The sequence below is a fragment of the Gracilinanus agilis genome, chromosome 2 (genome assembly GCF_016433145.1).
Source record: "Gracilinanus agilis isolate LMUSP501 chromosome 2, AgileGrace, whole genome shotgun sequence".
In the NCBI taxonomy this organism is placed as follows: Eukaryota; Metazoa; Chordata; class Mammalia; order Didelphimorphia; family Didelphidae; genus Gracilinanus; species Gracilinanus agilis.
The window spans coordinates 421,520,098-421,648,192 of NC_058131.1; the positions used below are offsets into that span (position 1 = coordinate 421,520,098).

Genomic DNA, 128,095 nt, shown 5'->3' on the forward strand with positions numbered 1-128,095 from the left:
AGACAGACATAGACTTTCACACACTCATCCACGCACACATTGCAAACATGCTCACCTTCATCCACATACGAACATGCACAGATTCACACCCACATATACAGTCACACTCAGAGACTTCAACAGAAACAGCATTTCAAGCAGATGTTGGAAGTCAAGTTCTCACCCATAAATACTCAGGGACATTCTGGACTCAGACAAACGAATTCACAGACGTGTGGATGTATGTATGTAATGCAAGGGTGCTACAGAAGCTTTTGCTTTTGCTAAGTTTAACTGTAAGCAGTCCTGGCAGTTAGGAGTTTAGAATTTTCAGAAAGTCAGTTGGAGCCTGAGGTTATAAATAGGGCTGAAGTTCCAACTGACGGGGCTTTTGCCTTCTGGCTTTGGCTTTGCCTGTTGGCTCTGCTTTTGGCTCTGTCTTGGCCTGTGTTTCTGTCTTTTGGACCTAACTGATTTCTCTGGACCTTTCCCTGACCTCTCCATATTACATCTCTGTTATTTTCCCCTGAATTTCCCTTTGGGCCCTGGGAGGAAGGGTGGGTTTTTGGTGATTAGATATCATGGGTTTAGTTTTCTGTAGGCAAGTAGGACATCCTTAAATCAAGCTATCCTTTATTTTATTGATTTAGTAAATACTTTACTTTAAGACAGTCAAATCTTCCTGACTGGGAGAGAGCAGGCTCTCTCAGTCTAACCCCTCCTGTGACCCTTCCCCCACCATCAGCTTTTTCCCTAGTGGCTATTACAAAACCCTAAACCCTTCTCTCCTTCTGATTATCCCTGACATTAATAAATCCCCATTGTTACCTACTCAAAGCCTCTGGTGAATCATTGTATGGAATATTAAGGCAAGGGCTGAAGAGGGAAGGAATTATTTTCTTTTATTTCTTGAGGGAACCTCAGGCATCCATCTTGGCAGGAAGTACCTATCCTAGACTTCCTGCAGCCATCAGTTTCTCTGGCAGGGAGGAGCCCTTTGGTCTCCTCCCTCAAGGGACTTAGAAATTAACAAGAGAAGTTCTCCTGCCAGATATAAAACATTTCTAACTGGCCCAATCCCCTGTACCTTAGAGATACTTTCCCTGCTTGAAGAACCTCAGCCTATTTTCCTCAGTATCCTCTGTCTCTAGCCTCGATGAAGAAGTCTGTTTGAGCTGTCCTCCTGTATGCTCTCTGTCATTCCCTTACCTTCCTATATACCACCTCATCCTTCTCTACACTCAGCTATCTCCTTCATTCCCCTTCCAATTCACCTTATCACCTTTTATCCCTCCTCACTACCCAAATTGCCTGAGACCTGCTAGATTACCTAACTTCTTTATAACATGTACTGGCAGAAAAATTCATACTTACATCCTTGGTCATTCTTTCAACAAACTATATAAAATTTAGGGGCAGCTGGGTGGCACAGTGGATAGAGTGCCAGACCTGGAGTCAGGAAGACTCATTTTCCTGAGTTCAAATATTAGCTGTGTGACCCTGGGCAAGTCAGTTGAGCCTGTTTGCCTCAGTTGCCTCATTTGTCAAATGGACTGGAGAAGGAAGACTCATTTTCCTGAGTTCAAATATTAGCTGTGCGACCCTGGGCAAGTCAGTTGAGCCTGTTTGCCTCAGTTGCCTCATTTGTCAAATGAACTGGAGAAGGAAATGGCAAACCACTCCAATATCCTTGCCAGGAAAACCCCAAATGGGGTCAAGAAGAAACGGACATGACTAATCTGCTAAGCAACAACAATAAATGGAAGAGAAGAGGGGAAAATAAGGCTAGTTTTGTTGAGGCAAATTGTAGAAGGCCAGATTAAGTTGTTTATATTTCAGTTAGTAATCAGCAGGGGGCTGCCGTATAAGGTTTTTCAGTTTGGTGTAAAGATTACTTCCTGGGACACATTCTTAGAAGAGGAGAAACAAGAATGAAACCTAAGTGGTCAGTTAATTTCTCCATCCCAAATAAGTCAGGGCTAAGTACATTTTAGAGGAGGTAGAAACGTGTGGGCAAGGGGATAACTGGACAGGGAATAAGAAAGGTCTGGGAGTCATGATCTTTACATGGCTAGAATGGTCAGGGAAAGAGGAGGCTGTTAGGTTCCCTCTAATTAATCCAGGAAAGCTGCTTTGGGAGGAAGCGGGCTTTCAGAAATTATCGAAGATGGGAGGAAAGTGCCACAAGGGGACAAAGGAAAAGAAGCTACCTGTCTCTCTCCTCACATCTCTTGTCCAATTTGAACCGGTTGGGGATAAATTGTTGTGGTTAAGTTGATTAGCTGTGTTCAACTCTTCTTTGACCCCATTTTGGGTTTTCTTAGCAAAGATACTGGAGCGGTTTGCCATTTTCTTTTCCAGTTCATTTGTCAGATGAGGCAACTAAAGCAGTTAAGTGACTTGCCTAGGATCACATAAGTTTCTGTGGCTGGATTTGAATTCAGATTCTCCTGATTCCAGGTTGGATGCTTTATCCACTGAGCCACCTAGCTACCTCTGGGGGTAAATAGAAATTGGCATTAAAGTCTTTCAACATCAGGCTACTTCAGTCTGTCTTCCAAGATACAGTTCAAACAAAAAAAGGGGCCTCTTCAGCAGAACTAGCAGTTGACTCATTGCTGTTCCAGTTTTTAACAAGTTAATCCATCAATCTATTCTCTAGCATTTTTTAAAAGTGGAGCTATACCAAGTGCTTCGGTTTCAAAGATAATCCCTGCCCTCACTACATTCTCCCAGGGCCATATTACATTTTCATAGATAAGTAAATAAAGGATGTATACAAAATAAAGACTTTGTGATTGGCAGGGTGGGGTATGAACTACAGAAGAAATCCTAGAAGGCTTCTTATAGCACTTCAGATGAACCTTAAAGGGAGCAAAGAGTTCCAAGAGGTGGCAGTAAGGAGGGAGATTATTTCAGTCATGAGCAACAGACTAGGTAAAGGCATGGAGGCAGGAAATGGCATGCTATATACAGAAAATAGCAAGTAAGCCAACTTGACTGCAATTTAAGTGTGTGAGGGGGAGTAACATAGAATCAACCTGGAAAGTCAGGCTAAAGTCTGATTGTGGAGACCTTTAAATGCCAAACAAAGGAGTTTGCATTATACATTTAATGTGTCCTAGAACATTAATTTGCCGCCTAGGTGGAAGATGAATTGGAGAGGGGAGAAAATAGATATTGAAGAAACCAATTAGGAGATAATTATAATACCCCAGGCAAAAAAAGTATTGAAGGCCTGGACTAGAGTAATTTTATAGCTTGCACAGTGATCTAAGGATTTGCTTTTAATTTTTTATGGAATCACAGAATGTTAAGGCTAGAGGAAATCTTAGAATATAAAACACAGAATGTCAGAACAAGAAGAAATCTCAATTTTATTCAGTTCAACAAATATGTAAATGTTTATTATGTGCAAGGGACTATGATAGGTGTGAGATGCAAGGAAAAAAGAAGGCTACATTCTTTTAAGGAGTCTACATTTCCCAGCTACCTTTGGTAATGTGAAAACATGCCTCTCTTCTCCTATATGGTTCTATTCAGCATCCCTGCGTTTTTGAACTATAGGCAGGGTAGGCTGAAGCTCCTTTCCCTGACCACCATTCTCTACTCCCTCATGTTCATCCACATCAGCTTGAACCTCCAGGGTCCTTCTCCCAAGCTTCCCTACCCATCATGGTACACCAGGAACACCTGCTCTATTATTAATAAGTTGTCATTCATATTAGAACTGCACCACACCCCTGGAAAGTACTTTGAATAGGTTTATATTTACTTAAGTAGACATGTTTCCCCTCTATAGAATATAAGCTCCCTAAAGACAATTTTGTTTTGCCTGGCACATAGTAGGCGTTTAATAAATGTTAATTTTTTTAACTGATTTGCTGAATGCAGGAAACAGAAGAAACACCAAAGTATAGGACAATAAAATGAAGACCCTTAAAATATAGAACCTGGAGTGCCACACCTGCTGTAGTTCCACCCCTTCATGTTGACAGAGGGGAAAGCTGAAGTCCAGAGAGAGGTTGGGACTTGCTCAGGTTCCCTTATCAAACAAGAGCCTGGCCTAGAACCTAGAGCTCATGATTCCCGACCTTGTTACCTGTCTCTTCCTCTCATCTTGCTGCCATCTGGAGAAATAGGGAACAGCTAAAGCTTATTTCAGATAGCTGGGGAAATCATGACTCAAAGAGATTACATAGCAAGACCACCGTAGAAACCCAAATCAAAATGAAACAATCCTGAACCAGGGTAGAGACTCTTTGTGTGTGTGAGAGTGTGTGTGAGTGTGAGTGTGTGTGTGTGTGTGTGTGTGTGTGTGGCCAGAGTTCAGGAAGGAGTCCCTGGTCCTGTTGTTGGTGAAATAAGAGGAAAGGACAAGAAAATATTTAGGTTTGAGGTACAGGGTATAGAATGACCCAGGGCCCCAGGGACAGCCAGTGAAAGGAGAGACTTCTTGTCCCCTGAGGGGCCATCTTGAAGGATGGTGTTGGCAGAGGGCATAGCCTGTAACAAAGCTCCCTCAGACGTTCTGGGGCTGAGGAGCTGGCTCCTGCTGGTGCCCTCCTCATTGTGAAGCCCTCTTCATTCCCAGCCTCTTGCAGTGGGGCATTCAAGGGCCCCAGGGTGTTGGCACAAGGATGGCATCCCTCCCTGGGTTTGTAAAACCATTTTCAAAGGGAAAAGAGACAGAGTGATCCAGAGAGGAGCCAGAGAGAGACTTTTACTACCCCCACTCCTTCCATTGCCTTTCAGCCATAATACTAGTGAGGACAGCCCAGGACCCTTGGTTAATTTCCTTTCTTTACCACCTGCATGACCTTGAGCAAATGGTTTCCCCATTTTGGACTAGAATTCAGCGGTTCTCAAAGAATGGTCTGGGGATCTGGAGAGTCCCTGAGACCTTTACATGCTTTCATTCAAAATCAAAACTATTTTCATAATAATAAGGCATTTTAATTTATGATACACTCAATATTGATATAACTCACATAAAGGAAAGCTCTTTAGGTTCCTCATTAATATTCACGAGAATGAAAGGGTCCTGAGAAAGAAAAGTCTTAGCACCATTGACCTAGACTATCTCTAAGGTTCCTTCCAGTTCTAATCCTATCTAAACCTACAAAGCCTGTTCTGAATAACAGATTAATGATAATGACAGGTTTGGAAGAAACCATCTCTGGATCATTAAAGCCTATAGCAGCAACAGAAATCTCCTTGCCCAACCCTCTGGGTATATAGATGGGAAAACTGAGGCCAACTGGAAGGAAGTGACTTGCCCAAGGTCACATAAGACCTAAGGCAGAGCTACAAATTTAGTTCTGACCTTGAGATCCCAGTCTAGGGAATCTACTTCTTCACACTGCCTCCAACATTTTAAAAGAATATATGTGTATATGTCTGGATGAATGTTTGTGTGCATGTTTGTACACACACACACACACACACACACTGTGTACACACACATGTACACAAACATTCCTTCAAAACAAACATATATACATATATGTATATAACACACAGGTGTCGACACACAGTATGCTTACATGCACACATGTATGCACATAAATATCTATTATACAACACATATGTATAATCCATATAAATATATATCTATGTAACAAGAAGACTGTCATGAAGGGACATATATCTTAAAATATATTTATGCTGTATTTTTAGATTTTTTTGATATTTGTCTTTATAGAATTTACATTTCTCAATGTATTCCTCCCCCTCTCCTTTGCAGTCATCCCTTATAGCATAAAAGAAAAAAAGAGAAGAAAAAAACAGTTCAGCAAAGCTAATCAACCACATCCACTATTCTATCTGGTCCCCTATATCCCTGGTCCCAGACTCCTGAACAGAGAGACACAGCCTCAACTCTCCTTTCTGGGGTCAAGGACAGTCATTTCAGGCTCACAGAATTCAGCTTGCTTTAATTCATTTCATCTTTCTTTTTATTACATTGTTGTGGTCATGATATTGCTTCTAGCATTTTGGAATGGCCAAGGGACGTTGGAGATCATTTCGTCTGAGTCGCTCATTTTCCCGAGACCCAGGGACTTGCCCCCAAATCACACCACAATGAGTCAGCAGCCGAGCTAGGATTTGAACCCATATCTGTGCTCTTTCTCTTACACCTGACTGCCTCTGATGCAAACCAGGAAACCTTCTCAAAGGCCCCCTTGATCTTTCTCTTTCTCTGCTGAAAAAGGTTTCCTAGGCAAGGATGTGGTCCAAAGAACATGGAAATCAGGGTTGCTGGTTTGGGCTGGGGGAGGGGGGAGAGAGTGAACGAGGACAGGGCATTGTGGCAGGGTTGCCATAGGGATGGGAACAGACAGACTCCTTTAATGGGCTTCTTTCCCAGGAAACCAAGAGTGTGGCTAAAGATTTCCCTGACTGGCAGCTTGGCTGATGGAAAAGGCTGTTGGCCGTTCTCTGGCTTCCCTCAGCTGGAAGGAAACAGTAAATACTCTGTTCTCAGAACTATTGAAAGCACTGAGCTGGAATGGAGAGAGTGGGGGCATACAACCGTCTCCAAACAAATGGCAACAGGAGCCGAGCTGGGGCAGAATGGGAGGCAAGGAGCCCCTTCCTCTTCTGCATTCCTCTATCTCCAAGCCTGGGCTTTTGTATACTGTAGAACTCTATCTTCTCCTGGGCCCGTGGGCTCAGAAACTGTCAGAAGCGGAAGGACCTTAAGAAACAGCTTACATCTAGATAGCACGTTCAGGTTTGCAAAGCGTAAAACAGTATTCATTTAAAAATCTTTGAATATGTTTTGCATGACTTCACATGGATAATGGCTATGCCTTCAATGGATGAGGGAGGGAGAAGATTTGGAGTGCAAATTTTTTTAAATGAATGCTGAAAATAAATAAATAAACATCTTTGGTAGTCTCTGATAAAGATCTCATTTCTAAGACACATAAGCACTTGATCCAAAATGATAAGTATAAGAACCATACCCAAATAATAAATGTTTATTTTATTTTTATTATTATTTTTAAATTTTTTATATTGAATATTTTCCCCTAGTTACATATTTCATGTTCTTTTCCTCTCCCCCAAACCAAATAATAAATGTTTAAAGGTTTATAAAAAGCCGGTTTTTATAGGAAGAAATCCAAGCCATCAAGTCATGTGAAAAAAAGCTCTAAATCACTAATAGAGAAATGTAGATTAAAACAACGCTGATAGTCCACCTCATACCCATTAGAGTGGTAAGGCTGACATTTGATTTGCTCTTGAATTGGATTTAAGTGAGGCAGAGTTGCACAGAGTCATCAGCCTCACTCTCTCTTCCAGAGTCATTCGAGTCCAATGGCGGACAAGAGTCAGAATGACTGGTGATGACCCAGGATGCAGTGGTTAGGGCCGTGGGGTCTTCTATGTCTCACCAAGCTCCAAGAGCTCCACCTTCATGGCTGTTGGAACAAATTGTTCTTATCTACTCATTTCTCTGGGGAAAATCTTGGGATCAACACCCCACTAACTCAGTTACACTCAATTTGATTTATCCCATCTGCCCAGAAGGTTTTACCAGGATGTGGCCATTGTGCATGCCACAGCTTCTTGGAGCCATGGATGAGTGCCGAGTGAAAGGTGGGCACCAGAGGTGGATGAGCAGTCCTGAAGGGGGCTCAGCAAACTCCTTCCTGGGCTGTCGGGTAGTGCCACAGCGCACAGAACCCTGGCCCTCACACCAGAGGTGCTGGTCCCCTCTGAACACCCCCGCCACCCCAATCTGTATGAGCGTAACAATATGTAAATAAAGTGATATGTGAGGTTTAAGCAGGAAAATCATTAATAAGAGGGGTTTGGGTCTGGACCTGTGATTTCACTGGCATAGGCTCGGTGAGGAAACTCCTTCTCCCCAGATTGCTGGCAATTATTCTACAACTTAAAGCATTCTAGAGAATTTCCCAGTGTGTTATGTTAAGTGACTTGCTCAGAGATAGACACACAGATTTATTGGGAATTTTTGCACATTAAACCAATCAGAGTCACTTGGCTTCTAGCACACATTTTTGTTCTCTAAAGTGTCAAAAAGAGGGGGAAAAAAATGGACACGGTCTGTCCATCTGTTCTCTGTAATTGGCTGTCTGTTTTCAAAGTACCTGAGCTGCCGGAGGCTACCGAAGTGTCCAGCATGGAGGAGGCCCCTGGACAGCAGGGGCTAACAGTGGAAGATTTTGCATCATGTGAGTGGGTGGGATGGGGGGGGGTCTCTTCTGTAGCTCCAGTGGCAGGAAGGAGGCTCTGAGGGGCCCTGAACCACGGCTTGTGTCCTGGGGATGCCCCAAGAAAGAGGAAGAGGAGACTGGCCAGCAAACAAGGAGAGTGGGGCTGAGGAGTTGAGTGTCTTCATCAAAGTAGCAGCAGCAGCTTCTTGAAGTGGGTTGAACTTGCCCAGAGAGCATGTGTCAAGGACAGGACTGGAACCCAGGTCCTTCTGCCTTTGAGCCCCATTTTCTATTTATAGCTATTGAAAAAAGTTGTTAGACTTTCTACTTTACTTTGGGGAGAGGGGAAAGCATGTCACGGTCTGGGCTGGTTAGCCCTCACTCACCAATCAAAACAGCTCAGCCCAGGGTGGGTGTTCCAAAGCTGATTGGCTGAACTCCTGGCTTCTGGAGGCCAATTGGACCAGAGCCTGCAGTTCCAGGTGGAGAGAAGAGAGGCAAACAGAAGCATCAGGGCAGGGGGCCAGACAGGTCAGGAGGTGGATGTCTTGATGGGGGGTAAAGCCAGGTTAGCTGTGTTTCCTTTTGTTTGTATGCAAACATTGGCCTGGACTGGTGGGCTTAGAAGGGGGGGACTCTGGGCACTGTCAGAGCAGTGACTTTGTTGGCTTTTCCCTCTCTCCAAAGTAGTTAAGAAGAAAGTCTAATGATTTTTTCAAAAGGCACAAGAAACCTGGAGAGAGACTTCAGAGCATGCCACAGGCCTCACTGCTTTTCAGCTCAGCCATCAAACGCCTCAGGCATTCTTCCCTGGACAGAGAGGGACAGCAGGTACCAGATAGCAGCCATAGTTGAAGTTCTTTTTTTTTTTTTTTTTTTTTAAACCCTTACCTTCTGTCTTAGAATCAATACTGTGTACTGATTCCAAGGCAGAAGAGCAGTCAGGGCTAGGCAATGGTGGTTAAGTGACTTGCCCAGGGTCACACAGCTAGGAAGTGTCTGAGGCCAGACTACTATTTAGAGTTCTTACCTGGTAAGAGGCAGGACAGGGAGAAGATCTAAATTTTCTGGTTCCTGGTCCAGTATTTGTCTCAGCTCCCTTCATGTCAAAAGCACAATGGGCATAATTTCATTTCTTTGACTATTCAGAAAGTACTTGAGGCTCTTTGAATTTAGTTCACTTAACCAATGTTTAACAAGGGTACTTCAAAAAGGAGCTTAGATTGGTTTATGTCAGAGAGAAATTCAAAATAGGACCTGGTGGTGTCTGAATAGAGAAGGCATCAGTTGAGAGAAAAGAGGAAGGATTATATATCTATATCTATAAATATAGATAAATATAGATATAGAAAGAGTTATTCAATAAAGCATCCCGGAATTCTCCAAATATTCTGCATAGTTGCCTATCAGAACATTTGGAAGCTTCTCTGAATAGAAATTGTTTAGACTGAGGAGTGAGATAATGGATGTGAAAACACTTTGTCAATTGTAAAACTCTATATAAATGTTCACCGTTATTCTTATGTGGCCTTTTAGAAAAACTGAATATCTGATGGTGAGGGGGTAATCTCCTCATCAGAGACCCTCACAGATGAAGGGCCTGGGTACATTTGCAGGTATCTTCTCATTCTTGTGGCTCACCATTCCCTCTCAAAAAACTTTGGATATCTCAATATCTTAAGATCAACTCCCTATTTGTATTCACTCCGTTCAAATATTGCAGAAGAAAGGATTATTAAAAGAATAAAATAACCATAATGATCAAGTTTGTCCCTGAAGAAGAGAGATATCTCTCTTCTTTCTTGGCAGAGGGAGGGACTATGAATATAAAATTTCCCCCTACTTTTCTTTCTTTCTTTTTTTTTAATAAACCCTTACCTTCCGTCTTGGAGTCAATACTGTGTATTGGCTCTAAGGCAGAAGAGTAGTAAGGGTAGTCAATGGGGGTCAAGTGACTTGCCCAGGGTCACACAGCTGGGAAGTGTCTGAGGCCAGATTTAAACCTAGGACCTCCCGTCTTTAGGCCTGGCTCTCAATCCACTGAGCTAACCAATTGCCCCCTTTTCTTTCTTTTTTTAAAAAAATTCTTTGTAATAAAGGATTGCTCTCTGGGATGGGGAGAGAAAAAGACTATATTTAGAAATTAAGGTGAGATAAGAACAAAAGATATCATGAAAACATTTTTTTAAAAACACAATACCCTGGAAGGAATACTTATTAATGAATGTGTCCTCCAAATGTATGTCCAGTCAAAGGCTGCTCTTGGGGAGGCTGCCCAGAGCTTCCAAATGCTTAAAGAACAGGAATTTCTCTCTCTATCTCTGTCTCTCCTTCTCTTCCTCCTTTCTTTCCTTTCTCCCTGTCTTTTTGTCTCTTCTCTCTTCCTCTCTCATTCATAACTTCTTTCTCTCTTCCTCTCTGTCTCTATTTTTCTGTGTGTGTCTCTCCCCCGCCCCATTCATAATTTCTACATCTCTCTCTCAGAGTCTCTTTCTCTGTCTCTTTCCTCATTTCCCCAACATTCTTCTCAGTTCCAAGGGATCGATAGGTAACCTGTTTATCAGGCTAAGGCTGAGTTCTCTCATCAGACATCTTACCAAAATATCTCCCTGATGTGTGATGTGGACAAAGCCTCCAACAATCCTCATCTTCTCCAGGATCAACACCACTTTCCTCTCTCCAGCTTTCCTTTTCTCCTCTAGTTTCTACCATTGAACACCAGAGCCTCGCTTAGCACTTAAACTTCCAGAAGACATCATTCATTTGAGGAGAGGTAGAAAGGGTTAAAGGCCCCAGTGCTGGGCTAATAATGAGAGCTCAGATGTATAGAATGTCAAGTGACCTATTATAGTTCTCCCATCACTTCAAGGCCTCTTCTAGGGAGTTAACATAACAATACTTGAGATTTGTGCCAAGCTTTATAACTTCTCAGAGTACATTTCAATCTATTCATTTTATCTTCATAGTCATCCCAGGAGGGAGGCAAGGCAGGGATCATTATCACAGGAGGAAACCAAGGTAGAGAGAAACGATCTTATTGGTTCATGGTTATCTCAGCTGGTAAGAGGCATGGGCAGGGACCAAATTTCCTGGCTTCCAGTTCAGTATTTGTTCCAGCTCATGTCAAAAGCACAATGGACATAATTTCATTTCTTGGATTATTCAGAAAGTACTTGAACCTCTTACTTTGAATTTATCCACTCAACCAATGTTTATTTTTAAATCTTATTTTACTGATGTCTTTTGTTTTTACATCCCTTTCATTTTAGACTATTTCATTTATGTCCCTTACTTAGAAAAGCTTCTCTTATAAAAAAGAAAGAGGTGGGGAAAAGCATTTAAACAAAAGCATCGAGCAAAATTAGTTAACAAATTGTTTTAAGGAGGGCACCAAAGTTACTTTCCTCTGAACTTTGCCATCATGCCCCTGAACTAAGTGCATTCCCTCCTTCCTTCCCCTCCTCTCTATCCCTACCTCCTTTTCAGTTTTCTCGTGTGTTCTCTGGATAGATGCTGAGCATTTTGAGGGCTTTCTTTTATGAATTTGTATCTCCATTGATGAGCACAGTCCCTAGCACATAGCCAGAACTTAATAAGTTTTAAGAGGTGGACATTAAAGCCAAGAGAGGGGAAATGACTTCTCCAAGGTTAAGTAAGTGGCAGAGGATGAACTAGATAGAATTTGTCATCTGAATGGCAGAGGTCCAAGACTCCACACCACATTGCAACAACCCTTGGTATATATGATGTGTGTACAAAAATATAAAGAAAAAAAATTTAAGTGAAAATATCTAGGGAAGGAAAGATCCCTCTGGCCTTGAAAGTCTTTGGGCTTGTTTTGATATTTCTTATTGGATTTTTGAGTACTCTTTGTTCCATTCTCTTTTTCAGATGTTTCCTGAAAGGAATCTTCGTGGCATCTTCCAGTTTTGGTTCTAAACTGTTAATTCTCCTTTCAGATGTTTCCTCAAGAGCTTTAACCTTTACCTCTACCTCTTGCTTCAATTCTTCTTTCATTTCTTCCATCCACTCTCTAGCCAAACAATCAATCAACAAACTTTTTATTAAGCAGCACCAGGCACAATGTGCTGAGGGCCCAAAGATCAAAGTGAAAAAATCTCTAATGGGGCAGCTGGGTGGCTCAGTGGATTGAGAGCCAGGACTAGAGGTGGGAGGTCCTGGGTTCAAGTTTGACTTCAGACACTTCCCAGCTGTGTGACCCTGGGCAAGTCACTTAACCCCCATTGCCTAGTCCTTACCACTCTTCCGTCTTAGAACCAATACATAGTATTGATTCTAAGGCAGAAGGTAAGGGTTTAAAAAAAAAAATCTCTATCCTTACTACTTGCTAGGTGTGACTCATAGCTAAGTAAATAGAGGATATATTTTTTAAAAATCCTTATTTTCAGCCTTAGAATCAGTACTATGTATTGGTTCCAAGGCAAAAGAGACATAAGGGTTAGGCAATGAGAGCTAGGCCTAGAGATGGGAGGTCCTGGGTTCAAATTTGACCTCAGACACGTCCTAGCTATGTGACCCTGGGCAAGTCACTTGATCTCTGATTGCCTAACAAAAGGATCCATTGGATTCACTGGAGAAGGAAATGGCAAACTACTCCAGTATCCTTGCTAAGAAACCTCATGGATAGCTATGGTTCACAGGGGCACAAAGAGTCGGAAATGACCGAATCACAGCAAGTGTGTATAGAACAGTAAGCAGGTAAATACAAATCTGGTTGAAATCTGGAGTATGTGGGGGAAGTATTGTGTAATAATCCAGGAAGGAAGGGAGGAAACAAATCTTTATTTATATTTAAAAAATATATATTTATTTTATTTTAAAATATTTTTCCATGTTTACATGATTCATTTAATTTTCCTCCCCCTTCCCAGAGCCAACAATCCTTTCCACTGAATTGTACAAATGTCACTTGATACCTATTTCCCATTTTCCATTTCATTTTTGCTATAGATCGATCTTTTAAAGCCTAAACCCCAAACCACATACCCATCTATACATGTGATAAGTGATGTCATTTGTTTTGCTTTTGCATTTCTCCTCCCAAAGTTCTTTTTCTTAATGCATTCTTTCCCATAAGTCCTTCAGGAGTGTCCTGGGTTGTTGCATTGCTACTAGTAGCAAAGTCCATTACGTGGGATTTTTCCACAATGTTTTACTTTCTGTGTACAATGTTCTTCTGGTTCTGCTCATTTCACTCTGCTTCAGTTCATTGAGGTTCTCCCAGTTAATATAGAAAGCTTCCCGATCATCATTGCTTATAGCACAATAGTATTCCATCACCATCATATATCACAATTCCTTCAGCCATTCCCCACTTGAGGGACATCCCCTCGTTTTCCAATTATTTCCCACCACAAAGAGAGCAGCTATAAATATTTTTGTACACATATTTGAGGAAACAGATATTTATTAAGTGCCTGCTTAGCACTTTACAAATATCTTGCCACAACCCTGTGGGGTAGATACTATTATGATCCCTATTTTACAGATGAGGAAAGAAACGGAGGCAAGCAGAGGTGAAATAACTTGCCCACGGTCACCTGTCGAATATCTGAGACCAAGAGAGGGGAAATTATTTCTCCGAAATTACAGTGCTACTAAGTGGCAGAGTATGGACTATATAGAATTTAAGTCTGGATTTGAACTCCAAGCCCAGCACTCTCTTCACTACTATGCCACCCAGCCGCCCCTAGGAGACCTGGAAAGAGTAGCATCTAGGCTTTAAATGCCTTTACGTTGTATGATATGGTGTGAGATGAAAAGAAGACTGACTCTGGAATCAGAGGATCTAGGTTCATATTGTGCCTTTAATACCAATTGCTTGTGTGAGCCTGAGTCTCCATACACTCACCTGTAAAAAGGAGGGAATTTGTACTAGGCGCCTTCTGAGGCCCCCTCCAGGAGCAGGAATCATTAATGAAAACTATGGGCTATTTATTTATAACCCTTACCTTCCGTCTTGGAGTCAATATTGTGTATTGGCTCCAAGGCAGAAGAGTGGTAAGGGAAGGCAATGGGGTTCAAGTGACTTGCCCAGGGTCACACAGCTAGGAAGTGTCTGAGGTCAGATTTGAACCTAGGACCTCCTGTCTCTAGGCCTGGCTCTCAATCCACTGATCCACCTACCTAACTGTGGGCTATTTAAAAATCCTCCTTAAGGAATAGAGAACAGTGCCATCACAAGCCACGGGCATGTTCTTATTTTCCCCTCAAGTCTTGGCTTCCGAAATGCACCTCCCACCCACCCTTCATCCTATCTTGAGAAGTCCAAACAGCTGTTCAGCCACCTTGGCTGTGAAAGTCCAGGGCAGGACAGAATTAATGAAGAGAAACATCTTTCTATGAGATCAGCATCGGGAGAAGGAGAAAGGCCTCTCTAAGGGCTTAGAAATAACCAGACCCACATCCAGAGCAGAAGCATGGAGGCAAGGGAGTAGGGTAGAAGATATTCTGACCAGGCCATTATCTTTGGGTCCTTGTGGACCTCTGTGGATCCACATACTCTAGAAGGATCTTCAGTGGCTCAACCACTAACCCTCTGTGTGACTTTGAATTAGTCACCTCCGGCAGCTGGGTAGGTCAGTGGATTGAGAGCCAGGCCCAGAGACAGAAGGTCCTACGTTCAAATCTGGCTTCAGACACTTCCCAGCTGTGTGACCTTGGGCAAGTCACTTGACCTCCATTGCCCACCCTTACCACGCTTCCACCAAGGAGCCAATACACAGAAGTTAAGGGTGTAAAAAAAAAAAAAAAAGTGAATTAGTCACCTCCTTTCTTTGGGTCTCAGCTAAAATGAGAGAATTGGATTAGATATTCCCCAAGGCTCTGGCTTTCTATGATCTAATAGGAAAAAAAAAAGGTATGGGAGTCGGAAGAACTGGGTTCCAGTCCTGACTCTGCCACTAATTTAATGTATGACTTGGAGCTTAATCTTCTTTCAGATTCACTTTCACTATTTGGAAACTGAAGGTGTTGGGCTGGGCAGCCTCTCCCTCCTCTGACATTTGAGAGTCATTGAAAAGAGATCTGGACATGAAATCAGAAGACCTAGGTTTGAGTCCTGGGCTCCCATCTGTGAAATGGGGATAATGGCTGCTTTCTTACTTCCATAGAAGAGCTATTAAATACCATGTATAACCCAATTGAATGGCTTGTCAATTCTGGGAGGGGGGAGAGAAGAGGGAAAGGAGACAATATGAATTATGTAACTTTGGAAATATAAATATGAATTATGTAACTTTGGAATAATATAAAGGCAAAATGTAATTAAAAACAGAATTTAGTAGCTTTTGGAAGCTATTTGGAACAATATAAAGATAAAATTTAATTAAAAAATAATTTAGTAGCTAAAGAAATTAGAATTAATAGCTTTAAAAGCTATTAAAAATGTGAGCTATGATAATGGTGGTTGGTGGTGTTGCTGGTGATCGTTCTAGTGATGATTTGGTAATGGGAGGGGGGGAGTCAAAATTACGAGTAAGGTGATATGGTTTTCAGTCCAGATCTGACTTATGCCAGCCTTGGGCAAGCCTGGGTATTAGTTTCCTGATATGTCAAATGAAGGGCTGACCCAGACCGTCTCTACAGTATCTTTTATTTCTGAGGAGCTGAGAGGAATAGTTCTGTCTGAAATCCTCTTCTTCCTCCTCCTCTTCTTTCTCTTCCTCCTATTTTTGCCCTAGCATCACTTCTCCTTTTAGACAAAGAAATTCAGAACCTCACTTCCTAAAAGCTCCCAGAATCCCCTCAAAGCCCATTTTGGATTCAAAATTGCCTTCCTCTTGAAAGGTCAGTATCCCTGGGTCCTTATGGACCTCTGCTGGCTACTATAGGAGGATGCCAATCCCCCACTTTGAGCCAGGGGACAAAATTCTGGTCTGAGGACGCCACCCTGAGGCTGGACTAGCAATGATTATATAGACGTGTAATAACAGAGCCAGGGACTGGACTTGAGATTTCGTGGAAGTGCTGACCTCCCAGATGAAGATATTCCTTCTACCAGTGCAGCCTGGCCCTTCCTCTCAAATGAGTTGTCAACTTGAAACACAGAACCACCAAAGCAGTTACCAAAGAACACATATTCAGTCAGGACAAGGGAGATGATGCTTTTATGGCCAGCCACCACATAGGGCCAACATACATAACACACAGAGCCATCCAGTTCTGAGACTCTGGGAATACCGTCTCCAGGAAAAATGCCCAAAAGAGGAATTTCCACTGAACTGAGGAACTCAGGGTCTTAATAGGGAGTATATGAAAGGAAGGGCAACTGATTGATTGGTTTACATGGAGGCTAGGGAAAGAGGGGAGAGGACTCGTTACAATAAGAGAAACCAAGAAGACAAAAAGAATATTTGAGATTTGATTATATCTGCTAATCCTGTATAGAGTGATCCAATGGGTAGTTGAAGGCTTAGTGTTCAGTCTAGGACAAACCTACTAATTCTATTTAGGATGATCCAGAGGCATTGTCAGAATCTTAGAGAGTAGTTCTATGTCACAGAATTATTTTTTTAAATTATTCTCCTAATATATTTAAAAATTGACAAATGTCTGTGTGCCAAAAAGATCTCCTCGTTACATTTAGCCAGATGGCATTTCTTTTAAGACACAGATCTCATATTGAGTAGAATTGAACATGCTTGAAGATTTGGCCCCACTAAACTGGAATTATGGGAAATTGGGAGAGAAAAGTAGACATTTAAAGGTTGGCTGCAGTTGTTAACAGTGTATGAATATCTGTTTCCATTATAAACATTAATTTCCTGGGATTTTATTGGATGAAGGACTAGAAATAAACTTGGGAACTCCAGTCACTTAAATGCAGATTTTTTTTTTCTAGGACAGAGTCTACCTGGGCATATCTTCTTACAAGCCATCCCTCATATCTCTTCTTTCTTGCTCTTTGTTACTACTAAAGGTGAACCTAATCTGAATAGGAGTCAAGCCTATTTCAGCAGACAAGACCTTGTCTTAGTGAATATACTGATTTCCATCAAAATGCTCTTGAAGGGTCTTCAATTAGTCTTCTGATAACTCATTATTTTTCTTCTTTTTTTCAGAGGTGGGACTTGAATTCATGTCTTCTTGGCTATAAGGGATGGCTTTGTCTCTTTTTATAATTGAGATAATTATTGTTGTTAATAATAAGAATCTACATTTATTTGTTGCTTCCTGTTTGCAAAGCTCTTTATCTGCCTTATCTCATTTAATGCTCAGAACAACATTATAAAGCAAATGCTATTTTTGTTTTACTGGACCAGCAATTTCTTTGGGATAGGGAACTCCCCAGTGAGGAAACTCCCTCTTCCCAAGACAGATCCAAATCTGTCCTGCAGTTTCTATAATCTTAGAGAGTAGCCCTGGGCACGAAGAGTTGTCTGCCTAAGGTCACATAGCTATTACCTGTCAAAGACTTGACTTGAATTGAATCCAAGTTTGTTTAATTTCAAGACAAGTTTTCTATCTTACGCCACAACTATTTCTCAGATGCTATTAATTTTTTTAAAAACTTGCTCTCCATCTTAGTAATGACTCGAAGACAGTGTCCCACCATAGCATTAAAAAAAAAATCTTTTCCTTTTGTCTTAGACTCAGTATTACGTATTGATTCCATGGCAGAAGAGTATTAAGAGTTAGGAAATAGAGAGTTAAGTGACTTGCTCAGGGTCACACAGTTAAGAAGCATCTATGGTCACATTTGAACCCAAGACCTGGCTCTCAATCCACTGAGCTACCTTGCTGCCCTCACCCTTCATAGCATTTTAAAATCTATTTCCTTACAACAACCTTTCAAAGAAGAGAATGCAAATATTATTATTTCCATTTTATAGAAGAGGAAAAGGCTCAGGGAGTTTATGTGATTTGCCTCAGGGTAACATTGCTAGAAAGGATCTGAGCTAGTATTCAAAATCAGCTTTCTAACTCCAAATCCCACATTACCCCTTTGATACTTGTAGTGTTGTTGTTTTTGTTTGTTTGGTTTTTTTATTTTTGTTTTGTTTTTGTTGTTGTTTTAAATGTGTTTTGTTATACATGTAAAAGACTAAGGGGAGTTAGGAGGGTTTGGGGGAGAGGGAAAGAACATGAAATAGTAACTAGGGGGAAATATTAAAAATAAAAATAAATGTGTTTTGTTTTGGTTCAGGGTCAGCAATCAATCAACAAGCAGTGTGTTAAGGGGTAGCCAGGTGGCTCATTGGATAGAGTCAGAACTGGAGACAGGAGATCCTGGCTTCGAATCTGACCTCAGACACTTCCTGGCTGTGTTACCTTGGGTAAAGCACTCAACCCTCATTGTCTAGCCTTTACCACTCTTCTTTCTGTCTTGGAATCAATATACAATATTGAATCTAAAATGAAAGGCAAGGGTTTAAAAAACCAATGGACAGTGTGTTCAAGACACAAAAATGAGACACCCTACCCTCAGGCAGTTTAGAATTATAGGTACAGAACTAGAAAACATCTAGTCTAACTCTGCCATTGGATAGATGAAGAAACTGAGGACCAGCAAAGGGGAGGTCACAAGACAGCAAGGTCCCACAAGTAGGACAGATTAGATTCTAAACAGGTTTTCCAACGGCAAGTCCAGTGCTCTTTCTGCTAATGAATAATGTCTAAAATGCTTTTAATCTTGTAACTAATGGCACAGTGCCTGACAGAAACTTACAGCCCTGAGGAAGAATGTAACCTCCCAAGAGCTGAGCCCACACATTTTTCTCAAATGCAGCAGTGACGTATGGAACCAGATATTTGCTATTATTTTGCCTGGGAGAAGGGAAAGCCTCTAAGAGCTAATGACATGAACTTCTGGGATCTGTAGTTCCAGTGTTGCTGCCTTGTTACAATCTTGTCCAACTCCTTGTTGACTTGGAAAAACAGAGAACCACAAAAGTAGTCACAAAACCAAATCTTTAACTAGGAAAGAGACAGCTCAAAAGTCAAGTGCTAAATACTTACACAGAGTCAAAACTCTGGGGCTCTGGGGACAGTGTCTCTGAGAGAATCACAGCCAAAGATGATTCTTCAAAGAACAATAGAACACAGCATTCTTATGTGCCTTTTGGGGAACTAAAGTCAGGGCAGTATGATTGATTGGCTTTACAATGGCTACAAGGATGTGAAAAGTCCAAGACAGGATTATGGGGGAGAGAGACTGATGCTTTACAATGGATACTAAAGAAAGAATCTAGCCAAGGTCTGGGCTTCCTGGGAGAAGACTTTGATACAATACCAGAAACTTCTAAGACAAAAAGGGTACTTAACATTTTATTATATCTATAACTAGTCCCACCTAAACTGGGATCATTAAGTATTTTAAAGTTCATTCATGGGGCAGCTGGGTAGCTCAGTGGATTGAGAGTCAGGCCTAGAGACGGGAGGTCCTGGGTTCAAATCTGAACCCAGACACTTCTATGCTGTGTGACCTTGGGCAAGTCACCCCCATTGCCCACCCTTACCACTCTTCCACCTAGGAGCCAATACACAAAAGTTAAGGGTTTAAAAAAATAAAAAGTTTAAAAATTAAGTTCGTTTATTCATTCATTCATTTATTTAAAGCCCTTACCTTCAGTCCTGGAGTCAATGCTGTGTATTGGCTCCAAGGCAGAAGAGTGGTAAGGGTAGGCAATGGGGGTCAAGTGACTTGCCCAGGGTCACACAGCTAGGAAGTGTCTGAGGTCAGATTTGAACCTAGGACCTCCTATCTCTAGGCCTGGCTCTCAATCCACTGAGCCTCCCCAGCTGCCCCCTAAAGTTTATTATTTAGCCAGAAGTGAGGTCAGTCTGGGACTTCCCTCATGACAAGTTCCCAAGGGATAGGGGTACACTTGGGGGTCCCGAAACCCAGTTGACATCTTCATAACCCCATTTAGGGTTTCTCAGCAAAGATACTGGAGTGGTTTGCCATTTTCTTCTCCAGCTCATGAAATGCCTTGTCCAAGGTCACACAAGCTAGTGTGTCTGAAGCCATATTTGAACTCCTGAAGATGAGTTTTCCTGACTGGAGGCCAGACACTCTTATCCACTGCCATATCTCGACTACCTCTCTGGACCATTTGAATTCCCCACCCAGTGTAGATGGGGCAGGATCATGGGATTGGGGAATAGTCGAATACTGAACCAAGGGACTAAACCTGATTACATTTTGTTTTGATAGAGGAGTAAGTCCACTGGAAGCAATGTTATGAAAGACTCCTGTGATAAAACCAGGAGACGGAGCTGGTCTCTCCTGTGCTTTGAATAGAGATTCAAACTGTGGGGGCTGGAAGAAAGTAGCTATAGATACATATTCCTCAGCTCAGCCTTCATCCTACTCAACTTCCTGAGAAACAGGGTCAGGCTGGAAGGGACTGAAGCTGCTAGCTTGTCTCAAAGTGAAAGGAGAGTTAAAGTTTAACTTCCTTCCTCTTTCCTAGCTGCCTATTGTCAGCAAACATTCCCCTTGTATTTCTCTGTTTCTAAAATGTTCATAATTCTTGATGTTTTCACTCTAATTGGTTATAAATGCTATGGATTCATGCCCGTTATTAATTGCACACCGAGAGAATTGCAGTGGAAGATCAGTTAGATTGGTGAAGAGCTTGTGCCCATGAATTGTTGTTCAGTGGTGGTGTCTGATCACCATTTTGAGGTTCCTTCTGCAGCTTTATTTGACAGATGAAGAACCCGAGGTAAACAAGGTTGTTAAGTGACTTGTCCAGGGTCATACAGCTAATAAGTGTCTGAAGCCAGATTTGAACTTGGGAAGATGAGCCTTTCCGACTCCAAGCCCAATGCCACACTGAGTCACCTAGCTCTCTGCCGAAGATGAGAGCTCCACTGGCTCCCAGAGGAACACCTACCTCCCCTGAGTGAAATTCATTGTATTTTAGACAATAAATGGGACCCAATAGAGGAATTTTCTCAGCCATCACCCTGGTCATCCTGAAGGAAGACTCTAGGGGTCTGGGCTGGGTGTGTAAGAGCTATTAAAGGGCTGGCAGGCGTCAGACAGGGATAAGATGAATTGTTTGATAGAAAGCACCAAAGGCTTTGCAATTAAATACCTGAGGGATTAGAAGTACAAAAACCCTGGATTGATACAACTAGAATGTCTGAAAGGTTTTGACTCTGAAGCATCTGAGGACATGGAGCCTTAAGAGTCTGGCAATGTCATCTAGCACAAAAAGGGAGCGGCAGTCCCAATTTGAGGCATCTATTGAGATGAATACAGAAAAAAGTGGTCGTGCTGGAAAAATAAGACATGAGTGGATTAAACCAAGTAGGCAAAGGACTAGCAGGATGGATAGACTTACTGTATAGTCATTCCAAACTCTTTGTGATTCCTTTTTGGTGTTTTCTTGATAAATTTATTGGAGTGGTTTACTTCTCCAGGTTGTTTTACAGATGAAGAAACAAAGAGGGTGAAGTAATTTGTCTGAGGCTAGGTTTGAACTCAGGTCTTCCTGATTCTAGACCTGACACTATCCACTGTGCCCCCCTAGCTACCATTAGGCTGATTTGAGGGTATCACTAAATAATGCTGTAGCAAAATGGTGACTGTGATAAAGGGATATATTTTTTTTAAGTGTGAAATGATAGAAATCAGACAAGAGGCCCACACTCAGAGACCTTACGAACCCAGCTATCTATTCAATAACATATTCTTGTGCACGGTGCAAAGAAATTAAGCCAGAGACCTTCCTAGGTCTTCCTCATAGAGCATTAACTGAAGAAATACTCTGGAAATCCGGTGAGAAGTGTCCTGAAATGGCCTGTGTCAGTGAAAGATTTTCAGAGCCATGCAATAACTCTGCTCATTTTACTTCCTCCCTGTTTCTCTTATCAGAAATGCTTAGATTGGAAGTGTCTAGAGTAGACAGAGCACCAGGCCTAGAGATGGGAGGTCCTGGGTTCAAATCTGGCCACAGACATGTCCTAGCAGTATGATTCTGGGCAAGTCACTTGATCTCAATTCCCTCACCATTGCAGGTCTTCTGTTGTAGAATCAAAACTAAGTCTGAAAGTAAGGGTTAAAAAAAAAGAAAAGAAAGAAGAAATGTAGATAAATTAGTAAAATATCAGAGTACAGCATTTTCTTCCATAGCTCTAAGGCCATGAAAGCTTTACATGATGACTTTGGACATCTGGATCAGAAAGGAATCTTAGCAGTGACCCCCCCCCCCCAAAAAAAAAAAAAGATTCTGTTGGTCCAGCAGGTGAGATTTGTGTTCTTTGTATGAAAAGAAAGGTGGCACCTATTCATGCCACATATTTGGAGAATTTGGAGACCTAGCAAGTCTTTGGAACTTCTCTGTAGAAGGGATAACAGGAATGGAAGTGAGGAATATATTAGTGTTGATTGACCATTTTACAAGGTACAAGAATCAGAAAGATCTCGCAGTTGCTAAAGTCTTGTGGTAGAAGTATTTCTTTGTATAAGGACTTCCTGCCAAGTTCCATTCAGACCAAGGCAGAGATTTTGAAAGTACACTATTTATATTGGTATTTGCTTGAAACAGCTCTGAGATAGCACCTCATACCTATCGAATTGGCTAAAATGATAAAAGAGCAAAATGACAAATGTTGGAGGGGATGTAGAAATACGGGGACACTAATACACTGTAGATATCTGGAAATTTTAATGTAACAAACAAAATTTTTTCCATTTTTATGTTAATAGAAAATTTCCATATAAGTTTCCCAAAGTTATATGATCCAAACAAATATTTTTAAGAAAAATTTTTTTTTATTGTTAAAAAGGAGATGTTGGCTTGGTTGGTGTACCAAGAAGTCTAGAACACTTTATTGCCCTTCAGGAGACTCACAACCTGAATGTTTCAACTTCTACTAATGTTTTAGAGGTAATAAAACCAGGATAAAAATCTTAGAAGAACCAATGTATGGTTTTCCTGGCATGTGCATACTAGCATTTCCATTAGTATGATGATACCAGCTTTGTGCCTTCCCTAATGGTATTTGGGCATGAGAATCTCTGAGTGTGGAGAGATTTCCAACTCTTATAAATACTACATATCTCAGTTGAGACACTAAAGGAAACATCATTTGGCTACAGCTGAATTCCAAAAGAAAGCTTAAAAAAATGATATGATGCCCATTTTCATTGCTAAAACCTTCAATAAGATGTGCTGAGAAATCTTAGTGTTCACAGGATTCATAAGTTACTATATGTGAATATAATAGGAAAATATTGTGCCATAAGATAAGATGAAATAGTTTCAGAAGAAACTAGAAAGACTTCTTTGAACTGATGCAAAGTGAAGTGAGCAAACTAGGAAAACAATTTACACAAGAGCAAAGTTATAACAACTGTAGAATTTTGATTAATACAATCACATACTTTGATTCCAGAGGACTAAAGATGAATTACACTTACTCATTTCTTGCCAAAGACATGATAGACTAGAAATCTTGAATGAAGCATGTATTTATGGTTATAGGAGAGGGAGAACAATTAAACAATGACCAAACTAACTCATAATATCCCAAGGGAAATTGAGGGATGCACAAAAAACCAGACTATCATGTTATTGTTCACTTATGAAATATGGGCATGTATATTGCATGTTGATAAATGTGCTAATTATTACATGTATGTTATACTCCTTTATTTTGCTATTTTATTGCTTATATCTATTTGCTAATAATGGAATCCAGCCTGGATTGTAGTTACATTAGTTTGTTAACTATGCATATTTTTGCTTAATTATTTATGTATGTATTTTGTTATTTTATAGGGCTATTGATGTGTTGCCTATTATAGTACGTATTTTTAAAACTCTTGTCTTCTATCTTAGAATTAATACTAAGAATTGCTTCCAAGGAAAAAGCTCAGTAAGGACTAGGCCAGTGAAGGCAAACCTATGACACGTGTGAAAGCACTGACACGTGTAGCCATTTTTGATGACACACATACAGAAAAGTACGGGGCCGCATATTGAGGATGAAACATTTGCTGTAGTGTAGTGTAGACACTCTGTGCACTATAGATGACAATTCTACCTAATTTAATTTACCCGTTTTGTTTTATTAAATACAGTTATATATTACAATTATACATTTTTGTTATTTAAACTATAAATATCATTAAATTATGGTGTTTTTTCTCAAAGTGACACACCACCTGAGTTATGCATGGTTTTTCGGTGAATTTTGATACACCACCCTCCAAAGGTTGCCCATCACTGGACTAGGCAATTGGAGTTAAGTGACTTCTCTAAAGTCACACAGCTAGAAAGTGTCTGAGGTAATATTTGAACCCAGGACCTCCTGTCTCCAGGCTTGGCTCTCTGCCCACTACCTAGCTGTCCCAATGGTACATATTCACTTTTGTACTATATATATATATATATATGCATGCATTGCTGTCACATGTCATGCGTTATATTTTGCACATAATTTAGGTCACAGAACTAAACTCTTAAGCATTGGCATAGCATCATGCTATGCCAATTACTGCATGTAATGATGTAATGCTGATGTCTATTTGCTTTGCTTTGAATGGCACCCTAAGGTGATTGCCTGGGTTGCGGGGATAATCATCCTTATGTGCTGATGTTAGTTAAATGCTGTGATGATATCAGTTATCAAATGACCCCAGGAGATTATACAAGGGAGTGCAAAATTCCAAATTCTGGGAGGGAATGTAATTAGATATTCAGATCAACTTTTCCTGTTGACAGGGAAAGCCTCTGAGACTTGGCAGCATGAACTTATAAGAATTGTTTCTGACAAGACTGTGAATTTCTCCCTACCTGAAAGGGGAAGGAACTGTAGGGAAGGAATTGTAAAATTCTAGAGGAAAGGATGGAGCATGAGATTTGGTCTTTTTTTCAGCAGAGAAACAAGCTCAGCAGCTTGTTGTGGCTGGTTGTGGTTTAATGGTTGGATGCAGAGTCCCCCACCCCCACCCCACCCCGTGGAGTACTCTGAATAAAATTGGATGTTCTGATGTACCTAGAGTTTTCTTCTGTTTAAACATTTTGCCTACTAAAACCTCTCAAAAGGGGAAAAAGCTAAGTGACTCTGTAGATAGAGAGCCAGGTCTAGAGATGGAGGTTTGAACAAATGTGGCCTCAGACACTTCCTAGTTGTGTGACCCTGGGCAAGTCACTTAATCCCAATTGCTTAACCATTACTGCTCTTCTGCCTGGAAATGAAATACTTGTTTAGAGCTTAAGACAGAAGATAAGGGTTTAAAAATAAAAAACTATTCACAGGAGAGGCCCAGTCTACAAAAGACTAAAAAATGCAAGCTACTGTCTGTCCTTGAGATCAACAAAAGGACAATGAAGGTTTAATTCCTCTTTCCATTCCCTTAAACCCACAGCCTGCAGATAGTTCCTGCCTCATTTCTCTATTTCTTAAGTTTTTCTTAATTCTTGAATTCTTGAAGTTTTCAAAACCATGACCAGTCATAACTGTTATGAGATTTGGGTTTGCTATTAATTGTGCATAAAGGGAAAATGCAGTGGAAGGAGACAATAGATATACATGCAAGACCCTGGGCAAGTCACTTAAACCCAATTGCCTAACCATACCCCTCTTCTACCTTAGAACCAATATTGGTTCTAAGACAGAAGATGAGTTAAAAAAACCAAAACAACTCCTCACAAGGGAAGCTGAGTCTAGAAACTAAAACTGCAAGCTATACTCTCTGTTCTCGTGATCAGCAAAAGAACACTGAGAGTTTAATTCCTCTTTCTATTTTCTGAACCTCTGACCAAAATGCTAGGGTTTTTTCTTCTCTAATTAGAAGCTGAGTCATATTTTATGGATTTAATTTGTGGATAATTTCCCCAAACTCCTAATAGTGGAGGAAGTAAACTATGTGATTTTGGGACCATTTATCATAAGCTGATCATTGAATATATTGACTTAAGTGGAGATACTGATAATCCTTTAAACATTTTAAGCAACCACTTCCTCAAGTGATTCATTTCCATTATCTACTCTTCCACCCCCTCAGCTACATACAGATATACTTAGAGTCTGATCTTGCCATCACCCACAAATGTTCTACTTCCATGTTCATGAACTCTGAAATTCTTTTTTTCTGATCACAATCTGTTGCTATTCTATCTCTCCCTCTGCATTGCAACCCCAAATCCTGTTTTGTTTTGTTTTGTTTCTTCACTCATGATCTCCAATCCCCAAATTCCTTAGTTCTTTCCCTCTACTATCACTCCTGCTTTGGCTACACTCTTTCCTTCCCCATCCTGAACCCTTAGTGAATCAATTCAATTCCATGCTATCCATTTCTCTATTGTCCCTTGAAGATCCTGGCTTGCCAAGCCTTAGCCTTGGATTACTACCACCACCTATTACCTTTGTTACTTATGTACCACTGAATGAAGCTAAAGAAACATCGTAAAACTGGGTTGTTTGGGTCCACTACAAATTTATGTTACACAATCTCAAGCAGGCCTTTATTCTGGCAGGGCAATACTTTTACTTCCTTCATTTACTAACTATCCCATTCACCACAGTGACCTTTCCAAACTTTTCATCCCTCCTCAAATTTCCCATCGTTTCCTTCTCACCTTATCCTTTGAGCTGAGGATCTTGCCTCATATTTCATTGAAAAATTTGAGGTTATTCAATGAGACTTCCCTTTTATTTCCTCCACATCTCAGTACTTCGATGTGTTCTCTCACTATCCCCTCTTGTTTCACACATTCCCTATCAAGGAAAATCCCTCTACCTGATTGCATTCCATTCCAACTTCTCCAGTGAATTACTCCTCTTCTGGGAGAAATATCTCTTGTTTGAGTTCATATGCTAGGTGCCTAAATAAATCTAACCCAATGCAAGAATTATAGATGCAGGGGGCAGCTGGGTAGCTCAGTAGATTGAGAGCCAGGCCTAGAGATGGGAGGTCCTAGGTTCAAATCTGGCCTCAGACACTTCCCAGCTGTGTGACCCTGGGAAAGTCATTTGACCCCCATTGCCTACCCTTACCACTCTTCTGCCTTGGAGCCAATACACAGTATTGACTCCAAGATGGAAGGTAAGGGTTTAAAAAAAAAAAAGAATTATAGATGCAGAAACTTAAGCACAGTTTCAAGTGGCAAAAAAAAAAAAAAAAAAAAAAAAAAAAACGCTGAACAAAGATTAGGATTCTGAAGTTGCCTTTGTAGGCAAAATTATGTCAGTGATAGAGAACTAAATTCTTTTACATATTGTAATTACATATATTTTTTTAGGTTATAAAAATTTTTTTAAAAAGAGACAGATTCATAATCCCATGCTTCCTTCAATGTCATAAAAATTGAACAAACTTTTTTTTTAATTCTTATCTTCAGTCTTAGAATCAGTACTCTGCATTTGTTCAAAGGCAGAAGAGTGGTAAGGGCTAGGCAATGAGGGTTAAGTGACTTGCCCAGGGTCACACAGCTAGGAAGTATCTGAGATCAAATTTGAACCCAGGACCTCCTGTCTCTAGACCTGGCTCCCAATCCACTGAGTTCCCCAACTGCCCCCTAAGCTACCCAGTTGCCCTCTCAAATTTTCTTAAGAAGAGCCATAATCTCATGCATCCATCCCTTATGGAAACAAACTTATTAAACAGATTCTGTAGGTAAACTAGGTGAGGTTATATTTCCCTTCTTTCTCTTCTTTGGTTTCTTGTCTCAGGAATGCTAAAAGTATTCCTTTGATACAATTATTCCATGAATCAGGTTTTAGTCAGATAATGTTAATATTAATAGAAGACAGGTTAGGGGGCAGCTGGGTAGCTCAGTGGATTGAGAGCCAGGCCTAGAGACAGGAGGTCCTAGGTTCAAATCTAGCCTCAGACACTTCCCAGCTGTGTGACCCTGGGCAAGTCACTTGACCCCCATTGCCTACCCTTGCCAATCTTCCACCTATAAGTCAATACACAGAAGTTAAGGGTTTAAAATTAAAAAAAAAAAAAAAGAAGAAGACAGGTTTTTAAGTCAACCAAAAGTAGCAGAAGGAATGGTGCTGGGCTTTAAATAATAAAAATTAACAAAAAGAAATAAAAAAATTCCCATCACAGTTTCTCCTCTTTTGATCAAAGTATGCAATGCTTCTCTTTGATCATAGTTATAGATTGGTGTGTCCACCTTAGAATTTGGGTATATACCTTTGTAAGCAAATATAAGCTCTAGGAAATATTAAAGCAAAAGTAATATAATAATGATCAAAATTAAATAACATGAGATCTCCTTGATCCAACTTGTCCTGGTAACCCACTCCAAATATCTTTATTTAGTTAGCTCATTTCATCTTGGGTCTTAGCTATCCCATGTAGCTGTATGATTCCGGGAAAACTTTTCCCTTGGAAATTCTGGAATAGGTCTCATTCCCAGCACATAGTTCTGGAGAGGTGGTCGTCCTAGTGGATCTGCGAATCCTTCCAAGTCACTTGCAGAATTTCCCTAGAAATTGCTGCTAGAAGCGATACTACAATTTGGTAAGGTTTAACTCTTAAATTTGATCTTCCAGTAACTAGCTCATGTGGCGAAAATAAGTCCAAACGTTATGGAGGTAATCTTATGAACAGCAGAGGTATAAGAAGAACATCAAGTTGAGAACCTTCTCTGTCATTCTCCCCCTTTCTTCAGTCTTTCCCTGTCTACTGACTGTTTCCTTATGGACTATAAACATATCCCCTCATTTTCAAAAAAGACCTCATTTGACCCATTTATCTCTGCTAGTCGTTTATCTTTCCTCTCTTTTGTGATTAGACTCCTAGAGAAGGCTATCTGCTCTTGAAGTCTCCACTGGCTTTCTTCTCACTTCCTTCTTAACTCTCTTTAGTCTGGCTTGTGATCTCACCATTCATCCTTTGATGCTATGAATCACTCACTTCCCCTCTGTACTCTCTTTTATCTAAGGTTTTTTTGTTTTTTGTTTTTTGTTTGTGATATCCCATGTTTCTGATTTTCCTCCTACTTGTCTGACCATTCCTTTTCTGTCTCCTTTATTAGATTTTTATCTAGGTCACACCTATTAATCCTGGTATCCCCCAGAGCTTTGAATCCTTTTCTCCTCTCCCTCTATGCTATATTGTTTAGAGGGCTCATAAGTTTCCATGAATTCAATTATCACCTCTGTGGATCACTATCTCCTTTATGAGATATAAACTCTCACACTTAGGGGTAACAAAAAAAAAACCCCACAAGACAAAAACAATCTGTAAGAGTACAGAATGGCTAGGCAGTCATTCATGTGATAAAATAACTGGGAGAATTTACGAATTGTAAACTCAATGTGAGTCAACAATGCACCAAGGCAACCAAAAATGTTAATTTGGTTTTAGGTTGCATTGAGAAACAGGACTTTGAAGGGGTTCCTAGTCGTCTGACATTGTCAGCCTATACCTGGAATCTTGTGTTATTATTTTTTTTAAATCCTTACCTTCCGTCTTGGAGTCAATGCTGTGTATTGGCTCCAAGGCAGAAGAGTGGGGGTCAAGTGACTTTCCCAGGGTCACACAGCTGGGAAGTGTATGAGGCCAGATTTTTTTTTAAACCCTTAACTTCTGTGTATTGGCTCCTTGGTAGAAGAGTGGTAAGGGTGGGCAATGGGGGTCAAGTGACTTTCCCAGGGTCACACAGCTGGGAAGTGTCTGAGGCCGGATTTGAACCCAGGACCTCCCTTCTCTAGACCTGTCTCTCAATCCACTGAGCTGCCCAGCTGCCCCCTGGAATCTTGTGTTATATTGAGAACTGAAATTGAATATCTTTTAAATCTAGCACTGTGATTTCACTGGTAAGAGAACTGCCAATGAGAAAAGTTCTGCCATTTGGAAGCAGCTGTTATGAAATTTATGATCTTAGGGAACTTGCTCAGGGCACTGAAATTTTAGATGGCTTACCCAGGATTACATAGTTGGTATGTGTCAGACATGGCCTTTGAACTCAGGTCCTTCTAACTTGGACACAAACTTTCTTCACCATATCATGCTGTCTTTGAAGAGTCACATTCTTTTTTTAAACTTTTCTTTTTTTTAATTCTTATCTTCTTTCTAAGGTAGGGCTAGGTAATTGAGGGTAAGTGACTTACCCAGGGTCATAGGGCTCGGAAGTATCTAAGTCCAAATTTGAACTCAGACCATTCTGACTTCAGGACTGGCACTCTATGAAAGTCACATTTTAGAAAGAAGTTTGGCAAACCAGAATATAGCCAAGGGAAGATGACCAAGGTGGGAAGGGACTTGAAGACCATGAAAATTGATTAAAGGAACTGGTGATGTTGACCCTGTTGAAGAGGAGGAAGCTGAGGAAATGAATGATTAAGTGAGGTTCTGTCCCTCTCCCCTCTCAGTAACAGGCAATTTGCTGAGAGTAGCTGCTGGCAGCCACAGACTCCCATTCCTATTTTCTATCTCCCCTCCATAATCCCTCTTCTTTTCAAAGAAATTCATAGAAGCAGCTCAAGGTAATTTATATAACCTTCAGCTTTTGAGGAGGAAGAGGAAAGATAGAAATATAAATGCAAAAAGAGACTGAAGCCACAGAATGAGCTGTAGGCTCACCTTCTGGTGATTGGGGGAGAAAGGAGATAAATAGCAATGCATTCATGTGAAGCCTTTTCAGAGTGGGAAGCTGAGAAACCTGCTGAGCCATCCAGGAGTGAAGAATTTTCATAACCAACTAGGGAGATCTTTTGTTTGGAGGATGGTAAATAGTAAAAGACTAGGGACCTTTCTTGTCCTGGAAGGATGAAGCCTTGTAATAACTGCTATGGTAATCATTCCACAGAACTGTTGTCACTGTTTGAGAGTCAGATGCAGCTTCTGGGCAATGGAGAGAAGAAGCACTCATCTGAGAATCAGAATAGAAGTGGATAAAAGAACAACTTTCAGGGCACAGGATTGGAGGAGAGGCCTGACAAAGAAGAATGTGAGAGAGGCTCAGAGTACCTGAAGGGAGGTTCCAGTGACGAAATAATATGGCAAAGAACTCTGCTCCATCAGTCATAAAATTTATTAAGCACATATTATATGCCAGGTACTATACTAAGGCTAGAGATACAAAAGAAAGGCTTAAAAACCATCTCTACAAAAATGTACCTACAAAATAGAGACAATATAAAATGGAAAGGGCAGCACTAAAAATTAAGGGAGATTAGGAAAGGCTTCTTATATAAGGTAGGACTTTTCCTTGGATTTGAAGAGGTCACCAGAGAGGGAGTTCCTGTTGTAGACCCTACAACCCCCTTGCTTGGTGCCCTACCTTGTGTTATATTGTGGATTACAGAGACTATATAGGTTTTAGCAGGGCAAATTTAATTCAATAGAATCCTGTAGGGTTTTTGATTCTATGGAGTCAAAGTTTTGCCCTTTGCTAGGGCCAACTTTGAGAAGGTATGGAAAGAAGCCACAAGGGGAGAACAGTAGTTCTCTGGGTAATTAGTTGCCCACTAAATAGGGAAGCTCCTATGTTTCTCTTAAGCCAGGATGAAGATCCTTTCAATGCCCTTTTGTTGGACAGATAAAGCTGTTCTATGTTTTGAAGTCTTATGAGAGGAGGTGATGGGAATTACTATAGTTCCCTGGTTGCCCCCAGATGGAAACAAAAAGTCAGAGTTGAGTTATTTCTCTGTACACTTGGAGTCTTTCTGTTAGGTAGGAGTCTTTGACTTTAGGATTATATGTGATATGCACATACTTTATCTCACTCAGTCAATCTGCTTGTGAGCCACATAGTACAGAAATTATGATATCCATTATAAGAATTTAAAATTTAAGTTTTTTGCTAATATGAAAGTACTAAAGTAATATTGTGGTCACTGATTTTAAAAAATTAGCTCTTAAGTCACAAGTATGTTAGCCACTCTTAAGAATTTAGTTTAATAAAGATATAATAAAAGAGAGAAATGTAGGAAGTAGAAAGTATTGATTAGCTAGATACCCTATAATTTCTTTCCGAAGAAGTATGGCTCACAACCCGGCAAGGGCTCTCAAGTCCCTGATCTCCACATGGAGTTGTGGTAGTCTCTTAAGCCAGGAGTTCTTGTGGTGTCTTCAGCAAGGGTTCCACCAACACAGCCTGCTCCAGGAAAGGAAGGCCTCTCCAGACCAATCTCTCCAGAAGCTGGGAAAGGAAGGCCAGCTACTCACCCAGCTCACTGGTGCAGGATCCAGGGAAAGCATCTCCTCCTTCAGGCCAGCTCACCAACAGAGAGTTTCCAAAGACAAACTCCAAAAGAGAAACCCCTTGGACAGGAAGTTCAGGACTTTTTAGAGTTCTTTTTCCATGTTACTTCCTGTCCTTTCCCCACTTTACGGGAACCAATCACAGTCTTTCAATTTGCCTAGCACTGCCCAAGGGGGCTGGCAGTAGCCTTAGAGGTGTGAGCTTACTCTAGCAAGTGACTCATGAATTCTCTTAGTGTTAATTAGGGGTGCTTTGAGTTCTTGATTTGTTTAGCTAAAAATAGACAAAGGGAAAGTTAATCCTATCTTCACACCATCTTACAGTTGGAGAAACTGTCATATCATGCCCAAGATCACATACCTACCACAGTCAAACTCAGGTCCTTTATACGCTATGCCAAATTTCCTTCTGGAATAATAGAAGGAATTCTTCTCTTGGGGTCTTGGAGCTTTTGTTGTTATTGTTGTTCTAAGGGGAGGTGATAGAAACTGCCAGTTACTGTAATTCCAAGGTTGCCCCAGGGAGGAAGCAATAAGTCAGTTTTAAGTGGTCTCTAGATACATTTGGGGTCTTTATGTTAGGTAGGACACATTAACTTTAGGGTTACTTCAGTATTTGTGTATCTAGCATATGAAAGAGGCATTAGTTTTTTATTTGATTCTTAGTTTTGCTTGTCTCCAGAGGGCACAACAAGAGCAAAGAAGTTTCAGAAAAGCAAGATTCCCCCATTCTCACAGTCATCTGGGATAAAGAACCTTTCTTTCATCACTCTAATCTCCTCCAGGAAGCCTTTTTTGACTTTTGTTATCTTTCCCTTCTTCAAAGCATCTGGGAAACCCACAAATATTGTATTGTATTGGCCAAGACTCAGGAACAAAGGAGAATTGACACAGATGGCTGCAGGTTTTTTTTTTTTCTTCCCCAAACTCCCTTTGACAATGCTTTCTCATTTCTTCTGATTATATCAAGACAAAAGGTAGTAATAGCATATCATCTTTTTCAAAAACTTGTACCTTTTGCCAATGTCTAGCCAAGAAGATGACTCCTAAACAGTACACCTGCCCCAGCTCCTCCTTAGATACTTCACCTATAAAATTAGGAGGTTAGATTAGATCAGGGATTCTAATTTTTTTGGTGGTGGTGAATCATGGACTACTTTGGTAGTTTGATAATATCCATGGACCCCCCCCTTCGAAGTAAGTTTTTTTTATGCATAAAATGAAATGCCCAGGAATCAAAAGGGTAAACAGATACCAAAATACAGGCCTAAAAGTATGGTTTTAAGTCTAATTAGTTTAGAATTGATCTGATTTTTGGAATACCAAAGCTTATGGGTGCACTAAGACTTTTGGGACATCCTATTTTTTTCGGGGGGGGGGCGACAACAACAGTTAATAGGCCCCAGGTTAAGAACCCCTAGTAAATACTTTTATGGTCCCAGAAGACAGTTTGGTACAGTGGATAAAGAATCATACTAAGTGTCAAAGGAACTGAGTTTGATTCCTGCTAGCTCTGTGATTTTGGGCATGTGATGACAAATGGAATTTTTCTAGCTGTAAGATGGGCATCATAATTTCTGCCCTGCCTCACTCACAAGCAGAAGATTAACTGAGATAAAAAAAATCTATATATATGTGCGAGATAAGAAAAGGCAAGGTAAATACTCTCTAGAAATGTGAGAGCTTACTCACATTATTCAGAGCAGATTGACCCACATTGAAACTAAGGGATTGGTGTATTATGGTATATTATGAATATCTGAGATCTCACAGTGTCATGAATCTCTGGACATTTTTTTCCCCCAAAAAAAGTTTCTTTGATTCTTTGATTCAAAAACAGATATAGGCTTATGGAGAGCAGAGACTTTATCTTTACTTGTCTCCCTTACAGCATCTAAAACCAAAAAAAAAAAAAAAGTCTTTATTCAACAAATAGGAATTCAACTGATGGAACTTGCAGTGTGGTGACAAGAGCAGAGGATTTGGATTCAGAAAGTCTGTGTTCAGATTCCATGTCTTCTGCTTACTATCCTTTCTGGGTCTCAGTTTCTTCATCTATAAAGTGAGGGAGTTAGTCCCTTACAAATCCTGCAGCCCAAGTTTTGAATGGATGATCTCAAAGGTTCCTTTGTAGCTCTGACTCCAATAATCCCGTAACTGGTTAACTGATTTTTCCAGTATCCTGCTTAATTCTCACAAACACCTCATCTCTCCCTTCAGAAAAGCTTCCTCAACAAGAGATTGGCTCTGCATACACCCAGTGGGCGTCCCACAATGTCTGTTTTGAGTGTCAGCCACCTGCAGCCTCTCCCTGTAGGGTAGCAGCGGAGGAGAGATGAGTGGGTAACTCATCACAGATAATTGCTTCTCAGATTCACAAACCTAGTTGTTTGCAGTTTATTACTGAGAGCCAAGCTATATTTTGTTCATCATCCTTGGTGATGTGTCAAACAATCTGAGCCCCCAAGGGTGTGGAGGCATTTGCCAAGCACCCTCAGAATCTTAGGATCTCAGAGATTGGGGATGGAAGGGACCTCAGAGATCATCTAACCCAAACTGAATCTGAGCAGGAATTGCCTTCCCAAAATCAATTATCTCATCCATCAGAAGAGGGCATTGGACTAGATTGGCCTCTAAAGTCCCTTCCAAATCTATATCTATTAATCTGTAAAAATCCCTGTCTAGTGGCCATCCAGCCTCCATTGGAACCTCTAGGGATGGAGAACCTACTCCCTTCCAGGTAACCCATTTCACTTTGGGCCTCTTTAATCATTAGGAAGTTCCCTTACAACTTAAACCCAAATCTGCCTCTATCACTTCCACCTACCACTCCTTGCATAACAAGTCCAATTCCTATTTCACATGACAATCCTTCAAATACTTGAAGACAGCTGTCATGTTTCATGGAAGTCTTATCTCCTCCAGGCTAAACACCTCCAGTTCCTTCAATCACTCCTTCTATGGAATGTTTCTCCAGTTTCTGGTCATCATCCTCTGGATGAACTTTTTGCCTATATCTTTCCTAAAACATGGTTCCTGGAACTGAACAGAAGGCTCTAGATGTGACCCGAGCTCAGCTCTGTTGGGAATACGCCTTCAACATAACCAAGTCAATTCAATTTTGCTCAATGCAATTTTGTGGGCTAGTTGTTTTTCAGTTATGTCTGACTCTTTGTGACCCCATTTGAAGTTTTCTTGGCAAAGATACTAGAGTAGTTTGCCATCTCTTTCTCTAATTTTATAGATGAGGAAGTTGAGACAAACAGGGTCAAGTGACTTGACCAGGGTCACATAGCTAGGAAGTATCTGAGGCTGGTTTTGAAGTCAGGCATTCTATCCATTTCACCACATAGCTGCCAATTAATTGCTAGCTAATAATTAATGCATATTTAAAAACACTGTATCTACTATGTACCAGGTACTTTACTAGACAATCAGGATAAAAAAAACCCACCTAGATATAACATAGACCCCTTAGGACTCAAGGAAGGCCCAATAGATAAATAATTATCTTACAAGGAAGAATGAAATAAATTAAAGCAGAGCTCAGGTAAAGAGATAACTCTAAGAAATTTTATCCAGCCCTAAGACTCAATGTCCTATCCTGAGAAACAATTTGGCAGAGTGGAATGGGGGTGTCAACTGGGTTTTTGGGAACCCCAAATTTGCCCCTATCCCTTGGGAACTTGCCTTAGGGTGAAGTCCAAGATTGAATTTGTTTCAGGCTAAACAATAGACTTTAGAGTACTCAATGATCCCAGTTTAGCTGATATAGTCAGATATAATGATATAGTAGATATATTCAAATGTTAAGTACCCTTTTTTGTCTTAGAAGCTTCTCCCATTGTATCAAAGTCCTCTTATAAAAACCCTTGTAAAGCATCAGCCTCCCACTGATAATCCTGTCTTGGACTTCTCATTTCTTTGTAGCCATTGTAAAGCCCATCAATCACACTTCCCTGTCCTTAGTTCCCCAAAAGGTATATAAGTCCCCAAATTCTATTGTTCTTTGAAGAATCATCTAACACTGATCCTCTCAGAGACACTGTCCCCAGAACTGTGTGGTATTTAGTGCTGGGCTCTGTGTGGCAGCTGATATTTAAGGACTGTCTCTTTCCTGACTCAAGATTTGGTTTTGCTGACTCCTACTAGTTAACTCATAAGTAATTGTGAGTAAAGTGCTTCATAAACCTTAACCTTGAATTGTTTCTCTTCCTGCAGTAATAAAGTGAAGGTGAGCTACTTGTCTCAGAAACCGTTTAGCAGCTGGACAATGCCACAAAAGCATCTGCTACACAGTATGGATCCTGCCTAACAGATGCGAATGCTGTCAACTTGAGTGGGCTAAAATCTACCTCTGCATGTACTCTGCACAATGAAATCAGAAGCTTGTTGAAATTCTCTTTTCTTTCCAGGAAGGCCTAATTCCTGATCTATCTCTCAAGAGGCTTCTCCCTCTGGGAGTAAGGCGTGCATAATTATATTATTATAAATTAGTTATAAATTAAAAATTAATGCCCGATAATACTATGATAAATGATTGCTGGCATGATTGTTATGGCAAACAGTGCTGTTATTAAATGAAATGAAGAGCTTTGGGGTAGGGTGAGGGGAGGTGGCTCAGTGAGGGAATGGCCAGGGGAAGGAGGACATTAAACTCACCCATTCTGCCACGTAGGGCTCTAGTCAGGCAGAATAATGGTTTCTTTGGTGGCTCTTAATCTTCATTCTTTCTCTGGAGCCCAGGCTCATCCTTGGTGTTCTCTGGATTCCTCCTAGTCCTAACTATCTGTGGGGAAGCAAGTTGATTTTCAGAGAGAATTAGAAGGTTCTGTATTGGTCATCTGGCTCACATCACGGTCATCATACAAGAGTCTCCCTGCCAGATGGAAGGAGCCCTCTGTTTTCACAGCACCGGAATCATATGGCCCACTAGAGTCCTTCACATCTGCACCAGATAAACAGGATGTATCCTGTAGTAGCTGTTCTGTGGCTGCTTCCAGCTAAGGAAATACTGATTCATACTTTGTCACAGGAGAACAAATAATAACTCACACTTAAGGTTTATGAAGCATTTTACTCACAACCACCCAATGAGCTAAGTAGGACAGAGATTAGAAAAGACATTATTAGAGGTGGCAAAGTAGATAAAAAACTGGGCCCAGAGTTGGGAATACCAGAGTTCAAATTATGCCTTATAATTTTATATATTTATGTGCCTTAGCTCTGAAACCCTGGGCAAGTCACTAAACCTAAGTTTCCTCAACTGAAAATGGGAATAATAATAATACCTTCCTCCCAGGTTTGTTGTCAGGATCAAATAAGATGATAGTTATAAAAAGTGTCTAGCACACGGTAGGTTCTATATAAATGCTTATTCCTTTACCATCCTTATTTTACAGGGCCAGGAAGGGGTTAATTTTCTAAGTCTAATATTCCTTCCCATCCTCTTCCCTTGGAAACCAAAAGCAAAAGGTCACTAATTATGAGTATTCAGAGCAATCAGCATTTTATTCAGGCACAGAGAAGGCACCCAATAAAAATGCTTAATTCAGTTATAAGCATTTGAAAATAATAACAGCTCATAATTCTATAGTGATTTAAATTTTCAAAGCTACTTTCTTTGCAACTGGCCTTTGAAGTAGGCAGGGCATCCTTATTTTTTAGATGATGAAAGTGAAAAAGCTCATTAAGGTTAAGTGACTTGCCCCTGGTCCCATGGCTAATAAATCTTGGAGGTGGGACTGGAAATCACATTATCAGACCACAAATTGGTGCTTTTCCCATTGCATCCTGTTGCTTCTCACACTCCCTTGCTCCAGGCTCACCTCTTATTCTAAAGGAGTTCACCTACACCCCTAGGCTCTGCTTTGCCATCCAGCATTAGGCTCTCTAGAGGAAAGATTTCAAGTTTTGCTGGTTGCTCAGTCGTGTTTGACTTTTTGTGACCCTATTTGGAGGGTTTTCTTGGCAAAGATACTAGAGTGGTTTACCATTTCCTTCTCCAGCTCATTTTACAGATGAAGAAAGTGAGGCCGACAGGGTGAAGTGACTTGTCCAAGATCACACAGCTACTAAGCGTCTGAGGGCAGATTTCAACTCAGGGAGATGAGTCTTCCTGACTTCAGGCCCAGCACTCTATCCACTGGGCCACCTAACTGCCTAAAATTATACTAGGGAATGATAAAAACAGAAGGAATCTCACCCAGCATGCACAGCTGCATTTGTCTCCGGCTCCTTAACAAAGGAAGGAGGGGAGGATGCAGAAGATACAAAATGTACTAATTTCTCCATAAATTTCAGGTCAAGGTTTCTGAAAACACAGCATGTCAAAAATGTACTGCAAAGACAGGCAATAACCTATTATTATCAGGAACTAGAATAATCCCCACCCATTACATTTGCTTCAGGGTAGGAGGCTTGGGCTGAGGTCCCTCTGATGCTATCTGTACCACCTTGGAGTTTCCCAGTATCCTGGGAGAGAGGAAATGGGTTTCTCATAGGCTTTGGAACTAGAAGAAACTCAGAGATATCAAGCCCACTCCTCTCATTTTCCAGAAGAAGGAGATACTCAAACAAAATGACAATTTGAACCTCCTGAATCCAAATCTAATGATCTTTAAAAGACATTTTTTTTCAAAAAATGAAAATTTAGCTTCTCTACCTCCCCACCTCCCCCACTCTTTCCTTTGAAATAAAAACAAAACCCTTGTACAAATAAATATTGCAGTTGATTTCTTGACTAGGGACATTTTCTCTGGCTGTTCCCTATGTCTGGAAGATTGTGCCTATTGACTTGTGTGGCTTTCTTTAAATCCCATTGAACCTCCCTTCTGCTTCCTCAACTCCTCTCAATTCTAGACCCTTCCCTTTGTTAATGATTTCCTCTTTATCCACTGTGCTAACTGTCTGCCCCTAATCAAAGTCTTTATTAAGAAGAGAATAGTGAGAGGAGTGTGCTTAGCACAATCTGGCTCTACTTTACTATTCTCTTCACTTTTCTTCAGCCAAAGCCAAATCACATTTTCTTATTCATCTTTCTTTTCTCTTACAGTCCTGGCCAGATCTATTCTCCATGGTGAGTTTGTTTTACTCAGGACTAATGCCCCCACTAATTTACCATTAATTTTCCTTTTCTCTTTACCCGTTTTCCGGTTGAGTGAAATATATTTCTGTACTCAGCTGTGTCTGTATTCCTTTCTTTGGCCAGTTCAGATGAAAGTAGGTAACTGTGTCATTCTCTCCCTCCCAACTGCTTCCTCATTATGTGCAATAATTTCTCCTAATCTTCTTCTCCCTTCCCCCAGTCCATTTTTCTTCCCCTCTTTTTCCTTTCAAGAACATAAGAAAACCACTCCCTGGTCTCTGTCTTGTTAGGTATCTCTCTTTATTTATTTGTTTGTTTGCTTGTTTGCTTGTTCATTTATTTATTTATTTGTTTGTTTGGCCAGCTATCTATTTATTTATTTAACCCTTACCTTCCATCTTGGAGTCAATACTGTGTATTGGCTCCAAGGCAGAAGAGTGGTAAGGGTAGGCAATGGGGGTCAAGTGACTTGCCCAGGGTCACACAGCTGGGAAGTGCCTGAGACCAAATTTGAATCCAGGACCTCCTGTCTCTGGGCCTTGCTCTCAATCCACTGAGCCACCCAGCTGCTCCCTCAATGTAAGTTTGACATCATTGCTTTAGTACTTTCATTTCATTGATAAAATCATTTTAAACTTTTTAAATGAAAAATTCCTGTTTCAGTTCTGCCAGGAATTCTAGTTGAATTTGTGCCCATATTGTATTTTTTTCTTTGAAGCTTTTGTTTTAAATGTTTGGGAGTAACTTTCTTCTGGATTTGTCTTGAGTTTCATCATCACCATAATTGTTCTTTATGGTGGTATTTTTAAAATATGTATATTATTTATTTATTTATTTTTTTTTTTTGAGGGAGGACTGAGACAAATTTATTTTTGTCATTAAAAACCTTATTAAGGCAAAAGTTTTCTCAGCCCCCACTTAGCCTTTATTCCTAATATAAATCCACCAAAGTTCTATAATCCCCTTTCTTGATCACTTGCTGGAGTCTTTTTGCTAGTGTTCTATTGAAGATTTTGGCATCTGTGTTCATTAAGGAGGTTGGTCAGTAGTTTTCTTTCTCTGTTTTTGATCTGCCTGGCTTTGGGATCAGTACCATATTTGTGTCATGAAAGGAATTTGGTTGGACTCCTTCTTTGCTTATTATATCAAATAATTTGTATAGTATTGGGATTAGTTGTTCTTTGAAGGTTTGTTAGAATTCACTTGTGCATCCATCAGGCCCTGGTGATTTTTTCTTAGGGAGTTCTTTAATGGCTTCTTCAATTTCTTTTTCTGAGATGGGATTGTTTAGGTCTTCTATTTCTTCTTCTTTTAATTTGGGCAATTTGTATTTTTGTGAATATTCATCCACATCACCCAGATTCCTAAATTTGTTGCCATATAATTGGGCAAAATAGTTTTTAATGATTGCCTTGATTTCCCCTTCATTGGAGGTGAGGTCTCCCTTTTCATCTTTAATGCTGTCAATCTGGTTTTCTGCTTTCCTTTTTGGTATCACATTGACCAGTACTTTGTAGCTTTAACAGACTTCAGATATGAAACAATAAGTCAGAGGAAACATTTGGGGGGACTCCTGAGTGGCCATTTTGCCTTTCCCTTGGCTCGGCCCCGTCTCAGGTCTCTCGAGGTCCACATCCTCGGAGAAGCCACAGTATGACTCAGTCTCTTCCTCCGGATGGGGCTAATCTTCTCCTTCAAGAACCACTGTAGTAGCTGGGGATCAACTCCAGGCTAAAGGGACCAGGACCGCCAAGTGACGCCAGACTTCTCACGTCCACAAGGCGGCTGCTGGGGCTGGAAAGGCCCATCTCGAGATCACTGTGCAGTCACCTCATGTGGAAGAGAGGCTCCGCCCACCTGGACAGGTCTGCACTCCATTCACGTGCAAGAGAGCTATATTATTTATTTTTAACATTCTTTTCTTTTTAAATTTTGAGTTCCGAATTTTCTCCCTCCTTCCTACACCCACTGAGAAGGCAAGCAAGATATTATGCATGTGAAATAATGCAAACATATTTCCACATCTTTCATGAAAAATAAAGTGAGAAAATTAAACTTCAATTTGTTCTCAAAGTTCATCAGTTCTTTTTCTGGAGATAGTATTTTTTCATCATGAATCCTTTGGAATTATCTTGGATCAGTGTTTTGATTAAGGTACTCAAGTCTCTTATCATTGATCATTATAACATTGCTGTTATTATAATCTGATGGTTCTTCTCATTTCATTTAACATCAGTTCATACAGGTCTTGCCATGTTTTTCTGAAACCACCCCACTCATCATTTCTTATAGCATAATAGTACCCCATCACAATCATACACCCCAATTTATTCAATCATCACCAATTGATGAATACCCTCTTGATTTCCAATTCTTTGCCACCACAAAAAGAGATGTTGTAAAGATTTTTGTACAAGTAGATCTTTTTCCTTTTTCTTTGATCTCTTTGGGATATAGACCTAGTAGTGGTATTGTTGACTCAAAGGCAAAGTTTTATAAGCCTGGTCATAGTCCCAAATTATTCTTCAGAAGAGTTGGACCTGCTCACAATTCCACCAATAGTTCACTAAATGTTCCTATTTATGTGTAAAATGGTACCTCAGAATTGTTTTAATTTGGATTTCTCTAATCAGTAATGACAGAACATTTTTTAAAATATGATTACAGATAGCTTTGATTTCTTCTTCTGAAAACTACCTTGTTTGTATTCATTGATCATTTATAATTGATGACTCTTATTTTTATAAATTTGACTCAGTACTATATACTCAGAGAAACTTGCTGTAAAATTTTTTAAAAATATTTTATTTTCTATGGTACCTTTTAGCAAAATGTAGTCTCCTTGATTATCTCTTTTAATTAGGTCTATTTTTACTTTTGCTTTTTCTGAGATCATGATTGCTTCCTTTGCTTTTTTTTTTACTTCAGTCAAAGCATATTGGATTTTTTGCTAGCCCTCTTATGCTCAGTGCAGAACTGCAGATGAGCAATAGAGTTGCCAATAAATGCTGCTGTACTCAGTACCAGCAAAGATCTCCTATAATGTCTTTCTGAGTTGTCCAACCTCCTCACTGGCTCTGGGTTAAGAGTTCCTAAAGTAATTGCTGCTGTTGCTTGCTGCCATGTGTGTGGGCTTTGGACAGATCTCTATCTTAGTGTCAAAGATTTCTGCTGACCTCTTAAATTTCCTTAGGTTGGAAAAATGTCTCACTCCAACTTCCAAATTTTGCCTGAAGGTGTAATTTGAAAGTTGTTTGGAGAGTATTGTTGGAAGAGTTCAGCTGCATGAACTGCCCCTAATCCATCACCTTGGTTCCACCCAGATTTTTTTTTTGTTTGCTTGTTTTCCCAGCCATCCTTCTTGACTTTGTACTTTGTGTTAGGTCCAGGCTCTCTGTGCTTCTGGAGAGAATGAATGAGCTGTGCTAGTTCCTGTTTATTCACTTGGGTCCTGTTGCTCCTTTCTCAAGGTACTGACTGAGTATTGTCTTATTCCAGGATCTCAACATTTCCAACTGGAACCTTCTAGCTTTCAGTGATCTCCCAATCAAAGTTCTGCCACTTCTTAATTGAGTTTCATCTGAGCAACACAAACTGTGGGCTTACCTCTAGTTGAAGTCTCAGTACACTGCTGCAGGACTCATTCATTATTACTAGCTTGAAAATTCTGCACATTTAAAATGATAGAACTATGGGCTTCCTTTTGGTCTAGGCCTCTTGCCCTAGTTATTCTGCTATAGGCTTCAAACTGGACTAGAAGCTGGATATGAGATTCTATTACCATTTTGGGGTCAGGGTAACACACAGCTGCTGCTTGTTTCTGTACTTTTTGATCAGTATAGTCAGTTAATATATACTGTACTTATTAATTACCGACTGTGTGCCAGGTACATAGCATTGAGAATACAAAAAAAAGTTAAAAGACAATCCATGCTCCCAAGGAACTCACAATCTAATGAAGGAAGACTATGCAAATAACTATGTACAAATAAGTTATATACAGGATAAATTATAGCCAATTGAGTAAATAATCAACAAAGAGAAGGCACTAGAATGAAAAGGAATCAGGAAAAGTTTCATGTAGAAAGTAGAATTTTATCTGGGATTTGAAGCCAGGGTAATTAAGAGGTAGGGGAAAGGATTCCATGCATGGGGGACAAAATGCCTGGTGTGAGGAGATGGTTTTGTGTGAGAACTAGCAAGGAGCAGGACTAGGTGGCTTAGTGAATAAAGAGACAGGCCTGGAGATGGGAGGTCCTGGGTTCAAATGTGGCCTCAGAAACTTTCTCACTTTGTGACTCTGGACAAGTAAGTCACTTAACCCCAATTGTTGAGTGCTTACTGCTCTTCTGTCTTGGAATCAATATTTAGTATCAGTTCTAAGACAGAATGTAAAGGTTAAAAAAAGTAATAGCAATGAGACCAATGTCACTATAATGAAAAGACTGTGGTGCTGTATAAGATGTAAGAAAACTGGAAAGGAAGAGATAATGACAGATTATGAAGGGCTTTGAACACAAATGAAATAGTCTCAGGGAGGTCAAATAATTTGCCCTATGACATACAGAAAATAAGTGGGAGAGGCAGGATTCAAAGCCAGGTCTTGGGACTCTAGTGAGGAAGGAAAGGGAAAGGGGACAAATATTTATTAACTGCCTCCTATTTGCCAGACACTGTGCTTTACAAATATTATTTCAATTGAGATATAATACATAACCTAGGCTCTGGAATACTATTAAGATGATGAATTCATTGCAGACAAGGACTATCTTTTTATTTCTTTATCCCCAGTACTTAGTACAGTGCCTAGAACATAGTAGGTGTTTAATAAATGCATAACAACTGATCAAATACTACTCCTAAGTTCAGGTTCTTTCTTTAGTCTACATTGTACCTATGCCCCAACATTGGGTAATGAGAGATGGAGTGTCCAATTAGTTGGCAAGCACAGTTAGTAAAAACCTGCAAATTTTCTGAAATACCCAAGATGAATCTGGCAAGGATTACATTCATTCTATGCAGTGTCTCTGTAATGGCTTGGTCTTTCATGCAAGGTCTTAGCAACTTCTGGTTCATAAAAGTCCCTAGTTTAGTGCAACAAATACTTGACATATACTATTATTATAAATGGTGTGCCCTTACCCTTGTTGAATGCATCTGTTTCATCCCTACTGCTATTGCCATAATCCTATCTCAAATTTGAAAGAGCAACCCACTGAGTGGCAGGGTGATAGCAGCTGTTTAGGAAAACCCAAGTCTTCAAAGTTTGAATGCTACCACCCATATCCACCCTTTTCCCAGAACCCACAGGAAATTAGGAAGGGAAATGGTGATTGGAATAGGGAAGGTCAGGGAGATCCAGAGGAATTAGCTAAGCTACAAAATCTCAAGAGAAAAGGCACAGAATCAAGGAATCAAGGCCAGGTTTCAGCCCCAAGACGGAGCTCAGTTGACCCTCCTACTCTGACCAAGCCTCCAGGACCAACTGCCTCTAGTCAGGGTTCTAAACCCTTTCAACTGCCAGAAATTCTGCAGTTAATCTTTTGCAGGGTTAATTGCACCTCTGCACTACACTCAACATTGGGTAATGAGAGATGGAGTGTCCAATTAGAAACTATTACTGCTCTTCACAGAGTTTAGTCACCTCTGTGCCAAATCTGAGATTTTGTTTGCCCTGGTACAAATCTGTGGGCAGGACCTTTTCAGTTCTTTCTATTTGAATGCTCCACCCAGTGTCTTCACTAGGCTCTGTCCCTAAAATCCATAGACCTCTCTGTCTATCTCCCTATGCTGACCTGATCTGGAAAAGTAACAGTGTGGCTTTTTTTCTTAGATATGCTAATCCAAATTTGGTCTGGTACAATTTAAAAAAATTTTGTGCCATGATTGTGGGAGAAAACTCAGCTTTATTTTATTTTTATTTTTTATTTTTAAAAACTCTAACCTTCCATCTTAGAATACTGTGTATTGGTTCCACAGTAGAAGAGTGGTAAGGGCTAGGCAATGGGGGTTAAGTGACTTGCCCAGGGTCACACAGCTAGGAAGTGTCTGAGGCCAGATTAGAACCCAGGCCTGGCTCTCAATCCACTGAGCCACCTAGCTACCCTTATTACCTTTATTACTATTCCATTGTCTTGGCTGGTCCTTCCAATGCTTTTTCTTTCTTTCTTTTTTAAGAGAGTGTCTATATGTTGTTTTAGAGTAGAATGTTCAATGTACATCCTGTCAAATATTCAGCCATGCAAAAAAGTAGTGCCTAAGTACAAATGGGAAAGAGATTTTTTTTTAAAAATGAATACTTAAGAGGAGCAGCTTGGTGACTGTGGATTGAGAGCCAGGCCTAGAGATGGGAGGTATTGGGTTCAAATGTGGCCTCAGATACTGTGGCCTCAGATACAAAGCAGATAGCTATGTGACCCTGGGCAAGTCATTTAACTCCCATGCCTAGCCCTTACTGATCTTGGAATTAATACATAATATTGATTCTACAGCAGAAGGTTAAGGGTTTTTTTAAACATTTTTAAAAATTAATACTTAGGGTGGAGCCAAGATGGCAGAGAAGAGACAGAGACCCACCTGATCTCTACCAAATTACCCTCTCAAAACCAATAACACCTCAAAACAAATTATGGAGTAGCATAACCCACACCAAAATGAAGTAAAAGAATTTTTCAGCTTGAAATAATTTAGAAGGCTAACATGAAAGATCTACTATACAGGGGTAGAAGTGGAGCACAAAGCAGTATGTCAAGGCAGGTCCTACCACAGTAACAGGCCTTGCAGGTGACTGAATCAGCAACAAAAACTTCTGAAGGTTCTGAAGGCAGCTGCACAAAAAACCTGAAACTTGGAACAGTGCTCCCCTTCAACACAGAAACAACTTTAACAGTCTTTTAAGTTCAAAGAAAAAGGCTGGAAAATGAGCAAACAACAAAAGAAAAGAACTCAACATAGAATGTTATTTTGGTGATAGGGAAGACCCCAAACACAAACTCAGAAGAAGACAACAAAGTCAATATTGCTGCATCCAAACCCTGTAAGAAAAATATGATTTGGTCTCAAGTTCAAAAAGAATTAATAGAGGAGCTCAAAAGAGATGTTCAAAATCAAATAAGAGAAGTAGAATAAAAATAGGGAAAACAAATGTTAGTGCTATAGGAAAATCATGAAAAAAGAGTCAAGAGCTTGGTAAAAGAGGTACAAAAATATTGAAGAAATAATACCTTAAAAACCGGAATAGGCCAATTGGTTAAAAAAAAAAAAGGCAAAAAGTCCACTGAAGAGAACTCCTTAAAAAGCAGAATTGGCTAAGTGAAAAGAACAGAAAAAATCACTGAAGAGAACTTAAAAGACTGGCAATATGGAAAAAGCAGTATAAAAATTCACTGAGGAAAGGAATTTTTAAAAAAAGTAGATGGAAAAGGAATTATACAAAAGCTCAATGAAGAAAATATGTCTTAAAATTTAGAATAGGACAAGTGGAAGCCAATGACTCCATGAGACATCAAGAAACAAAATCAAAAGAATGAAAAAATAGAAGAAAATGTAAAATGTCTAATTGGAAAAGCAACTGACTTGAAAAGTAAATCCAGAAGAGATAATCTAAGAATTATTGAACTATCTGAAAGTCATGATTTAAAAAATAGCTTACATATCATCTTTCAAGAAATTATTAAGGAAAACTGCCCTGATATTCTAGAGGGGAAAATAAAAATTGAAATCCACCAATCACCTCCTGATACCAAAGAGATACCAAAAGGATAATTCCCAGGAATAGCCAAATTCCAGAACTCCAAGATCAAGTAGAAAATACTGCAAGTAGCCAAAAAGAATCAATTCAAATATTGTGGAGCCACAGTCAGAAGTAGCCAAGATTTAGCAACTTTTACATTAAAGGACTGAAGGGCCTGTAATATGATATTCCAGAGGGCAAAAGAGCTAGGACTTTAACCAAGAATTGCCTAGCCAGCAAAACTGAGCATAATCTATCAGGGAGGAAATGGGTATTCAAGGAAATAGGGAACTTTCAAATATTCCTGATGAAAAGACAAGAGCTGAATGGAAATTTTGACTATCAAATACAAGACTCAAGTGAATCATAAAGAGGTTAACAGGAAAGAGAAATCCAAAAACATTCAATAAGCTTAAAATATTTATAACCTTATATGGGAAGATGATTTTTGTAATGTCTAAGAATTTTATCATTATTATGGCACTTAGAAGTAGCATACATAGATAGAGGCTAAGGGTCTGAGTTGGATAAAATAGGATATCTAAAAAATAAATAAAATTAAGGGGTAAGAAAGAATTCAATGGGAGAAGGGACAAGGGTGAAATAGCATAGGGTAAATTATCTCACATAAAAGATGTATGAAAGAGCTTTTATAGTGGAGGGAAAGTGAGATGAGGAACATAAGAGCCTTATTCTCATCAGAATTGGCTCAAAGAGGGAAGAACATACATAATCAATTGGATATAGAAATCTATCTTACCATATAAGAAAGTAGGAGAGGAAGGGGATTAAGGTAGGGGAGGTTGATGGAAAAGAGGGCAAATTGGGGAAGATGATGATCAGAAGCTAAATACTTTTGAGGATGACCAGAATGAAAGGAGAGAGGAAAGGATAAATGAGGGGATAAATGAGGGGAGGGCAGGAATAGGATGGAGAGTAATACATAGTAATCATAATGGTGAAAATGTTTTTTACAAGTCTTTCTAATAAAGATCTCATTTTTCAAATACAGAGTCAAATGTATAAGAATGTAAGGCATTCACCAATTGAGGGTCAAAGGATATGAACAGGTAGCTCTCAGTCATGTGAAAAAATACTCTAAATCACTTTTGATTAGAGAAACAAACAATTCTGAAGTATTACCTAACACCTACAGATCAGTTATTGTGACAAAACAAGAAAATAACAAAACCTAGAGGAGATGTGAGAAAATTGAGACACTAATGCATTGTTGGGGGAGTTGTGAATTGATTCAGTCACTCTGGAGAGCAATTTTGACCTCTGGTCAAAGAGCTTTAAAACAGTACATAGCCTTTGACTATGAAAGAGAATTCTTTACTGTCTATCCTGAGTTAATACTAACTTAAGTACCTCACTAGATTGTGAAGACTGGATTAACTCTCCTTTGTCTACCTTTTGATTGAATCAATACAAGCTTGAACTAGGTGGCAGAACTCTTGAAAACCACTTTGTGAATTCACACCCTTAGGAACTCAATCAGCTAGGATGAGTATTCACTTCTCCAGAAGATGAATTTTAGAAGATTCACACCCTTAGACGAACTTAAGCTTCAGAAGGTCAGAAGTAGATACCACAGACACTGCCTCCCTGGGCAGTGCTAGACAACTTGGAAACTGTGATTGGCCCCTGAGAAGAGGGGAAGGGACCATAAAAGCCATGAAATTCTTCAGTTTGAGGCAGATTGTCTTTGAGAAGATAGTCTGAAGAGAGTGTCTTCTGGAGATAGTCTTTGAAGGAGTTTCACTGGAGACTGTGGCTTGGATCATGGGCTTGGAGCTTGGCTTCAACTTAGACTCTGACTCCTGGACTATTTTGTTGGGTGAGTGAAAAAGTCCTAGTTTTTGGAGAGACTAGCTTCCATTTTGGAGGAGGCCGAGGTGGTTACTCACCACTGGCCCTCCTGGCTGAGGACTAGTATATAGGTATTTTCTCTAAACTCTTTCACATTTCTCTACTTTATTGTTTCCCCTCTATTTTGCAAATAAACTTCTGACTAGAGATTTAATAAATATTGGTGACCTCATAATTTCATAAAATTATTGTCCAACCATTAATTTTCACCTTTACATTACCAAACAATACCATTACTAAGTTTGTATCCCAAAGAGACAAAAAACAAAAAGGGGAAGGGTCTATATTTATTTATAAATATTTAAAATGGCTCTTTTTGCAAGGGCAAAACAGAAAGATTGAAGGGCTACCCATCAATTGGGGAATGGTTGAATGAGTTATATGATTGTAACAGAATACTATTGTGCTGTAAGAAAATATCAACAGGAGGAATCAGAAAAACCTGGAAAGACTTACACAAACTGAGGCAGAATGAAGTAAGCAGAACCAGGAGAACAATCTACTTAATGACAGCAATACTATACAATGAATAACTGTGAAAAACCTAGCTATTCTCAGCAATACAATTATCCAAAACAATTCCAAAGAACTCATGATAAAAAAAAATGCCAATAGCTTCCAAAGAAAGAATTAATAGAGTCAGAATGCAGACCAAAACAAACTTTTCTCTTTCTTCATTTTTTAAATTCAAGTTTTCTCCACAAAAGGATTAATATGGAAAAATGTTTTTTGCACATATAAAATCCATATCAGACTGTTTATTATCTCAGCAGGGGAAGATGGGTGAAGAGCAAGAAGGGAGAGAGAGAGGATTTGGAATGTTGGTAACTGTTTTTACATATAATTGGGAAAAATAAAATAAAAAAAAGAATACTTAAACAAATTTTTGATCCTGCAAAATGTACTTGAGCTAGATTGTTTAAGTTAATTGGCCTTCTTAAACCTATACATAGTAAATGTTATTTTCCCCAAGTCAAGGGAATGGATATACTGAATTATTTCTGTTATGTGAATAATGGATCACATAGCAAATGAATCTTTTTCTAAGACCTTGTCCTGGCTCCTCTATAAACATGATCTGATCTGGATAAAAAAGATAATAAGAATTTTTTGAAAGTCAATGGTCAAAAATGCCAAATATGGTCAAGTATTTTACATAATCTACATGATTTATTTTCAGTTTCTATTTTTAGTTATGCTGTACCTCGATTATATTCTTTAGTTCAATTCAGTGTATAGAACAAGTATGAAAATTCTGCCTGTGCTTTCAAGAACACTGAGCCTTCAAGAAAGTTTTACCACCTTCATTTTTAGCCATCTTAATCCAGAAATCAATTGCCCCCAGTGTACATGATATCAGTTCCTTTGCACTTGAACTATTTTATCATTTATCATGCAATAGAGTAGGAACCCAGGTTCCTACTGATGTGGGCTAAAAGTGGGTAGTGAGGGGTAATAATAGGAATGGGACTCTGAAATCTTGCATTTCTCACCAGTTAGCACAAATTAAACATCAACTGCAAAACTTGTAGTTTCAGCATTAGTCAAACATGAATTGCAGATTGATCTTACCCATTCTGTGTACTGTATACAGTATTCTATACTGGACATCAGTTTTATGCCTAATCTGCTTTATTAATTACTTATATTGTTTCATATTTACTTTAGATTAGAACAGTCCAGAACTGTAAGATATAACTAATTACCTGTAGTGGCCCTCCAATGTACTACATCTCCCTCTCAGCCCATTATTCTCATTACAGAAGGGTAGCAAGACCTTTCCCATAAGGACAGATGATGACAAGGTGAACAATGGAGGAACATGGAAGCTGTGCACCAAGGACTCTGGCATTCTAGAAGTCCCCAAATTCATGAATGCTCCTTATTCCCTATGACAACAAACCCCAAAACACATCTGCACTTGAATTTGGCCATGCCTACTTTTCAGGGTTTTCAGAAAAGGTGAAGATTTCCCTGGAATGGGAGATGACTAGTCCCCAGACCCTAATAAATAAGCCAACCCTGATCCACAGAGGGGAGAGCTGCTACTCTATAGTGGAAGCTGCCATTCTACAGCAGAGCTGCCACTTCATATTCAGGACTTGCTACTCCACACTTGGAGAGCTGCAATTCCATCAGCTCTAGAGAGGCTACTCTACTATCCCCCGGGGCTTTTCCATCAGCCTTAAGGCTACCTGATTAGCATCCAGGCTATTCCACCAACTATTATGCTATAATGCCACCATAAATAACATCTTCAAATAAAATTCTTTTATTTCTGAACTGAATGGAGTCTCCCATTCTTGTGGCAAGACCCTGCTACAAACTTGAGTGTGTTTCTCCCATAATATTACCCCACCTCTGCTACTTCTTATGTGATACTAGGCAAGTCTGAGCAACTTCTCTGGGCCTCAGGTTCCTCATCTATAAAATAAGTATTGAAACACTCCCACAAAAGGGATAGGAGACCACACCTACAGTGGTTATTTAATTGCACAATCATTTTCTTAAGATCTGGAGCATGCTTTTTGCTGTCATAGATTCCAAAGTAGGTTGCTTTATATGCAATAGGCACTGAAACGTTGAAACCTTGTTATAAGTCCCAAATTCCAAGACTTGGTGATTTTTCACAAGATGGCCTTCTAGGCTTTGAACTCTCTTCCAGTGCCAGCCAATGTTAGCTGCCAAGAAGGTTCTGGCAAAATCCAAGGGATAGGTAAAGCAGAGACAAGTGACTCCAGCTACATGAGCAGAATCAAGATTACCAGGCAAAATACTTCCCAAAGTATGCATACTTGTTTTCTCCTCCCACATGTCTGCTTCAAGGCAAAGTTAAAGGCTTGGGTAGGGAAATATTTGATGGTCAGTTGAAAAGTTTACACTACCAGACAGAAAGCGCCCCTTGTCCCTTTGGAATTCTGACTATACAATCCACACTGCCTTTGTCTTGCTTGCTAGCAGCAATGTTTCTTTGAAGGCTGAATCTGCAGTAATAGCTTAACACTTTTGGTGGAGGCCAGCACAGTTTTGGAGACATCAGTGGCAATGCCAGGTTAGGGAGCACTTGGCAAAGGAGATGACCTGTTCTGTTATGGTTCTAGAGGGGCCAGGTGGTGGAGTGGGGAGCAGAGAGCTGGTGTAAGGAGCACAAAATCTATGGATTCGGTTGCTACCTGTATAGCTCCTTGCCAAAGGCTACAATTTTGAACCAAAAAGCTCCTTAGTGTTCTTTCCACCAAATTACTTATATGGTCTACCTTGTTGGGTTTCTGAAAGTGTTTTATACCCTAAGGCAGGGGTCGGCAACATATGGCTCTCGAGCCATATCTGGCTCTTTTGAGGGCCAGATATGGTTCTTTCTGCAGGAGCTATAAAGACAATTTTTTTTCAGGCGCTGTTACAGGAGGGCGCACTGTGAGCACTGTACGGCTCTCACGAAATTACATTTTAAAAAATGTGGCATTTATGGCTCTCACGGCCAAAAAGGTTGCCAACCCCTGCCCTAAGGTGACATAGAAAAGTGAGTCATAAGTTGATATGTTGGTCAGTTATGATGAATTGCTTTGTCCCTTTCTCTTGTTACCAGAGATGCTTCATAGTATAGGGAAGAGAGAAGGGAATATCTGGAAATGAAAGTGATATTAAAACAAAAGGTAAAGGAAATTTGGTGACTCAGAGTGCTGAGCCCAGTGTTAAGAAGATCTGAGTTCAAACCTAGTAGACTGCCTCAAAGGTTTCCTATGTGACCCTGGGCAAGAACCTTTAACCGGTTGCTCTCAGTTTCTTCAACCTTAAAATGGAGGTTGTTATAGCACCTACCTCATGGGGTTGTTTTTTTAAGTGTTTGGTACATAGTAAGCACTTAATACTTGTTCCCTTTCTCTCTCCAGTACAAATTTAAATTTTAGAGGGAAAAGGTTGAGTTACTTTGAAATAAGCAGAACACTATACAAAAGTGTTGCCAGTTATATCAGCTTTCTAAAATGCTTATCCTCTTTGTGGCTCATGGGACTGTTAGTATAATAAAAAACCACATTGGCAGATGTGTTGAACCAGATCAAAGGTGACTAATAGGTCTCAAATCTGTTAAGTTGGATGGGGTGGGAATCTATCCCAAGCTTGTGAAGTCTTCCTTGGCAGAATGGGTAGATGATAACCATCTGTTCCAATGGGCACAAAGGTAGCTGAAGCAGGTGTTGTGCACTGCTTAGAGCTTGGACAGAAATGGAAGATGCCAAGGTCATCCACTGCATCCTGGGCCATTGCCAGTTCTAGCTTTTGTCTTGCCACTAAAATTCAGTGACTTTTGGAGAGAACTTGAGGCTGATGACTGTGTAACACCCCCGGTGATATCATTGATCTTCCACAACAATGAAGGATGAATACAATATTCCTCTTCCTACAGATAGCTAAACCACTGTTTGAGAGAATGTAGCCCATTTTTGAGGACTTGAGACATAACCCTGTAGAGTATCTTAACTTGAAAGATCAGATTAATTTCCAATTAATTTTTGATTTGCCTCTCCATGTACCTTTACTAATTATAATTTTTATTGCATCATGATCTGAAAAAGTTGCATTTATTTGCAATGTTTTTATGTCCAAGTACATAGTCAATCTTTGTGAATGTACCATGTGCTGCTGAAAAGGCGTATTCCTCTTTGTCTATTTTCTCCATATATCTATTAACTAATTTTTCTAAGATTTCATTCATATCTTACTTATTTTTTGTTTGAGTTATCTAGATCTGATAGAGGAAGGTTAAGGTCTCCCATTAGTATAGTTTTACTATTTCCTCCTTAAACTCCAATAGTTTCTCCTTTTAAAATTCTGTATGCTATACCATTTGGTGTATACATGTTGAGTACTGATATTTCTTCATTATCTTTTATCAGGATGTTAATTACCTACCTTATCTCTTTTAATCAGATCTATTTTTACTTTGGCTTTGTCAGATATCATGATTGCAACACCTGCCTTCTTTTTCTCATTTGATGCCCAATAAATTTCGCTCCAGCCTTTTACCTTTAGCCTGTGTGTGTGTGTCTGCCTTTGGTTTTTAATACTCTGCTTTCTGCTTCCATTTTATGGGTGAGTTCATCCCATTCACATTCAGAGTTATGATTACCACCTGTGTATTCCCAATCATTTTGATTTCCATTTTATGTCCTGTCCTTTCTTCTTTTACTATTTCCTTCTATACCAGTGTTTTGCTTTTAATCAGTCTCCCTTTCCCCCACACCTATTTTACTTTCTTCCCACCTCTCCCTTCTTATTCCCCTCTTATTTCTCTTTAAGGTCTATTAATCACTTAACCCCAACCTTTCCCTCCCTTTTAATACTCCCCACTGCATCCCCCACCCCCACCCCGCTTTATTATTCCCTCTCAACGTCCCTGTAGGGTAAGATAGAATTCTGGCTGTTCTTGCCTCTCAGAACTAATTCCACTGAGAATAAGGTTAAAGTATTACCTACTACCACTCTCTTCCTCCTCTTCTTATAATAGTATTCTCCAGTCCCAGTCCCACCCCAACCATGCACCTCTTTATGTGGTATAATTTATCTCATTTTTTCTTCCTTCAAGTTGCTCTTAGTGTCATCCTCTTTTTTTGTTCTCATTTTTTTTTACATATCTTGATCAACTTAATACCACAACCTCTGCCTATGAATAATTCTATCTACTATGATAAACAACTTTATAAGAGTTACAAATACCATTTTTCCATATAGGAGTATAAACGGTTTTACCTTACTGAAGCCCTTAACATTTACCCCCTCTTTCTTGTTTACCTTTTCATGTTTCTCTTGAATTTTGTATTTGGACATCAAATTTTCCATTTAGTTAAATGCCCATACTTTCCTGTGAAAGTATATAGTCAGTTTTGATAGGTAAGTGACCCTTGTAGTCTGTTAGCGTGGAGGCTGCCAGATTCCATGTAATCCTGACTGGGGCTCCTTGCTATCTGAATCATCTCTTTCTGGTTACTTGCAGAATTTTCTTCTTAGCCTGGAAGTTCTTGAATTTGGCTATAACATTCCTGGGGGTTGCCTTTTGGGGATTTAATGTAGGGGGTGATCTATGGATTCTTTCAATATCTATTTTGCCCTCTTGTTCAAGAATATCAGGGCAGTTTTCTTGGATAATTTCTTATATGTCAAAGCTTTTTTTTCCCCCCAGGCTTTCTGATAGATCATAATTCTCAAATTGTCTCTCCAAGGTCTTTTCAATGATATGTTTCATGTTTCCTTCTATTTTTTCCTTCTTTTGATTTTGCTTTATTAATTCTTGCTCTCTCATGAGATTAGCTTCTACTTTCCCAATTCTAGTCTTTAAAGACTGATTTTCAGCTATGATATTTCGATTTTCCTTTTTGGTTTGGTCTATCCTGCTTTTCATGGCTCCCAGCAGGTCAATTCTGATCTCCAATTTGCCTATTCATCTGACTTCTTTTTCTAAGTGGGAAATTTCGTCAAGCTATTATTTTCTTTTTGTATTACTTTCATTTCTTTTTCCCACTTTTCTTCCCATTTTTCTTCTTTCTTACTTGGGTTTTGAACTCCTTTTTGAGTTCCTCAAGAGCTTGTGACCAATTTCGATTTTGGGGTAAAGTTTGGATGTTTGCTTGTTTCTCTCTCCTGTTGCTTCTGTTTTTGCTTTCTCTCCAAAGAAACTATCCAGGATCAAGAGCTTTTTTTGCTGCTGCTTATTCCTTTTGCCATTAGTGGATTGGGGTTTCTGCATGTTGATTGCTTTCTTTGCTTCTGTCTTACAGGGCTTTGCCTTGATAGTATCTTCCCTTCCCAGTCAGAAGCCCAAGGGATCTCGGTCAGATGTGATGCTCTCTGTGTAGTGCACTTTAAAGCATTTTGCCCTGAGACTAATTTTCCAGCTCCTGCTGCCTCGGTTGTGGCCAGCCTTGTTTCTGCCCAAGTTCTGTGCTCTGCTGCACAGGCTCCATGCGCTTTAGCCTCAGGTCTCAAGTCTGGCTGCCAAGGCCTTGCACTGCTTTCAGGGGCAAGCCTGTGGTACTTTCAGCCAGCCCTGCGAGAATCTGAGAGATTGCCCTGGCCCTCACTGATTCTGGCATGGTAGGTGGTATGGGGGAGGGGTGATCAGCCTGCCCTTTGAAAAGTACAGCTTTGCCCCCTTACAGTGTGGGAATCCCAAACACTGCCTACCTTGAAGGCTGCATCCCATGGGAGGGCCCCTTTGTCTGATTTTGATTTCTGTCCTTTTGAGATGCTTTGTAATGATCGTTTGGAAAGAGATTCTTGCTACTATGCTGCCATCTTAACTCTGCCTCCTATCTTAGACTTGAGTTAGAGGGGAACCTGGGTCTAAATTTGAGTGTATCCTATACTCCATTGCAAGATAGCTCTTACTCTAGATAAAGATTTATAAACCTCAGTGAAGAAAAGGAATCATAGACTTAGAGCCTGAAAGGTCTTTAGGGATCATCTGTTCAATATTCATTTTATGGCAAAGAAATTGAGGCCCAGAGGGTTTAAATGACTTGTCTGATGTTACACAGAAAGTAGCAGAGCTGGGATAGAAACCCAAGCCTTCTTACTACAAATACAGTGTTCAGTATTGCTCTTAGAGGTAATTACAAGGTTTCATAACTACGGAACACATATTTGCATTTTTTTAAAAAATCAAACTAGTAACAGTCCAGGGGTATAAACAAAGTATCTCATTTTCAATTATCCTAGCATACTCTTCCAAAGGGGCAAATCTACACTAGAAGGGATTATAGTGGTCTTTTAAGCTCAATGCCTCTAACCTCTCCTCCCCATGGCTTGTTTATGCTGATGGCAACCATCCTCCCTGATGTCAAGGCTAGAAACTTTAGTCATCTTTGATTCTGGCCTGCCCCTAATTGATAGCTGAATTCTGTTCGCTCTCTCTTGGAAATAAATACCTTTCTTCCTTTGGCTCTCTTCATTCACTACAACCACTCTAATTCAGAGTCCTATCCCTTCTCTCCTAGACTATGGTAATAGTCAAAGTGGGTTTTTTGCTCTCCCATTCTACAAATTCCTGAAATAGGCTTCCTAATAACACAGTTCTGATTTTGCTATCATCTCCTCAAAAACCTTTAAATAGTTCCCCATTGTAAACTGTAGAAACTCCCAACTAGTATTCAAGATTGTCCACAACCTGGCTCTACTCACCTCTCCACTTTTACACTACCCTCCATCCCCACCCCAATTCAAAACCCTGAATTCCAGCCAATTGGACTACTCCTTGGAGCTCTTATTTGGCCCCTGCTCTTTTCCATGTCTTTACTGACTACGGTGCATGCCCAGATAGATCTCTTTCCCTACTTTCTTTTCCTTCTATTGGAAGTTCCTTTCTTCAAAGTATTTCCCTCCTATCCTTCTAGGGGAGGGCAATTTCTCATCTGAAATTTCTTGTTGCATCTTGCCTAGACATTTCTGTACTTCTCCCTTCTATTAGTTTATGTAGGCTAACCTTTAAAGCCAGGCTTGTAGAATGTATCATTAATGCTTAGTCTAGTACTTGGCACAAAGTTTGCATTTAGTCAATGGTTATTGAATTGGATGGAAGAAAGTGAGGCACAATAGTTGCTTGGCTCACAGGAAAACAGCTCTCAAGGCTTTTCCTAAAGTATTACCTGAATTCTTCTGATGTACAATGACCTTTTCCCCAGATGAGCTATGTAGCACTTAAATCAGGTAGTTATGTATACCTATGCCTCATCTTCCTACAATATAGTGTAAGCTCCAGATTAGGGGCAGTATTTTGCCTGATGTTATAATTTTTTTTGATCTCTTAAAAGATTTCGACTGAGAAACAAAATGCCTATAATACAGCTCAGGGTTAGGATAAATGTTTCCCTGTGGGGTACTAAGTTTTTCTTAGGTGTAAAGCTGTGGGGTAGATTTAATGATCACTAAAGTCTCTTTCTAGTTCTGTCATTCTGCAATTGTCTCTTTTTATAGGTTAGGATACAGATCAAGTTTGGCACTTCCTCCTCTATTTTACTGATGCAGAATAGTTCTAGGGAGGCAGATTTAGGCTCAATATTAATAAAACATGTGACTACTTTGACACGCTTACTACTTCTGAACAGCTTTTGTCAGACAGTGGGTTCCCAAGAGTCAGAGGTCTCCAAACCAAAGCTAGATGATTGGGTATTTCAAGTATAGGTTGTACTAAATGGCCTCTGATTGAGATTATGTCCTGCATCACATGAGAGATGCAATGTGGTACAGCAGAAAGAATGCTAAACTTGCAGTGAAGAGTCATAGGTTTGCATCACAACTCTTACTAGCTTTGTGGAAAAACTGAGTCACAGCTTCAGGGCTTCTGTTTCATCATCTGTAAAATGGAAATAACCTTTATACCAGTTATGTTGAGTTAAAAAAAGTGCTTCATTTAAAGTGCTATATAAACCCTAGGGAACCATCATCCCATTAAGTTTTCAAGGTATAGCCTACCACCTTGATACAATATAATCCAGATACACGTAAATTCATGTGTTTCAAAATCATAAAGTAGATATTCTCAAGCTTATAGACCAAAACTAACCTGTTCACAAAGTTGTGGGAAATGTATCACGCCACAGTCATTAAGTGTTGTGTTGAGCCATACTTGTCCATTTCATAATCAAAGACAAATACAAACTAGTAGCAAGAGCTAAGGCCAATCACGCTAGGTGGCTGACACTGGTGTCTTTGATACATTAACATCATTAGAGCAACTTGGCCAGCTGCTAGAAACCATGTAGGACCTGAAGAGAGAAAGTAAAGGCTTTTAGAGGTTCCTAAAATGATGCAAGGAAAACTACAAGCGGAAAAAGGATTACAGGTAGCTCGTTAGGGTTCAAATTTAGTGTTCTGGATGTAATTACAATGTAATTTAAGTTTAATAAAACAATATTTTTCCAGGATGCTTCAAATATCTATAATTTCACGTCTGATTACTTTCAATCCCTTTTATGCTTAAGTCTAATGATTCATAGCCAAAAAAGATCCATCTTCTGCTGTTGAGCCCCTTTGGATATAAGCTGGTTGTTCCTTAGAGGCCAGATTTTCTGTCACTGGACTACTTTACGCCTCTTCAGTTTAGCAGGAGCCGATGGGAGCTTGTAGGTTGCAGGTATTGCCTGTAAAATTTAAGGTCACTTCTATAACCATGATAAAGCACTGAAAGATTTTTAGTAGACTTTTATTCCAAGATATTTTAAAATATAGTGTAATGAAAAGTTTTTCATACTACTGCTTTTGTTCTCCTATACCTGTGCCAGTGATGACACAACATATGAGTATTTTGAGAGACCCTCATTAATATTGTAATCTTAACTGGCTCTCCAATTTAAAAAAGACAGAGTATTTTAAATGAAGGCATAAAGACAAAGGGCTAGAATAGTGGTTCTTAAACAAGGATCTGCCAACTAAAAAAAGTTCTTTTGATAACTTAGTAGAATTAGTTTTGTTGGTAATCCTAGGTATTTCTTGCATTTAAAAGTATTACTCTGAGAAAGGGTCCCAACAATCTTTGCCAGACTGAAAAGAGTTCATACCACAAAACAGGCTAAAAAGGGGCAGCTAGGGGGTTCTCATAGTCAGGTCTGGAAATAGGAGGTCATGAGTTCGCATCCGGCCTCAGACACTTCCTACCTGTGTGACTTGGACAAGTCATTGCCTAGCCCACACCACTCTTATTGCCTTAGAACCAACCCATAATAGATTCCAAAATGGAAATTAAGGGTTAAAAAAAAATAGGCCAGAAAACCCTGGGCTAAAGAATAACACCCAAAATAAAGATTTATGTGTAAAGCTTTCCTATTTAGGTGTCATTCGTTGGACTCCCAAACCATGTATAAATTAAGCACTCAAATTTTTAATGAACTGCCCAGCATATCCCAACGAAGGTTAGGAGAAAAGATCTCTAGGGTTCCTTCCAGTTCTACATGCTATGATCTAAATTAGGTCAAAAGTCTCAATAGCTTCAAGCACCATAAAGGGGGTGGGGGTGGGAGAAGAGTAAAAGTTTCCATTTTTATTAAAATTCTTAACTTTTCACAAAGTATGATTTCTTTTCCACCTGTACTAATTTCTTTTGGTTCCTGGGCCCATTCTAAATTGCATGGCTGAACAAGTTGCCCTTGTTTTTCTGGTCTGAGTCACCTGGAAAACAGAGAAGAGGGAAAAAAAAAACCACCAGGAAATCACTTAAAGATAGCAATAAAAATGCTGTATAATAGATGAAGATATCTGCAAATATTATAGTTACTGAAAATATGCATCCAGCCCTCCAATTTTATACCTTAATATGGTAAATACCACACTTGGATAGTTCAAGAACTATCAAATACAAAGAATTTCAAATATACCCACGAGAACTCATATGGACAAATCAGTCATATTTCAATGGTACTTGAATGTCAGAAACTTGACTAACAGTAAAATCTAGGAGTCATAAGAACATATAAAGCTTCCCTCAGTTGCAGTTCCCCTTCTTCACAAGGTATATGCCTACTTTTAGAATGCCATTTCCAATCCCAGATAATAAAAACCAGTTACAAAAGGCTTGTGTCTGAGATACAGCACCATTGTATCTTTTGTGGTCACTTATGCCACTGGGAACAGATAATTTTCCCAAATCCATCCCCACTTGAATCAACTTTCCTAAAAAGGATCTTTGTTTCTAAAGCATTTGATAACGGAGGAGTTACTACTGTTAATGAGGGTAAGTAATGTTTAACAAAAATTTTTCAAGTCATTAAAACAAAAAACACACACCTTAGATTAGCTTATTCCCTTTCTCCAATCCAAAGATAACCTAAGAGATTTTATTTCATTAGTAATTAAGTACATAAGAATATGTATAATTCAAAACAATATTAAACTATCTAGACACACTACTACATTTTTATTACAGTCAATAAGGGGATAGGAAACAAACACTGCACAAATACTCATGTGTAGCTATACATGTTAACAATCAATGGCAAGTATTTCCTAATGGATTTTTTTTTTTTTAAAGAAAAAAAAAAAAAAAAGACCTGGTCATTTGAATGCTTAAATGACTCCTAAGAAAATCCTGAACTTGCAGAATAAACTTAAGAAAATCACAAACCAGATAAAATGCAGAAAAGCAATATTACAAATAAAAAAACAGTATTTTACATTTTTTCAAAACATACAAAATGTATGTTGTATTGCCACTACTTCAAATATATTGTACCACATCACTTTAACAAAATTAAAGCATTTCATTTAAATTCTATATGGTAGGTATATTTATTTCTAATAACTACTTCATTATGGTCTGGTCCATTTAGACTTTGTTGGATAAAAGATCTAAAAATGCTAAAGAAAACAAACACCCTCTGGCCATTCTGGTTATGAATATAGATTATATACTACATACAAATGTTTTATGACTATTCAGTAACACAAGTACAGGCCATACTTTTTTTGTATATTGTCATTAGTTTACAATATTCCTTCATGCAAAAAATTATAAAAATATAGTATGATGAGCCAACTTGTAATTCCATGTCAACTCAAACCAGTTCCCAATAAGTAAAATAGAAAAACTAACCTTTGTGTTACTGGAGTTCATTATACCAGTAAGAACAATAGGAATGGGTCCTTGGCAATAAGGAATAGGTTAAAATAAAGAAACAAAAGGCATATTTGAACATTTTGACCAAACAGATACTTTTCCATTTTCCCCCAACCACCAAAATAGTCAATCTATTACATCACTTAAGGTTGATCTAACAGTTTTGATCAAAAATATAACCCTGTCATCAATTCAAACAACTGGCAAATTTAGCACCACATACAGGCAGTGCCTAATACTAAACAGTTTCAAATGAGATGTTTCTTTAATAAGTAATAAGGAAGAGTTTTGGGGAAAAAAATTGCATAAAAAAAGTCATACTCTACATGTCAGTGGCCACAGCAAAATAAAAAAAACTGAGGTGAAGTTAAAATGCATTGTCATGTCTTATTACTCAAAGGCTGAAAATGTCACATTCAATTATAGGCAGTATTATGGTTAAAGGACTATATTCCCTTTAAAATTTAAAGTAGCCATGAAAAAAGTCAGTGATGCAACAATATTCAAGCTTTTAGGTAAAAAATGAAAATATAAACAAAATGCAATACTATGATGAATTAGGGAAAGTTGAGGAAAGAAACTATTGCATATAGATGGTTCTGCTGCTGGCCTTTATTTTCTATCGAGAAAATAGAAAAAATAAATAAATGAAGCATGAAAGTAGACAGGTATATTATCAACAACCTTTTTGTAATCATCTTAAACAAAAGCCAAAAAAGCTTACCACTTGGATAGTGGTACTTTCAAACAAAAGCATCTGAAAGTAAATATTAACATATGGTCCAACCTATAAAGACTAATAGGCTTTGATATTTTCACAGGGATGTTATAGAAATGTCTGGCTGCTGCCAACCATATAGAATATAGGACCCTATAAAGGTGGTACTATTTTTAAGATGCTAAAAAGGCACTTAAGAGCTGTTCAGAAATTCTTTTGTTTGGCTAGCAGACAACAAAATCAAATTTAGAAAAATACTTATGGAATTTTACGAAAACTTTCATGTATTAGGATTGTTTGAATGTCTATTTCAAAGTAAAAATAGCTTCTACAGACGAATAAAATGACCCCTAGCAATCTAATGATTACCTAGCATCACTATTTCAATGCATTTTTTCCAGTTAGTTTGGTGCTTAAAATGCTGGCATTATTTTCCAATTGGCAATTAATTTCTTATAATGACAAACCAAGGGAAATTTACTTCAGTGGTTCTATTTTGCAATTATCTGTTACAAAATTAATATTGGGTTTATTTAACAAGTTTGTCTATTACATAGCCTTGACTGTCAGATAGAAGAAAACCATTACCTATTATATTTTTCTGCCTCTCAGCATAACTTGCCATTGATAACAAGTTACTCATTTCTAGTCTCCATAAGTTTTCCATCCCTCCCCAAGATCAAAAACTTAACCAAAAAAGTCTAATCCAAATCCACACAAATTACTACAGTTCAATTCAGATTTAACGTACAAACTTAAAAAAGTCAAAAATTTTAAAGTATGGAGTACTTTATCTCCTCTTCAATACAATCTAAAATTTCCCCTTTTATTTGCTATTAGTTTTCATAATTTCATAACAAAAAAGGGAAAAAATTTGTTGGCTACCTTGTCGTCCCCTATGCATAGCACAGGGGAAAAGATACTTTTCTAAAATTCTTACCAAAAAAAAAAGTTGCTTAAACAAAAAATAGTGAGATGGAAAAACAAATCAACATTTCTAAATTTAAAAAGTTGGTTTTCCTTTTTGCTTTTATTTAGCATATTAAAATTTATACTTGTGCCACTCTAGTGTTTGGATCTTAATCTTAACAGGCCAATAATTTATTTCTCATAATTTTTTCCAGTACTGTGTAAGAAGGCTATCTAGAATTCAGAATATCTGCATTTTTTTTTACTTTTGCACTATCCATTTAAAAAATAGATCAATTACTATAAACTCTACTTCTAACAGAACTCATTTTTTAAGAATAAAAATACACATCATACAGATAATACAACCCAAATGGAAATGCTAGTGGATTGCAAATATATTTGTTTTTGCACCATGAAAAATGGTAGAGATATAATTTGTTCAAGTCAGGGGTCATAAACAAATACTGGTATTGAAATATACATGTTTAAATCATATATGTCTTAGTAGACTGAAAGAGCTCTATATAAATATATAGGATTCTACATAAAGTGCAAAACAAGCAATATCAAATGTGTGACCTCTGGTATCTTAGTATTCCCATTCATCTGATTTCAAGTCGAGATAGCTGAGAATATTTTGTGCAAGTTTCACAGCTTGTTTTCTGGCAGCTTTGGACTTCTCTTCTCCTTGAGGATCCACAGCATCTAGGGCTAGCAGCTGCTTGGTGAGAAGTTCCTCCAGCCTTATATAGTTCTTATCAGTTCTATTTCCGTCAAATGAAAGAACTTCTCGTTGGATCTCGGACAGGCTTCCGAGAACATTCCAGACGGCTTTGTGGGATGGGTGTTCTTCAGCAACTCCTTGTTTTCTTTTCTCAAGAGCTTCCTTCAAGTCAATATAAGTGATAAGTGTTTGTACTTCTATTACAGCTCTTCTTCTTGCTTCTCGGATACATGGGTTCTTCCCAAGGTCCACTTCATCCAACTGTCCAATTAAACCTTGCAATTCTGTCTTTGATCCCAGGTATAAATCAGAAGGATTTTGAGCTTGAAGAAGTTCCTTCTTCACATCTCTCATTTTCTTGAGGATCTCTTCTATTTTTAAAATGGATTGATTCTGTCCCAGGTCAAATGCATAAGTAGAATCTGCTTCTTCTTCTAAATCCAAATATTTCAATAATTTGTTGATATCTTCCACTACTTCCTTCCTATAATTTCTTATTTCTGTACGTCCACAGACATCTAAAGCATCCAGATCAGCAATCAACCCTGAGAGCACACAGGACAAGTGCTTGCAAGTCTCACTGTTGTTTACTCCCATTAAAAGAGCAATAAGAGTCCCTCGGGCTTTGTTCACTTCACACATAACAGAGTTTATTTTGGAGACAGAAGGATGTACATCTTCAGAAAGTGGCAAGGAAGGTTGTTTCTTCATGAAATCTTCAATTATCTCTTGAACTGCACATATTTTGGTCAATGTGTGATACCTTGCTTTCCGCAATGAGATTTTTCCTCCTGTTTTTACATGTGTCAGTCTCAGTATGACATCCTGGATGGCTTCTTCAAATTCATCAGTTAACCTGTTATCTCCACTACAGAGTGGAGCAATTTCTTCCTTGACAAGTGCTTGAGCTTCCTTAAAAATATTATCTATCTCTATCCGGTGTGGGTGGTTTGCATTCTGCTCCAGTTCTTTGAGAAGGCGCTCTGTTTCTTGAGCAGCTCTTTTCCTGGCTTGTTGAATATCCCCCTTTCCTTCAGTATCTACAGAGTCGATTTCAAAAAGTTGTTTAGTCAGAATTCTTTCCAGCTTCTTATAGTTCTTGTCATCTGAGAGACCACTGAAGCCAACCACTTGCTGTTCAATACTTTTGACTTCTTTTTGTATTTCCTGAAGTCTACTGATAGAAGGATGTTGATTTCCCATATCCATACTCTTATTTGGTTCAGTTCTACAAGAGCTAAAAAAAAAATGAGAAGAGTAATTAGTTATTATGGAGTAATAGTTATTACATATTAATTCATTAATTTAGTTATCACATATTAATTCACTTTAAAATAATTTTATTTCTTCCACATTATTCTTTACCTGATAGCATGATTAGCCTTTTATCTCAAACATGTCCTAAGTTTTTGGCTACATTTCACAACAATGCATTTCATGACTTTGATGTGGATACTCCTTCACCAACATACAGCAATCCCTTAGTGACTAAAATATAGACGGTCTTCAAGGATAGCTGACCTTGGAATCAAACTGAATTAGCAAGGATATTCCTCATTTGACAGGTATAGCGTCTGTCTCCAGGCATATATTTGAAGCCATTCCTCGCTTTACAGATCCTGCCAGTTGCCTCTGAAAATTTTCATGCCATGACGTAGACCTATCAAACTACCCAAATAATTAAAATTAGATGAATAGACTACACTATATACAATGAGCCTAAGACTAGAAACCAAGAAGACTTGGGATTGTGTCACTTGTTTTATCTGTGGCCCTGGGCCTATGTATCTCAAATATCCTCAACTGTAATAAAGAACCAAGACAACTATTCAAAAAGTAGGCCATAAATAGCTTGCAAGTAACATGATTTTTCTTTTAATTTCTATTCTTTTAAAGTTTTTAAGTCATTGATTTGGTCTTTTGTTTTATATAATGTTAAAAAGTATAATGGTTGAAAATAGAGAATAAAAAGTCTTCTCTCTTCCTCTGACCCGTATCCTAATTTTTACTAAAAAAATAAATTTAACAATAAGAATTAGGCTATTGATGCAAGGATACTGTCTCATCCTTTCTTTCCCACAAACAAAAACCAATAACAGATTTCTGTTAAGTGCTAGTTCCCCTAGGATCACTGCCTGATCTAGGGATTTTCTAATTTCTTCCTGCCTTCACTTCAAAAATCTCTACAACCACCTCTTGAGAGATCTAGCAAGTATTTTACAAGTAGTATGGGGGCCACTAGTGAAACGTGAGGACATATCTTAAGTCAGAAGAAGTGAACGGGATGCTAGGTTCTGCTACTTATTACCTACTTCTGATCTGAGTTTGAGTAAATTAATTCACTTCCTTCTCTGAGTTTCATTCAATTTCCTCATCTAGAAAATGCAAGGAATTAGAAGGTAGATTAGGTGATCTGTCTCTAAGGTCCTTTTTAGCTCTAAATCCTGTAACACTTGGCTGTTTCACTCCTCCCTCCAAATCAGGTCCAATAGAATGCTGCAACTCAATTTAACAGAACTAATTTATCATCCCTCCATTACAAGAGTCTGGAATGGTTTAAAAACAGATTGTTGGTGGCACACCTCTTTTGCCAAATGATAAAAGACATGAATGCTAGTCTCAAAGACTTTCTTTTGGTTTTACAGATAGCAAGGGCCACAAAACTAAAAACTTTAGGAACACAGGAGCGAGGACTTGGACCAAGTGCCACCTCCCACATTAAGTTCCAGTAGTATCACCAAGTCCATGGTCTCTTCAACTTACTCGGAAGGGAAGAAATGATGTAAAGTTGCTGAGCAGCGTTGGAACTGGCCAGGTCCCTGTGTTTGCTTTCTGAAGTTGGTATAAGATGGATGAACCCGTTTATGGGTTAGGTGGCAAAGCCCAAAGGTACATCCTGTGTCACCCTGCCCCACATAGTTCTGAAAGGAGCACAGGGCTCAGGGGACTGGCCATAGTGGTCATCTTCTATGGCCTGGCTTCTATACCCCTGGGCAGGGAGGCCTGAGTTCCTAGGGAGGGTGGGAATCTCAGGCCTTGACTTGGCCCTGACCTCACAATAGAGTCAACCATGGGGGAGGGGAGACCACAGGTTCTCCTGAGTATCTAAAATGGGCTCCTAAAGGGTGAGGGGAAAAAAAAAAATCAATGTCTCCTTCTGTCCTACAACCCAGAGGCCCAGACGTGGTGGTGGTGGTTTGGGTCAGAGGGAGGGACAACTTGGGGAAGAAATGGCTTGGTGGGGAGTGAAGGGGTTAGTTAAGAGTAGCAGCCTCGATTGTGAGAAGGCACCTTGCAAAAGCTAAGAGGCCCAGGGAACTGAAAGTGGGAGGAGAGGAAGGAACTCCTGGGAGAAAGTCTGGCCCGTGTGCATGGAGGAGTGAAAGGTCAGGGTCCAGCTTCTGAGTTCATAGGAAGGAAGGGGGATCCCGGTCTCGGAGGGGTGTGAAGGAACGCGAGCATCCTGGAAAAAGAATAGGGGGGAGTGAATGAAAAAGTGAGGACTTGGCTTTAAGAGAATGAAGTAAAAAGGAGGGGACTGGCCTTTGGGAGTTTGGGGGGGGGCGTGAAAAGAGACAATGACCTATGAGTGAAAAAGGGGTTGGAAAAAAGGTGACCAGAACTCTGAGAGGATGGGGCAGAGTAGGAAAAGGGGGGCCCAGCCTTGGAGGAGATGTGGTGGAGGAAGCCAAGGTCGGGGGTTGGGGGGAGGGTCAGGTGAGACGAACACACATCCCGCCCCGGGGGGGCAGCAAGGAGCTGGGGGAGAGAGCGGGAGGGGGGCGCAGGGGCGGCCCCTGGGAAGAGGGGCGCCAAGGGCCAACCCAATTCTCATCAGTCGCCACACGGAAGTCCCTCCCTCTCTCCCCAGCCCTTGTCACCCCAAGTCGGACACTAGTAAGAAGTGCTCCGTCTCGCTCGCTTGCTCGCCTGCCGGCAGTCCCTCACCTGTCCGACGGTCGCCATTTCTCGCGGCCCCGACTACCTCCTCAGACAGCCTCAAACTCAGCCTCAGCCCCGCCTAGCTTTCTTCCTCCACTTCCTTCTCCTCCAGCTCCTCCTCCTGCTCCTCCTCCTCCCGCCCCGACACGGGCCGAGCGCCTCCCTGCCCCGGACAAGCCCCCACGCACCTCTGGCCCGGAGAGAAGTCGCTCCATCCTGCGTCCTCGTGAAGCCGGGTATTAGTGCGTTTCGATGGTACCAACGCCCCCGGCGAGGGCGACTCGGACGTCCAGATGGGGCAATGCCTCGCCGCTTCTATCGCTCGCTGGTTACCGCGGGGCGCGGACATGGTCGGCCCCCGGCTGCCTTGTTCCTGCTCTTTCTCCGACTCCTCCTCCGCCGCCGCCATTTTACGAGGCTGCCGTAAAGCGGCACTGTGGAGGCGGGACCGAGGGGGACTCGAATGGCGGCTGTCGTGGCGGCCGCGGCGGCTTCTCGGGGGGGCGGGAGACTGGGGCTCCTCTGCCCGCCCCGACGCGACTTTGTTCTCCACTGCCGCCGGCCTGGTCTGAAGAGAGGAGCGGAGCCCGGGGACTCGACACAGTGCCGGGTAACCAGGGCGTCAGCGGGGCGGGCCCAGGAGACCCCGAGGTGGGAAGGAGGCCGGGAAGTGGCTTAGCCCGTGACCCACTGAGGCGACGCCGGTGTCACTGAGCCCGTCCTGCGGGAGCCCGTCAACGAACCTCAACGTGTGTGCGTGTCACTGAACCCCGACGTGTGTCACTGCGCCTCGGCCCGGGGGGGAGGGGAGGGGCAGCGAGAGTGTCACTGAACCCCGACGTGTGTCTCTGGCAGAGGCAGAGTGTCACTGAACCTCAATGTATGTCTATTACTATGTATTGGCTGGCAAGTGGTGATCCTGACACATCACGGAGCCCCAGCCGTGTGCCCATTATTGTGCTCTGCTGGGCGAGTGGTGAGTGTCACCAAATCTCAAGTGTCTGTTGCTCTGTCCCAGCTGGGCAGGGAGAGAGGCAGAGAGAGAGTCACTGAGCCCCGATGTATGTCAGTGCTACTGAACCTCCGCGGGTGTTTTACATAATCAAGGTGGGTGTGTCTCTAAGCCACTTCCTATTACTCTGAATCAGTGCACCTAAATCACTGCTTGTGTCTTGAATCCTGACCAAGTTGGTGAAGCACAGCTGTTTGTCACTTATGCTTCAAGACCCGAAGGGCTGAATCCTCTTTGCAGTCAACTGGAATTTTTGCAGAGCCTCTCCAGAACAGTGAATAAACTATCATATGTGACTGTATTTGCACTGTCTCTGCGGGATGGTTTGTTTGATTGAGACACCAGGTGTGTACTTATGTGTAGTTACTGTTAATTGGTAGAGTGGTCCTTTGCTAGAACTCTATCCTTTATGTTCCGACCTTCTCTGGAGCATTGGGGTAGAGCTAAATCTTTCTTGAGAAGTTTGTGGGGAGAAAGAGGCTTGGATGTGATCTTTTATCACATCTCCCCTTCCTCTGGAAATATGCAGCCATGTTCTATTACAATTAGTTATTTTTAGTCTAGGGACTATATAATGGTCCTTAGGGCTGAGTGGTCCCTTCCTCTTCTCTGCTGTTTTATGGAATTTATATCAGATGAAAAGTTAACAGTAAATAAGACTCCCTAGTTAGGAAAATTTTTAACATTTAGGAAGAAGTTTGAATTTCTGTACCAATTTATTGTTATCTAACCCAAGCAAACAATTTCTATGTTTGGGGGAAAATTAGTTTACGTGAAATGTTTCTGTAAAAGAATTGATCAGAATGTATTACCGTATCTTTCTTGGTGTTTGGAAACCTCCTTCAGTCCTTGAAGGAGATATAACTGGTAGCTTCAACCATAGTCTTCTCTGAGATGCTTTTAGGGACTCAGTGGCCTCCCTTTAATTTTTTCATTTCTTTGCCACAGCACGGTAATAGCTTGATTTTTTTTTTTTTTTTGCTGCCATGTGAAAATATAAGCTCGCTAATTCTCTGCTGAAGATATGTTAAAGTATAGAAATGCAATATAATAAGGCCATGTGAAAACATAAGCTTGCTAATTCTCTGCTGAAGATATGTTAAAGTATAGAAATGCAATATAGAAAGGCAGTGTGGCTTAGTGAACAGAGTATTGGCCTTAAGGCTAGGAAGATTTTGTCAGGAAGATTGGCTATGACCACTGTTCAAGTCACTTAATGTGACTTTGGCCATAAACTGAACAATAAGTCGCAGCATTGATAGAGGAAGAATATTCTATTCATATACCACAGTTCATTCAGTCATTTCTTCGGTGAATTAATACCTACTTTGTTTCCATTTTTTTTTACTCCCATAAAAAGTGCTGCTATAAATATTTTGCTATATATGGGAACTTTGTCATTTGTAGTGAGATATTTGAATTGAAGAGTATGAATAATTTAGTAACTTCTCAAATAATTTTAAATTGATTTCCAAAACAGTTCGACCAGTTCTACATTTGGTTAGCTTCTCATAGCCCCTCCAACATGGGCTATATCTTGAAGAGAGAGACTTTTTTTTGTTCTTGAATCTGCAGTGTTTAGCACAAATCCTGGCACATAATGGATATATAATAAATACTTGTTGATTTTATCATTTCTACAAATTTTATGGTTGTGAGGTGAAACCACAAAGTTGGTTTAATGTGTATTTCTCTTATTAGTGATTTGGAACTTTTTTCTTATAGTTATTAGTAGTTGACATTTCTTTAAAATTTTGTTCTTATCTTTTGCCCAGTGATCATTTTTCCATTGCATAATATGCTGCCTGAAAACCTGAGAATCAAAATAGTTTATGGAGCAGAGGTGTAGGGGAATAATAGCAGCTTTAGCAGCCATCTCGCTTATTACATCCAGATGTTACAGCTGATTGACCTTTGAAAAGCTGTTCATTTTGCCTTATTAGTTATGGTGCTAGATCTCTGTTGATTTCACTAGTCTTCATTCTGTGTGAAGTGGAAATTTAAAGGGACCTTGAAATATCCAGGCTCATCCTCTTTAGCCAATGTTCAAAAAGATCAGGGAAAACCATCTTTACAACAGAATATATTCATTGAGAGAGAAATGTGGAGCAATGTCAGAAAGAGAGATGTGTGGTCATGGATCAGAGACAGACTAACCCCTAACTTACAGAAAAGCTCCTGACTTATAGGAAAATATAATAGACTTTTACACATTTAAGCCTTCCTTCAAATTAACATTTTAAAGAAATGATTAAGGGTTGGAAGGCTTTTAATCCCGAAATAAAGGACGGGAATATTAAGTTGAATAGCTTTTACTGTGGATACAAAATGAGGAGTTCAGGGTCGGATTACCTGGGAGAGGCTGACAAGAGGATCATTCCAGCCTTTGGGCTTGACCTTCTGGGAGAAGCTTTTGATTCAGTGAGATAAGAAACTAAGATAATACTTAAGATTTGATCATTGAGTACTTCAGCGTCTAAGATGATCAGTCTGGGACACCTTAAGACAAGTTTCCAAACAAACTCCAAAAGATCCAAAACACTTAAAGCTATAAGGCTTTTGTCTTACAGTAGTGATGGGCAACCTTTTGAGCTTGGTATGCCAAAATTCGCCAAAAAACTGAACATAACTCAGGTGGTATGTCACTTTGAGGAAAAAAAACCATAATTTTGTGATATTTATAGTTTAAATAACAAAAATGTATAATTGCAATATATAACTATTTAATAAACCAAAATAGGTAATTTAATATAGGTAGAATTGTCATCTATAGTGCACAGAGTGTCTACATTACACTGTAGCAAATGTTTCATTCTTGGCATTCGGCCCCATGTCATCAAAAATGGCCATGCGTGCTGACACACATGTCATAGGATTGCCATCACCATCCTACAGGGAGAAGAATGGAGTGGGGTAATTTTGCCTTGAAGGGAGGTGGGGGGAATCTTGTATTGAAGAGAGATGGATAGGGTGGAATCAGCTTTTACTAACTTCTTGTAGATATTAACTTGAGAATAACACTAATTTCTCCACACAATTCCAACATGGGCCCTCTTCTGAGAAAGAACTCATATCCTTAGGGAGTGTCAACCTGAAAAAACATAAAACCACTAAAGTAGCCAACAAAACCAAATCTTTAATCAGAAAGGAGACAGGTCCTTAATAATCGGTGGCCATACAGAGTTGAATCCTGGGGGCTCTAGGGACAGTGTCTCTGAGAGAATCACTGAGCTAGATGATTCTTCAAAGAACAATATAACATCCAGGGATCTTATATACCTTTTGGGGAACTAAAGACAGAACAGTATAATTGATTATCTTTACACTGACTATCAGAAAATGAGAAGTCCAAGACAGGATTATCTATGAGAGGCTGATGACAAGGGCTGGGCTTCTGGTGAGAGGTCTTTGATTCAGTGGGAGAAACTTCTAAGACAAAAAGGGTGCTTAATATTTGATTATATCTACTAGTCCCACCTAAACTTGGATCATTAAGTACTTTAAGGTCTATTTTTCAGTCTAAAACAAAGTCAGTCTGGGACTCCCCTTAAGGTAAGTTCCTAAGGGATGGGGGCAAATTTGGGGTTTCCAGATTTCAAATTGACTGGAGCATCAGTCTGGAAAGAGTGAAACTCACCTGTTTCTTGAAGAAGCTATGCTTGTTAGATAGAGGGGGAAAGTTTCACTATTGGAAATAGGTTTATAAATTTCCTGCTACCCCTCCTGCTCCCACAACTCCCATTTTATTATCTTGATACAGTTAGATAGGACCTTCTATAACAATACCAGTCAAATCTTTAGCATTGTAATGCTAACTAAAGGATTCTATTTATATTTCCTCCCAGCTGTGCAACCACAAGTTAAAGTATATTATAGCTAACTTCAATTAACATGAACGGAATTTCTGTGTCTTAAGAATAATACGGGCCATGATGTATTCTTTTTATTTGTAAAAGTTTCAAGAATGTTATATTGCAGACATTTGCAGTTTTGTAGTGGAGATAGACTGATAACAGTGACATTTTTTTGTACCACAGATCTGAAGATCCAGTTTTTTCTAGTTTACTTTTATGCTATGGCAGAAAAGCAAAAAGAAATCTATCCTTAATGACTTTACTGTCTCACCACCCACTCTAACACTTTTCAGTCTGGCTTCTAACTTCATCCTTCTACTGAAACTGTTCTTCTAGGAGTAGCTAGGTGGCAGAGTGGATAGAACCCCAGAGGTCCTGGATTCAAATATGACTTCAGACACTTAGCTGTGTGACTGTGGGCAAGTCACTAAACCCTGATTGGCCTAGCTCTTGCCATTCTTCTGTCATAGAATTGATACTAAGACAGAAGATAAAAGTTTTAAAATAGGGAGGAAAAAAGAAACTTCTTTTAAAGGTTATCAGTGATTTCTGAATTGCTAAGTCTAATGGGCATTTCAAAGTCCTCATCCTTCTTTCTTTGACATTCTCTTTTCTGTTTGTTACCATTACTATCCTTTCCTAGTCTTCTACCTACCTATTTGCTTCTCTTCCGGTCTGTCTTGTGGCCTTATCATCTATTTCCTTTCTGTCTGCAACCTTCTGCCCTCTGGGGCCAAGTAGAACAAGTCTAATCCTTCTTTCACTAGAAAACTAGCCCTTCAGATAGTTTCTCACTTATGTTTCATCCCCACCCCCGGTTCCTTTAACTTTTTATTTCCTACTTTTAATTGCTTCCTCTTTTAGAACACTATGACACCAGCTTTTCTCTTCTTCCTATCATACATTTTCTTGACAATATCTTTTACAACTGCCTTTCTCTGTGTTCCTATTCCTTCTTACCTTGTACCATGATACATCAGTGTGTGAAACTAATTTTTAATTCTTTGGAGACTGGTAGAGTGAAAGGATCATCAATATTGAAATACTCAGGTATGGTTGAAGTGAAGAAGAAACCAATGCAAAGCTTAACTCCATGAGAAAGCAAGGAAAATAACCTGGAAACTGGCAGGATTGTTTTTTGTTTTCAAACCTGTCTTAGAATCAGTATCATTGTTGGTTCCACAGCAGAAGAGCTGTAAGTGGTAGGCCAGTGATGGCAAATCTATGGCATAGGTGCCAAAGATGGCATGCAGAGCCATCTCTGTGCACGTGGTCACTCTCCCCACCCAGAGTTCATTACTGGAAAGACAGAGAAACTTGGGCAGAGCTGCTTCTTTCCCCCTCTCCACCTTGCCTGCTGACATTTTTTCACATTACCCACTCCTCTGCCCAGCAGCCCCATGATAGCACTTGCTTCCTCCCTCCCCTGTGTGGGGCTAGGGGAAAGGCACTCAGTCTCTAGGAGGGTGGGCACAGCCTTCAGTCTTGGGGGTTGGGCCCAGCACTCTGTCTCTAAAAGGTTCACTATCAACTGTGCTAGGCTACTGGGATTGCCCCACCAATTTGCCTAGGGTTACAAAGCTTGGAAGTGTCTGAGGCCAGATTAGAACATAGGACCTCCTTGTCCTACACCTGGCTTTTTATACACTGAACCCCCTAACCATAGGATTGTTTTGATGAGGAATTGCCCTGAGTAATAAAGGTAAATAGAGAAGAGTGGTTCCTAAACAAAAGTGGAAAAAAAGGTATTTTTTAAAATATTTTATTTTTTCCCCAATTATATATAAAAACATCTTGGAACATTCATTTTTTTTAAAGTTTTGATTTCCAAATATGCCCTTCTCTCTCTTCCCTCCCTGAGATAGTAAACAATCTGATAAAGATTTTACATGTGCAGTCATGTCAAGCTTTTTTTTTCATATTAATCATTTTGCAGAAGAAATCTCAAAATAAAAGGAAGTAGGAAAAAATGAAATATGTGTTTTAGGCTACATTCAGATTATCAGTTCTTTCTTGGAGGACAGATGGCATTTTTCATTATGAGTCTCTAGGATTGTCATGGATGACTGCATTGCTGAAAATAACTAGGTCATTCACAGTTGCTCTTCAAAAAACATTACTGTTATTTTGTACAATATACTTCTGGTTCTGCTCACTTCACTTTGTAACACTTCATGTATGTCTCTCCAAATTTTCCCAAAAATCTGCTTGTCATTTCTTTTAATACAATAGATAGATTCAGAATTTGTTAAATATCTAGAGTTATTGAATAGTTCTGGAGACTCCCCCCTCCCCCCCCCCCCCCCAGTGATTTGAATCATGGCATAAAAAGCATGCTTATCAGATTTGTACCTAGCACAAATCTGGGAAGGTGGATAACATGCTAGATGGTAGAGTCTACATCAAAAAAGATCATAAGGAACATTGAGAAAAATCAAGAAAGATGAAACAGGGGTAGCTAGGTGGCTCAGTAGATAGCCAGGTCTGAAGACGGGACCTTTGGCTAGTCAGTTGACCCAATTAACCCTCATTGCCTAGCCCAGTGATGATGAACCTATGGTATGTGTCCCAAAGATGATACTCAGAGCACCCTCTGTAGGCATGCAGCCACCCTTCCCCATCCCCCTCCAACCTCAAGATTTCATTACTAGAAGGGTAGAGGGATTCAGACAGAACTGCTCCCCATCCCCACTCCACTGTACCTGATGGCATTTTTTCACATCCCCACTCCTCTGCCCATCTGCCCAATGGAAGTATACGGAGTAAGGTAGGGCAGCTCACAGGTGGTAGAGCTGGAGGAGAGCAAAGTGCTCAGATCACTCCCCCACCCCTCCACCCCCAACTCTCTGAGGACATTCCTCACTTCACCCACCCCTCCACCCAGCTTCCTCCCTTCCCTGTGTGGGATAAGAGGGGTGGGGTGCACCTGACATTCAATGAGGGAAGGAGCAAGGGGCATGCCACACAGTCTTGGGGGGGCGGAGGTGGACACAGTACTCTAAAAGGTTCACCATCACTGGCCTAGCCCTTACTGCCCTCCTGTCTTAGAACTAATAAGACAAAAGGTAAGAGTTTTAGAAAGGATAGATGAAGTATAAAGAGGCTCAAAAATCAACTGTCTATCTGGAAAGGCCAGAAGGAGGAGGGGTCAATGTAAAAATGCTGTTCACCTTGAAAAAAATCTTGGTCTTTTCATAAATTGCAAGTTTAATATTTTAGTTGGCATTGAAATATGATAGCCAAAAAAACTAATGCTATCTAAGGGTATATTAAGAAATGAATTGTGTCCAGAGTGGCAGGAAGTAGTCTCTATTCTGATTAGAACATATCTATAGTTTTGTGTTTAGATCTAGGTGCCATCTTTTAGCAAAGACTTTGACTAGTTGGAGTGCATCTTGAAAAGTTGAACAGGGGGGCAGCTGAGTGACTCAGTGGATTAGAATCAGGCCCAGAGACAGGAGGTCTTGGGTTCAAATCTAGCCTCAAACACTTCCTAGCTGTGTGACCTCAGACAAGTCACTTAATCTTTGTCTCACTTTCCTTAACCCTAAAATGGGCATAATAAATCTACCTTCCAGAGCTAATCCCTATTATCCCTATTATCAACTGAGATAATAATTGAAAGTGCTTAGCATAGTTCCTAGCACATAGCAGGCAAAATATATATACATATATATACACATATATATATACTATGATGATAACAACAATAATTGATTATTCATCCCAATGAGTTCTTCTGTCATGTTATTATATTCTCTGTAATTCTTGTCTGTGCTTTCAGATAAAGTTTAGTTTCATAATTTTATTTATGTAAGTGGTCCCTCCCTACACTACTTCCTCTCTTTCTGTTCCATTCTTATCAATGCTTTTACATAAATATGCATGGAGGATTTACTAAGAATTCTGATGACTTTCCTTTTGTTCTTTTACTATTTGGTTAAGTAGCTGTGTAACATACTGGCTCTTTATCTTATTATGAGATGCCTTTTATTCTTGATTGGTTTGTTTCTTTTATAATTTTATTATATTCTCAGTAATTTCTTTTATGCCACTTTTTGCATACAGGTAATCATTGGTAATATGCTGCATCCTGCTTATGCCCATTAAAGCAAACTAATAAAGGAATTTGTTAAATCCAATTTGTTTATTGAACTTAAATCATTGTTGATATACTGCAGCTATCTATTAATATTCTTTTTTACTTCTTAAAGGAATCAAGATTCAGCCCACCAAATAAATCTTGCAATGATTGGATTGGACCCCCAGATAGATATTCAAACCTTCGGCCAATCAAATTTTACATCCCTGAAAATGAATCTCCATTGGAACAGCAACTTAGGAAATTAAGACAAGAAACACAAGAATGGAATCAACAATACTGGGCAAACCAGAATCAGACATTTAGTAAGGTAAGCCTAGGCGTTAACAAAATACAAGTTAGATTGTTGGCCACTTGGTGGTGCTAAATGTATCTTTGTTTCTCTGGTTACATAGTAGATTACATTTTTGAAAATCTTTTTTCATTATAGTTTGAAAAATGGCATTATTACTGTATTGTGGTTTTGAAATTATATGCATACATTATATATAAGGGATATGAGTATGTGTGTGTCTTTATGTAATTTGGCCCCATTCTTCTAAGATTTCAGATTTCTTACCATCTTAATATTTTGTACTCAATTGAAAAGAAATGTAAATTTTCAGAAATCAGTATAAATATTTAAGTTCATATACATATATATGTGCATCCATCTGAGTAAGCTGTCAAAAAGTATATATATGTATACACACACACACACACATACACACACACACACATATATGTTATCCTGTTCTAGTGAGTTTATCAGCCAGCTCTGTATAGCCAGAAGTTCATTTTAGAGCGTCCTCTGCTCTCTATCCATATTTCATGCATATGAAACTGAACAGAATTTTGGTAGTGTAAAAATATGCAAAGGGATAGGCAAGAAATCCATGTCTCAAAATTCTAAAATTTGTGCATGTTTTATTCTCTTTGGGGATGTGGAGAATGAAAAAAAGAAGGAAGCTATGATGAATTAGGGTAGAAGAATCAAGATAAGATAGTATCAATGATAACCAGTAATTAGAAAGCCAAATGGGTAATTATTAGTATTTATAATTATCTTCATTATATTTCCAGAATAATAATTTAATTATATGTGAAATACAATATGATAATAATAAATTAATATTTATGCAAGGAAAAGTTATGAAAAGTGTTTAAATAAATGGAAGGCAATGAAAGACACTGCCAAATATAGACATATTCTGCACAAGTCCTTAAGTGTAGTAAAAGAGCAAGATTTCAATCAGAGGGAAATGAGGAGGAAGGGCTCTCCAGGCATAAAGGATGGTGAGGTAGGAAGGTAGGAAAGTGATAGGTAGGAGAAAGTAGGAAAATATTGGGGAATTACTAGTTGTCTATTCTGGGTATAACTTTAGGCCCACTTAGAGTATGGCATAGTGGCATAGGCACACCTGGCCCAGGCTCAGGGCACATCTTTAAATATAACAGTAGGAAGAAAAATTGGAGCCAGTGATAAAATTACTGTCTTTGAGCCAGTGATTATCTTTGAGTACCCAAAAAATCATACAATTTCAAAAAATAATAATCATTATCTTTTAGGAAAAAGAAGAATTTATTCACTCAAGATTGAAAGCTAGAGGTCTGGGATTGAGAGATGAAACAGGTTAGTTCAACTCTCTTTTTTTTCCTGTTATATTGAGATCATTTTAATAATGCTGGCATACAGTGTTTAAAAATTTGAAAAACCCTTGTCAGCACATATCCTTACAACAATTCTTTAAAGCAAGTATTATAGTTATTATTCTAATTTTATTTAAGGCCACAAGAAGTCAAGTTCCTCTGCTAGTAAATATTTGAGGCAGTATTTCATCCCAGGTCTTCCTGACTCTAAGTTCAGTGATCTGTCCATTAGACCATCTTTTAGATAAATAGTACTGTCAGTCGACTATTTGTGACTTCCAGTTTTAGGATGGTATGTTTAGGATTATGCTCAGGGAAACTTAAAATTTCCATGGTTTAAGGGCAGCTGAGTGGCTCAGTGGATAGAGCACCAGGCCTGAATTCAGGAAGAATCATTTACCTGAATTCATATCTGGCCTCAGAAAGGGCAGCTGAATGGCTCAATGGATAGAGCACCAGGCCTGGAGAATGGGAGGTCCTCGGTTCAAATGTGACCTCAGCTACTTCTTAGCCAAGTGACCCTGGACAACTCACTTAACCCTAACTTGCCTAGCCCTTTCTGCTCTTCTGCCTTAGAACCAATACTTAGTAAGATAGATAGGAAAGAGTTTAAACTTTTTTTTTTCTGATGACTTTCCCTTAAATAATTCAGAATGTAATCCATCCAAACTCTCAGGATTCAACTTTTGTCCATATCTTCCTACAAATCAAATGTTTTGGAATATCAGAGCAACATTCAGGCTATCCATCTGTTATTATTCCTTTTTCTCAATCTTACTCATATACTGCTAAATAAAATAAGAGGAAAATCACCAAATTGTGCTAATTAGGTCTACCACAAATTTATATTCTGGCATAATCTCAACTAGGCTGACACTGTAGTCAACAGTCCTTTTGTACCTCCCTCATCAGTTTACTATCCCACTCATGGCAATAGCTTTTCTAAAAATTTTTATCTTTCTTTAAGCTTCCCATGGCTTTTCTTCCCCCACTCTCTCACCTAAAAATCTTGCATCACATTTTGCTGAAAAAATTGAGGCCATTCACTATGAGCTGCTGCATCTCCTCTTCTCATATCACTCAGATGTCTTTTGTCACCATCTCCTCCTTTACCCCTATCCCCAAGGAAGCAGTAGTCTATCTCATTGCCATGGCTAGCAGACCCTGTATCTGAGTGGTTATTGTTTTATTCTTCATCTTCTCTAGCAGACTGCCTCCCTTTATTATCTCCAGTTTCTCACTTTGCCTCATCTATCATTCCCACTTTCTCACTCATTGTCTTGTCTACTGACTGTTTCCCTCACTACTTCTTATAAATGTGAACCTCTCTTCTCCATTTTCAAAAAAACAATCTGTCCAGACCTGCTAGTTATTGTCCTAGATTTCACCTCACATTTATGGCTAAGTTCTTTGGAAAGATTATCTGTAATTGATGTCTCTACTTCCTTCTTTACTGTCTCCAGTCTGAGCTTCTGAACTCATCCTTCAACTGAAATTTTTGTCTCCAAAGTTACCAATAATCTCTTAATTGCCATCTCAAGTCTTCTTTCTTGACCTGTTTACAGCCTTTGACATTGTCAGTCATCCTTTTGCCCTTGATATCCTCTTCTTTTTGGTTTTTTGTGACACTACTTTTTCCTGGTTCTCCTCCTGCCTAGCTGACCACTTTTCAGTTTGCTGGATTTCCTACAGGTCCCACCCGTTAACCTTAGGTGTCCTTCTAGAGTCTATTCTTGTCCCTCTTCTCTTCTCCTTTGATATTGGTAATCTCTTCCCATAGATTCAATTATCACACTATGTAAATGATTTTTAGATATATTTACTTAGCCCTGACTTCTCAACTGACCTTCAGTTTAGCATCTCCTACTGCCTTCCTATTGGATATCTCAGACTGGAAGTCTTATAAACATCTCATCATCTCCAAAACTGAAATAGTTATCTTTCCCTGCCAAATGCTTCCCTCTTCCTAAAGTCTTCATTCTTATTGAGAGCATTCACCTAGGCTAGTCACCTTGGCTTCTCACTTTCAGCCACCTCACTCCATTTCCAGACTTTGGCTAAATCCTTTCAACTCTGCCTTAATATTTCTCATAAATGCTACCTTCTTCCTTTGATATTGTCACCACTCTGGAACAGATCTTCATCACTTCCCTCCTGATCTATTGGATTGTCCTACTGATTACTCTCCCTGCCATAAGTCTCTCTCTACTTCTGTCTGTTGTAAAAACTAAATTAAATTAACACTCTGGTCATTAATTTCCATAGAGCTTCTTAATATTTATTTGAAATAGAGAGCATAGAGATAGAGGGAAATTTAAGCCTTTTCTAATCTTGCCACATGGCACTCTTCACATGGCTATCTCTCTCAGCCATGGTCCTGCACTGCTGTGTCCAAGGGAATACAGAGACCCCACTTCCTGGAACCCCCTCTTTTATTTCTTCTCCTTTACCCTCCAGTCATGTGATATAAAGCTACCAGTCTGGGGACATAGGCAGGACAACTGCAGTACGTGATTTCTTTGGGGGGGAAATCCCTTTATACAATTTCCCCTTTGATTCTTTGGAAGACCAGCATGTTAAAACTTCCTTATTCGGGTTTTTTGGAAGATGTTAGAACATGTCAGGTCTTCCCAATGAATCATTATACATATGTAGTTTATACCTCTAAAGCTTAGAGGTATATGAAATATGGTACTTTATTTACAAAGAGGAAATTGCAATAATTTGGGGATAAAAGGGAAAGAAAAAAAGGAGAAAGAAAACAAAAATGGTAGATGCATTGACAAAAAGCCAATTGGGGGCACTCCCCTTTGGCATAAGAGTTTACATTCAGTTTGCTCTGGATCTCTTGATATAGTTTGAGGTTTCTGTAGGCATCTCTAGAAGATCTCCAAAAGATCCACTTTCCTGATTTGGGTGTTGGTGATTTTTTTTTCCTAAAATTTTAAATCTTGGATTTTAGGATAATTATACAATTAGAAGGGTTATGACCAACACCAAAATCATTGTGGGATACATGGCTGAATTATGGGATATATGAATCAGTTCTCAAAAGAAAACCAAAAAATCCAATGGAAGAGAAAAAATTAAATCCTGAATAATAATATATGTATCAAAATCTTATGTGTATAAAATATGAGGAAAGGAAGAAAACCGTAACAGGTTCTTGAATCACCAGCAAAGCCCAATTAAAGTGACTTATGCCCTACAAGCTTGCAGGACAATTGCAGCAATATTGCACTCTCCCATCGGCAGCTAGAACTATAGAAAATTGCCATACTATAAAAGAGAAGGGGACTAGAGTCTGAGTTAAAAGGGAAATATGATTCCCTGATCTAATTTTATTTTCAGTCTCAAGAAATGGGGAGCCAAAATGAAAGACAAATGGAGGTACTTGTAAGAACCTGGCATAGGGAAGTCCAACATCTGAATTTGTCAAACAGCCGCTTCCTCAAACCTCAAAACTCTGTCTTGGCGCAGATCCTCATCAATCCCACAGGAATTGTCTTTCTACTTGACCTTGTGCTTCTTTGCACTGTGCAGTGGTTCTTTTGTGATCCCTTCTTCTGAAATCAGACACAATTATTAGTAAAAGTCCCATAATATTAATCAGTGGCAGGTTTCCATGGTCTAAAGCTTTTGATATGCATTGGTATTAGGGCTAATAGATACTGTAAACTTATCCTTCAAATCAAAAACATTAATACTGATTCCATGTACTCAAGTACAAAAAAATAAGAGGAAAGAAAAAAATGAAATATTCTATTGCAAATATAAAGACAATAATAAAATTAAAAAAAAATCAGGAATTCATAGTTCACATCCCATGTGACAATGTGTCAGCCAAACAGAGGCACAACACAAAGGTTTCTCACACTCAAAAGCGAGCTCTATTTCTTTTCTAACTTGGTAATGATCCATAGTGTGAGTGTACATAATTTTTTCACCAGGTAAAAGCTTGTTATAACTTAAGGATTAAAATTGGGGGTTTTGGGGCAGCTGGATAGCTCAGTGGAGTGAGAGTCAGGCCTAGAGACCTTACCAATCTTCCACCTATGAGACAATACACTGAAGTACAAGGGTTTAAAAAAAAAATTGGGGGTTTTGGCTCAATAAGAGAGTTATAAACTAATTTTGTGGTCACCAATTTTAAAATATAGCTTAAGTCAAAATGACTTTTAGCAGCTTTTATTTACAAAGTGGTGGAAGGAGTGAAAGGAGGAAATGTAGATAAAGAGACAGATTCTTTATTTTTTTTTAAACCCTTACCTTCCATCTTGGAGTCAGTACAAAGGGCTAGACAATGGGGGTTAAGTGACTTGCCCAGGGTCACACAGCCAGGAAGTGTCTGAGGCCAGATTTTAACCTAGGACCTCCCGTCTCTAAGCCTGGATTTCAATCTACTGAACTACGCAGCTGCCCCCTAAAGAGACAGATTCTTAATAAGCCTACCAGCCCTAAAAGCTTCTCCAGGTAAGTGAAGTCTAGTTTAGCACCCCAGCAGGAGGCTTCTTCAGGTCTTGATCGCCACGTGGAGCCTTCAGTCAGAAGTCCACCAGTGCAGCCTCCTGTACAACCCGAGCCACTCACCCAGCAAGCTGACACAGGATCCAGGGAAAGATTCTCCTCTAAAGCCAAGGCAGGAATCTCACCCACTCACTCCAAACACCAGGAAAGGAGTGGTATCCTAGACCATGTTGGTCTCTTTTTATACCCCCTTTTCAATGTCATTTCCTGTCTCTTCCCTTCTTCACAATTTGCAGTTTTTCAATTTGCCTAGTACTGCCTTGATTTGATTAGCTAAAAGTTCTTGATTTGATTAGCTAAAAATAGACAAGGGGAGAGTTAATCCTATCTTCACAATAAACAGTACAATAACTAATGCAGATTCTAGAAGTACTACAATCCCCAAAATTATAAGATCCCATGATGAAAACTGCAAGTAAACCACTTCCCTGCAGCCATGAGAGGTTCCACCAGTTATCATTAGGAGTCACATGACTGTCTATACCCACATATTGTGTGTCATTTACAATCCTTTGAAGCTCATGGATTATTTGTTACAATTTCTCTGGATCTATTTACATAAGAACAACAGGATTGATTAATAAAGGCACATGCACCTCCCGATGTGACTGTGAGCCATCTGATTTTGTAGAACTGTTTTTGCTAAGGAGTCAATCTCTTCCTGTAGGTAAGAGATGGCCTTAGTAGTTTTGGAGATGGCTTGAGCTGTGTTTTGAGCCAATTTTTCAACCTTAGCTGAGATATTTCTAATATAGTCTATCACTGCCATCTTTCCAAAATTTGGCAGAGTGCCCAGAAAAACCTCTGTACTCCTGATTGTAAAAGTGAAATTTGGGAAATGTCATCTAAAAGTATATATATTTTTTCTATGGACACGTGGGGACCTTAAAACTACATTTCCCGTGGTCCAACGGGTTTCCGGTTTGGTTCTTTGGGCGTGGGGATGCCTGCGTCACCACGCAGAGGACTGTTTAAATGGGAGGAGTATCCAAAAGGAAGCCCTCTTGGCTAGCAGACTCAGGAAGAGACAGGAGGTAACAATAATGGCTTGGCGGCAGTTTTGAATTCTTACAACCTCGTGGTCTAATGACTTTATCTATCAGCATGGCTTTAATTAAAATACTAATTTATATATTTATATCAGCCTTTATTATTTTTAAAATTAATATGATGAAGATGCTACTGAATTTGACCTTGACCTATTGGGTCTAGAATGCCACCAAGGGCCTACATTTCTGGCTATGGACTTGTCTACCTGGTCAATATAGTGATCATGCACTGATACAGGTGGAATAACATAGGCTAAACCACAAATACCATTCCATCTTGATGGAAGGGTAGAGTAAGCTGAAGAGTTACAAACATAGAACTACCCAGGGGTCACTAAGCCCCTTGAGAAATCCCCTCTCCTCTGGGATGAGATTGTAATAGCCATAAAAAGCATGTATTTATATGTTCCATCCATTGCATTTCTAAGCTGTACTCTTAGTACTAAGCTGGACAGATAAATGTAGAGGTGGGGAATGGAATGGTGCAGTTGCACTTCACTTTGTTACCCATGTAATTACTACTACTCATTGGACCCTTACCTCTTGTCACACGAGTCAAAGGTAGGCGAATGATCAGTCAGAGGGAGTGGTGCTCCTGGATATCTAAAAAAATCACTTCTGAAGCACCTTTAAAATCAATTGGGGGGGCAGGTGGGTGGTTCAGTGGATTGAGAGCCAGGCCTAGAGACCAGGGAGGTCCTAGCTTCAAATCTGGCCTCAGACACTTCCTAGTTGTGTGACCCTAGACAAGTCACTTAACCCTCATTGTCTAGCCCTTACCACTCTTTTGTCTTGGAGCCAATACTCAAGACAGAAGGTAAGGGTTTAAAAAAAAATAAAATCAATTGCGATGTTCAGCTCATTAAATTCTTCGAAGGTTATTGATATAGGTTATAATTATTTTGATGGAAGTCCATCTGTTGTCATCTATGTTCAGTTAAAGGTAAAAGGAGCAAAAGGCCGTTTAGGCAATAAGTGACCTCCTTATGTTGTAAGCCATGGTATCATCTCATTACTGTGAACTGGAATTGTTGGCCATGACAAAACAGAGCTCCGATGGATCTGGTGACAAACTCAACATCCATTAGGACCTATGGCTTTGCCACAGAAGAAAGTTTGTCCAACTTGTCTATGGACTTTTATAATGGTATTATCTTTCCAGTTCAGTCATAGGGAAAGAGTACAAAGAAAGACAAGTATCCGAACATATAGCTAATAGCCAAAACTGAAAGTGACATTGTATAACAGAATACTTTAGTATTATTTAGTATTATTTTATTATTATTTAGATTAATATGTAAGCTTAAAAACAAAATCAAATCTTAAAACAAACAAGCAGCAAATACAGTATATGTGACAGGATACAATCAATTAGTGTTAGTAGAAAGTGCCTGTTTTACATGTGAGCAGTTAATCCAAGAGTCCTCTTCTCCGATTTTGATAGCTGTTGGAGTGATTAACTGTAAATTATATACACCTCATCTCCTGGGTGTAGATCTATATTCAAGATTGCTTTACAGAGATTTCTTCACTATGGGGAGGGGAACAAACTGTAACAGTTAATATCAGTAAGGCAGTGGGGTCTGAAAGGGCTTAAAATTCACTTCCAGACTCTTTGAGGTTCCTTCTCTAGATTCCTTTGGCCACACCTCTGGCCATACTTCTGGCCATCCCTCTGGTCATTCTGACCATTTCTCTGTGGTACCTCACAGTGATAATATTCCTTGGCATGGTGCATTATGGTCTGAGTTATAATTTATTCTATTACAATTCCATTTTTCCTGTGAGAGGATCTATTATTGTTGTTATTATTTCTAAAGCTTCTTCTGTTTCTATTTTCTTGGTTTCTGTTTCTACAATCTATAGCTACATGGCCTTCTTTCCCACAGGAAAAAAAAGTCATTGGTCACTTCTTGTGTTTCTTTAAAAGAGCTATGACCTCTGTCTGTCTTACAGTTTCTTCTTTTTCTTGTTTCTTTAATTTGGCTATTTCTTTCCTCAATTTCTTCTCTAATTCATTTTTATCCTTCTTTAATCTCTCTACTAATTCAGCTTCCTCTCTCTTCCTTTTCATGGCTGTCAAAGACATAAACTGCTACCCTCTTTAATTTATTGAGGTCCATAGTGGACCTCAATAGAGGGCATTTGGTCATAAAATATTTCCTAAGAACCCTTCAGCAGTTTTTACAAAATGCTTTCTTATGTGGCTAACATCTTTTTCCCTAGAAAGATCTAGGTCAAGATATCTGCATCCCAGTTTGATAAGTCTGTCCATGTACTGAGATGGTTTCTCATTTTCTCCTTGTTTTAAGTCTTCAAATTTAGTCCAGGTACCTGGCCTGTCAGAACAAGCTCTCATTGCTTTTGGTAATGCATTTCTAGCCTGACATAGATGTATGTAATCTTCCTCTGAATTTAGATCCTGTTTAGGGTCTTCAGTTGGCCAGTCTATTGCACCCTCTCCCTGGGCCTGATTGACAAGAGAAAGGACCTTTCTTCTTTTTCTTTCTGTAAGCAGAGTGTGCATTAAGTCCTGCACATCTATCCAGTTTGGATTGTAACTTCTGTAAATGTTTCAAACTTATTTATATGACTGCAATGGGTTCATCTTCAAAGGAAGGTTGTTGTTTTTTTTCCCTTTGAATCTCTCAATGTCTTGTGGAGAGAAAGGTGTATGATATCTAATATTTACTAAATTCCCTCATTTATTATAAGTGGGAACATTCTTTAGAGGGAACAGGCCTGTATTTGAATTGTCTTTGGTTACTGGAGTCTGATTTGATGTTTGGGTTGGAGTTGAGTGGGTGGGAGAAGGGGGAAGAGACATTGGGTGGGGAGGGAGGGGCTGATCAGAAGTGGGGAGGCAGGGAGAAGGGAGTGAAGAGGGGTTGGGGCCAGGAGGAGAGGAGGATACTAGGTTGGTTGGTCATGGCCAGAGTGAAGGAAGACTGAGCAGAGGAATGAACAGGGAGGAGAAGAGGAGACCAGGTAGGATGGGTGGGGTTGGTCAAGGAAAGGAGTACAAGAAGAAGAAGAGTGGGGAGAGTAACATCGGGGAGAAGGGAGAAGGGCTAGGCCAGTAGCAGAAGAAGAGGGGGTGGGGGGTTGGGGGAGAAGTTGAGCAAGGGGGAGGAAAGGGTGGGTTTGGGTAGTGGGCAGTGAAAAGCTATGTAAGATAAGAAAGGAGATGGGCAGGGCAAGAGCAAGGGTAGGCAGGGTAAGGCAGAGACTGACTGGGTAAGCTTAGATGGTAAGGGGGGGCAGAGAGATGGTACCAAAGGTGGTCTGGGAGGTGAGAGGGGCATGGAAGGAGGAGGGGTGGAAGGAGTCAGGTCCTAGCCTGGATCAAGAGGAGGAGCCTTCTAGCAGGCAGGCTGGGAAGAAGGCAGGGTGTCTTATTAGCTTTAACTAAGGGTTTGTAACGATTAAAAATGATAAAGGCTGATATTATGAGGAAAACTAATATTTTATTTAGGCCCATGTTGGTAGAATAAAATCGGCCATGCACCTGTAAAAATTTCAAATTGCCACCTCAACCATTACGTTCCCTACCTTCCCTCATCTTGTCTGTGTAGCACAAGAGAGGAAGTCAAGCCCGACTTCCCAATAGACTTCCCAATATTTAAAGCCGGGCTTTACCTTGAAGACATCATCCAAAACAGGAAACCCGTTGGACCATGGGAAATATAGTTTCAAAGTCCCCAAACAGTCCACAGGAAGTTGTCATATATCTACATATCTTGAGGTTTAATACCTCTAAAATGGAATCCTAGAAATTCTAAATAACACAGGTTTAGGAGGAGAAGTTGAAGGAATCAAGCCAGGATCACCAGGATCTAGAGAATGAAAAGCCTCATGTCTGGGGGATAATGAAGGCAGTGTGTCAGGGTTTTCAGAGTCAACCAGGCTATTTTTGGGGTTAGTGGGATTGGTTGACTTGTTAAGGTGGTATGCCCATAGCCTCTAATAAGCTCCTTTTTGTTGATGGCCAGTTTTAATTCTTTTATAATTATAAAATCAAAAGAACCATACCTTGGCCAGTTAAAGGATTTTAGTGCCCAGGCTTTGCAAAGTTTTTTCATCTCCTTTTTTGACCCAACCCTCCTTAGGGAACCCTTGTTCATCCCATCTACATAGTATCTTATGCAGTGGAGAACCTTTGGGCACTTTACTGGTTTTATTCTGCTTATTTCCCATAGTGTCTGGTCTTTTGACCCTAAATTTAGAAGGAAAAAAAAATTCTAGCCTTTCTGTCTTAGTCTGTTTAGGAAAATTCCTGGGCCTCTTTTAATCTGAGTGAGGCTTCTACTCTAGTTGCTACTAGTTCAGTAGCTGTGGTACAAGCCTATTACTGTTAGGACTCAGTAAGGAGCTGTTCTAACTATTGGTGAATGGCAATTCAAACAATGAAAGGATCCCAAAACATTATAAAAAATTTGAGACACAACTTCCTTTAATTTTATTGTAGAAATCTACTAAATTAGAGTAGGGGTAAATAAGAAATCAATGTAAGGCAATAGTAATTAATGCAAGGTAATAGTACAAATATTAAATATAATAAGAATTTTAAGTAGTATTTTTAAAAATTATTATGATGTTTGAAATAATGAATCATTGAATTAGTATATTTAATTAATATTGCATTGAATTAGTTTGGCTTAATTTGGTTTTGTTTAATTTTATTAATTTGAATCTAATTCAATTTTATTTTTAAATTATTAATAATTCTTTTATTTAAATTTCATTCAGTGTGACTCAATTTGGCTTAATGTACTCAATCATATTTAATTTTATTATTAAAATTAAAAAAAATTAAATTACCTGCAGTTTTACTTCTTGCCTGCAGGTGGTAAGACACCTGCATGTACTGGCCCCTTTGTGCCTTTAGCCACAGCTGGGAGCATGGAGCTTCAACCCCCTGCTGGGATGTCAGGGTCCAGCAGGTGGCATGGGAGATTCCCTGTGTGAACTGGCACTTCAGTCCCCACCCTCACAGCCAGGAGCGTGGAAGTCCCCCCTGGGATAGGGTCATTGCAGGCCTTGGAAACCAGATGGGGATGGATGGCATGGGTATATTTGCCACAGAGGCCAGGCCTGGGGTCAGGGCCACAGTGCAGACTGTGCAGTGAACCTGCCACCACCATGGGCCCAGGAACGGTGAAGTGGAATAGATGTGACCTGGCTGCACTCAGCGTGGAGCCAGGGTTTGGGAAAAAGGCTTGGGTGCTAGTGGAGGCTGACTAGGGGAAGGGAAAGCCTGCAGCTCGTCCAGTCACGTGATATAAAGCTAGCAGTCTGGGGACACAGGTAGGATAACCCCAGTATGTGATTTCTGGGGGAGGGGGTTTCCTCCTTTATACATTATCCTCCATTCAGCTGTCAAACTGAGTTTCCTAAAGCTCAGACTTGACTATATCCCCTCCCCCCCCATTTAGTAAATTCTATAGCTCTTTGTTGTCTCTAGGATCAAATATAAAATCCTATTTGGTGTGGGACAGCTAGGTGGCTCAGTGGATACAGAAGCAGGCCTGGAGATGAGAGGTCCTGGGTTCAAATATGACTTCAGACACTTTCTAGCTGTGCAACCCTGGGCAAGTCACCAGGGGCCTCTTTGCCTAGCCCTTGCCCTTCTGTCTTATTAGAGTTGTTGCTAGGACAGAAAGTAAGGGTTAAAAAAAAATCCAAATAATTTTTTTATATTCAAAGCCTTTTATAACCTTTCCCTCTCCTGCTTTTCCAGTCTTTCTATACCTTATATCTTCTTCTGCACCCCCAATGTGTTCTGTTATACAGTGACATTGGCTTGATCTTCTTGTAATCTCTGCCATATACTAAACCTTTTCTCTGTCTGTCCCCTATGCCCCGATTCCTCTTCCCCCTCATCCCTGCCTTTTAGCTTCCCTGGCTTCCTTGAGGTCCCAGCTAAAATTCCACTTCCTGCAAGAAGTGTTTACTGATTCCTCTTAATGCTATTGCCTTTCTACCTATCTCCAATTTATCATATGTATAGCTTATACAAGTAGTTGTTGTCTCCCTTCTTAAACTATGAATTTGTTGATAATAGTAATTGTTTTTGCCTTCTTCGTATTCACAGGGCTTTAGCATAGTGACTGGCATATGGTATGTGCTTATTGACTTGACTTTTTGACTTCACCTCATGCTTTCTATCCCTTGGAACTGATGGAGACGCAGTTCCATTTCTGGTCATCCTCTCCAGTACTAGATGTTCCCTAGACTACAGGTCCAGGAAGAAACTTGCTCCTCATGGCTACCTCTGGTCTGTCTTTTTGTTACCATCACTCAACAATTTTTTCTTTATATTCGCTTTTAGCCATCTATATCATTTGATCCAGATCATTTGAGTCTCTGAAGTTGTTATAGAGTTACTCTCTTCTCCTAGATTGGATTTGCATCTCTTAATATCTTTAAAGCGATCTGTATCTATTTGAGGACATCTCTTCAACCTTAGTTCCTGAATTTAGAGTTGGTGTAGGGGTTTCTACTTCAGTTTAGAATATTGCTTTGTGTCACCCTAGGATTCCTGGATTCCTATTCTGACCTCCACCTCTAATAGCCAGGCTCCCTTGGATCTTTGTTTTTCAGAGTTCTGGGTCTTCGGTACCCTCTGATAGGACAAAGTGCTAGGGACTTCTTATCTCCCACACCTGGGATGACCCAGTCTTGAGTGCTGCATGATTGCTCTGGTCACTGATAATATCTGGTTTCTGAGTCTACAATGTAGGCTTCCAACCTCCATGGGACTTTCTCTGGAGAAACCTCTACCTTTGCTGTCTCAGGAGCCTTGCATACTATAGGTACTTCTGGGCAGTCTCTTATCTGGTTGGAAAATTTCTGACTTGTTTACTTTCTTATTTTGGAACTGGTGCCAGCTTTGCCAGTGACCCCCTTTTGCCCATTACTGGTTGATTTTTTTTTGTGACCATCTAGAGTAGAAGGTGTTGTAATTTCTCATTAGATTTCTTGATCATCATTTTATCTGGTGCTATTTTTAGGTTTTTTTCCGGAGTAGATAGATCCCTTCTTGGCTGGAAATCCTACCAAATTAAGTGTTCTGACTTTACAGTATCTCTCTTTTTTCTCTATGATAAAAATTCAAATTATCTGTCATATAGGATCTTCTAGAATGTGATTCCAACCTGCCTTTCCCATCTTTTTATTTGTTTTATTATGTTTATTGTTCCCACAGCACTCTCATTTCCCCATATATTCCCTTCCCATGAATCCTCTCTTTTATCAAGGAGAAATAAGTACAATCAGACCTTGTCCAACAATACCACCAATACTAGATGTGAATAGAGAGATACCAAAAAAAGAAAAGTATATAGTCACTTTAATTATTATCTTTAGAATACTTATGTGTAGCTATAGGCAAGGGACAGGAAATTTCAATCCAGGCCTGCGTCTTTTCACTAAGAAAAGTTTTTACATTTTAAAATACAATTTATTTTAAAATGTAAAAACCATTCTTAGTTCACCTGTTTTTGCAGGCTGCAGAATTTGGCTTAAGGATCATACTCTACCAACTCTGACTCTAGAGTTATAATGTAAGTATCCTTTAATGTGGGGTTAAAAAACTCCCACAGGTCTAGGAAATCTCGGCAGTGGGACAGTGTTAGCGACATGACTGAGACGAATGAGAGTAATTGGGTTTTTAGCCAGAGCCAGACATCATAAAGATTGTTCTGGTCAGCTTTTGGGCTTTGAGATCACATATAAAGTTGGCATGGAAATCCATTCTCACCATCCATCTTTTTCTTAGAGACAATGTATTTGATGTATAGTGATGGGAAAGTACAGGCATGGGAGACAATTTCTCCATATTTCATTCATTGTTCTTTTATGTTAGCTTACTGTACCAAATCAGGGAGGGGTAGGGAGAAACTTAAAGACTATTCTGGCCTGTTTTTTGTAGGCACCTGTGTATGGGAATCTGAGTTAGAGTTTTAAAATCCTTAACATTAACTCACTATTTGCTAGTTTGTTGTGAAGTGATTTCAGTGGAAGTTTCTGTATTATAACATATAAATGTGGGTTTTACTTAGGGGTTTGTGGGAGGTCTGTGGGTGGCCTTGCTATTAGCCTGCATTGTTTTTCTGTGTTTCCCAGGGGCTGAGTAAGGATACTGATTTCAATAATTTCAGTAAAAGGGAATGTTAGTGAGAAAAGTCACATAGGGGAAACTGAGTGAAACAACCATCCTTCTGACACCTGCCATGCGGGTTTCAGAACTAGTGACAGAGCTGTGCTAAACGTCATGAGCTTGATGACTTCCCATACTTTGTAAAGCAAAAGATGCAAGAGAGGCTTTTGCTCTTGCAGGGGGCCAACTGAAAACTTCTGGCAGTTAGAAGCCTTAGAATTCTGAGATAAGTCAGTTGGTTCCTGAGCCTTGAACAGAGCGGAAGGACCAACTAGAGCTCTCCTTTGGCTTTCAGATTTGCCTTTGGCCTGTGCTTTGTCTCTGGACAATTTGAACCTAGCTAATTTCTCTGGACCTCTCCCTGACCTTCTCCATATTATTTCCCTGTTTCCCTGCCTGTTTTCCTGGGGCTCTGGGAGACAGGGTGGCTTTGAGTTTATAGTGAATAGACTTTGTGGGTTTAATTTTCCCCAATAGGCAAGTAGGACATCCTTGAATTCAAACTATCCCTTTAGTATTCCCTCTACTTTAAGAGCAGCCAAATCTTCCCTGGCTGAGAGAAGCAGGTTCTTCTCTCAGTCTAACCCATTCCTGTGACCCTTCCCCATCTTGAGTTTCTCCTTAGTGGCTGTCAGAAACCCCCAACCCCTCTCTCCTTCCTGACCAATCCTGAACATTAATAAATCTCTTTGTTACCTAAGCAAACCCTCTGGAGAATCATTGTGTTTAAGAATTAGGCAAGGGTTGAAGGGAAAGGATTTATTCTCTTTATTTCCTGAGGGAAACTGGAGGCATCCATCTTGGGAGGAAGTAGTTTCCCAATGTTTCCTCCTGAATCCCTTCAATTTCACTGACAGGGAGGAGTCTTGTGACTCCTCCTTTGAGGACTTGAGAAACTGACAAGAAAACCCTCAAGTCAGATTTCAATCATTTCTGACTGGCCCTATTCCTTGTATCTGTAGAAGTACCTTTCCTGCCTGGAAGGGTTCAGCCTATTACCCTAGTATCCTCTGTCTCTAGCTTGGGTGTCTAGTCTTTGTTAGATGCCTCTCCTGAACACCTCACCCTGTACCCTTATCATCCTAATACCACCTTGTCCATTCCTCCCTAAACTCAGCCATCCCATTCATTCCTCTCCTATCACCTCAATCACCTTTTACCCCTCCATCACTCAGCAAGGGAAGGAGAGCACCCCCCCCCCCAAACTTTAGTGCTCTTCTAGCCACAACAACTTAAACTACTCTTTCATCATCCATGTATCTTAATGCTATTTTGACAGAAGGGCCTACCATGAATAAGGAGATAAAAATACTTTCCAGGCCCCTTAAGTTCTAGCAGTGTGTAATAAAGCTGCCAATAAGGGTGGGCAAATTAAAATTCATTTTGATATTGTAATAATTAAAAATGAATTTGAGAAATATAAGAATTTTTAAAAATTATTGTGGTCTCTGTTTACAAAATTAACTCTTAAGTTCATGAAGCTGTTAGCAACTTTAGTAGCTTTATTATAGCAGGGTAGAGATAGTAAAGAGGGAAATGTAGGAAGGTGATAGGGGAATTGTCTAGCTTACCACTCTAAGTCTGCTCCAAAGAAATCTAGCTCACTCCCTGACAAAGTTCCAATGTCCGGCTAGAGGAGCAGGAGAGTCTCAGCCTCCAAAGCAGAAGTCCTCCAATGCAGAAAATCCTCTAATGCAGAGACAACAGTGCAGAAATCCTCCCTCAGTAAGAGCCACCAATGCAGCAGAAGCAAAAGTAGTGACCCAGAATGCTCTCAACTGGCTTTTATAAGCAGTTTTCTCCCAGTCACTTCCTGTCTCTCTGGTTCCTCCTTCCTTTCACTGTGGGCTGGTCTGTCATATCTCAGGAACCAATCAAAGTCTCAATTTGCCTAGCACTGCCTAGGGGTCAGTGTCTGTGGGATCCACCTCCTGTCCTCTGAGGGTGTGAACTCTTATCAAAAGGATTCACAAGTTTCTGACTTAATGGAGCACTCCACTTGATTGAGTACTTGATTAAATTAAGATAAAAAAATTCCTTTTCACAGTCCCTCCAGTGATTCTATTGGGAGACAACTGTGTTGAAATCTCCCTGATTTATATGCCTAGTCTCCCCAATGAATCATTTCAAATATCCAGCTTATACCTCTAAAGATCTTCTAGCTAAAGGTGCTTATAATACTGCACTTTCTAAGGAGAAATTACAATAGTTGGAGATAAGAGGGAAATAAAAGAGGAAGAGAGCAAAACCAATGATTGGTAGGCACATTGACAAAAGCCAGTTGTGGGCAATCCTCTTTGGCATTAGAGTTTACATTCAAAATAAATGTGTTCAACTCCCTTCAGTTAGATTCACTACATTCCAAAGTTCATTCTGGATCATCTGATGCTGTGTATGGTTTCCGCAGGCTTCTTTATGGTGCCTTCTTTTAAAGAGTTCACTTTCTTGATTCAAGGAGTTAGCGAGTTTCTTTTCCTGAAATTTCTCTCAGAAAAAAAAATTTTAAATCTTGGATTTTATGAAAATTATACAATATGATATCTTCCCTGAGAAATGGCCTGAAGCCACCAGCTATTTCTAATAAGATAATAAAGCTTTTGATATGTACATAATCTTGTATATATACACATAAGAATGAATTTCAGACTAGGGTGACTGAAAAGAAAAGAGCCCCATATAGTGACTGCACTTTCTCATAATGGTATTGCATTTCCTGTTTCATGTTCTTAAAATAAAAAAGTTTATGTGCTGGAAATACAGATCAGAAATTACACATTTTCCTTATAATTCTATAGATGATTTGAAGTAAAACTTTATTGTACGTCCCAATTACAGCAGCAAAGTCTCTTTCTGAATCTGTACCATTGTTTTATATTTAATTTTCAGGTAAAAAAATAACACTAAATGCAGAAGAAATGGCTGATTTTTATAAGGAATTCTTAAGTAAAAATTTTCAGAAGCATATGTACTATAACAGGTAGGTGCATCCTTTATATTTCAACACAGCTGAAAAATACTAAATCCAAATGTTTTAGAATTGTATCACAATAATAGTCTACGTAGACTTAATAATTTTCTCTTTATGCAAAAGACATACCATTTCTACTGCCAGTCTACTTGGAATTTTTAAATGAAATGATCAGTTTAGACATTCTCACTTTGACCTTCTTCATGGTCTAATAAAAAAATTAAAGGCCTGGGAAATATTAGGTAAGAAAACACCTTAGGGATATTCTAGCCCAAACTTAAAAAAAATTTTTTTAAACCCTTACCTTCTACTTTCTTTTTTAGTATCATTTCTAAAGAAGAGTGCAAGGGCTAGGCAATTGGTCAGGGTCACACAGCTAGGAAGTATCTAAGGTCAGATTTGAACCCAGATCCTCTTGGCTCTAGGCCTGGAGCTCTACCACTGTGCTACCAACTGCTTCTCAAACCTTTTGTTTTATACATAAGTAAACTGGCTAAACAGGTGAAGTGATCTGGCCAAGGTAGCAAAACCAGGATTTGGCCTGGTGCTTCTGATTTCAAATACAAATAACATTTTCTTTCTACTATATCAGACTCCTAAAATGAATTTCTAAATGCTGATTTAGTACTCTTAATAAGGTTTTTAGTCAAACAAGTATTCATTGTACTTAATTTCTCAGATTTAAACACATTGCAGTGTTTTCAATAGATAGGTCATTTGTGTGTATGACCCCAATGACCTAAAAAAATCCGTGTGGGCAAAGTTTCTGTTGAAAATAAACAGGGCCACTTTGATCCAGCCATACCATTGTTGGGTTTGTACCCCAAAGAGATCATAGATAAACAGACTTGTACAAAAATATTTATAGCCGCGCCTTTTGTGGTGGCAAAAAACTGGAAAACGAGGGTATGCCCTTCAATTGGGGAATGGCTGAATAAATTGTGGTATATGCTGGTGATGGAATACTATTGTGCTCAAAGGAATAATAAACTGGAGGAATTCCATGTGAACTGGAAAGACCTCCAGGAATTGATGCAGAGTGAAAGGAGCAGAGCCAAAAGAACACTGTACACAGACTGATACACTGTGGTAAAATAGAATGTAATGAACTTCTGTACTAGCAGCAATGCAATGACCCAGGAGAATTCTGAGGGACTTATGGAAAAGAACACTACCCACATTCAGAGGAAGAACTACAGGAGTGGAAACAGAAGAAAAGCAACTGCATGAACACATGGGTTGAGGTGGACATGATTGGGGATGTAGACTCGAAACTACCACACCAATGATCAACAATTTGGAAATAGGTCTTGATTGATGACACATGTTAAAACCAATGGAAATGTGCATCAGCCATGGAGGGGGGTAGGTCGGGGGGTGAAGGGGAAAGTAAGAACATGAATCATGTAACCATGATAACTTTTCTAAAAAATAAAAAAACAGAAAATAAACAAGGCCAACTCTATGCAAAATCGTGAAGTTGATGAAACCCACACCCTTCTCTTTCTTTGTCTTTTAACCCATTTAGTAATGTTTACTAGTAGTAGTAGGCCTCTAAAAGGGGCATAATTCTTAACCTGTTCTCTCCTTATTCTCTAGCAAAATAAGGAAAATGATCTTGTGTCTGCAGAAGTTGAGAGATATATCTGTTACTTCACATAGCTCTTGTTAGAGCAGGGGTTGGCAACCTTTTTGGCCATGAGAGCCATAAACGCCACATTTTTTAAAATGTAATTTCGTGAGAGCCGTACAGTGCTCACAGTGCGTGCTCCTGTAACAGCACCTGAAAAAAAATTCTCTTTATGGCTCCTGCAGAAAGAGCCATATGTTGCCGACCCCTGTGTTAGAGTGAAATTTTGCTGTTCTTCACAACTCACTGTGAAGTTGGTGGAATTCCTTTTGTGAATTCAAGTCAAACTTCATTAATCACAGTCATTTAAGTGAACTACATGTAATTATGCCTAATGACCTTATAATACAGCACAGTTATGCGTATGAATTACATTAAATAACTTTCGATTTTTTTATTACCATACTAGTCCTTATCCATGTGTTTTAGGCTTTATAGTTTGTTAATAATGTAGTATTATTGTCTACTTATAACTTTTGTACTTGCAGTGAGAGGGAACATTGGGCAATGGAGTCTTAAGCCATAACTGAACAATTTCATTACATTTAACATTTTTAAAATGAAAAGTGATGAAGAAGTCAGTTTAAGTTAGTACAGTGATGGCAAGCTTTTTAAACTTTTTCCAAAGGAAAGGAAATGCTCATCTGTCAGTCTGTTTCTAAGGCAACTCTTTCGCAGTTTCATTGTATTGTATCCTACTCATTGTATTCGTCAGATTAGGAATCATGTCTCCCTGGTGGGATAGAACATTTCAGGGGCCGCATCTGGCCCGTAGGCCATAGTTTGCCCATCACTGTGTTAGTATATATGATAGATTTATTCTAACTAAATCTAGACAAAATACTTAGTGTCTTTCTTCTTATACTAATTTTCATTAAGGTGCTGCTTTCCCTTTGGATGGTCATCCATAAATAAATTTTACAGATCCTGGAACGTTAGAATTGGTAGGGACCTTAGGACCTTGAGCAGCATTGGCAAAGACGTGGCATGAGTACAGAGCAGGCAATTGGGGAGCTGCTCTGTTCCCCTCTTCCCAGCACCAGAGGACACATTCCCCATCCTTCTGTCCAGCCACCCCCATCCTTCTGTCCAGCCACCCAAAGCAAGCACTTTCTCCCTAAATTCTCCAGTAATCCGTGGGCTCACAGACAGTTTGAATTTGTCCTCTGGGCACTTGAACTCAAAGATTCCCCAATGAGGACCTCGAGTATCAAAAGTGATGGGGCCTTAATAGAAGTTATTTGCCGAAGATCACGTTGCAAGTGAATGACAGAGGCCAGATTTCCAACTTATTAACTTTTTCATTACATGTTTCAAAAGTTTATGTACAAGGGGGCAGCTGGGTAGCTCAGTGGATTGAGAGCCAGGCCTAGAGACAGGAGGTCCTAGGTTCAAATCCGGCCTCAGACACTTCCCAGTTGTGTGACCCTGGGCAAGTCACTTGACCCCCATTGCCTACCCTTACCACTCTTCCACCTATAAGTCAATACACAGAAGTTAAGGGTTTAAAATTTAAAAAAAAAAAAAAAAGTTTATGTACATCAGTTGTTTGGAATCCAGAATACATTTTCTCATAAAAATGATGTTACAAGTTCCCAGGCCCTCCCCTGAAGTGACAGAAATTTAAATATTGGCCTCCTGTGTGATAGATGGTTGTATAGTTTTCAGAGTTATTATTGAAAGGCAGGCTTTATTTATTGTAATGTGCTTTTTTCACATCAACTGCTTGCCATTTCTTTGCTTCCTGTTTGAGCCCTCATTTGTTATTTCTTCCTTCTGTCCCAAGTGCTGATAAAATACTCTGAGCTTGTTCCAGAACAGAAGTCCTGTGTTCACTCATCAGTTCATTTGGCTGAAAGTAATGGCATGACCTGCATACTTATTAGCATTCTGGCTCCAAAAGGCTTAGCTTTTAGAATCTAGGGCCCTTGCCTTGAGTTATAGATTCTATATGAGCATCACCAATTGAACTGGGAACTAACTATGATTAATGATAAATACAAGTTTTAGCATATTCTTGTGGCTTATTTAAAGTCAAGGAAGACTATGATTGTGCATATCCATAGTATCTGTATTTAGGCAATTCAAAGATTACCTTTAGAGGAACTAAAAAAGATGAAAGAAAAGCTCATAAAATTGAGAACCAGTAAGTGTGGACAGAGTAGCTCTATAATCTTTCTCAGGTCAACATCAGTGATAAATGAATCTAATTACTTTTCTGGCCATTATCGAGGAGAAGGAGGTGGAGCCCATCTTTTCTCCTTTGAGCATGAAATGTGCTGTTTCTATAAATAGGATGCCCGGATCAGGCATTGTCGATGTGTACAGTGTCAGCCCCCCTGCTCCTCTCTAACAGAGCTTATCCAAGCACTTCATTGCCTATTCAGTGTGTCCCTTGTCATTCATCTCCAGAGTCTCTTTTCCCAGAGAAAGCTTTCTAAAGTATATAGAAAATCCATCGAATTTCTGTGTTTTCTTCAGAAACCATAAATGTTCCTTTTCCCCTGGAAACCCAAGTCAGGAATGTAGCTTACATCACCAGAATGAGCAAGGATGGTTGGACTAGTGGCTTAGCCCTGCTTCATTTTGAAACTAACAAAGCTCTCAAGGAGAATGATGGACCTAGTCTAATAAAATGAAATTTAATAAAAGATAATGTAAAATCCTGCATTTAGGTTTTAAAAAATCAACCTCAAGTATAGGTTGGGGAATACAGCACCAGATAATAGTTCATTGGACAAAGGCATGAGAACTGCAGGCTCACTGTGATCAGCAGGGTGACTTCCAAGTCAAATAAGGCTAAAAGGCAGACAGCTCTCTGCTTAATTGTAAGAAATGTTGCCCCTGCAGGTAGTTCTCTGAGTCAAAGAAGGCTATGATTGTGCATGAACTGCATCGGTAGTATTTATATTTGGGCAATTCAGAGATTGCCTTTTGAGGAACTAAAATAAAATGAAAGAAAAGTTCATAAAATTGAGAATTAGTAAATGAGCACAGAGGAGCTCTATAATCTTTCTCAGGTCATCTTCTGTGATAAATTAATGTAAGGACTTTTCTGGCCATTATTAGGGAGGAGGTGGACATATTGCTGGATATGTTCAAGTAGAGACTGGATATTGTATTAGGCTTAACAGTACAGTTACTTCCAGCTGTGAGATTCTGTGATTCAGATTTTTCTGAAATATTTTTTAATATTAGGTGAAAAAAAGGGTCTCTTTAATGATAAATCTGCTTCCCTCTTACTATCTAGTTGTCAAAACTACTCAATGTTCTGGGTAGTTTAGGGAAAAGGAAAAATTATTAACAAAGGAAGAGAGTAAGCTGAACTCTTTTTAGTTTTGGTACTGAGTCTTCTCTTTAATACTTATGTATTAATCATGAGTTCTGTTGCATGTAGTATATAATGTTTCTTGTTCTTTTTCTTGTGATGAAATCTAGAGACTGGTACAAACGAAATTTTACTATCACCTTGTTCATGGGAAGAGTGGCCCTAGAAAGGATTTGGAGGAAGCTTGGATTCAAACAGGTGAAGAACAATTAGAAGCACACCTACATCTGCCTGAACCGGTTCACGGGCGGACCATCAGGTTCAGGCACTGCTCTGGCTGTGACATCCTGTTTTTCTAGAACAACATCATAACAGTATGAACATGACTGACAAACTCCAATATATATGAATGATAAAAAAAAATTTTTTAAAGAGTAACATTGAGGGCCACACTTTTTTACTCCCTCCCACAACAACCTACATGAATTGGAACAGATGACTGAAGAGTTATTTTGGGGCAAGTTGTGGCCCAGAGAACTGATAGCTATCAGCTTGTTGCTCCACTTTTTTTTTTTCTGATGGAGATAGATAGATATGGGCCTTTTTATTCCTGAGTTGACAGTTTTTGGTCAGCATGTTTTGAGATGATTTCCATCTGCTTAAAACCTACTCTCTTTGCCAGGTAATCACCTAAAGTCTGAGATAATTAAATTATCATAATATTAATCATCCCTAGTGTAGATATGTCCATGTGCTGATCAGATATCATGTTGGTTGCTAAAGTTTTAGAGAAATACTTAGCACTTATTTTGAAATAAGTATCTTTGAAACAGTGGTTCAGAGTATGACTATAGTGTAATTAATTGTTTTTTTTTTAACAAATGTACAAGAATACATACTTCCAAATGAAACTGTTGTTATTGTTCAAAATATTTCTGGAAATCCTCTCTAGAGATTACCTTCTAGTCTTTAGAACATTTTCATTTCTGGTACTTCTTCATCCTTGAAAGGTAATTGGAATTTTTGAAACACTGAGAGCTATGTCCAACAAATGAAGTGAGGGAGACTGCTGGTTGAGACATTTTGGGGTTCCAAATGGTTCTAAAATCATGATTATTTTCCTCTGTGGCTGGTTAAACCAGCCCTAAGTGTCCCCCAAATGGCTTCCAGAATGGTCTTTAAGGCCCCCTTCAACTCTGAGCTCCTATGTTTTGAACAAAGGCAAAACAGTAGCCATGATTGTGCTTCTTTTCAAGAAGGGACAACACACTCAGATATATAATTCTGGTCTATTAGTTAAAATAGTCACCTTATTTTAAAATTACACTTTGGGCTAAACCTCTTAGTAAAGGCTACAGTATTCTCATCATATACTACTACTCAAAATTATAAGCCCATTGCAGACAATGAAACTTTTTCCTACTCTTCTGTAATTCTTCTTACTATCTCATTGCCCTTATTGCCAGGGAGCTTTTTAAGACTCTCCTGTACCCCAGCCAATATGGAGTAGCAGTGGAATTGAACTTCCCAACTTTTTTAGTGACTGACATCTCAGCATTCCTTTGGTCTCTTTCCTCGATGACCCAAAAAAGGGCAAGTAGTTTTTAAGGAAGGATATTTTTGAGGTAAACATTAAATGTGGGAGGTGGACATATTTTCCTTGTTTTAGAGATACACAGATTTGTTGTCAGTGTAGAATTAGTAGTTGTTAAATTCCACTTTTAAGGTAGGGAGCCAGAAGTGAAGAAATAAGAGTTTATATGAAGCACAGTGGAAAAGGAGTATTTTTAGCTGTGGAAGTATCAAATCTTGAGACCTTTGAGGACTTTCCATCTTAAGATCAGGAAATTATTTTGGGAAGGATTTTTTATTTTGTTTTACTTTTTTTTTATTAGAAGTTAAGTATTTTATGGTTAGGCAGGATAAATAAAAATGGGTATTTTATTTTTTTTAATGTGATTAAGAAATCACATTTTTCTTCAAAAGCTTCAGTTCAAGCCATATTCATTAGAGTGTCAGAGCCAGAAGGGACTTTAGAGATCTAGTCCAACTTCCTACTTCATAAACGAGAAAACTGAGGTCCAACAAAGAAGATTTGCTCAAGGTCATGAAATATATTGGTGGTAGAATCAGGGCAAGAACCCAAGTGTTCAGATTCACAAACCAGAGTATTTTCTACCATATCTTACTGCTTCCCTTCATGTATTTTCTGTCATCTAAATTGACTATACATTAAATTTTTTGAGGATGTGTGATTTTGTCAGGTGGGCACTCCTAGCCATTAAGATCACAGTCCTTCTATACCTTAGTCTGGTATTTGAGAGTTGTTGGTGTAGCCGAAAAATTCATTACTTAATAACCATTTAATTCAATTGTTGTTTAATGTGCCTCTCCAAACTAAACAGCAGACAAACAGATCTGTTACTGTTCTTGAAACCTTTCCATCCTATTAAGCCTGTCAGGGCTTATGTTCCACTAGCATAGCCTTTAAAAAGGCAGGGTCACCTGCATGCCTCAACAAGGCACTTTAATCCATTTAGTTTGCTTAATAGCCTGTGATCTGCATGCTGCTGTGACAGCAACATGCATGTTGACCTAGTAAAACAAGCTATTTTAGCCTATTGGCTTAAATCATCCCCTGGGTGAGGGGACAGATCAGTACTGACTAATACCTGACAAGCAATGCTACTGAATAAGGCTTCATTGGGTTTCTAGCATAAACCCTTGGAAAGTAAGAATAAAGAATTCTCTAGTACTCTAGAACTGAGTCATTGAAAGTTTTCACATAAATATTATGTTCTCAAGAAAAAAAGAACATATGTTGAAAAATTCAAGATATCTGACTTGAATTCAGAAAAGAAAGAGTTTCCAGTTTCACAATTGATTGAAGCTTATAACAATGGCAGGGCCCTTGGAAGCTTGGAGTTAAAGGGTGCAGCTTTAAAAAGTATCATACTCTTTAAGTATCCCAGCTAGGGGTTCTGGAGCTTTTTGAGCAGAGAGTTCCTTGCAGATCTGTTCCTTCAGTTTTAAAATCTGGCCTAATCTTTGTTGAGGTTGTATGCTTTTGGCATACCTGTTGAGGATATCTGGTATTAAGGAAAGGTCATAAGGTATAGTAGGGAAAGCACCCAAACTGAGCGTTAGGGAAATTCTCATGCTGGCTCTTAACCTTTCATCCCTGTCTGACCTTGGACAGGTCACTTATTTCTAGATTTCAGGTTTCTCTTCTGTAAAGGATCTATATTCCAGCATATCTTTTTCATTTTATATATTGGCAGGATGCTTTTAGCAACTGAATACATAAATGTGATTACTGAAATCAGAATCGATCAGATCATCTTTTCAAAAATAATGGTCATGTCTTAATGCCAAATGTTAACTTGATTCTTCAGAGTCAATTCTGTTTATTACTAGAGATATAAATGTGCTGATGGAATTGATAGGAAATGGGGAGGTACTCTGGCTTTGATCTTTTCCTGGATTATAAATATTTGAGCTAAGTAATAATTTTAATGTTACCTGCTATCATAGATAACAATAATTTCAAGGTCATTTCGAATTGACCTTAATGTCTGTGTTCACAAAAAAAACATATTATATGCAAAATATTGTTTCTTTTTAAAAGAAAATCTGCCTCTTAATTTTCTGTAAAGCCATCTTCAGATGGCTTTAGGATTTTGATGGTGTACTAGCACTTGAATCTTTAAGTATTTATGAGAAGTTACAAATGTTATATTCTCTCCATTATGGTTTTATCCACACAATTTCCACTGGGTGGAATTCCAAATGTTTTAATTTTATGATTCTGTTATCTAGGCTTTTAAAATTTTAAATAAAAAATTCTGTATTTTCTGTCTCTTTCTTTCTTTTTGGTGGGTTTTAGAGGTGTTCTTTTGTGACCATAGGCAATTACAGGCATCAAACTGCAGTGAGGATGACAGTTTTCCCTGCCTACCTTAGAGTGAAAATCCTTAAGTTAAGTGTTAAGATGCACGATCATAAAGTGAAAGAGTTGGAGAGAACCAGCATAGCCTGGTGCCTGAACTGGGAATCAGAGCTGGAAAGGACCATGGACCCCCACCAGAGCTATAGAATTTTCATTGAAAGAGTCCATTGACTGTACACCAGACCCCTTTTGTCACTTGTCCTTATGACATAAGCTAATATATTCTATCTTCACCTCCCTTCATTTGATAGATGTGGGAAGCAAACCAGAGAGAGGAAAAGGCACTAGGCCAAGGCAACGTAGTGTGGTAATGGCAAAGCAAAGGCTAGAATACATGTCTCCTGTGTTCCAGGCCAGTGTTTCTCCAAGGCATACTTTCTGTTCAAGTGTTCTGTATCCCCTGAAGGGCCTTATGAATTGCAAAGCTCTCTGTATTCTCAGAAACTAGTAGTACAGAGCCTGTTATTATAGTAGCAAAAACTAAAAGTGTGACTCACTACTTCTGGGTAATCCATGCCATCTCCAAAAGCAAAAATCTGATAATTGCATAATTTAAACCCTTTTTTGTCCAAAGAAGCATCGTATTAGAAAAATCCACCCATAGGAGATTTTTCTATGCATGTTGTTATAACTGTTCCCTGTAAAGCTCTGAAGAAGGCTAGTTTCTCAGGCCCCAGCCACAGGCAGTAACTTAAGGACTTTGGTGTTTTACAAATCCTGAAACAGCAAAGGCTCATTTAAAGATGACTTCACTTGCACGTTTTCTCACTAAATGGCCCCAGATGACAGGAGCCCTTCTAAGTGTATTTTCACATGAAATATGTTTTTGGTAAATCTCATGGACCCAATCCAGTGGAAGGCAAATAGTAGATTCAGTATGAATCTATGGATGATGGTGAAATCTTACCTTTATATAATGTTTATAAGGTTTCCATGGTAACTTTATTAGGATCACAAAATTAAGAACTGGAAGGAATTTTGAGGTGAATGGTCCTCCATCCCGCATATACTGATGAAGCCCAGAGAGATGAAGGAACTTGCCCAAGGTTATACAGGTAATAAAGCCAGGATTTGAACCCAAGATTTCTGTTTATGAATCCAGTACCTTTTCTACTGTACCTCATTGTCTTACCCAGGGCTGTTGGTATTCCACTTGACTATGTGAGAAAGTTTGGAAGATGTGTGCTTCAGTTGACTTGATTTCCTATCCCAACTGGGAATTCTTAGTTTGTACCAGGGAAGGAATATGCATTTGAAAAGGAAAACATTTAATCAGGAATAAAATAAATGTGAAGTAAAAGGTAAAATTACACCTTAATACCCATCTCCAGTGAGTGCAAATTCATGCCCAATTTCCCCTAGAATGGGAATCAGCATCCCCATCAGTATCTATGCTTCCCAAATAAGAATAGATATTTCTCCCTCTCTCTTTCTGGAATCAGTGGAAGAAGTACCGTCAGTGTAGGCTTCCTTGCTTGAAGACTGCCTCAACATCAGGCACCTTTGGCTCAAATCTTTGTGGTAGCTATTTCTTCTTGCTTTGTGGGTCTCAGAAACATATCAGGCCTCTCCAATAGTGCCATTACAGTGTGTCCTCCATATGGTTCTCTCTTCTCAGAAGTCACATATAAATAATGATCTATTCCTTGTGATGCAATTGTCCTGCTCTGCAGGCAAATGGACATCTTTGTAATGGAGTCCTAGAGATTTCTTCCAGTGAGAAATTTTTCTCTGGGCCCAAGTATCCTGAGAAAAATAAGATATACAAACAATAACTTTTCACCTATTCAATAAACTTTTAAATGCCTGTTATGTGAAGAGTATTATGCTAAATTCTGGAGGCTCTTTGTATCACACCACTCTTTCCAGCTGGAGTTAACTTCTAGAAGAATATATTTCAGGGACAGCTGGGTGGCCAGGCTTAGAGACGGGAGGTCCTGGGTTCAAATTTTACCTCAAACATTTCCTAGCTGCGTGACTCTGGGCAAGTCACTTAACTTCCATTGCTAGTCCTTAACTGCTCTTTTGCCTTGAACCTAATGAACAGCATTGATTCTAAGATGAAATGGTAAGGGTTATAAAAAAGGATATATTTAATCTCTTGGCAATAGTCAGCTAGTTAGTTTCTCACAAATGTTCTACTTTAATATTGTGACAAGTTTTAGCAACTTTACCTCTAGGACTTTGGAACTTCATAACATCCTGTTTTCTTTATATATTTCAGAAAGACTTGGAATTTGACTAAAGATTTTTGGAGCCCAAGTGAGCTTTCCATGACATTACTCCCTCAACTGATAAACTGGTCAAAGATCATAGGATTTTTTTTTTTAACTCTTACTTTCATCTTAGAGTCAATACTGTGTAGTAAGAGCTAGGCAATGGGGGTTAAGTTACTTGCTCAGGTTTACACAGCTAGGAAGTGTCTGAGGTCATATTTGAACCCAGGACTTCTCATCTCCAGGCCTAGCTTTCTATCCACTGAGCCATCCAGCTGCCTACCCCATGGAACAGGAGATTTTAGAACTAAAGCTGAGAGAAGCCTCAGGAATCATCTCATCCAAACTTCTCATTTAAAGATGATGAAAAGAATTCCTGATGATTGTCGGTGTGCTCTCAGGTCCTTCCTTGGCCTGGGTGGACCCTCAGACAAAATACCATTCCACCAACTTCCTGTTTGTGTGTTTCTTGGATCTCCCTACAGACTTGGCTTGGATTCCTCACTGAAGTTTCTGTTTTCCAGCTTCTGTTTCTGCCCTTTCCATTCCTGAGAAAGTTGGTTCCTTATCAAGCCTGATTTCCCCTTAGGCTCAGTGATTTCCCTAATTCTAGGATCCCAAGATTTTTAGTTTTGGAAAATGAGAGAAGGAAATAAGCATTGTACTTTACATATATATTGCATTTGTTTCTCACAACAACCTTGCAAGGTAAGTGCTATTATTATCCCCATTTTACATTTGAAGAACTTGCCCAAGGCCATACCAGGTCAACTAGGAAGTGTCTGAGACTAGATTTGAACTCCAGGCCCAGCACTCTATCCACTGCACCACCAGCTGCCTTAAAGGTCATCTATTCTAACTCACTCATTTTACAGACCTAGAGGTGTTGAGGGGTTTGCCTGTACTTATACTTTTACATCACACAGTTATTTCAGTCTCTGTAGGTTTGGGTTTTTGATGTTGTGTGTGTGTGTAGAGAATATATATAGAATGGAATGTTGCAAATTGGTATTCACTTTGAGAATTTTTTTTTCCTTAATTCCAAATTTGATCAAAAGATTCCAAAGCTGGGCAGCTAGGTGGCTCAGTGGATTAAGTCAGACCCAAAGACAGGAGGTCCTGGGTTCTGGCCTCTGATACCCCTTAGCTATATGACCATGAGCAAGTCATTTAACCCCCACTGCCCAGTGGTTACTGCTCTTCTGCCTTGGAACCTATAAACAATATTGATTCTAATAACAGCAAGCGTTTAAAAAAAGATTCTAAAGGTAGAGAATGGTCTGAAAGACTCAACAGTATTGAGATCCAAATACAGTAAGTAATAAGAGCCCCTATACTCAACATCTTTAATACTTCAAAAAAAAGATCTGTGACTCTGCCATTGTAAATGGCAACTACTCCAAATCTAAATTTTTAATATGGCTCTACCAAATCACCCTTTTGCTGACCATTCCTCTGATGATGAGCTGATACCCATTTAGCTAGGTTTTTGTGGTTGATGTTCCCTCTCCATTTTCAAAGAAGACTTTCTCTTCCAGAGTCATCAAAGTTTAGGGGCAAGACAAAAGTCAGGAAGAGTGGCAGTGGCCCAGGTGGATAACCGTGGTGTCTTCCTGGTCTGGCCAAGCTCTAAGAGCTTCCCAGTGCTTGCTTCCACTGCCTTCATGGCCATGGGAACAAATTGTTTTCATCCACCCATTCTGCTAACACAAGTCTTTGTATGCTTGGGGAGACGTTCTCCTAACTCACCAACACATTGAAGGCCATCTGGTTGCCCTAAGTATGGTATTAGCCCATCTGCCAAGAGAGTTTTACCCAGGTGTGGTTGTTTGCACACCTTAAAGCTTCTTGGAGCCACAGGTGAGAACTGAGTGAGCAGTAGACACCAAAGGTGGATGAGCAGCCCTGAAAAAGAGTGCAGCAAGCCTTCATACCAGAGATGCTAGTCCTCCAACAGTCTGTGGCTGGGCCCATACTCCAAACCCTTATAGTTTGGCTTCACTAGCATAGCCTTTATAGTCCCAGGGTTGTTCCTGTGTCATTCTGAGGCAGGCACCCAAAGAGGACTTCAGCAAAGGAACTATGCTACTTTAAAGTTATCTCATTTGTTTTGCAGGATAATACATGTGTAACCCAGATCAAATCAAACCTGCCAGCACCGGGAGGGGGAAGGAAAGAAAGGGAGGGAGACAAGTTTGATCATATAACCTGAGAAAACTTGTGTGGAAATGTGTTATTAAATGTAATTGATTTTTTTTTAAACCCTTAACTTCTGTGTATTGGCTCCTAGGTGGAAGAGTGGTAAGGGTGGGCAATGGGAGTCAAGTGACTTGTCCAGGGTCACACAGCTGGGAAGTGTCTGAGGCTGGATTTGAACCCAGGACCTCCAGTCTCTAGGCCTGACTCTCAATCCACTGAGCTACCCAGCTGCCCCCGTAATTGATTTTTTTTTTCGTTTTGTTTTTTGTTTTTTGTTTTTTTTTTTAAACCCTTGTACTTCAGTGTATTGTCTCATAGGTGGAAGATTGGTAAGGGTGGGCAATGGGGGTCAAGTGACTTGCCCAGGGTCACACAGCTGGGAAGTGGCTGAGGCCGGGTTTGAACCTAGGACCTCCTGTCTCTAGGCCTGACTCTCACTCCACTGAGCTACCCAGCTGCCCCCGTAATTGATTTTTTAAAAAAGAGGTTTAAAAAAGAGAAATGTAGATCAGAACAACTCAGGTTTCATCTCACACCTATTAGATTGACTAAAAGGATAAAAGGATAAAATGCAAATGTTGAGAGGGATTTGGAAACATTGGGACACTAAAACACTGTTGGTTGAATTGTGAACTGATTGAACTATTTTGGAGAGCTATCTAGAATATACCCAAAGAGTTATAAAACTCTGTATACCCAGCAATACCACTATTAGGTTTATTTCCCAAAGTGACCAAGGAAAAAGGAAAAGACCCTCCATGTTCTACAATATTTATAGCAGCTCTCTGTGTTGGCAAAGAACTGGAAATGGAAGGGATGGCTATCATTTGGGGAATAGCTAAACAAATTGTAGCATATAGTTGTGCCATAAGAAATAATGAGCAGGTTAATTTTAGGAAAAAAAAACATGGAAAGACCTACATAAAATTATAAAGAATAAAATAAATAGAATCAAGAGAACATTATATCCAGCAACAGAAATATTGTTTGAAGAATGACTTGTGTATATCCATCTCCAGGGAAAGAATGATAAATAGAAACAAGCAAGATGTGTGTGTGTTATATTATATATATACACACACATGTATCTTTTTGTCAAATGATGTCTTCTCTAGTCAGAGGAGGGGAGGGAAAGAAGGAAGGAGATTCCTGGGAATTTTAATGAAACATTTTTAAAAAGAAAAAATAAATGTATTACTTTGGGTGCTACCATTATGTTGTCATTAATGTTTTGCTTGCTACGTTTATGGGAAACGTTTTAGACAACAGCTGCTTTAGAGGTACTCATTAATTCTTCACATATCAGATACCAGAAAGGCTACCCAGGCTATCCAGTATACATGCAAAAAGTCTGTAGCTTAAAAGAAACCTGGTACACAGACCATCATATGTTTATACTTTAGCTTTGTGGCAAAGAATTGGAAATTGAAGGGATGTCCATCAACTGGGGAATGACTGAATAAAATGTGGTATAGGATGGTGATGGAATACTATTGTGCTATAAGAAATGATGAACAGGATGATTTCAGAAAGAACTGGAAAGACCTACATGAACTGATGCAGAGTGGAATAAGCAGAACCAGGAGAACACAATCACAGCAATATTGTGGAATGATCAATTGTGAAAGACATAGCTACTCTCAGCAATACAATGATCCAGGATAATTCTGAAGGACTTATGATAAAGAATGCTATCCACTTGCAGTAAAAAAAAAAAAAAATTGTTGGGAGTTGTAATGTAGATGAAAGCTTGCAATTTTTCACTTTAGTTCATTTGGGTTTTTATTTTGGGGTTTTGGTTTTATATGATTATTTTCTTACAAAAACGAACAATATGGAAATGCGGTTTGCATGATAATACATGTATAACCCAAATTGAATTGCTTGCCACCTCCACGAGCAGGAAAGGAGACAGATAATTTTGATCAAATAACTTCGGAAAACTTATGTGGAAATTTGTTATTATAGGTAATTGGTAAGATAAAATATCTTTCTTTCATCTTGGTTGTGATCTACGCCAATGGAGAGTACTGACAGTGATAAATTATGAGTCTTTTGAAATATTTAGATCATTTAATCTTGTGAACCCTCTGTAGAGAATATTTGAACGAATCTTTTCCTCAAAGCCTTTAGCCTTTCTAAAATGGCTAATTTAAGCTATTTGTACTATGATGTGAAGGACTTGTTTTCCAAGAGTTCTTTATTTCCTGCTGGCCCTTGGACCACACCCTTCAGCCTCTGAGATGTTTATTTCCATTCAAAGGACTTAGAGAGGAAGTATTAGTTGCCTTGTACCTCTCAAAACAATAATAAATGCACCAAAAGAAATAAAAGAACAATCACTAAAAAAGGGAGAAAGGAAAGAAAACCTCACACGAAAAAATCTTCCAGGTAAACTAAAAGAAAAACCTGAGAAAACGAGTAAGGGGAAAAAAAGGCCCAACATAATCAATACTAAGAAATATAAAGCAAAATTTTCAGAAGGAAAGAATAATACAGAAACAGTAACCTCTATAGAAGAATAGACATACTACTAAGGCCTCCTGAGTATGTTAATAGTAATAGTTTTAAGGGGCAGCTAAGTGGCTCAGATTGAGAGCCAGGCCCAGAGACAGAGGTCCTGGGTTCAATTCTGACCTCAGATGCTCCCTAGCTGTGTGACCCTGGACAAATAAAAAATGAACACCAATTGCCTGGCCCTTATCGTTCTTCTGCCTACACAATATTGATTCTAAGATGGAAGATAAGGATTAAAAAATAATACTAATAATAGTTTTGATGTTTGCAAAGCTCTTTACATTTATTATCTAATTTGGTGCTCTGAAGTAGGTTTTTATTATTATCCCCAGTTTATATAGGGGAAACTGATGCTTCTCATAGAGAGGGTAAGTGGCGTACCCAGGGTTATCCAATATCCTAGCTACAAAACTGTGCTACATTTCTGCTATTTATACTTATCTCCACTTCCTGTCTCCTTCTCAATCCTTTGCAATCTGACTTCCAAATTTATCACTTGAGATTTCCTTTTCCAAAGTTACCAGTGACCTCTTAAATGCCTTTTCAATGATCATCCTTTCTTGACCTCTCTGTTGCATCTAACATAGTTAACCATCCTCTTCCTAGATCCTCTCTTTTTGAGTTTTTGTGACACAATACTCTCTTGGATCTTTCCCTATCTTGCTTACTGTTCCTTCTCAGTCTTTTTTGCTATGTTATCTGTATACCATCTTCTAATTGTGGATCAATCCTAGCTTTTTTCCGGGTCCATTTCTCTTTTTATTCCTCTGATCTCCTCTTTCTTTTTTCTCCAGTTCTTTGCTCTGCTCTGTTCTTCTCCCTCCATACTTTGCTATTTGGTGACCCATTGTTGTTGAGTCATTTAAGTCGGGCTTGACTTCGACCTCATTTTGGGTTTTCTTGGCAAAGATACTGTAGTGGCTTGCTATTTCCTTCTCCAGTTTATTTTACAGGAGAGAAGATATATTTAAAATATATTAAATATATTGGGGGCAGCTGGGTAGCTCAGTGGAGTGAGAGTCAGGCCTAGAGACAGGAGGTCCTAGGTTCAAACCCGGCCTCAGCCACTTCCCAGCTGTGTGACCCTGGGCAAGTCACTTGACCCTCATTGCCCACCCTTACCACTCTTCCACCTATGAGACAATACACTGAAGTACAAGGGTTAAAAAAAAAAGGTTATTAAAATATATTAAATATATATTATATATTAGCTGTTATGAGATAAAGTATCGTTATATATTATGAAATAAAGTATTATATATTATGTTATGTTCATTAGCTATTATGAGATAAAGTATATGATTATATAAGCTATTTCAAGATAAAGATTTGTAAAAATCAAAGATAACATGAGATTTTTAAAAGTGCATAGACCAGTCCCTTGCATGTAGCTGTGTTGATAAAAATAAAGATGGTAGAAAGAAAAAGATCAGGAAAAAAGAGTCTTTATTAATCAAATAAAAATGTCTAGTTCTGGCAAGCTAGCTCTGCTCCACTCCCCTGAACTAGCTCCAGGTCCAATTCAGAGGTCCTCCCTTGGCACAGGATTGGTCCATTCATAGGCCAATCCCATGCCAGGAGGTAGCGGGGAGGTGCAAGACATGCTGGGGGGTGAAGTTCCCCCAGTATACAATTTTTTTTCTTTCAAAACCCACATTCGCCCCTGGAATATATTGGGAGACCAGTTTCCTCCAATGGATCCTGCAAACACAACCAAACTAAAGATACATACAGTTTTTTTAAGGAGAATATACAATAACTTGGGGACAATAAGTAAACAAAAGAGAAAAAGAACAAACCAATTAGGGGGCAGTTCCCTTTTGCACAACATACAATAAATGCATTCAATGAAACAAATGCATTTAACCCCTCCAAAGTTCAATTCAGCACATCAAAAGGTTTGCTCAGGATCTCTTGGAGCAGTGTGTGGTCTCTGCAGGCATCTTCATGCTATCTTCTGCAAGGAATTCACTTTCTGGATTCTGGGAGGCAGCAAATTTCTTGCCCTAAAATCACTTTTAAAAGAACTTAAAACTTTTCATTCTAAGACAATAACACATAGCAGATACTACATGAATACTTATTTTCTTTCTACCTTCCCTTTCACATCCATCTCCTTTACTCACACTTCTTAGTTCAAACTCTCATCACCTCTTTGCCTCACTGTGTGTTATTAACCTCTCTGCTTCAATTCTCTCATCATTCCAATCCGTCCCACATACAGCTATCAAAATAATTTTCATAAGGCTTGAGTCTAACCATGTCACTTCACTATTCAACCAACTCCAATGTCTCCCTTTCACTTCTAAGTCTAAAGACAAGTTCTACTGATGCTCTTTCTGACCTGGCCCCACCCTAACTTTCTATCCTTATTCAGCATGCTGTATTCTAACTAGACTGTTCTATTCTCTGTTCTTTCCAATGCTCTGTCTTCCACCCACGTGCCTTTGTTGTCCTCCAAGCCTGGATTGTGTTCCTATCTCACTTCTGCTACTTGAATCCTCCCAGCTGTTGACATCTTCCCTCAACCCCTGATTACTTTCTATTTTGCACATATTTTATATACTAATAACATCTAATCCAGTCTCTTTGATAGAATGTAAAGTCTTTGAGGGCAGGGCAGGAACTATTTTTTCTTTCTTTTAAACCCTCCTTTCCATCTTACAATCAACATTGTGTATTGGTTCCAAAGCAGAAGAACAGTAAGGGCTAGACAATGAGGATAGGAAGTATCTGAGGTCAGATTTGAACCGACAACCTCCTACCTCTAGATCTGGCTCTCAATCCACTGAGCCACCTAGTTGTCCCTGACAGAAACTATTTCACTTTTATTTCTAGGACCTAGCATAATTCCTGGCCCATAGTTTGTAGATAGCAAATAACCTATTGATGGAGTTCTCTGCCTCAAGTCTCTCCCTTTTCCAGTCTCTCCCCATCACAAATGACAAATTGATACTCCTTCAATACAGGTCTCTGCCACTCCTTTAGTCAAAAAGGTCTAGTGACTCTCTTTTCCCTTAAGAATAAAATACAAAGTCTTCTTTTTAGTATTTAAATCTCTTCACATCTGACCCTAGCCTACACTTTCAATTTTACTTTCTTCCATACACTCTCCATTTCAGCTAAAATTGACCTACTTCCTTTTCCTTCTATATGACATTTCATTTTCCATCTCCATGGATTTCTACCAGCTGCCTCCAAACCTGGAATGTCTTACCTTTGTCAGCTCCACCTTTTAGAATCTCTGAGTTTCTCTATGCCTCTTAATTGAGACATAAGGACCTGCCCAAATTCCCCTACCTCCTAGTTCTACTACCTCTGAATTTAATTGGTATTTACTAATACACATACTTCTTATTTCTCTGATAGCATACAAGCTTCTTAAGGGTAGGGACTTATTTGCTTTTGTCTTGGTATCCCCATAGCCTGGCACAGTGCCTGATGTATAATAGGTGCTTCATAAATGCTTTTTGATTGAAAGCTGAAACATATGTTGTCTTAGAAATAGCTCAGATCCTGAAAATTGAGCTAAAGACATCAAATATTCCTACTATGTCCATGAAAAGCAAAGTAGAAAACATTGCCATAGCAACAAGTTCACCTAGAAGGCTTACATTTGTGTTGGATCCTCATGCAGAGTTAGAATGTTCTAAATTTAGGAGAAGAAATCAGATTTTGCCACTAGAGACCTAGAATGGAAGTACCAAACACTTGTTTAAACACACTGCAGAAGGCCACTTTGAAAATCCAATTTATGTTGCGTTAGTCTAAATGGGTAAATTCCTCTTAATATCCTAAAGAATCAAATATTACTATTAGGAACCTAGAGAACGAAGTAGAAGTCTAGAAAGCTCCAGTTCTTGTTAGATTACTACAAGTAACTAGAATATCTGAAAGCCAACTAGACAAACTCAGTAGAAATCCTCCATATATCTAAATTCTCAGACTTCCAACTAGATGACTCCAATTTATGTCAAGTTGCTTTAGAGAATGAGAATGCTAAATCTAGCTGGAGAAATAAAATGTTTCCCCTGGAAACCTACTAATCTGAATAGAAATATATAAGATATATATATGCCTAGATCGCAACTAGTCAACTTAGATTGCTTTAGTAGTTTTTTGATTAGTTAAATTGGGGTGGGGGGTGGGGCTGCTCCAGTTCTAGCTAAAGTAACCAAATGCTATTAGGAACCAAGTTATCTAATTAGATTACACATAAACAATTACATAGACCCAAGTCAACCTGAAAGCTTATCCAGTTATACAAATCCTGGAAATCTAGCTAAAAGGATGAAATATTTCTTGTAGGATTATGTTCTTCAAAGTAGAAAACACATAACACAACAGCATAATTTAATAAATCCATTTAGATCCATTTTGTTGCATCACTTTATATAGTTTAAAATGTTTGATTATCTAGCTGAAGGGATAAAATGTTATCATTGGAAATTGAGAAGTCCAAATATAATTCATCTGCTCAAATGGTTGCAATCAGTCATTGAATTTCATTGTTACAAATAGCTAGAGAAATGCAACATTTCCACTAAAAGCCAGAGATCTGGGTAGATATCAAGCATAGTACTGCATTGTCTGAAGTCCAACTAGAGCACTCAAATTTTTGTTAGATTGCTCTAAATCTAAATGAAAGAATCCAGTTTTCCTACTGAGAAACTACAGTCTAATATATAACGAACTGGTGGAAAGCTTTAATCTGTGTCACTCTTCTGAAATACCTAGAATGGTCTCAGTATAAGCAATGGAATCAAATATTATCATGAAGACCTTAGAAATCTAGGAGAAAACAAATTATATATGTACCATAAGAAACGATGAGAGGGCTAATTTAAAAAGACCTTGGAAAGAACTATATGGGATAATGAACAGCAAATGAGTAGAAGCAAGAGAATACTACAAACAGCTATAGATTTAAGATTTGAAGAATAACTTGTGAATGTTATTTTCAGAGAATGAACTGAAACATGGAAACATGAAAGACATAATTTATATATATGTATCTTGTTTCTTAGATAATGCCTTCTATGATACCCAGGGAAAGGAAGGGAGGAGCTGAGACATTCGTAAATAAATGGTATCAAAAAAAAAAGTAAAGTAAACATATAAGTATATAACAAGTACACCTTGAAAGGTCCTGTGTATATTGGTTTGCCACAAATAGCTAGAACCTTGGAAAATGAGTGAAGGGATCAAGAAGTACCATATGGAAATATAGCAACTGGTCTATCTAAAGGCTTTAGTTTATGTTGGAATTCTCTAAACTGATTCTACAAGATATCACTGAAGAAATTAACTTTTCCTCTAAGATGCTAAGCAGAAGACCTATATTCAATTAAATTCTGTAGAAATCATTCTGGATCATGCCAAAAGGGTTTTGATGGCTTATTTAGAAAGAATGCTCCAAAAATAAATAAAAGAATCTAATACCAGTAGGAAAGCAGGTAGAATTTATAGATATTCACAGATATGTGGAACCAATTTTACCCTGAAAGCTCCAATGTGTGTTAAGTTATTTCAAATAACTCTAATCCTAGAAACATAGTCGATAGCATACTATATCCCGCTTAGGGAAATGGTCACCAAAGTAAAAGATACATATACAACTACATAGCAACAAGTCTATGTAGAAATATCCAATTTGTTTTGAATTAATGTATAAAGCTACAAGATTATCAATATAGCTGAAGCAATTAAATTATCATTAGGAACTTAGAAATCACAATAGAAAAGCCCTATTTATAGCTAGCTGTACAATAGAGTTATCTAGAGCTCTCTAATCTGTGTTCCCTTGCTCTAGGGAGTTAAAATGTTCTTTAGCTAGCTAGAGGGATAAAATATTTTTATATAATTATTTTTATTAAAATTTTATTTAAATTAAATCAATTAACATAAATTAAATATTTATTAAAATATTTTTATAGCAATTTAATATGAATTGAATTTCTCTGGGTATGCTTGTTTTACACTGGCATTACAAGTACACCTAGAGAAATTCAATTCATATTAAATTACTACAAGTAAAGAGAATATTTGAAAATCACAAACCAGAGATGTCAAATATGGAGCTCATGAGCTACTTGCAACCCACAATGTTCTTGAGTGTAGCTTGAACCAGATTAAAATATAATTGGTAAATATTTAGCAAAATTAAAACACAATAAAACTTAGCATTATATTTTAAAACTAAGTCAAAATTGCAGAAATTGACTAGTGGCCCCTGTTTCTCTTTGAGTTTAATGCCACTGAGTTAAACAAATTCTATATAAGTACTAGAAAACTAGAAATTTAATTGGGAATCATGAATATAACTATATTATTATTTTTTAAAGTCCATCTAGATAATTCCATTTTGCGTTGTATACCTATAGTGATCTGAAAGCTCTAAATGTATCTGGAATACTCAGACTTTGTCACTAGACAACTATAGATCTTTAAACTTTTACTTTGTTTTGTATTATTATGAAATTGAGAAATTTAAATAAATATTTCCATTTACAGGTAAAAAAAGGATTATATTTAAAACTATGAACCATTATTATGTACAATTTGATTTTTAAAATATATTTAAATTTTACTATGATTGTTCTAACACCACCCTTCTTGTCCTTGTCCTTTCATGAGCTTTCTTCTGCACTCTTCTGTACGTCTTAAACATGGAAACTACAAATCTAAGCATAAGACATATATACAACTAGGTCGCAACAACTTAGATTACTCCAGTAAGTTTTAGATTGTCACAACAAAGAAATGCTCTTATTTTAAATGATGGAATCATATGTTGTTACTCTGAGCCTTAGAATCAGAGCATATATCGAAATCTACATAGAACCAAGTTTCCTTTGCAAGGTACTATGTAGAGGGCAGCTGGGTGGCTCAGTGGATTAAGAACCAAGCCTAGAAACTGGAGGTCCTGGGTTCAAACCTGGCTCAGAGGGACTTATGAGAAGGAACGCTATCCACATCCAGAGAAAGAACTGTGGGAGTAGAAACACAGAAGAAAAACATTTCCTTGATCACATGATTTGGTAGGGATATGATTAGAGATGTAGACTTTAAATACCACTCTATTGCAAATAGTAATAATATGGAAATAAGTTTTGAAAATGATACATGTAGGGGGCAGCTGGGTGGCTCAGTAGATTGAGAACCAGGCCCCAGAGATGGGAGGTCCTGGGTTCAAATCTGAAATCAGACACTTCCTAGCTCTGTGACCCTGGCAAGTCACCTGACCCCCATTGCCCAGCCCTTACCACTCTTCTGCCTTGGAACCAATACAAAGTATTGATTCTAAGATGGAAGGTAAAGGTTTAAAAAAAAAAGATACATGTAAAACCCAGTGGAGTTGCTTGTTGGCTATGGGAGGGAGGAGGGAGAGGGAAGGGAAAGAAAATGAATCATGTAACCACGGAAAAATATTCTGAATTAAGTAATTAAATAAAAATTTTTAAAAATCTAGCCTCAGATACTTCCTAGCTTTGTGACCTTGGGCAAGTCACTTAACCCCCACTGCCTAGCCCTCAGTACTCCTCTGCTTTGGAATCAATATGAAGGTAAGGGTTTTAAAAAATGGTATAATGTGTTATAAATTTGCTTGTCACAAACTATTAGAATTCTGGAAATCTGGTTGAAGGAATCAAATATTGCCAATAGGAAAATGGAAACACATAATTCAATAATATGGCAAAAATTTCACCTAGGAGGTTTCAATTTGTTTTGAGTCCCTTTATATAGTTAAAATGACTAAATAAAGTTAGGGACAGCTAGCATGCACAGTGGTCAGAGCACCAGGCCCGAACTCAGAGGATCTGGTTTCAAATCTGACCTCAGATACTTCCTAACTGAATGATTTTGGGCAAGTCACTTAACCCCCTGTTTGCTAAGCCCTTGTCTCAGCAGAAAGTAAAGGTTTCAAAAAAAAGAAAAACAGAATAAAAGGTATCCAGAATTACCCCTAGGAACCTGGAAATCAGAGTACAAAACACCTGCTCAAATACATTGCAAAAGGTCCACCTAAAAAGTACCAGTTTTTGTCACATTACTTTAAATAACTAGAATATTCCATACCTGCTCTAAGACATAGAGATATACATTCTATATATATAGCTAAAGGAGTCAGATATTAATACTAGTGACCTTAGAAACCTAAAATTAAAACCCATATTATGACATTGCTATATGCTAGGATATACTGATAAATGTTTAATAATCAACTCTTGCAAGGAAGGGGGAGAATGTGCCCTTCACACACTTTTAAGCTTAATCTGCATTATTAATATTTTTTTCCATCGCTTTCTTAAGTCTAGACATTCTATAAAACAGTAAATCAAGTTCTAATTTATAGTTTTTGCTGATATTTGAGCTGCAAATGCTCACACTGAAAATTTAACAATTAAGTTCTCTTAAACCAGTAGGAGACTGGCTCCAGCTCACCACTGACCAAATCTGTTTTGCCCCCATTATCATCTCTCTTCCTAATGTGCCTCTTTCAATTCAGGAAGTCCTCCTAGATAGCTCCAATTCATGTTGGATTGATGTAAATAGCTAGAATACTAGAGATATAGCTTGAGAGACCCAGTATTCAGATGCCAGAAATTTTACTTGAAATCAGTGTAATAATTATGTTATCAAAAATACAATTAAATCATTCATAGACTAGATGTATTAGCCTGAATAGTAAGGGTCAACCTGGAGGAATCAATCTAATATTTCCACTATGAAAGTAGAAATCAAATGTATAGCTTCATAGCAATAAAGCTACCCGGTGAGCTCTAGACTTTGTTGCACTGTTTTAAATAGCTAAAATTTTNTCTCTCTCTCTCTCTCTCTCTCTCTCTCTCTCTCTCTCTCTCTCTCTCTCTCCCTCTTCCTCTTCCTCTCCCTCTCCCAGAAGCTGTAGCTGTGGCAGGCACAAGAGCTGTTTAGGCAAAATGATCCTGGACTTCAAGTCCCTGGCTGCTCCTTCTGTTTTGTGTTTCTTTCTCTGAATATAAGTGCTCACACAGCAAACCAGAGATAGAGGTTTCTATCTTTAAAGGGAGTCTTGGTGGGTTAGAGAGTTTGGGGATTCCTGGGTTCCTCAGTCAGAGCTAATTGTCATCAGAAGGAATTTTCTGTAACTACATATACTCTTCCTCCCCACCCCCCAAATGACCACTACCCCAAGGAGAATGAGCCCCAACCCTGACCTTTTCGGTCAGAAGACCTGGACTTTGAGGGAGATGTTCATAAAAATACAGTCAGGGCCAAGCTGAGATGCCTATCTAACAGTTTGATTAAGTATTTCCAATAATTTAAGTTTATCATTATCCTAGGAGAATAAAGAAGGAGTTAGAGGTATTCAGATCTTTTTCAGTTGTGTCTAATTCTTCATGACTTCATTTAGGGTTTTACTGGCAGAGATATTAGAGTGTCTTACCATTTCCTTCTCCAACTAATTTTACAGAAGAGGAAGTTGAGGCAAACAGCGTCAAGTACCTTGCTCAGGGTCACACAGCTAGGAAGTATCTGAGATTTGAACCTAGGACCTCCCGTATCTAGGCCTGGCTCTCAATCCACTGAGCCACCTACTTGTCCCCTCATTCTCGCTTTCTTACAGAATCATAGTAATAGCCTCACAATTTGAATTTTATTTGGGAGGGAAATTAAGATTTATAGATTTAAAAATTTTTTTTAATTTAACGAGAGATGTACTACTGATCTTTGGGGGGAAAATTTGAAAGCCAATATTTCACTGTCTCTGGACTTTCAATATACATCTTAAATTTTTTTTTTCAATGGCTCTTTAAGGCTTAAAGTGTGCTTTTGCTAGAACTCTAAGAAGGTAGATAATCTAAGTATTATTATCCTTCTTTTATAGGTGATGACATCAAAACAAGGTGAAGTAACTTATTTGGCCTGGGTCACACAGCATGAAAATACAAGCGCCAGGCTAGGAACCAGAGTTTTGTTTTTCCAATCTTCTTTTTGCATTATGGCACAGTGAGTGCCTCCTAGCCAGACAGAAGCACTACAGTTCATCTTTCAAAGCTCTGTTATAGACTTTAGGAGAAATGAGTGTGATACTTTCCAGGCTGGAAATTTCTAGGTGAAAAGAGATATGATCCCTGGCAGTAAACCACAGAAACCTAAACCAGCAATGACATTGAAAGGTGCTTTTGGGTGGACATTTCTGTGACAAAGGGCAGACTCTGAAAAGACAAGAAATAGCCATTCAGTTCATGACATTTGTGGTACTTTCCCTGTGAGCACATCACTGTTCCACTGTTCTCTGTTTGGGAATTACAGAATACCTTTTGCATGACTTCACATGTATAATGGGTATCAAATGCTTGCCTTCTCTATGAGTATGGGAGGGAGTGGAGGGTAGGAGAGAATTTGGAACTCAAATTTTTTTTTAAATGGTGTTAAAAAATTCAATTCAATTCAATAATTTGTTAAAAAGGGAATTAAAGGGAAAATGGAAGCTTCAGTACCTGCCCTGGAACAGCCTGTGGACACTATCTACTGCTGCTTAGAAACAGTCGTCATGGAGAGGAACCTGCTAGAGACAAGAATTCCCCAGCTGAGGAAAATTCTGAGGAAGCTGAAGGGTGAGTGAGGCTGGATAGTTACAAAAACATGCATGTGCCCACAGAATGCTGAATGCAGCAAGATGGGAGGATTCTGCCCAGTTTAACCCCTGTTGCCCACCTCGATGATATCAGTGCCTGCATCCTATCTCATTAAAGTAGTGGGAAAAAAGCAGGGCTTGTCATCATAGGCAAACCATTTCAGTCCTCACTTTACTTAGTTTACTTTAAAAAGGGAAGGAAAGTATTTATTATAGTAAATAAGCACTTATTTATTATAATTATTAATTTGTAATAATAAATAATAATGTTCCTCTCCCAGGCATGGTGTAATGGGAAAAGCTCCGTATTTGAAATAAAAAATATGAGTTACAATTGCAGGTGTATTCTTTGTGTGACCTTGGGTTTTAACCCTTTAACATCTATTTCCTCTTCTATAAAATAAAGTGGTTAACTTAAATAACCTCAATAGCTCCTAAGGTCACTTTTAGCCTCTAGATCTCTGATTTCTGTGCTCTCTAAGGTTCCTGCCAAGAGGCAGCTGTGGCTAAGTGGTTAAGAGCACTGCTCCTGAAGACAAGAAGACCTACATCAAATCCAGCCTCTGACACTTCCTAGCTGTGACCTTGGGCAAATCGCTTAGCTTCTGAATGCTTAGGAGGCAATGAAGCGCCTCAGTGGATAGAGTTAGAAAGACTCATCTTCCTGAGTTCAAATCCAGCCTTAGATATTCCCAAGCATTGTGACTCTGGACAAGTCACTTAACCTCTGATTACCTGAGAAAAGGATCTACTGGAGAAGGAAATGACAAACCATTCCAATATCCTTTCCAAGAAAACTCTATCGATAGCGATGGTCCATGGAGTCCCAAAGAGTCGGACACAACTGAACAATAGGGTTCTTTTCAATTCTCAATTCTAGCATCCTAGCTATCACCTCTTGCTATCATTCTTTACTTTATCTCCTTTCCTTGTACAGGAACATTCCAGCATCTCCTCACCTACATGCCTCCTCACCACCAAGGGGAGGATCATAAAACAGATCCACAGAACTTGCTCAGCTGCAACAAATAGCAAGTCCTAATCTGAACTAGAGTATAGAGAACAGGTCTAAAGATAAACTCCTAGAAGACCCCCCTACATAGCTAAAATCACTTGGAGTGCAAATTAATAACCATGAACTCCCTTTTCCCCTGGAATCTCGACCAGCCAGAATTATACTCAAGAGATCACACTGAAGCAAAAGAACATTTCCTAAAAATAGTCTACCATAAAGGGGTCAGGCTCTTTCTTGTTGTCTCTGATTATGCCTCCACCCTGGAATCCTGATAGAAATCACTTAAAACTCAGGTTTGGCTCCTAACTAGAAGCTCCTCAAAAGGGAGCAGAAAGGTTCTTAATGTACTTACGTAGGTACAGGAAAACCATTCCTTTTTTTCCACTGTGAAAGGAGCACTTAAAACACAGAATATCAAGGAGTCCCCACTGACCAAGAATTAAAACATGAAACAGGAATCTATAGTTCATAATGTACAAAGAAGTTACTTAAGACATTAAAACATGGAGCACTCAGTGGGGCTTTCGAAAAGGCATTTATTTCCCTTGGCTCAGCATTTATGAGCTTCTCCCCCAAGGATGATGTCCTCTGGCCATCCGGGTCAGAACTTGGGTTCATTTTCTCCAAGAACGGTACACAGTTTCAGCAGCCCCCTTCTGTTGCTGGTTACCTTGTACTGAGGAGCCCAGGACTTCCCGAACTCTCAAACTCTTGGGGTTAGCATCAATGTTTGGAAATGTCCATCTCAGGATTACTATGTGGTCACATTTGTTCACACATTTTTGCATCAATATTCATTAGTGATGTTGGTTTACGATTCTCTTTATATAATATAAAACAGAAGAAGAGGCAGCCGGGGGCCCAAAGTCCAGACTCAAGCTTCCCATATAGCACTTATGCAAGCAAACTTCCCACATGGTCATGAGACAAGAATAGAGACAACCTGTAAGTACAGAAAATATACAGTCAAAATAAATGTAAGATAACCTTAGAGGGGAAGATATTGTGGGAGCAAGGCATCACTCAAACAGTGAGAATATATTAAGTAACTACCATGGAGTCAGAGAGCTAGGTGGCAAAGTCGATAGAGCTTCAGGTCTAATCAGGAAGACTCATTTTCCTGAGTTCAAATCTGGCCTCAGATAATTATTAGCTATGTGACCTTGGGCAAGTCACCTAACCCTGTTTGTCTTAGTTTCCTCATCTGTAAAATGAGCCAGAGAAGGAAGTGTCAAACCACTCCAATATCTTGCCAAGAAAACCCCAAATGGGCTCACGAAGAGACAGACACAACTGGACAATAATAACAGAAATGCATTGAGAAAACAATAGACATAAGAAAAGTGATAGTCCCTCAAAGAGCTTATATTTTAACAGAGGAAACAATATATACATACTATAGACAAAATGAATTCAAAGTAGTTTTGAAAGGGAGTAAATAATTCATGAGTCCAGAAATGAACCAAAAGCTTTGCAACAAAGACAATATATGTTATGTTGCTTTTGGGTAGCTTGTACACTAATTAATAGAATCAATAATTAATTGTTCTTTATATCTCTAGTACTTTTTAGCACATGGGCAGCTGGGTGGTACAGTGGATAGAGGGCTGGGCCTAGAGTTAGGAGAACCTGACTTCAAATCCAGCCTCAGATACTTCCTAGCTATGTGATCCTGGCCAAGTTACTTATCCCTCTTTGCCTCAGTTTCTTCATCTGTAAAATGAGCTGGAGAAGGAAATGACAAACCACTCTAGTATCTTTGCCAAGAAAACCCCAAAAGGGGTTGGGAAGAGTTGTACCCAACTCAAAAAAAACCCAGTGAGTGATGACTTTTTAGCATATTTTTTTGCTTCTCAGTCAATATGTTATTTTCTTGTTAGTATTTATAGATTTAAAAAATTAATAAAGGCTGTGAATTCTTTGTATAAAGTGCATAAACAATAATAAGAGGTCTATATTTAGAGTGATCACTGGTGTTCTCATCCTTTGGTAATAGAAACATGACACCTTCTATTAAGAAAGGTGGGATCAGGCTGACATCTGAGAGGAAGCCAGTAAAGTGCCTTGCTAATAATATATGTGCAACTGGGAAGTGTTTGGGCCAATAATTATAGATTTTATCTGGACCTACTCCTTCCTCATTTTGGAGAGAGGCCTTTATATAAGTGGTTTGTCATTCATCCTATTAATGATATGCAAGCTTTCTGTTTCTCATTTGATCCAACTTACATTTTCATAATTGTTATTATTCTTACAAAAAATCATTCTCATTTTGCTTGATGGAATTTAGATAGATTTAAATTGTCCTGAGGCAAATTTTCATTCTTTTATATTTAGTGTTCTCTGGACTATATTATCATTCTTATCTTGCTTAGTTGTGTTCAACTAGAATAGTCCTAAGACAAGTCACTAAACTAACATTATTCTTTTATATTTAATGTACTGCGCAGTATTACACAAGTATCTTAAATAACTTCTTTTTGTAGCTAGATATTGTTATTATTATATTATGGTATTTTAACATGATTAATTATGCTGATTGCTACATGAAATCTACTTTGATCATAGGGAGTAATTTTTTGGATATGTTAGTTTTTGCCAGCATTTTGCTTGACATTTTTGCATTAATATTCATTAGGGATGTTGGTTTATAGTTCTTTGCTTTATCTTTGCCTGGTTTAAGACCATTTTTGTCTCATAAAAAGTTTCATTTCTCATTTTACCACTTTAAATATTTTATTTTTCCAATTACATATTAAAAACAATTTTTAACATTTGTTTTTTTCAATTTTGAATTCCAAATTCTCTTCCTCCCTCCCCTTCTCCCTCACTGAGAAGGCAAACAATTTGATATTGGTTACAGTTATGTAGTCGTGCAAAACATATTTCCATAAAAAAAAAGAAAAAAAGATATTTCCATATTAATCGTGTTGTGAAGGTTCATGCAAGTCTTTCCAGGTTTTTCTGAAATCATCCTGCTCATCATTTCTTATAGCACAATAATATTCTATCACAATTATATGTCACAAAGTTCTGCTTCTGGTGGCTAAGATAGTGGAGTGAGAAAAACTGAAGCTCTCTAACCACCTCCAGACAACAACCACCAAAAAAATGCCTCAGAACAATCATATACCACAGCTTGTTCATCCACTCCCCAACTGATGGACATATCCTCACTTTCCAATTCTTCTCTACCACAAAAAGAGATGATGTATATACATTTTGTACATATAGGGCCTTCCCCTTAAAAAAAAAAAACTATTGGGGATATAGTCCTGCTAGGACTTTGCTTGGTCAAAGGGTATGTACAGTTTTACATCCTTTTGGGCAAGATTCCAAATTGCTCTCCAGAATGGTTGGATATTTCTCAGTTAAAAACAAACAAACCCTTACCGTCTGCTTTAGAATCTATACTAAGTATTGGTTCCAAGGCAAAAGAGCAGTACGGTAATTAGGATTAAGTGACTTGCCCAGGGTACTATAGCCAGGAAGTGTCTGAATCTAGATCTGATCTGAAACCAGGACCTTCCATCTCCAGGGCTGACTATGCACCGAGCCATGTAACTGCCTCTTTTTTCTCAATTTTTGAAAACAATTTGTGCATTCTTGGTATTAATTGCTCTACGTTATTTGATTGAATTCACTTATAAATCTATCTGTATCCTAATTTCTTCCCCTGATGCCCTTTGGTAGCTCCTTATGGTTCGAAGGTATTTTGTTAATAGTAGCAGTTATAATTAACCATCCAAGCATTGGCCAAGGGGACTCCTCATCCTATTCTTTGCTTTTTATTCTTAGAATCTCTGGACAAAGGGATTTGCCAAACAGTCTCAAAAAATGAGCCATGACTGCTGTCTCCTAGAGACTCTTCTCCTGAGGCTGCGTTGTATTCTTCCTTCCTGCTTACAGAATGAGAAAGAGGAGATGGACCAAACCAAACCATCAGAGAAAAGGAAACATTACCAGTGTTTAATTTTGCTGATGTAAGGAAATCTAGGCTTAGTAACAACACCATTTATGGCAGCAGTTCAGAGCACCAAGGACAACAAAGGCAAAAAGAATTTCCCAGATAGCTTCAGGAACCCTGAGATGCTGTCTAGTCAGTTGTTCAACAAACATTTCCAGAGTACCTATTTTTCATGAGGTCTTTTGTCAGTGCTGAAGGCAGGGACAAGGATGAATAAGAGATGGCTTCTTTCCCCCCCCCCCCCCCCCAATCCTCACACATTTAGTTGGAATCCTAAACCAGAGTTGGAAAGATTCTTTTATTCACTTTGTCTAGCCTCAGATCTGCCACTTACTTGCTGTGTGACCTTGGGAAGTCACTTTTCCTCTGTGGATGTCCATTTCCTCATCAGTAAAATGTAGTGATCTCTGGAGCAACTAGATGGCACAGGGGACATTGCTAGGCATGGAGTCAAGAAGAATCATCTTCCTGAATTCAAATCTGGCCTCAGAAATTAGCTATGTGACCCTAGACAAGTCACTTAGTCCTGTTTGCCTCAGTTTCCTCATCTGTAAAATGAGCTGGAGAAGGAAATGACAAACCATTCCAATATCTTGGCCAAGAAAACCCAAAATGGGTTAACAAGGAATTGGACACAACCAAAACAACTAAAAAACAGCAATTTCAGGATTTAGTTGTGGAAACGACTTAAGAGAATATTTAGTATGATCCTCTTTACTTTATAGAGGAGGAAATTGCAGCCTAAACTAGGAGGTCTGATAAAGCCTTGAGCTCTCAAAATCCAAGATTCTATGAGAAGGTACACCTGTGTAACAATGGAGAAAGTATGAAATCAGAGGTCAGAAGACTTGGGTTTGATGTTTCATTTGGCTACTTACTACCCTTATGGCCTCAGAGAACTCACTCCCTTCAAAATCTTCAAGCATAAAATGGAAAATTGTATTAAGTGATTGTCAAGGTCTTTCAGTTTTAAATCCTTTAGTCCCTATGAATCCTATCATTTTACAGATAGGGAAATTGTGGCCCTGAGAGAAAGAAGTGTTTTCTCCAAGATCACTTAGTGAGTCAGCAGCAGAGCCCAGTCTAACATCCAACCCTCCTGAGCTCCAATGCCTGGGGCTCTTTTCTTTTACTTTTTACTGCTCAGTTGAGAGACTTGGCTCACTCCCAAATAGTTAGGTGAGAACAATGTCGGTAATATCACAAGATGGGGGTCAGTGCCCAGTGAGTAGCTCTAGCAGTAAGGACTGTAGGGAGGAATTAGAACCCTGGGACCCAGAAGTAGCAGGAAAAGAAGCTTCTTCATCTGGGTATAGTATACATTCTTCATGAAAGGAATAACTGGTGAGAAAATGTGGTTAATCAGAAACTTTCTACATTGCCTGGGGTTCAAGAATTTGGCTAAGTTCTGGTAAACATGTTAAATTCACAGGTCTGTAAGTATATATATATATATATGTATACACACACACACACACACACACATATACACACACACACACAC

At 39.1% G+C, this 128,095-nt stretch overlaps 2 protein-coding genes and 1 long non-coding RNA gene across 3 annotated transcripts; 1 reads left to right on the forward strand and 2 right to left on the reverse strand.

Moving 5' to 3' along the window:
- Positions 1–60,026: 60,026 nt before the first annotated feature.
- On the reverse strand, positions 60,027–63,099 carry LOC123235687. The gene is made up of 3 exons (XR_006505396.1): positions 61,585–63,099; positions 60,780–60,819; positions 60,027–60,164 (listed from the first exon to the last, which is right to left on the reverse strand). It is a non-coding gene; the product is annotated as an uncharacterized LOC123235687 (long non-coding RNA).
- Positions 63,100–63,607: 508 nt separating this feature from the next.
- BAG5 (BAG cochaperone 5) lies at positions 63,608–65,186 on the reverse strand. The gene has a single exon (XM_044661885.1). It carries the CDS (start codon positions 65,169–65,171, stop codon positions 63,828–63,830), a length of 1,344 nt encoding a protein of 447 aa, XP_044517820.1. The 5' UTR covers positions 65,172–65,186; the 3' UTR covers positions 63,608–63,827.
- Positions 65,187–68,156: 2,970 nt separating this feature from the next.
- On the forward strand, positions 68,157–100,715 carry LOC123233882 (cytochrome c oxidase assembly factor 8). Its single transcript, XM_044659910.1, has 6 exons — positions 68,157–68,254; positions 68,334–68,514; positions 76,985–77,182; positions 78,421–78,484; positions 95,125–95,215; positions 100,277–100,715. The coding sequence occupies exons 1-6, from the start codon at positions 68,157–68,159 to the stop codon at positions 100,461–100,463; spliced, it is 819 nt and encodes a 272-aa protein (XP_044515845.1). The 3' UTR covers positions 100,464–100,715.
- Positions 100,716–128,095: the final 27,380 nt, after the last annotated feature.

Bases quoted from the DNA above. Each gene is read 5' to 3' on its own strand.
- BAG5 (XM_044661885.1), bottom strand. From the start codon at position 65,171: ATGGATATGGGAAATCAACATCCTTCTATCAGTAGACTTCAGGAAATA.
- LOC123233882 (XM_044659910.1), top strand. From the start codon at position 68,157: ATGGTACCAACGCCCCCGGCGAGGGCGACTCGGACGTCCAGATGGGGC. The intron at 78,485-95,124 runs GTTAGTTCAACT...TTTAATTTTCAG, and splicing joins GGGATTGAGAGATGAAACAG to GTAAAAAAATAACACTAAAT. The intron at 95,216-100,276 runs GTAGGTGCATCC...TGAAATCTAGAG, and splicing joins AAGCATATGTACTATAACAG to ACTGGTACAAACGAAATTTT.